We start from the raw sequence: 107297 nt of genomic DNA on the forward strand, positions 1-107297 counted from the left end.
AGCTCGACCAAGACTTGTTGAAAAGTTGTTCTCTGTCGCCTTCAACCAGAATGTTGAATGTTACTGTCCATGATGTGTCTTTTTTGTCCTATGTCTACCTGTATGCCGTTATAATTGACTGAGATCCATTTGCAGTCTACAATAAAAATCTCCTAATCTGTTATTTCTTCATGAGCTCTTAGTGACATCAGCCACCACAAATATACACAGTGATAGAATTCAAAGTGCAGAATTCGTTTTTTCACTCATGGGACCTGATGATGTCTCTTAAACAATCAAATGCTTTATTTGGTGTGAACATCAAAGCAACATTATCAGCATTATTTGATTGAATTTACCAAACTGTAGCAGTGAAAACACCCTAAGATGACCACATTTAGCCTTTATCAACAGGTTGAGGTTGAGGTCGGGGAGTGAGTTAGAGTTAGATCAAAACCCTTCCTCTAACCTGGGCCCCTGTAGAACAGGACCAAGCACCTAAATGGTGCAATAGCTCAGCTTGTTATGCAGTACACTGCTGCTAGCCAAACATCTTACATTATGTCTACAACTTTCAGTTTTCATTAAATTCATTGTAGGACTCTGTTCTGATGACTGCTGAGTATTATACTCATTATGATGGTTTATCTTAGGTAACGTTTTGAATGAGTACTTTTATAGTGGAGGATACTTTCCCACTAATGCTCACCTTCGATAGAACATTTAAATAAAAACGTTTTGCTCTCTTCTGTGTCTGAATAGGTAACACCTAACTCATTCAACATCCACCAAACAGAGCCACATTTCCATACGAGCCTGATTTAAATATATCTAATCATGTAAAGGAATTTGAGAGTTGGGGATAAGGAAAATGTAAAGCTTAGATCATGTCTCATTACATCTATCAGCACAAGGACACAAACGCATACACACACACACACCTCTTCCCCGTGCCTTAAACACCCGTTGAGTTGTTTCAAAGGCCTGGAGATTATTTGTATAAGTCTTAAAGGTGATGGATTGACTGGTATGTAATGGAAAGAAATTTTATATCTCATAAATTTTAAGGTGGCTCTTTGTTTTTTCTTGTTTCAGAGGTTTGAAAACCATGATGCTGTGAGGGTTATGGTACATTAAGCAGCCCACCTTTAAAGCCTGGGGTCAGACCGCAGCAGGAACAGCAGCAGGACTGGTGTTTATCATCTCCAGGCGAAATAATATATATGAAATGAAATGTTACAAATTTGACTCACAGTTGTTTTCTTAATTGGAAGTGAAAGGTTTGATGTAACTGTATGCTTTTCTCTGTCAATATGCACGGTGAGTTTGATTTAGTTGGCTGCGAACCTCGGGCTGTGTGTTGTGTCTGGAGTGTGTGTTCATCAGTTGCAAGTTAAGGATAGAAAAATGTGATATGCAACCCAGAAAAATATTATTTCAGTCAATCCACTTTAGTTGTTGGTTTTGGAAATGTGAGGCTGCAGGAAACACACTAAAGAACAGCAGGTAACTTCACTGGCCATTAACAACAGAGAGAGCTGGGGCTGGTAGCACACTACTGAAAATATCAAAGTAAAATATAATTTAGTAACAAAGCAATTCATAATTCTGTTCTGATGTTCTAATTGTTAAACTCAAATACAAAGATTAAAACAGCCACATTAAGATTTAGAAAGATTTTCAGTCTGCTTCAACTTTTTGGCTGACTTACTGTTTGTATAATAAACTAGCGAAACTATGATTGATGACTTTTTAATGGTTTTAATTTGTACACTTTTCTATGGAGGTTGTGTTTTCGTCACCATTTATTTGTTTGTCTGTACTTGCGATTACTTGAACTACTGAACCAAGATCCATTTCTGGAGGAGGAGGCATGAACCAAGAAAGCACTTTATGGGGCAGATCTGGATAAATGGGAAGATCCAGGAATATTTTTATCTTTCTTTATCGTAGCAAGATAGAACATTTGCCTTAATTGGAGTAGGGGTTCTCCTAGCACCCTTTTAGTTTAATTACAGGCTTTGATCATGGAGGAGTCACGTGACCTGCCTGTTTACAAAGGAGATAAAACCAGAGTTCTGTATCATGCTGATGAGGACAATACAGTCAAAAATAGAATAAATAGTGGCTAAAATCTGAATTTGTTCCCGTGTTTCAGCTCTTTTTTCAATGTTTTATAGGAATCTTTAGGGAGTGTTAAATTGTGTAACGAATGTTTGTTTAGTCTTTTGGCAGTGTGTAGACTGTTTATGTGTGTTTGTGTACATTGTCTGCAGGGCAGCAGTAAAGGTGAAGCTAAATGACAGTAAGACGTGTGTGTATTGACCCTCTATCCATACTTCTCATCAAGTGAGGACCTTGATTGACATAACACATTATCTCACCCTCTAACCTTAATCATCACAAGTACGTACCCTAACCTGAACCTATAATTAAACACAATGCTATCAGACCTGACCTTCTAAAAATATCTTCCACGGCCACCCCTGTCAGTTTTATTTCAGCTAAATGTTGACACACAGCATATCACTCAGCACCCGCAATGCTTGAGTCACGCCCCCACACACAAACACACACTCTGCTGCTCCACTCTGACAGTGATGATGGATGTCTTAAAGGATAGAGGGATTCAACAAATAAACATCTGGCACCGTGATCTTTGGGTCAAGAGGTTGTAGACCATGGTCTGTGTGTGAGTGTGAGTGTGTGTGTGTGTGTGTGTGTGTGCTAATGACACCGTCAAACTGATCAGCCACATTAAGGGATTGTGATCTCTAGTGCAGGGTCTTGACCTCGGCGTGTTGTAGGAACCACACAACAATCATCACTTTGTCCTCACCGAGCAGACACACGACCGGGCTGTTTGTTTTAATTTACTGATTATTGTTCAGGTCTTCTCTGCTTCAGGAGACAGTAAACGGTGATGAGAGGCCACAGAGAGCCACTGGGAGGAGGAGACTGTGCAGAAGTTGAAAAAAAGGTAGAACAGGCTTTATATTTTACATCGATGTGGCAGCGAAAGATGTAGTTGAGATTTGTCTGAGGAATAACGGAGTAGCCAAACTTGAGCTGTATGTGTTGAAAATGTATTTATAGCTTATATTCTGCCTTTTCTGTCTCTGTTATACTAATATATGCTTTAAGTGTTTACACTGATATTCAACTTATTGTTGTGTGTTGTATTCATACAAGCCATCACTGACACAAGGCAAAAGCTACAACCAATTGAAATCAAAACAGGATCAATCTATAAAGATATAAAGAATTTAGAAGATTAAATAAATTGTGGAAGTCATGGTACAGTTACATAATCTTTGAAAACATAGAAAAAAAACTTTTAAGATGAGAAAAGACAACATGTTTGAATAAGCTAAATCATTCTCTTCATGTCTGGTTTATTGGCGAATGGCAACCAACGTGAAGGTTCATATTAATAGCAACAGATATATGACTTAAAGATTAAGCTTTTTTTTTAATACTTTCTTTGATACAAAGTGGTCGATAAAGGCCTCTGAGGGAGTAGTTTAGTATATAAGGAACAACATTTCAATTTAAAAATTAATTTTAATAAATGAAATTGGCGACTTATGTCTTGTTGTGATAAAGTTGATGTGGTTCTCACTGGTGGTTTTCCTCCTCTCAGGCTGTTTTCATGCATTCGACTGGAAACTAACTGAGAGCTCGCTGCAGGGGAGAGAAGAGAGCGAGAGAGAGAGAGAGGTGGATGATTTAGATGGGGGGAGGAGGGTGAAGACAGGAGAGGCTGCTCAGTTGGTATTTAACCCAGGATTGAGCTATCTGGTTGTGCATGTCTCCTTGCATTTAGGTCATTACAAGAGCCAAGTTTCTGCATAGGGAGAATAACACATGCATAACATGTTGAGAGAATTGTGAGAATAGTTGTGAGAATATTTTGTCAGTCTTGACTTTATAAGTGCGGAGGGGCATCAGGTAAAAAAGGTGAGCCTAAGAATGAATACTAAAGAAATAAGGTGCGTGTTAGGGACACGTCATTCCTGAAATATATTGTACATTAGAGAGTTTATGTTCGTGTGTAGGTGTGTTTGCTGTAAATCGGTGAAGAAGATTATCCTCTGTCTTGACTCAGCTTTGTTTCTCCCACCACAGGACACAACCCAGGTGGTTTCTGGGAAAAACCAGCAGTAAATCACAAATTAAAAAAATAAACTATCTCAGAGAATAGCAGGGAGTGGAGGTCAACATTTTGTTTCGTTTTCAAATGGCACTCAGTAGAGCGCATACCTCCACCAAAGCCCTAAAGTCCCCTAAAGAAAGCAAATTCAAAGCTGCTGGATACGAGTTTTTTATTTGGATCTGCAAGAAATTACAGACACTCATAGATAGTCATAAAAACATGGCTGATTTTTTTCATCAAGATCAATGAATTATTTTTATCATCATCCAGAGTCTTGATAAAATGTCTGTCTTCACCGAATGTCTCATCCTTCAACCAAGTTTCATTGAAAACCGTACTGATGTTTTTGTTTATCCCAGCTGCTAAATCAACCAACCAAACTAAGAAATAGATGGACAAACAAACAAACACACAAACAAGCCTATAACCAACAAACAAATAAACAAACGAAACAAACAACTCAACGAATAAACATACCTGGGAATGCATGAATAGGATCTTCCTTTTGAACTGCAATAAACTTTTTAACCTTTAGATTTGCACATCACACTTGTAATGGCACAATGGCAACTACAATGTAAGAATACTACCTTGCCCAATTTTAGATTTAATTTTTTTCTATTTAGATATTTGTTTATTTATTATTATCTGGCAGTTAGAGGTTAGTCTGAACACATATCCTGGGCACACTTGCCTCTTTGCCTATCCCAGGTTATGTTTTGTGGGTTAAATGTATGTGAGTCTTTTTAAATACTGCTTATGCTATTAGATTTATGCTCTAAGAATATTAATGGTGGAGTATAATAAAGGGCATCAACAAGTGAGGATAAAATATGTAATCATACACTTATAGTAGCCTATAACACAGCAATTCTGTTTGATGTCTCTTCACTCTGCATTTTAAAGCTTGTCCACTTGTTTATAGAAAGCTGTTCCTTTCCTGCTCCATAGGAACATTTCATTTCAGATGAAAATAAACACACAGGGACTTTTTCTGCGGTGGCAACATATGTATGAAAACTAATTCACTCACATTCAGGCTCTTCCAGAAAAAAATACACAGTGGAAAAATAGATACAAATAAAATCACATATTATATGGTTTGTAGATTATAGATTATTTTTTTTTGTATATATAAGTTGAAATCCAACAGAGCAGAACATAAGAGCAACATAAAAGTGTTTTATGAAGTAGTAATTTAAATTCAAAGGAAACTATTTTGTAACATAACAGCTGTTCTGGAGATGAAACTACTGAAAACCTTGAGTATCAAAGGTCAAAATGTCATCGTAGTAGAACCCCTCTGAATCCAGTGAGTTGACATATAATGATTTCCTCATGCAGCTTAGGTTTGCTCCTTTTTGTTCTTTCAGCTTCGAGGACGTCCCCATGTGGCCTCTCCTGCACGTCAGCTGTGTTTTATCCTGGTCTGGCAGTGTTTAGTGTCCAGTGGTCAGTGGTCAGTGGCAGGGTCGATGCTTAATCAGGACAGGCAGGAGTCCTCCTGTGTTTCTGTGTATGTGTGTGTCTGTGTGTGTGTATGTGAGCAAGAGAGAGAGAGAGAGAGAGAGAGAGAGAGAGAGAGTTCACTGCTAAGGTCAGACTCCAATCAGTCTAAATGAAGAGTTGGGGCACATAAAAGTCTTTAAGGGGACTGCATGGTGTGTGTCAGTGTGTGCGTGTGTGCGTGTGTGCGTGTGTGCGCGCGTGCGCGCGTGTGTGCGTGTGTGCGTGTGTGTGTGTGTGTGTGTGTGTGTGTGTGTGTGTGTGTGTGTGTGTGTGTGTGGTACCTTTTACCTGTCTCTCTCTCTCTTTTCCCTTTTTCCTTCCCGCTGTCATTGTCTCCTTGTTGCTTTCCTTCTTCTCTCCTACTTTCTTGTATTATCCCCTCTTGTCTCATCCTTTGTCCATTAATAATGATCCTTTCTCCACTTCTCCTCCATTATCAAATTTCCCTCATCATCCCTAATTTACTCTCTTGTTCTTGTTCTAGATGCATTAGTAATTTTTCTCCTTGCCTCTCTGTCCATCTCTCTCCTGTTTTGTCTTTTCCTCACGATTAATTATTTCCTCTCTTCTGTCATGTTTCTTTCCTTCCTCTGTTTGCATGTCTCTACCTATGAATTAACACCGGCAGAAAGCAACAGTTGGTCTGTGGCACTGCAAAGAATCGCTGACAAATGTTTTTTCTGTTGAGAAATTCAGAAAATCTGTCCATTCAACGCATCTTTGTCATTTTACATAATTTTCTTATACACAGAAAAATACTGCTTTATATGGACAAATATTAGGGCTAGGCCTAACAAAGTAACATTTTATTTTTAGTTAACCTGTCAAGAATAGTGTAAAAATAAGGAGAATAGAGTCAAACTCTATCAGAAGAAGATTATTTTAGGCATTTCAGAATAAAAGTTATAATCTTGAGAATCAAATCAACTCTTCTGGTCCATCAAACCCAGTTAGAGGAGTGACTGACGGCTGTGTGATCTGCTGGAGCGTTACATCCCTGGAGTGTTGCTGTAACAATCGATATCCTTGTTTTTGTCCATCAGCAGTTTGCATGAATGCAGCCAGCTCATGTCCAGCTTGTTTCTCCTGCAGAACCGAGGCTGTTTTCACTCCCGATACTGATCAACACTATGTTTATGAGCTGAAAGAGAAAATATTTCCTTGTAACTTAATCATATTCTGAAGAACAATTTCACTAAGGAATCTACTTATTGTATTTTTTAGAGACATGTGTGCTAACCTGAGTAGTTTTGATTTATTCTTATTTATTTTGAACATTTTGACTTTTCTCGTATTTGTCTCTTGGCCCTATCACCTAGCTTTTAAATTACCATTGAATGGTGATGAATGAATGTTCTAAGAGGCAGACCGACAGCAGAAAAATCAAGTGAAACAAATAATGTGGTTTATTATAATGTTAAACATCTTTGTTATAGGGTGTTGTCTTTAAAATCTGTGGATTATCTGGTGTTTGGTCATTAATCAAAACACGCTACATCAGATTTTCACAAATCAGTAATGCTAGAGGACAGGTACGTGAGTAATTCACTGATGGGAATCCACCAATAAATTACAGAAATTCATATATTTTTTAATTTATTTAATCATGGGGCGAAACACTGAACAAAGCAAGTGACTAAATGTCTCTGCTGACCTGTTGTCAGGCTGAAATGGCTGAAAAGTTCAAGTGTACTGTTGCACAAATTGCGGTGTTGGCATTAGTTACAGGGCGAGAACAGGAATCCAGCTCCCACCTCCTCCTGGAACGAGGTGAAGATTTCTTGTCTTGTTTCCTCAACTTGTAAGATGATGGAAAGAATGATTGCAGCTGTGTTTGTGTTGGGATTTCTTGCACTTTATGACTCGTCCCTTACAGCATATAAAGTTATTGACGAGCAAAATAAGCCAAGAGGGGAAGACATGGAGGCCGTTGGTCCTGGGTCTGTAATTGTGTCTATATGGCTTTGTGCATCAGTAACATCAACTCTGGTAGAATATTTAAGGAGACTCACTGTTGGCTTGTTAACTTTCCAATTCCAGGGCTGGCTCACTGAGGAAACGAATCATTTCTCCATCATCTTTTCCAGCCAATTATTTGGGTCAAATGAAATCAGGGAGTATAATAAAACAGAACACAAGTAACCGTTTTTGAATGTTCATCATCACAGATGCTTGGACTAGACATGAGCATCATCTGTGCCTTTATAAAGCTTGAAGTCAAAATTAACAGTTGGAAAAAAATATGAAGCACTTTATGTCCAAACATGTGGGCCAGTGTAGAAACTGGGCCAATGTACTGTCCTTGTCCCAGAGGCAGCAGCTGTTCAACTTCTTCAAGTCTTTTGGCCTTTTCTAAAACAATTGACTGAAACAATACACCCATTCAGTGTGGGGCCCTGGTTTGAAATGACAAAGATCTGTTGTTTTTCTGTGTTTGTCGTAGAAGATATGAGTGCATAAAGGATAAGCGTCACTCTCCGTTCTTCCTTGTGCCGATGTTCATCACCACACCACAGCTGTTTCCCAATTCAGGGGTTCCTGCTGAGGTCACAGTCAACAGGGCCATCCCGGGCCACGTACACCTCAAAGGCCAAAACGAAATGAGACTAGGATTTCCTATTCAGCTTATCCCACACCTACCATGGCATCATTAGCTGGTTTGAGCTGCTGTGTTAACTTGAGCTCAGCTACGTCATTCGCTTCGCAACATTGGGGACGAGGTTGCCCTGAGAAGGATCCACCTGTTTGAGCGTCTGTTGCACGGGAATGAAAGGACTCATTTGTTGGCCACACTTAAAGAAGCCTTGTCGCGGCACTGTGATGCAAGCTGTCTTCAAATGCAGCCTCTCAGGGATGTGGCCCCTGAACTGAGACAAAGCTCAATTCAGCATATCCATGTGCTGATGTATAGTGTCAGTATAATATATATAGATAGATAGATAGATAGATGGATAGATAGATGGATACTTTATTAATCCCGTGGGAAATTCAGATCGTCCAGTAGCTTGTACACTTAACACATCACTGACATACATACATAAATCACATACAGAGAACATATTTACAGATACAGGAATGGAATGCAATGATGTGATTGTGTCAGTGTCCAGTAGGAAAGTGTTCTTGTGCTGCTTGAGTGGATAGTACAATAAAAAATAAAATGTATATATATATATAAAAACAGGAAGAAAAAAATATATATATAAATATCGAAATATATAAGAATATGTAGTGGTAAAGTCTGTGCATGGGTAAAGGGATTGGATAGTACAATAAAATATAAAATGTATATATATAAAAACAGCAGAAAAAAATATATATAAATATCTAAATATATTTTGAATATGTAGTGGTAAAGTCTGTGCATGGGGCTAGTATAGCCAGTAAAGGGATGGACAGTGGGTTGGTATATAATAATGAGATGAGACATATATATATGTATAAAGTGTTAGCATAGTGTGGGGGGTTAGGGTTAGGGTTTTAATGTAGCAAAGCTGCAGTGACAAAAATGACGGCGGAGAGTTGAGGATTCTTCTTTATGCACCTTCTGTAGAATTTAGACAGGCCACACATTGTCTGAAGTGTATTGCACAAGTAGAATAAGAACTAAACACACAGTATCTTATAAGGACAACATTTAACTTTCACAGTATAGGAAGAGCACAGGAGTAAATAATAAAAATGTATAATGTCTTCAGTTTCAGTGATTTTCCTATCATGTGTATTGTTGAAAAGCATTTATTACAGCAGCTGGCTCAGAAGAATCCTGGACAATGTCAGGCATTTGCTTTCCTGTAATTGCTACTGGCATTGACATAGACTTGCTTCCAATTGCAGTTTGGGAGTTTTTCAAGGTAACAAATGCTGAATGTCCAGTGAAAGGCATGAAACATCATTGATAGTAGTGGCAATTTTAGCCTGAAAAATCTGGTGGCGCAATTTTGTATGACGTCATGTCACCGTCACAAAAATAGAGGTAGCTGATTATTATAAGCAGTTGGCCTGTAAAGACCAGTAAGATATGGGCTGCATTTTGAGTGCCAGCAGGGAGCAGAAATCCTATTACAAATACAATTCACATGCTTTAAGATTAAGATTAAGATACATTTATTTATCCCAAACACATGCACAGACATACACACTCATGCAATTGTAGGGAAATTTAACCTCTGCTTTTAACCCATCTGGTACAGGACACACAGAGCAGTGAGCAGCCATGTACGGTGCACAGGGAGCAGATGTTGGGGGAGTAAGGTGCCTTTCTCAGGGGCACTAGAGAGGGCAGGGAGAATCCTCTTGGATTTTTGGACAGATCAATCCAGGTTCGTCCTTTTGTTTTTTCTCCGAGGAGTCGAACCAGAGACGAACCAGAGACCTTTTCTGCCCACAGTCCAAGTTTTTGCCACTAGTCCACCGCCTCTCCATAAAGCGCTCAGCGCGCCACAACGATGTTGCCTATAATACAGCATTAAAGTAAAATTATTGCAACAAAGTTAAAAGATTAGACAGACACATAGCTTCACATCAACGTCATCATCAATACTCTGAATAAAGAGCTTTAGAGACGTAATGCTACTTTAAACAGCTGCTCTTAAAATGCAGATGTGACTTTAAATACTCACGTTTCAGTTGATCACATTAAATCTGTTTCTGCAGAATAATACTCTGTGTAACGTAGTCAAGTCAAATGGGTTGGTGAGTGAAACAACTTTACATACCATTAGATATACAGAATACATCAGAACCAAATCTAGCTCAAAAACCCCACTTGTGAAATCTGGAACAGATTATCAAGGAGAGCATGAAACCTAGTTTAGATTTGTGAAATACAAAAACAAAATATGGTTCACACAAACGATAAAATGATCGGGACAAGTTCACAGTTTGTTTTCTTATCAACAACAAATTCAACCAGGTACAGAACAAAAACTCAAAGAAATCTAAAAAATCAATCAAATGTTCAACTGTGAAATACGATGAGCAAATCTTCCTGAAATACGTCTCATAGTTATATTACATTATTTTTCACTGTTAACATCTGAACAGTTCAAGCAGCTTAAGAAATAAAATCAACCGGAAGCTGAATAGTTGTTTAGACACATGATGGGAAATTACTAGGGATGCACCGATTTATCGGCCGAACATCGGTAGCGGACGATATTCGCCTCGTTTACTGATATCGGCTTAACGGTAATAAACTTGACTTTCACCGATATCATTGGCCGATGTTCATATTTGTTGTAAAACCGCTGGGCACGTGCTGCAGCTGGGGGAGCAGTCGCTCCGTCGCACTCCTCTCCGCGCCGCCGGAGTCTCAAGGCCGAATTATAGTCGGGTTGCACGCACGCACGCATGCACGCAAGACACGCAACACGCCCCTTTCGGGCCCTCTGCGGGCTTGCGTGTGTCGGCCAATTTTTCTAACTACACGACAAAGCGACGCGAGCCTCACGCAGCCCGCAAGGCTTGTGATTGGTCTGCTTACTACATCCCGTCCGGAGTCTAGTTTCCGGTTTCATGCCCCACAATACGCGGAAATCACGGAAGATTTAGAAGAACGAATATGGACCAAATAGAAGAGCACTTGGCAGAAGAGATCCGAAAGTATGACCACTTGTATAACCCGTCACTGACTGGCCGATTTGTCCGCCAGAAATAGGCTATGAGGAGCCGGAGTGGCGATGTAAATAAACAGTCGACGGCGACCACTGGGGGAACCCTGTGCTCGCGCGGGGGGCACCCTGCGGTGCGCCTCGGCTGGCGCCTATCAGCTGACTGAGAACTGGTGCGGACCAGGGGAATCCGACTGTTTAATTAAAACAAGCATCGCGAAGGGCCACGGTGGATGTTGACGCGATGTGATTTCTGCCCGCCACTAAAAACAGGTAAAACTGAGGAGGGCTTGTTAAATTATCTTGACTCACGCAGTGTAACTTGGTGTGAAAAGTATGAGCGTAGCGTCTGTTTAAGTACTTTATTCTCATTTGCATCGGCTCTATTCATCCGTCTCATGCACAGGTGACTAGGGAATTGACAACATACGTCATACACACAGAAGCCGTAACACATCTAATAAACGGGCAATACTGCTACCGTAAATCAATGAGAAGAGCGTTCTCTATAATGATACTTTAACAGGGCTGTTTTAGACAGGGTAAAAAGGTACTGTTTTAAATTACCCTTGTGGTATTTTGACCAAAATATGTTACAGACATTTCATTAAGATCCCGAGGAACAATTTCAACTTGCGGTAAAATGGGCATAATATGTCTCTGTTAAATAAAGTTTAGTTAAATCAAAGATTGTTTCATAAATCTGATTCAATTTGTGTTCATTAAAAGATAAGAGTGATGAAGGGCTGAAATTTTTTTAAATAGTGATTTCTAAATAATGATTTAATTATTTTTCTGGCACAAAAAGGTGAATGAATAATAACAAAAAGAAAATAAACAAATATCGGTATCGGTATCGGCCAAGAATTTCCATATCGGTGCATCCCTAGAAATTACCATATACATTTTGATTGTTTCTAGTTAAATTCATAATTAAAAGCCTAAGAAGTGAATAATAAAAAGTTTAAGAGACAAGTTGAGGCTGATGCTTTTTATTTTTTGTGTCTGGTTTCACTTGGTACTCAATTGGCTCATCGGTTTTTAATGTTTTATCAGTTTCCTTTAATTCCAAAAAGTCTGACAGCTCATCAGATGAAGACCACAAAGACCCCAACAAAGCTGCTTGTCCAGTTCCACCAAAGACAGAGGACAATGAGAAAGAAACGCAGAAAGAGAACTTGAAATCAGAAGCTTCTGAGGTCAAATCTCTCAATGGCAGCAGCGTCGCCTTTGATAGCAGCTTCGCCTTTGATAGCTGCTATAAAAGGCGAAGCTCCTTCCAAAGGCTACACTGCTGTCAAAGGCGATGCTGCACTCAAAGGTGACACTGCTCCCAGAGGCGATGCTGCACTCAAAGGTGACACTGCTCCCAGACGCGATGCTGCACTCAAAGGTGACACTACTCCCAGACGCGATGCTGCACTCAAAGGTGACACTGCTCCCAGAGGCGATGCTGCTCTCAAAGGCGACACTGCTCCCATTTGCGAAGCTGCTCTCAAAGGCGATTCTGCTCTCAAAGGCGAAGCTTCTCTCAAAGGCGAAGCTTCTCTCAAAGGCGATGCTGCTCCCGGAGGCGACGGTGATCCTGGAGGCGACGCTGCTCCAAAAGGCGGCGCTGCTCCCAGAGGCTAAACTGCTCCCAGAGGAGCAAAACTGCTCCCAGCTGCCTTTGGGAGAAACGCTGCTCCCAGATGCGACACCTCTTGTCCCAAATGCGACGCTGCTCCCAAAGGCAGCGCTGCTGCTTCCTGAGGCGACGCTGCTGCTCCCTGAGGCGACAACGCTGCTCCCAGATATGAAACCTCTGGTCCCAGATGCGACATCTCTGGTCCCAGATGAGACACCTTTGGTCCCAGATGCGACGCTGCTCCCAGAGGCGACGCTGCGACCCGGCTCCCAGAGGCAAAACGGCTCCAAGAAGCGACGCTGCTCCAAGAAGCGACGCTGCTCCAAGAAGAACTGACGACTGAACCTCCTGTGGTTAAACCTGTAGAACCAAGAGAAAATGACTGGCAGCCAAGGATAAAAAGGCGAAAGATAAAAAAGATGAAGCTGGCCGTGCAAAGGATACGGAGGAGGTCGCATTGCACCAGGAGAACTCAGATAAGAAAAATGTAGAAAAGGAAAACGACGCAGCAACAGAAAATAAAAAGAACCACACGAGTATTGACCTCCACCAAAAGGAGAATCACCATCTCTACCTAGAGATGTAAAAAAGATGTAAGCAGCGGTGAAGTCATCAAATCACAAAGAGTATGAGAAGACAAAAGAGAGCCCGGCCGGTACTCTCTTACGTCTGGAAGGACCGGAGAGGTTGAAGATCACCAGCTTGTCCGTGTGAGCTGCCATCTGGAGGAAGGCCTGCAGGCTGCAGACCGACTGGTTTCCTGCCGCTGACGCTCGTCTGCTCTCAGAGAGCCGGCCGGACCAAACGGATCGAGCTAGAAGGGACGACCGTCGATACCCAATTAACACACTGACACAAGCTGGACGATATGTTCTTCACCTGCTCACTGGTGACTGTGTGATGCTGCTGTAAATGCTGATGTGTGATGCACACTTTGATATTTAGTATCTTAATTTAACAGCTATATATTTTAAAATTTGTATAATAAAAACACTTCTCTATATTGTCTACTGTGCGTTTTCTGCAACTCACAGAAAGAAACCAGGAGCCGGCGTTCAGGCTCTGCAGTTCGGCCCAGGTAAACATGACCGCCGTGGTATCGGTCCGGTTTTGGGAAAAACCTTGTCGATGTTGGTCGTCCGCCGCAGCGTGCGGTCGTGCGTCAGGAAGGGGAATCCATAATAACTGTAACCAGGACAACACACCAGCTATCATCACAGTAAAGTGTGTAGAATTACTTTCCACGCCCACCGACCTGATGATGACGTCAGTAATGACCTGGCCATGACTTTAAAGGCCTGATGACTTGGACCAGTTGAGTTGCTGGGAGATTTCGTGGGGCACATCTGAAAGTGTCCCAGCTCCGCCCACCACCCAGTGTTAACTTCGGCCTGTGCGGTTCACGCTCATTGGTGTTCCATCCCAGAGCAGACGGACGGCAAGAGAGAAGCATTTCACAGAGCAAGCACACAGACAGAAACATACACATTACATGTCATTTGGCTGACGCTTTTGTCGGAGCTAGACTAGCAAGCCATGTACAGGTACCTGCTCCTAACCAATAACACATAAATACAATGCTACACTTGACTTACCACAGAAACGGGAGCACAGGCGTCTTCAGCTTCTCTGTCAGGAGAACAAACCGAAGATCAAACCGTATTATTCATCCGATATAAGAGTGAAACCTGTCCACAGACTCAGGTTGTGTTAGCCTGTTAGCCTGTTAGCTCGGATGAAGCCGAGCATGGAACAGGCCAGGAGATGGAGTCGCGTTTTGCATTATTCGAGTCGAGTTGCTAGGCAGGTTTTGTGGGGCACATCTGAAAGTGCCCCCCCCACCCAATGTTAACTTCGGCCTTTGTGGTTCACGCTCATTTCACAGAGCAAGCACACAGACAGAAACACACACGAATAAATTGACTCCAAAACAAGACTATAATGCTTGTGAGTCAAGTTTATTCACACAGTAATTCACGCTACTTTGCATATAAAATAAAATATAAAAAATATTTTGCCACAAAGTACAGATGTATTGAGCATTCTGCACAACAGCGCCATCTGGATCTGGTGGGGCAGTGCCCTACGTGCCCCAAATGTAGAAACGCCACTGTGTGTTTTTAAAAGCTCTGCTGCACAATCAAATCACGAACAACACAAAAAGGAAGATTTCAGGGCTGTGAACAAAAAAATATATGTATGGGATGATTTCCTACTCCTTTAAAACAAGCTTATCACTTCGTTGATCAGTATAAAAACAACAGCAAGTCTTTTTCAGTCCATTAGTGAGGCTGGATGAATTTATAGAAATAGTAACAATGTAAAAAAACATCACAAACCAATCAGATAACAGGTGATAAGGGTTTCCACTCTGAGACAGAGTCAATGTCCAGTTAACATGTCAAACCCAGATCAGCGCCAAGACTGGAATAATTTCTGAAAACAACAAACCAGCAGTGGCCAAACAAAACTGAACATGAACTTTCAGTCAAGTCATAATGAGTGGCCGTGTCTGAATGAAGATGAAGATGAAAATGAAGAATCCAACCTTCACATTGGATGATCCTCCTGAATATGATCACATGACCAAAAGTGGAAGAAAGCTTTGAATAAGGAAGATTTAAAAATAGGTATTTCAAAAATGTGTTCCCATCCAGAATACATCAGAACCAAATCTAGCTCAAAAACCCCACTTGTGAAATCTGGAACAGATTATCAAGGAGAGCATGAAACCTAGTTTAGATTTGTGAAATACAAAAACAAAATATGGTTCACACAAACGATAAAATGATCGGGACAAGTTCACAGTTTGTTTTCTTATCAACAACAAATTCAACCAGGTACAGAACAAAAACTCAAAGAAATCTAAAAAATCAATCAAATGTTCAACTGTGAAATACGATGAGCAAATCTTCCTGAAATACGTCTCATAGTTATATTACATTATTTTTCACTGTTAACATCTGAACAGTTCAAGCAGCTTAAGAAATAAAATCAACCGGAAGCTGAATAGTTGTTTAGACACATGATGGGAAATTACTAGGGATGCACCGATTTATCGGCCGAACATCGGTAGCGGACGATATTCGCCTCGTTTACTGATATCGGCTTAACGGTAATAAACTTGACTTTCACCGATATCATTGGCCGATGTTCATATTTGTTGTAAAACCGCTGGGCACGTGCCGCGGCTGGGGGAGCAGTCGCTCCGTCGCCCTCCTCTCCGCGCCGCCGGAGTCTCAAGGCCGAATTATAGTCGGGTTGCACGCACGCACGCATGCACGCAAGACACGCAACACGCCCCTTTCGGGCCCTCTGCGGGCTTGCGTGTGTCGGCCAATTTTTCTAACTACACGACAAAGCGACGCGAGCCTCACGCAGCCCGCAAGGCTTGTGATTGGTCTGCTTACTACATCCCGTCCGGAGTCTAGTTTCCGGTTTCATGCCCCACAATACGCGGAAATCACGGAAGATTTAGAAGAACGAATATGGACCAAATAGAAGGGCACTTGGCAGAAGAGATCCGAAAGTATGACCACTTGTATAACCCGTCACTGACTGGCCGATTTGTCCGCCAGAAATAGGCTATGAGGAGCCGGAGTGGCGATGTAAATAAACAGTCGACGGAGAAGAAGACGTCTCTTCTTTGTGGGTTTTGTCTTTGAAAAAAAACGTTACTCCGCCTAGGGTTCTGGCGGTGAATTGCGTTGCAACACGCGCAGCACGTTAGAGAAGTATAAACCAAAACGAGTCCGTCGATGCAGCTGCGTAGCCTTCCACGGTTGCAGTCGCAGGACTATAATTCAGCCTTCAGTGTGCGGCACCGGGAGGTCCTCATCCGGTGGCACCTCACGGCGTCACTGGTGCGGGGGCTTTCTTTCTCTTGGACCGCGGGGCGGTGTCCATCGCCGGCGCGGAAGGCGGGCCGTTGGAGGGGACCGGGTACTTCTCGCGGATCACCTCCGCTGGGGGAACCCTGTGCTCGCGCGGGGGGCACCCTGCGGTGCGCCTCGGCTGGCGCCTATCAGCTGACTGAGAACTGGTGCGGACCAGGGGAATCCGACTGTTTAATTAAAACAAGCATCGCGAAGGGCCACGGTGGGTGTTGACGCGATGTGATTTCTGCCCGACACTCAAAACAGGTAAAACTGAGGAGGGCTTGTTAAGTTATCTTGACTCACGCAGTGTAACTTGGTGTGAAAAGTATGAGCGTAGCGTCTGTTTAAGTACTTTATTCTCATGTGCATCGGCTCTATTCATCCGTCTCATGCACAGGTGACTAGGGAATTGACAACATACGTCATACACACAGAAGCCGTAACACATCTAATAAACGGGCAATACTGCTACCGTAAATCAATGAGAAGAGCGTTCTCTATAATGATACTTTAACAGGGCTGTTTTAGACAGGGTAAAAAGGTGCTGTTTTAAATTATCCTTGTGGTATTTTGACCAAAATATGTTACAGACATTTCATTAAGATCCCGAGGAACAATTTCAACTTGCGGTAAAATGGGCATAATATGTCTCTGTTAAATAAAGTTTAGTTAAATCAAAGATTGTTTCATAAACCTGATTCAATTTGTGTTCATTAAAAGATAAGAGTGATGAAGGGCTGAAATTTTTTTAAATAGTGCTTTCTAAATAATGATTTAATTATTTTTCTGGCACAAAAAGGTGAATGAATAATAACAAAAAGAAAATAAACAAATATCGGTATCGGCTATCGGCCAGATTGTTATTTTAAATATCGGTATCGGTATCGGCCAAGAATTTCCATATCGGTGCATCCCTAGAAATTACCATATACATTTTGATTGTTTCTAGTTAAATTCATAATTAAAAGCCTAAGAAGTGAATAATAAAAAGTTTAAGAGACAAGTTGAGGCTGATGCTTTTTATTTTTTGTGTCTGGTTTCACTTGGTACTCAATTGGCTCATCGGTTTTTAATGTTTTATCAGTTTCCTTTAATTCCAAAAAGTCTGACAGCTCATCAGATGAAGACCACAAAGACCCCAACAAAGCTGCTTGTCCAGTTCCACCAAAGACAGAGGACAATGAGAAAGAAACGCAGAAAGAGAACTTGAAATCAGAAGCTTCTGAGGTCAAATCTCTCAATGGCAGCAGCGTCGCCTTTGATAGCAGCTTCGCCTTTGATAGCTGCTATAAAAGGCGAAGCTCCTTCCAAAGGCGACACTGCTGTCAAAGGCGATGCTGCACTCAAAGGTGACACTGCTCCCAGACGCGATGCTGCACTCAAAGGTGACACTGCTCCCAGAGGCGATGCTGCACTCAAAGGTGACACTGCTCCCAGAGGCGATGCTGCTCTCAAAGGCGACACTGCTCCCATTTGCGAAGCTGCTCTCAAAGGCGATTCTGCTCTCAAAGGCGAAGCTTCTCTCAAAGGCGATGCTGCTCCCGGAGGCGACGGTGATCCTGGAGGCGACGCTGCTCCAAAAGGCGACGCTGCTCCCAGAGGCTAAACTGCTCCCAGAGGAGCAAAACTGCTCCCAGCTGCCTTTGGGAGAAACGCTGCTCCCAGATGCGACACCTCTTGTCCCAAATGCGACGCTGCTCCCAAAGGCAGCGCTGCTGCTTCCTGAGGCGACGCTGCTGCTCCCTGAGGCGACGACGCTGCTCCCAGATATGAAACCTCTGGTCCCAGATGCGACATCTCTGGTCCCAGATGAGACACCTTTGGTCCCAGATGCGACGCTGCTCCCAGAGGCGACGCTGCGACCCGGCTCCCAGAGGCAAAACGGCTCCAAGAAGCGACGCTGCTCCAAGAAGCGACGCTGCTCCAAGAAGAACTGACGACTGAACCTCCTGTGGTTAAACCTGTAGAGCCAAGAGAAAATGACTGGCAGCCAAGGATAAAAAGGCGAAAGATAAAAAAGATGAAGCTGGCCGTGCAAAGGATACGGAGGAGGTCGCATTGCACCAGGAGAACTCAGATAAGAAAAATGTAGAAAAGGAAAACGACGCAGCAACAGAAAATAAAAAGAACCACACGAGTATTGACCTCCACCAAAAGGAGAATCACCATCTCTACCTAGAGATGTAAAAAAGATGTAAGCAGCGGTGAAGTCATCTAATCACAAAGAGTATGAGAAGACAAAAGAGAGCCCGGCCGGTACTCTCTTACGTCTGGAAGGACCGGAGAGGTTGAAGATCACCAGCTTGTCCGTGTGAGCCGCCATCTGGAGGAAGGCCTGCAGGCTGCAGACCGACTGGTTTCCTGCCGCTGACGCTCGTCTGCTCCCAGAGAGCCGGCCGTACCAAACGGATCGAGCTAGAAGGGACGACCGTCGATACCCAATTAACACACTGACACAAGCTGGACGATATGTTCTTCACCTGCTCACTGGTGACTGTGTGATGCTGCTGTAAATGCTGATGTGTGATGCACACTTTGATATTTAGTATCTTAATTTAACAGCTATATATTTTAAAATTTGTATAATAAAAACACTTCTCTATATTGTCTACTGTGCGTTTTCTGCAACTCACAGAAAGAAACCAGGAGCCGGCGTTCAGGCTCTGCAGTTCGGCCCAGGTAAACATGACCGCCGTGGTATCGGTCCGGTTTTGGGAAAAACCTTGTCGATGTTGGTCGTCCGCCGCAGCGTGCGGTCGTGCGTCAGGAAGGGGAATCCATAATAACTGTAACCAGGACAACACACCAGCTATCATCACAGTAAAGTGTGTAGAATTACTTTCCACGTCCACCGACCTGATGATGACGTCGGTAATGACCTGGCCGTGACTTTAAAGGCCTGATGACTTGGACCAGTCGAGTTGCTGGGAGATTTCGTGGGGCACATCTGAAAGTGTCCCAGCTCCGCCCACCACCCAGTGTTAACTTCGGCCTGTGCGGTTCACGCTCATTGGTGTTCCATCCCAGAGCAGATGGACGGCAAGAGAGAAGCATTTCAGAGAGCAAGCACACAGACAGAAACATACACATTACATGTCATTTGGCTGACGCTTTTGTCGGAGCTAGACTAGCAAGCCATGTACAGGTACCTGCTCCTAACCAATAACACATAAATACAATGCTACACTTGACTTACCACAGAAACGGGAGCACAGGCGTCTTCAGCTTCTCTGTCAGGAGAACAAACCGAAGATCAAACCGTATTATTCATCCGATATGTGAGTGAAACCTGTCCACAGACTCAGGTTGTGTTAGCCTGTTAGCCTGTTAGCTCGGGTGAAGCCGAGCAGGCAACAGGCCAGGAGATGGAGTCGCGTTTTGCATTATTCGAGTCGAGTTGCTAGGCAGGTTTTGTGGGGCACATCTGAAAGTGCCCCCCCCCACCCAATGTTAACTTCGGCCTTTGTGGTTCACGCTCATTTCACAGAGCAAGCACACAGACAGAAACACACACGAATAAATTGACTCCAAAACAAGACTATAATGCTTGTAAGTCAAGTTTATTCACACAGTAATTCACGCTACTTTGCATATAAAATAAAATATAACAAATATTTTGCCACAAAGTACAGATGTATTGAGCATTCTGCACAACAGCGCCATCTGGATCTGGTGGGGCAGTGCCCTACGTGCCCCAAATGTAGAAACGCCACTGTGTGTTTTTAAAAGCTCTGCTGCACAATCAAATCATGAACAACACAAAAAGGAAGATTTCAGGGCTGTGAACAAAAAAATATATGTATGGGATGATTTCCTACTCCTTTAAAACAAGCTTATCACTTCGTTGATCAGTATAAAAACAACAGCAAGTCTTTTTCAGTCCATTAGTGAGGCTGGATGAATTTATAGAAATAGTAACAATGTAAAAAAACATCACAAACCAATCAGATAACAGGTGATAAGGGTTTCCACTATGAGACAGAGTCAATGTCCAGTTAACATGTCAAACCCAGATCAGCGCCAAGACTGGAATAATTTCTGAAAACAACAAACCAGCAGTGGCCAAACAAAACTGAACATGAACTTTCAGTCAAGTCATAATGAGTGGCCGTGTCTGAATGAAGATGAAGATGAAAATGAAGAATCAAACCTTCACATTGGATGATCCTCCTGAATATGATCACATGACCAAAAGTGGAAGAAAGCTTTGAATAAGGAAGATTTAAAAATAGGTATTTCAAAAATGTGTTCCCATCCAGAATACATCAGAACCAAATCTAGCTCAAAAACCCCACTTGTGAAATCTGGAACAGATTATCAAGGAGAGCATGAAACCTAGTTTAGATTTGTGAAATACAAAAACAAAATATGGTTCACACAAACGATAAAATGATCGGGAAAAGTTCACAGTTTGTTTTCTTATCAACAACAAATTCAACCAGGTACAGAACAAAAACTCAAAGAAATCTAAAAAATCAATCAAATGTTCAACTGTGAAATACGATGAGCAAATCTTCCTGAAATACGTCTCATAGTTATATTACATTATTTTTCACTGTTAACATCTGAACAGTTCAAGCAGCTTAAGAAATAAAATCAACCGGAAGCTGAATAGTTGTTTAGACACATGATGGGAAATTACTAGGGATGCACCGATTTATCGGCCTAACATCGGTAGCGGCCGATATTCGCCTCGTTTACTGATATCGGCTTAACGGTAATAAACTTGACTTTCACCGATATCATTGGCCGATGTTCATATTTGTTGTAAAACCGCTGGGCACGTGCCGCGGCTGGGGGAGCAGTCGCTCCGTCGCCCTCCTCTCCGCGCCGCCGGAGGCTCAAGGCCGAATTATACTCGTGTTGCACGCACGCACGCATGCACGCAAGACACGCAACACGCCCCTTTCGGGCCCTCTGCGGGCTTGCGTGTGTCGGCCAATTTTTCTAACTACACGACAAAGCGACGCGAGCCTCACGCAGCCCGCAAGGCTTGTGATTGGTCTGCTTACTACATCCCGTCCGGAGTCTAGTTTCCGGTTTCATGCCCCACAATACGCGGAAATCACGGAAGATTTAGAAGAACGAATATGGACCAAATAGAAGAGCACTTGGCAGAAGAGATCCGAAAGTATGACCACTTGTATAACCCGTCACTGACTGGCCGATTTGTCCGCCAGAAATAGGCTATGAGGAGCCGGAGTGGCGATGTAAATAAACAGTCGACGAAGAAGAAGACGTCTCTTCTTTGTGGGTTTTGTCTTTGAAAAAAAACGTTACTCCGCCTAGGATTCTGGCGGTGAATTGCGTTGCAACACGCGCAGCACGTTAGAGAAGCATAAACCAAAACGAGTCCGTCGATGCAGCTGCGTAGCCTTCCGCGGTTGTGTTGACGCGATGTGATTTCTGCCCGACACTAAAAACAGGTAAAACTGAGGAGGGCTTGTTAAGTTATCTTGACTCACGCAGTGTAACTTGGCGTAAAAAGTATGAGCGTAGCGTCTGTTTAAGTACTTTTTTCTCATGTGCACCGGCTCTATTCATCCGTCTCATGCACAGGTGACTAGGGAATTGACAACATACGTCATACACACAGAAGCCATAACACATCTAATAAACGGGCAATACTGCTACCGTAAATCAATGAGAAGAGCGTTCTCTATAATGATACTTTAACAGGGCTGTTTTAGACAGGGTAAAAAGGTGCTGTTTTAAATTACCCTTGTGGTATTTTGACCAAAATATGTTACAGACATTTCATTAAGATTCCGAGGAACCATTTCAACTTGCGGTAAAATGGGCATAATATGTCTCTGTTAAATAAAGTTTAGTTAGAGAATCGCCTTTGATAGCTGCTATCGAAGGCGAAGCTCCTTCCAAAGGCGACACTGCTCCCAGAGGCGACGCTGCTCTCAAAGGCGATGCTGCACTCAAAGGTGACACTGCTCCCAGAGGCTAAACTGCTCCCAGACGAGCAAAACTGCTCCCAGCTGCCTTTGGGAGAAACGCTGCTCCCACATGCGACACCTCTTGTCCCAAATGCGACGCTGCTGCTTCCTGAGGCGACGCTGCTGCTCCCTGAGGCGACGACGCTGCTCCCAGATATGAAACCTCTGGTCCCAGATGCGACATCTCTGGTCCCAGATGAGACACCTTTGGTCCCAGATGCGACGCTGCTCCCAGATATGAAACCTCTGGTCCCAGATGCGACATCTCTGGTCCCAGATGAGACACCTTTGGTCCCAGATGCGACGCTGCTCCCAGAGGCGACGCTGCGACCCGGCTCCCAGAGGCAAAACGGCTCCAAGAAGCGACGCTGCTCCAAGAAGCGACGCTGCTCCAAGAAGAACTGACGAGGCTGGGAAATGTGTCAGGGAAGAACCCTGCAACTTTTGGATTGGATTCGATAAAGAGAGCAGATCCAGGAGATTTCTTCCACTTTCTTTAACAATGCAAAACATTGTGTTCGCCTTGGCCGAGGTATTCACTCTGCAAGTTCCCTTCTAGTTTTTTCCCAACATCTTCTCATGGCTTCTGAAAATTAAAACGCTAAGATTGTTGGTCAAGACAATAGAAGCAATTACTTTTTTTTCCAACAAGGTCCTTATATGATTGTATAACAAAGTGTATTTCACTTCTAGAAGTGACGTGTTCATGCAGTACCACTGAGTTTGAATCTTGATGCTGTGCACCACTCTGATGCTGACAGCACTGCTCACGGCTGTTCATGCTCGTCCTGGAGCTCCCTGTGTGTGGACACAGGTCATTGTACAACACACTGGACATTGTCTTCCACTCCCTCTGTCTCAAACCTCCGTTTTCTCTCTCCACTCGCTGTGACTTTCCTGACTCACTTTGTCCTTCACTGTGTCTCTTCTCATGTCAACTCCATTATCTGGGTTTCTCCTCTCAGGGCCAAGACAGATGAAACATTTATGAGCCCTCAGGCAGACACACAAACACACCAGCTGTCTCCTTGTCTTGTGCCTCAAAAATTGTTCTCCATCCACTTCTTCTACCCTATACCTCCCACATTGTGAATTCATGAACTTCTGCCCCGCCATTCCCAATCACCACTCAAGGAGCGCCAGTCTGATTTGTCAAAGTGACGCAATGTCAAGATGCTGGTAAGTGCTCTTGCGTTTCATCTCCACTGACAGCTTTAAGAGCATAACTCGGCCCCAGTAGGATTTTGTGAGGCGCAAAGAAGGTCCTTCGCTCAGACGGGACAATTCAATCAGACAATTGACCACAGTTCTTAAACACAATGAATTCTGAGACGCATGTTGCTCCCTTCAGACTGAATTACATTGTTTGAGAGTTTGGATGGTGGAGCTGAGGCGCAGGAAGATCTGATGCTGGGTTTTGAAGAGCAATCACCATGTTTGAAACCCACATTACTGTTGTCTATGATTGGTAATGACACTGAGGAATTTACAGAGAAAATGAGAGAAGAGTAAAACAGGGCCAAGGAAAATTCATTGAGTCTAATCAGCCCATGCTCCTCGTCTTCCTCTTACCGTCCTGCGGCTAAAGAGGCATTTCTTCTCTAAGAGGCATTTCCAGTTACCAGTTCTTTGGGAAAAATACAGGGAACACACAAGAATAGGGATGTTAGGCTGGCAGCTGTTTTACAAATTGATTAATGCAGCTCTTGAAAACCCGCTCTGCCTGTGGCCTCCTCTTCTGCTGTGTTCCTACGTCTGCGTGTCCTTCAAAGACATTTGGAAAAGTGTCGTCCAATCAAAGGCCAGCTGAGATCGTTCACAAGAAAAAAAACAGCGCTCACTGATTTCTATAAGTACTTGTTCTTTTGTTTTGTTTTTTGTATGAAAACAATTATTTATTGCAAACGAAATTTTGATTATAAGTGGTTTTCCAGCAAATAACATGTATGTTCACTGTGGTTTGAGAAAAAGACGAGACAAGAAAAGTTGGAGAACATTCTGTCGGTTCACTTTTTTAATATTTCTTTTAAATTGCAGTGTGCAATGTGTCACATTTGGTTTGGTTTATGCATATATAGTCAACATATAAACAGAATAAATACATCACAGACAGTTTTTAAACGTTTGAACTTGAAGGCTGCATAATCAGTTGTTTTGTTTAGAATGAATAACTTGTTTTTCATGGAGTATAATGATCAAAGACAGTCTCGATTCTCAATCTAATCTCAAATATCTTAAAACAGCATAGGCTGCAGTAGATTAATACCAAATTAATGATGACAAACAACATGAAAATCATCACAACCCAACCGGCAGCCTCTGGCCTCCACACAGCTTTTCACATTACGTGCCACTGAATCTGATTTTCTTCATTCATTTCGCCTGATGGCACTAAACAAGAGCAGACACAGAAACCGCAGATAATATTTCAGAGTCTCTTATGAAGCCACAGCAAAATCCCTTCAAACATGTTTGTCATCTATAGGACAAAAAGAAAAACGTGCCTGAAGACAAGTAGCAACATCTTTATTCCATCAGTATGCGTTTGTGGTTACTTGAAACCTGATTTTAATTTTGAGAAGCACAGTACCACTGGAATGACGCTGAGTGTGTGTTGTCAGCAATCTGATCATTTTGTTTACACTGTGATAATGTTTAAAATACCTAATGTACTATTCTGCAGGTACTCATCTTGTTTTCTTTACTTGTATCGTGGAGATTGATACGATTATTTGGATAAAAACATGTCGGTTATAGAATGATCAATATTCTCCTAAATATACTAAATATACATTTCAAGTTTCATATCTAAGATTTTGTCAGCACATGCCTTATCTCAAATATGGCAAATATTTGTAAATGCGTTATAATTGATATTAAATAAAAAATATGATACCTTGTTCTCTGAATAGCGCATCTTATTGAGGAGAAGAGTTCGACCTGTACCAAAGATCCATTTCATCTCAACCAATCTCCTTTACAATATATATATATATACAGGGATATATAATAACTGAGGGAGAATCAAACTCAAGATCGTGTCTTTGTCCCACCCCAGGGCAGGAATACTCCTCACAACATGAATGAACAGAGAGTTGACAAAAGAAGCCCTCAGCACAGCCATATGACGCGCTGTCATCTCGAGCACCCAGCGTTCCCACCGACACTTTGACGCTCCGCTCCTTCCCCGCGTTCTGCCTCAGAGCCTTTATCAAACATGTATGAGAGCCTCTTTCCGACAAACAAGTGTTCCCCAAAGCCTCGGGGTCGGGGTAACACTGACACCCTCAATGGCTCTCTATCACCCTGCCGTGACCCCTGTGCTCACTTGTAGGCTCGCTAGTGAATAGATGCACACGGGAGGGGGGGTTGTGTGGAAGGTACCCCTCAACTTAATTAAACTACTGAGCACGTCCTAGGGTGCATCCCACTGAAGGGGTTAAGGAAGGCCAAGTATGCCGAGGGCTCCCAGCTGACAGGGAGATACATGTTTTTTTCAGTTTTTGTTAATTCATCTTGTTATATTTCATTCGTTCTTTTGTTCATTATTTAAATGTTTCATCAAAACGTCAGATGGAAGGATGTCTTTCTTCATCAGTTGTCCGACAGGCCTACAACTTCCTAAAAGGCGAGGTAAGTTTATTTGTGAAGTACACTTCAACAACCAAGCAATTCAAGGTGCTTTACGTCTACCAACTGATTCCACAAACATCTGTCTCTGTCTCTCTGTGGAATGATCTCATGAAGTGTTCATCTAATCAGCTTCACACTTGACATGTGTATTGCTGATTGGCCGAGGAAGTGCAGTGCCAAGTTTAGTGTGATTTAGACGTGTGATATGTTCAATATTAGGACAGTTTGATTAGACTGGCGACCAGCGCTCTATAGAGGTCAGTGTTGGCAGATAATACAGATAAACCAGGTAGGATGAACACAAAGTTTTCCAGCTTCAGTCTACACCATAGACTGTAATATATTTATATAAAGCTCTTCACAAAACATCACAAACGATCAAAAGTGAGAGTACAGAATTGTTTGAGGAGGACCCACTAATGACAAGGAATAATTTTGAAGTAGTTCCAGAGCATTAACACAGGACATAAGGACAGAATATTACAAACAGGCAGGTTTACAACAGGGATTATGGCAACATTAGACTATACAAAAAAGAAATTAAAAAAAATAGTTACATAGAGATAGATAAATGAATAAAAGGAACAATGCAGTGTAAGAGAGTAGTAATTACTGGATTAAATAAATCCAAGAATCAGACTACTGTTGTTTTGGACTAAAGTTTCTATTTCGCAACACATAGAAATCTGTTGAACAAAAGAGCTTTCATTGAAACCATCAACAACTTGTGAATCACTGTGAGCCCTGTAGTGCATTCTCTTCCTGTTTGTGGCCTCTCTTCACATGTATCATGGTATCATATGCTATTACATGCAACTCACTCCCAGATGATTTTGAAATAGTGCTGTGATTCACTTGTAGGAGCGTGCCTCCAAGTGCGCCTGATTTGCTGTGCGTAAAGGAGCGCAAGTCTCTCTCTCTCTCGCTGTGCTGTTAAGGCGTGGTCTCTCTCTCTCTCTCTCTCTCTCTCTCTCTCTCTCTCTCTCTCTCTCTCTCTCTCTCTCTCTCTCTCTCTCTGTTGGGAGCGGTGTGGCGGAGCGCTTGTTTGTGGAGCGCAGTCCCTGAATCACCTCACCAGTGGAGTGGACACGCGGCTGCTCGGCAGACAAGCCTTTTTACGCACCGGGGGAACTTACCTGAAAACGCATATTTCTAACCCCAACTGTGTTCTCTTGGAATTTGGTCGTTTTTAAATCATCAGCTGAAAAACAGATGCTTTGAATCTCAAGCAGAATGAAGGAATTTACGCATTTCTTCCACATTGTTGCGCTGCTTGTCACTATCGTCTCAGCGACCAAGTTAAATGTACCACGGCTGAGACTGACATATAAAGGTAATTAAGTGATCTATCTATCTAAATATCTAAATATCTAACTATCTATCTACCTATCTATCTATCTAAATATCTATCTATCTATCTATCTATCATTATTTAGTGGTCGTGATCATCTCGTGTGGAGTGTTCTGTGTCTTCTTTGCTTTTCCTCTCAGTAATTACGCATTTATCAACTCAACATCCTCCTTTTTACGAAGCTTTGAGGCGTTTTCCTTTTTATTATTATTTGTGCACTACTCACACCCTCTTCATGGTGGTCCTGGCCGGAGGCGTTAAATCGAAGGCGATGTTTTGGCTACTGTCTTGTGTATTTTACCATGTGCGTTAATTTGCCTGTGAAGCGGCGGTGCAGCGCATGCAGGGTATCCAGCCACAGGAGGAGGGTCTGGCGGAGCTGCATCTCTCTGAGCCTGGAAACATTATAAAAGTTTATAGGGCGACAACCACGGAGAGGAATACTAAGGGAGGATTCTACACAATCTGTCATCAGCACAGTTTGGATGTTTTTATTATAAAACATTATCTCACATTAGGTCAAACCTGGATAATCACCTGTCTTTATGTCGCTGCTGATGAAAGGATGATTACACTGATTTATAGGCTGCTTTGTTGTTGCTCATTGTACAAAAGGTTCTGATATCTTTCCAAAGTTGCATCATTGCCATATAATGCATCTTATTTGGCTTGTTCACATGTGCCCCCTCTCCTCCTCTGTGATCTAAATCCTGCTGCTGCTGGACATGACTCACACTGATTTAGTGATAATAACGTGTGTTTGTTTGTGTGTGTGTGTTTGTGATCCAGGTATTAGTCATGTTGTTGGGAACTAAATCGTTTACACAGTCACATTATAGGCACAAAGCAAGTCTCAATGATCACAATCATTCAATTGGGGGTAAGGGGTAGGGTTAGGCAAGTAAGGTCAGAGTTAGTCTCCATCAATCAGTCTAAGTCACTGTGATGTCCTCTGAAGTCATGAAGACGTGGCTGTGTGTGTGTGTGTGTGTGTGTGTTTGGGGGGGGGGGGGGTGTCTGTGTTGGTGCCAGTTGTTCTCATTGTTTCGTTTCACTCAAGCATTGAGCGGCTCTGCAATCATCATCAGCGATAGATATCACACAGGATTTCCTCCCGTTTTCAGGAGAAAAGTCACCATCTGAGCCATTCTGCTCTTCCTGTTGCATGTACTGGAAACACTGCCTGGAGGGAGGGAGAGTGAGAGACTGGTAAAATAATCAAAGTGGATGAATAGAGAAGGATTCTGAACACATTTTTAGGTTAAAGGCCTCAGATACGACATCCTGACTCCTTCACCCCTCGACTACAGGGGTCGTTCCTTTTGATGGGACAAATTTAGGAAACCTTAAGGAGAGTAGAAAGTGAGGGATCTGTTTCCTGGTAACAGTTATTTACACAGTGTCTGCTTTACATGTGAAGTCATAGTTTTCACATAGTGTCTCCCAGTCTCTTTGCTATGGTCCTCCTGACGAAAAAATGTCGTCATCAAATCCACTGGTACAATATATCCACCTACTGGAATAGAACAATTCAGGATCAGGTACACAAGCAAAGAACGGCAGATCAACACGGACCCTCATTTAAGTATGAATAGAACTGTGGGCGTTAACATGTGTCAGGAGGAAGTATGTAACTCTCGGCGGACATGAAACGCAGAAAGTGCGATACACTCTTTGCATCACATATTTGTCTCTGCTCAGTTGGTAGCTGGGTCTGAGGTTGGGAATGTTAGTGGGTTTTCATTTTATCCATTCTTCCAACATTTTAATATTTTGAAAATAACCGATAAAATCACAGCATTTTGCTTTAGATATCTGAGTCCCACAGAGGATTACAGTCGATGTTTATGTTGAGACCTGTGATCTTTCCTCTCGTGATACTATTGGCCCAAAATGTAACATTTGTGCATAAAAAATATCAACATTTAGTGAGAAAAATTGCAAAGAAATTATTCATGAGATTTGTGGACCCAAACTGTTTCCATTTTAAAACATGCCGTGACTTTTTTCCTCTTGTGACATATCCAGGCTGATCAGCCTTGCACAAAAGATTTTGTTGAGCCATGAAATTTGGCTCTCATGGGAATCAATTTGATTGACATTATGGCCTTTCCTCTTGCACCACTCACAATGCTTGAGGCTGAACAGCAGATTTGTTGGCATGATGTTTCAACACTCTTGTGTTGTGGAATATATTTATTGAGGTATTCTAAAGTTGGTTTTGTTTGACAAAATGGGACAAACATTGTAATGGACCTCTTGGTTTGTCTTGATTGTGTGTTTTCTCTCAATGTCTCAACGTCTTGAGAGTTGTCCATTATTCCTGCATGCTATTCCATACAAAACATTTTATTTTGCCAGTTTGCAATCATTAATCAGCGAAGCTACTTCGGGGAGTTTGTGAAGTTTCCTGGATGATAATTGTCACAGAGATTATAAGTCGGAAATAGTGCAACACAACTGAGTAGTGGAGGCAGAGTGGAGGGAACTTCTGTTATTGAGCAAACAAAGTGGTGCCCTGGGCAAACACAAGAGGTGGGAAAAGCAGTGCCCTAGTTTGACTCACTGTGTTTTACACATAAAAAGCCTCCTTTCAGCCTCCCACATTTCCACCGTGGTAGATCAATAAACAACAGCATATAAAACTGCTGTTTCCTAAAAAACAAAAGCTCGACTCTCGTTTTGCATGCAAGACGAGGAGTGTGGGAAGAAACTCGGCCAATTAGATTCTCATTATCGAGGACGCCGTGGTTCCACACTTCCTGTATAGATGACCCCAAATATGATCCCACAGTTCACCCTGTTTTATATAAGTTACTCAGTCCTTCTTTCTCTTGTCTCATGTCCAATGGTAAATCTGTCTTTACCTCTTAATGTGTCTCATCGTCTAATGTCTCACTCCTCCTTCTCACATCAGCATTCTTCATTTGTGTTTGTTTGACTGTGGCTTCACTCCCTTTTTTTCATTACAGCCCGGAGCCACAGGGTGTTTGTATTCCCAGGAGGACGTAGAGGCAATTTGGTGACAGGAAAAGCTGTCATTATCTCATTTCAATCAATTAGAGGGTGGAAGTTCAAACAGGAAGAAGGCCATTTTACCTGCCAACTATTAGAATAGGCTACTTGTGCTCCACTGCTCTCCTTTCCTGATATTTTGTTTCATTTAGACTTTGCATGCAGCAGACTTAGCTTCTGCTCAAATCATGTGACATGCTTCACTCTCGACAATCCTGTACAATACACACGCTTCCAGTTTGGCACTCTATTTAAGCTGCGAAGATTTCACATCTCTCCCTTCGCTTGATTTTGCCTCTGCTGCCCTGCATCAGAATCGCAGTGTTGCAGCTGAACACACCTCACCTCATTCTTTTCTCCCAAAACTCAAAAAGTGTTTAGTTTGTCCAGTAAAAACATGGCGGACTCCGAGAGAGGTCCTGCTCCTGATGTAAACATAAAGTATTTAAATACAAAGGGCCTATTCTAGGGAAAATCAACAACTATTTTGTACACATTGTATTTAGATGATCACACATTACTAAAAATCACTCAATTCAATTTCTGCCGATAGCTCCCTTTCACCTAAATCTTACACACGGAACCTTTAAGGGCTCACAGTTGGTTAGCTGGAGCCAATCACAGCTGACACTGGGTGAGAGAAAATGCAAACTCTGAACAACAGTGAGAATGTGCTTGTTTTCATGTGTGTCTTATTAGGTGATAGCACAAAGTGTTGAGGTGGGTGATGTGTGCGTGGGTGTGTATGTGTGTTGTTGGCTGGACTCCCAGACCTCTGACGAGCCCAGCCTCCCATCATGCCTTTCTCCCCGTCTTTCTCTCAGTGTCACTGCATGTCCTTCATTTGTCTCCCAACTCCCTTGAATCTGTCTGCTTCTTTTATTCATTTAAATCTCCTTTGTGTTTTTGTATGCTCTCTCTCTTTCTCACACACACACACACACACACACACACACACACACACACACACACACACACACACACACACACCCACACACTGTCGAATACAATATTCACTTTGTCTCACCAAAGGCAGTCAAAAGCACAAACAGTAACATCAGTGCCCTATTTTGATCAGATTGCATTAGTTCCTAGAGTGAGGGCTTCTGTTTGTTTTCCCTTACAGCCGGTGAATTAATGAGTTTGTTTTCTCAGTCAGCGTTGCCCAGATGCACACATGCAGACGGGTGTTAGTTGTTCTTAGGCGGAGCAGGATAATCTGTCACCGGGAGTCTGTTGGAGAAGCGGGAGCTGCTAGAATGTAGGGCGAACTCTATCCTTTCATCTTCCAGCTCTTTCCCTCTCATTTCTCATCTTTCTTTCAGATTCGCACCTATCACTCCCTCACTGCTCCATGTATTAGCTTGCTCTTCCTCTCCGTTGCTTTTCCTGCGTTCAGTTTAAGTGGTCCCAGGCCTCTGGACCAACCAAAAACCCAGCCCTGGAAAAGAAAATAGGAAACAAAAAGGACAAACCCGAAAGCTCAAGAGCCCAGCCAACTTGTCTGACATTTAAACATTTTTACGAAGCCCCAGCTCTAAGAAATATTAAAAGGAAGAGAAGTCTTTAAAGGTTCTAGTCATGGTTGACATGTGTTTATATTTCAAATGTTTGTTTAAGTTCTTAAGATTTAGTCATGGGACTATTCAGCCCATAGGCCCTTATTTAAAGTTTACCGTACATGACTTATGTATATGATTTCATAAAGAAAATGAAAGAAGTTGGAATAATGAGAATGAGACCTGGTCTAGGTCAAACTATTAATTCTTTATTGATTCTGGCTGAAAATCTGCTTCACTAATGAAAAAGTGTATTTGAAGAAGCTGAGACAGTTTGACAGATATTTAAATGTTAAAGAGAAGTTGGGAAAGCATGTTAATGTCAGTGAGGGCGAGGAAAGTTCCACACATGTCTACTAATCTGATGCAAGTTTGGCAGCTCATCAATGTTCATATTATTCAGTTTTAAGGTCAGTGACTTTAGCTGTTGCTAGGCAACACGTTCTCCTTCTTGTTGAAGTTGTTACAATTTATTTTAAGACCAAACAAGTTCAGATGTTATAAAATCTCAGTGCATTAGTTTGAAAAACACACAATGATTCAATATTATAAACTGACGTGCGGATTATAATTTGCAGGGGATTAGAAGTTAGATTTGTAATTTGTAGTTTGGCAAAAAGAAAAAGCTTCACGTCCCGGAAGATTTAGGATAATTTGGCTGCCATTTGTTACCCTAAGTGTATACGCTGTTATAAAAACATATTAAACACATAACAATTTCATTTTCATTAACACAACACATTGACTTTGCATGTTACTATACTTTATAGTAAAGTATAGTACCATAATAAATACATTTTTATATTAGTTTTACATATGATTGGTACTGTAATGAAAGCAGCCCAGTAGCCCATTGTCCATATTCCCCATATTTAGTTTGGAAGCTACGGTTCCTGTGCGGTAAGTCGCTGACAGAGGGAACGCACTTCATGTTTCTGACACATGATGTGAGGGGTGTGTGAGACAAAGAGAAATGCACAGAGATAATGTTGAATATCCGTAGGTGTGTGTGTGTGTGTGTGTGTGTGTGTGTGTGTGTGTGTGTGTGTGTGTGTGTGTGTGTGTGTGCTGAGGCATCAGTGTGGAGGTGTTTTTGATTTGGAAAGCATGTAGGTGTGCAAAATGTGCTTCAGTGTGGCTGTATGCATGTGTGTGTGTGTGTCTGTGTGTGTGTGTGTTAGTGTGTCTCTGTGTGTGTGTTTGAGGTTGACTCTGCTTAGTGGTGGTGGAGTGATTGTGTATGTGTGTCTGTGACAGAGAGACAGAGTAATTGCATCTGATGTGGACATGTGTGTGTCTCAAGGTGTCACCTCATGTGTGCGGTGTCGACGGTATCTCTCATAAGACAGCCCACAGATGGCGTCCTGGCCCGAGCTCAGACAACACACAGAGGGAGGAATTAGACACATGGGGAGGGGAAATTGACAGTAAATGTGCAAGAGAGGGGGAGTTTGCAAAAGGGAGATAAAAACAGGGTCAGACCAATGAGAACAGATGGAAAGGAAGCTCGGATTTGAAAAAGGGATGAGAAGTAGCCTATGATGTTTGAAGAAAAAGAAAAAAGAAAGGGGGAAGTGCAAAAAGGGAAAAGAAGAAAGAACAAGATAACAAAGGGGGGGGGGGGGGGAATGGGACGTTAAAAGGGAAATTTAGCGAGAGAAATCCAATATAAACACTTAGGATGATAAAATCTGTCCTTGATTGTTTCTATTTGCAGGGTTGGAAACACAACTGTCGTGCTGATAAAGAAGTCCCCTCCTCCTGTGACTGTTCTCATTGTTCCTCCTGCTTGTGGATGAAATTAGATAAGTTATCAGTGAGGGCAGGACCACATTTCTTCATTGTGTCCTGGTGAAGTTGGTTTCTTATTATATTTCTTCATTTCTTGGCACAGCAGGTTTAAAATGAACCTGAAAAAGAGAATAGATTGAGTCCATTCTGCAACATAAGGAAGAAACAGATTCTAAACGGTCTCATGATTCTCACTGAAATGGCAGAGAGATGACACCTCAGTCACTTGAATATGAAGACAAAAATGAATAAATAATATGGATGAGCTTTTACAATCACACTCAGTAGAGCGGATACCTCCACCAGGGCCCAACAGTTCCATTAGAACCCACGCTTAGATATTAGATATTTTTCATCAAGAAGGGGGGTGAAGAGCCCAAGACTAATTTTAAAATTAGTTGGATAATAAAGTAAATTTTGCTGTATTAATATTTGTATTGATAATGTACATTATATAAATATAAAAATTGGTGAAGTTACTTCAGTAAGTGTATCAGTCCCGACTTTTTTAATATTTTCAGTATATTTTAACAATAAGTGACAACACTGATAACTGTTCAATTTTCATGGCTTTTCATCACTAGTGATGGTGATGATGTGCTAGCTTGCTGATGAAATAAACATTTTGATGGAACAAAATATTTTCCTTTTTTTGTGATACTGTGGTTGACCACACTATTAAATGGACAGGATACACACTCATTAGTCACAGCCTCAGCATCTAATTTAGAGAAATAAAAGTTGTGTATTTTATATAGAAGTCCTTGTTTTCCTTCACAAAATGAAAGTTTACGCTGTGAGGCTGGAAGGCCTCTGGATAAACACCTACCAGCTACCTCAGTAATGATTTGGGGGATAAATCTAACACCTCACCATGATCCTCTAAATCCAAGGATCCGCTGATGGATTCAGTTGCAGTTTAGAAAGGTCAGCGCACAGCAGTACCAGCGCGGCACATACGCACATAATCAGCAGAAGTATGGAAGATGAATAGAAGAGGGAAATGTCCGCAAAGGAGAGGAAACTTCAATGAAGGTTAAAGAAACGTGAAAAGGAGGGAGGCCGAGGAGGAAGAGAGGGGGATGATGAATGAAAGATCTGTGAATGTGGACAGAAAACAAAGGATGGTGCGATGAAAGAGAGGAAGAGGATGAATGAAGGGATGAAAAAACAAGCATTACACAAGATGCAAATACCAGAGCAGTGCAGATTTAAAAGGGAGAGATAAATGGACGGAAATAAAGACAGACAGGGGATAAGGAAAGGAAAAGAAAAGGAAAAGACAGAGTGGCTTTGACCATGGAGATTACTTAGGACCCCACTGACACTCGGCGTGTGTGTGTGTGTGTGTATGTGTTCCAAAGCCGACCCCAGTGTCTACAGCTATGGCAGTTGTTATAACATGAGCGCTACAAATCACAGCAGTAGACACCCACCAAGGGGGTTCAAGTCCTGGAAAACTATTTATCTAAACTTTCTACACTCTGCCACACCCTAAAAAGTGAAGACTCGCAGCAGCTCACTTCCTTGCTGTCCTCCAGGGCTCTGACCCACCCTCGATGAGCCCATCTGATCTATTGTTTTACTCTGAGCTGGTCTATTTTCTTCTGTCTGTACCACTAGGTCCTGTTCTGCTCTGTTTTCTACCCTGTTCCTCTCATTTCCTTTCTGTGTCAGCTCCACATGCTATATAAAACCCAGGGTTGTATAGTTTCTATTGGATTACAGCATATTTTTATTATTCTGATATTTTCAAAATTTTCTTTGTAGAATAAAGATCTTTAAATGTTTTGGTAATACTCGGTATGCTTACAAATACGGGCACTCAACACAACAAGGCAGCAAACCTTCTGAAAGTATAGCTTCTGAATCTGTGCTCTCTGTGCCAGTGAGGGCCAATCACATACTCTACTGTTTCCCATGAAGTTTTGAATTCAGTTATTTATTCAGTTATTGTTGGTTTGGTAGAGTAGAGTGACAGAAATAAACATTTAATCTACGTGGTTAATTGGATACAATAGTGAAGAAGACATTATGGCCACACCAGTGTTTTTGTGTGGCTGTACCATATCAGTATATAAAAAGTGAAGGTAATAAAAATGAAGCCATAGTGTGTTGATTACCACCTGGTGTCTGTCTCCGTGTCAGTAGATGGGACGTGGATCAAAGTACTAATAATTTAATAATACAAATCTATAGCTGTTCTTAGGCACAGTGTTGCTCTGAACCAATATGCTTAACATGTTCAAATTCATCATCTTGAACATTTAACAGAGTTTCTACTTCGTTGTGGCGTGAGAGGAAAGGTCAGGTTAGAATTTGCGGCTAAGGCGACTGAGGTTTCAGCAAATGCAAATGGTGATTTAAAAAATTGCATACCTTTCTTCCTGGTTATTCTAACATGTTTTCACTCATCACATCAGACATGTCACACAAGGCCCCTGTAGGACTTGAACATGTATCTGTAGTTTGTGAGCGACATTCATTTGTCTTCTGTGAAACTGGTTCCTTGAAAAGTAATTGGGATACACATGTCCACCCAAAAGCTTTTAACACTTCCCACAAGCTCACAATAACACCTTGTGAAAACTTCTTGTTCACTTGGACTAATGTTGAACTTGGCCTCCACTATCGGCCAAGTGCTTGCTGAGTTGTGGTGTTTTACTGCTGCAGCTTGAGGAAGAACCCTCCACCAGTCGTTCTCTGGAAACATCCTCCGTTCTGCTCGTGTATTTATTTCACTGGAGACATTAAAGGATTAACGGACAATTTCACATGGTACAGCTGGACATTCCTGCAGAGCACAGCAAGCGCACAAAGTGATCAGAAAGAGAAAAACATCACACAAATGATCACACACGAGAACAAACCATGGCACAGAAAGAGAGGGTCCTCTTGTCTTCTCATGTTGTTGTGGTGTCCTGCCGTTTGGCACTTTTGGCTCCGAAGCAGTGCAAAGCAATAGAGGAGCGGGCCAGAGGTGCCGGGTACCCTCTTCATGCAGGGTGGGAAACATTACATGTCACGCACACACACTGAGATGCTGCGCCTGTCACCAACACAAACGCAGCCTCTCTGTCAGCAATCAATTAGTTCCACTGGAGCCACTGACAAGAAGAGCCGAGCACAATGGCTCCACTGTGGCCTGACGTGTCTATTAAACAGCAGCTGACAAACACACAAACATTACACTGAGCCGACACTGGAGGAAAAGCCACTGTGTTCACATATGTGCCTACATCTGTGTGTGTTTATCAGTAAACACACAGCGTGCTGCTGTATGTGCACTGCAGCCGGATGGTTGAATGGCCATCAGGTTTACACTTTCAGCATTTTATTTTATCTTCGATGAGATACTGAAATCTGGAAGGGCGGAGAGATAATTGTTTGTTTCTATTCTGTTTTTCTTTAGGTTCTTGTTGTCCTTCTTATTCATTCAAAGGGCATGCCACAAAAGATCAGGGATAGGACCTGTGCATTTTAGTTGTCATGGTAAAATTCTGCCAATTATTTTCAAATAGGGGCCCAAGATCTTTCTGAAAACATTTGAGCTGTTATTCACTCTGTAAACGAGCTGCTCAAAAGAAGCAGATTTTCTCTGTCATTGTAAATACATTTAAGAATAGCTGATCACAAGCCATGCCCCTGTAGAGTTATTCACTTATTTATTTGTTTGCAATCTCCATCAGCAACACTTAAAAATTAAAACATATTCAGTTATGAAATGTTTGTTGTAATAATCAGAAAAAGGCTTGCGAACAATAGTTTTAACAAAAATTGAGAGAGAAGAGAAATGTAATTTCAGAGGTCCAGCTCTCTGTTACATTCGATTAACACATTGTGTTAGTTCATTATATAAATAATACATGACGAGCAACAGCAAATTTGAGATTTGGAAGCCTTGGATGAGACGTCGGGGGAGAGACGGATGAGAGTTAAAAAGTGAAGTCTAAGAAGAGAGTTGGGAGAGAGACAGCACTTTCCCTTTTGGAGGGAGGAATATACATGTGGGTGATGATGAAAGGGAGAAGGGATGAGGGCAGAGGAAGGATGAGTGATTTGTCAGATAACAGCATGAAGAGGGAGATCAAGAAAGGAAAGAAGTAGCGAAGAGGAAAGGGATGAGGGAAAGCAGGTGTTAGGAGATGAGAAGTTTGTCATGCATAATTTTGGATAAGAGAGATAAAGTGAGGTGTGTGTGTGTGTGTGTGTGTGTGTGTGTGTGTGTGTGTGTGTGTGTGTGTGTGTGTGTGTGTGTGGTACGGGGGAGAAATGGAGTGAGAGGGGATTAAAAATGGGAGGAAAAAAGATGAAAGCGGACGAAAGAGAGAGATGAATTCAAATTAAATAAACAACTGGCCATCAAGGGGGGAAAGAAGAAAAAGGAGAGAGGGAGAGGGGGCAGGGAGGCATGGTGAAATGAGGGAGGAAAGGGAGGCAGAGGAGGGTGAGGGTTGAAGAGGATCGAGGGTGATGCGGTAACACCCTATACACTGTGTTTTGATTGGCCCAGCAGGGAAGATCGGATAACAGGGACTCTGAGAGGCATTCTGGGATGGCAGAGGCAGAAGATGCCTTGATTATGACAGTATTTTTGTGCATGTGCACGTGTCTGTGTGCATGTGTGTGCATGTGTGTGCATGTGTGTGCACTCCCTTTGCCGCCCTAATCTCTCGTGGTTTCATCGCATGATCAAATGTGATAAAAATGTGAGCTGTGTGGCTAAAATGTCACATCCAGTGATGAGCAGGAACAGGTTGGCAGGAAATCCCTGGATTTACTCTGTCATGGTTTATCTGGCCTGTGGCATCTCTGGCAGGAAAAATCATTATGAAAAGAAAAGTTAGCTGAACTTCTCAGCAGCAGCTAAACTGTACTCCGAACACTTTCAATACAAATATCCCTGCTCTATAACAATGATACCAGTGTTATCACAATAAACATTTGGGTTTAGTCAATAGATATAATTCCCTTTGCATTGGATTACCAAATCATAATAGTTTTAGAAGTAGAGTCCTTCTTCAAAATGTTCAGAGATTCCACTGGATAAGACCCTTTTGTGCTGCTTTTGGCATCAGAGGAAAAATCCAAGGATCATTAAAGACATAAGCAGTCATCCTCTGTGTAACATACAGTACATTTCTGTATCTAATTTAAAGGCAAAGCTATACACTCACTTCTCCAAATGAAAAATAGGACTAAAATTAAAGGAGAAATGTATCCAGTTTTTCTTCGCAATTACATTATTCTTGATGTTTGACCCTTTTTAAATTCCGGCTTTATGTCAGAGAGAGCTCCATAACCAGACACAAAGATCCCAGGATAAGTGAATGTAAAAGGAAGAGCGGGAAATATGAGACTGTGGTGAGGAGGATGAGGAGTGGAGGGCGAAGGAGAGGCGGCGTGAAATTACTTTTTGTGAAGGCGGCAGATTCCAGAAATACTTGGCACTCTGCAACAATATACAGCCAAGATGTAATGATACCCTGGGAAATCTGTCAGCGCCGTAATGAGTCTAATGAGTCTTTTCACAGTGTGTGTGTTTGTGTATCAGAGGAATCTGAAGAGACAGAGACAGACACTAAGTCCTGTCAGCTGAGATAGTCATAGGTGTGACTGAACCAGGGCGTCTGTGTGGTGTATGTTTCTGGTACGCATTTTGTATCACGTGGGGGTTAAATAGGCTTCAGATGTGCCCCCCCGCACTGGTACTATTGAATGTGCGTGTGTGTGTGTGTGTGTCATCTGCTGCTTAACGTATCTTTCACTCTGTCTGGCTCATTATGCCGATCAAAGAGTTCAGCATGACACCTGAACTTTTTCTCTGTCTGTAGCTCTAAAAAATATATTTTCTCCTGATACCTGACCTGAGCACAGTTTTACTCATGTTTCACGACCTGGGATTCTTACTTTTAAAAACTTTGTTTTATATTCGGGCTTTGCTCTCATGGCAGTAATAAAAGTCAAAGACAGCTGGAGATTTTTTCATTGTGGTTGTTAAGTGATGCTCCTAACATGAGTGCCTGTGTACGAGGTCCTGGAGAGGATTACAATGACATGATAATATGTGTTCTCTGCCATCTACAGTGAAAAGAAGAGTATGTGCTGTAAACGCTGTGGACAAGATGTTTTTAATTTGGTGGTTTTCCATCAGAATGTAGAGTTTAGAGGCTCTTAGCATTTCCCCAAAAAAAGCAGTCTGCTTATTATAATGGTTTTGTAGGCATATTATTTTATGTATCTTTCGTTTCGCTCTATTCCAACCAGATGCCACTGTTGTTGCAACAGATCTGAACATCACAAGGGCACAACAACATCCTTTATGATGCTGTTTGTGTTTCTGCACAACTACCTCACACAGAGCACAATACAGGCCCAAAGAAATAGTTTTGACATTTTGGTAAAAACTTGTTTGTTTAGAGTTGAAATGATGAAATGATGAAATGATGAAAAGATCGATACCACTTTCACATCTGTATGCTAAATTAGCAGCAGCAGGCTTTTGGTGTAGCTTGGCATAAAGACTGAAATCAGGGAGAGACAGACTAGTCTAAGTAAAATAATAAATAAAATAAAAGAACCAGCTCTGCTAAAGCTCAGTAATCAAAATATTTAATCTTTATTACTTAATCCCTACAAAAAAATTTAAAAGCAGCCAGTTGTGGGTTCATGATGAGTTATGTGCTGCGGTCCTGTTCATAACTGGAGGGGAACGAGGGTTGTCCCAGCATGCATTTGGTAAATGGCATGGCTACACCATGGAAACATAGAGACAAATATTCACATCTACATTTGTCACCACATGCTCTAAACTCCATGTCTCCGGACTGTCAGGGGGAAACAAGACCAGGTGGGAACCTGTGCAGACAAAGAGAGATTTTGCAAACTTCTCCCTGAAATAACATTCAACATGATGCAAAAATAATTTGACATGTTTTAGTTGGGGGCGAAACTGTAAATATATTTATGTCATAATGCTGCCCCTTCGTTTCATCATCTCCTCTATCTTAAATCAGAAGTTTGATTCTATTTCGTTCATCCTTGTGTGAAGAAAGGATTACGCAAACTCCCCATATCTAAGGAAAAAATGGAAATTATCAGTGTCTTTCATAAGCAGCAGTAAATCAGAGGGGCACACGCATGAGTCTCAGATTTGACAGACACCAGGGCAGGTATGTGCCTGACTGAGCAGAACATTGAGTGTGTAAGCAAATCTCAGAATGAATTATCACGCACATGTCTTTGTAGTGGATCCGACCGCTCAGATAGCTGAGATTTGACACGTACAGTGAAACCAGATGCTCTATCCTGTGTCACTTTGGTTTGGCACGGCTGCTGTTTGTCAATGCGGAGTCGGTTGGCTGCACTCAGGGCTGACTGGGCGCATTGGAGACAGATGTAGAAGTTTCCCTCAGGACGCCGTCAGCAATTTGGGAGATGAACGGGGTCTTGTAGGACACAAGAAGGATAAAAAGAGAGACAGGGGACAGCGATCCTGAAGCAGAGGGGAGAGAGACAGGAAGACAAATGGAGAGACATCAGAGGTGAAACACAAGACAGATTCAAAAGTCACGTAAGGAAAATAACACCGGAGAGGAAGTTAAGGATGCGTAGACAGAAGAGACAGAACATGATGGAGGGTAGAGAGAGGTTAAATGGAGAGATGGAAGAGAGGTGAAGATGGATAGACAGCAGGAGAAAGAGAGGTTGGTGAGAGGTGAGGCTGTGGTGTGGTTTCCGCAGTGAGGCGAAGAGCTGCTGGAGTGATAACAAGCTACAGATGGAAGCTGTTAACTCGTGGTTGTTTCTGTGTGTGTGTGTCTGTGTGTTTGTGTGTGTGTGTGTGTAGCATCATGTGCCAAATTTTTGTTTTTAGATTTGTATATATTTATATATTCAAAGGTAGAAGAAGACATCAGAGTGGACATTAGACCTGGCAGAGGGAATCAGAGAGACACTTTCTCCATTTGTGGATAAAAGTTCAGGAAACTGGAAGAAACTTTTATCATAAGCCCATTCTCCCAAGAAAAATGTGTGAATCATCTATTGTAGAAAATACACCAAAATGTCACTAGTCTATGTTCAAATAAAAAGCCCTTTAATGCACATTGTGTTATGACTCTTTTCGATCGAGAGCAAAGGAGGAGGTTGTGCTATGTGACCTTGAGGACCAGAGGCCAATTCCAGTCATGGCTGGTTTCTTTCCGCTGTGACTCTGTGTATATTATAGAAATGATGATGACACAAGTTCACTACTGAAGCACTTATTTGATCCCAAACCATCATCTTACCTTGACTCTAACAAAGTTGTTTTTAATCTACTTAAACTACCTTAACATCAAATTGTAAGATCTGAAAACAGTTTTGAAAAGGTGGTGTTATTGCTCACCCATACATTCACACAGCATTACTTAGGAGCCAAGAATTGAACCCCCGACCTACTGGTTAGTGAAGGTACACTATGGAAGTTAGCAGTAGCAGGCTTTTGGCATAGCTAAGCATAAAGACTGAAGAGTCTGGTTTGCACCTTCTTCTGTACCTGTCCATCCATACCTATTGGCAAACTCGTGATATTTGTATTTGAACAATAGGATGCTGAACATTTTTATTCTACATGTAAAGTTTCATTGAGAAAAATTAAGCGAAAAAACAGGACAGGCAGCAGCAGAGTTGTATTTTCATGGTTCACATTCTAACCACCAGATCCTACATAGTTCAAAAGGAAATTGTAAACACACAGTTTACAAAAATCCGATTGCTGTACCCGGGTAACCTGAGAGTATCCATCCTCCGTAATCCCTCCTGTCAAAACAGAGAGGTGTGCTGTGAACACTAAATCCTGACCCGATATCTGTGAAAGGCCTCCACACACACACCCAAAGATACACATGCAAAACCATATCCTCGTCTCATCACACACACCCACATACTGTTTCCTGTCAGTCTTCATCACTCTCCTTGCAACTGCAGGTCATCCCAGGCCTCAGAGCTGTGTGGAAACTGTTGAACCCGAGGAGACAGAGAGTCATCAGCTGAAGACGTGCAGAGCCGCCCTCATGTTCTGCTGATAAGCTATCATGAAAACACTGATCAGACCTTGCTGCTGAGACATCTGGATTCTACTTATCTGCCGCTGTCGGTGCACAGTGTCGAGGTCCATTCAGACACGAGGGGCTGTTTAGTGAGAAATGTCCAAGTCAGTTGCTCCGAACATTTTCAGGAGTATTTCAGCGCCAGAGTGTCCAGAAAATATCTGAATACAGATAGAAACATAGCAAAGCTTAGGGGTAGCCGATATGACATCAAATCAGTAACAAGATTATTTCAAACTTTTACCCTGATTTCAATAAATGAATGATTTATTTTTTAGATATCTTCCGAATTTTTACGTCTGAAAACAGCTTTACTGTTTAAATTGTGCTGCAGGTGGTGAAGCTACTTAAACTATTGGATTATATTCAGTTTCCAATATTGTAACTGTATCTGCTTTTCACAAAGAAAGTTACAGAACAATGTTACACAATTAAAGCCATGATAGTAAAGTAGTAAATAATTTTTTACTATAATGAGAAAATAACACATTTGACATACAAATGCAGATCAGTGACACACATTTCCATTATCTTATTCAAAACAGTTGTTAAGTTTTACTCTCTACATCTTCTAAATATGTTTTGTTTTCCTCATCTGCCTCTACCAGTGCCCTATAAATCCACCAGACATCACAACACTCTCTGTCTGTCTCTGTCTCTACTCATTATTTTCTAACTCCTACCAGATGTAAAAATCCTGCCTCGTCTCTTCTCTCTCCAACTTTCTCTTTCTTTCTCAACTTTCTCTGACTGTGCTATTCTGTACCTCCTCCCTGATGCCTCCCTGCTTGTGTGTCTGAGTGCTATTCTTTTCCCAGCAGTGTTACATTTTTATTTCGTGTCTTTCTAACCAAGCTGTTCCCCAATTTCCTCCCTCTATTCAGACGTGTTTTCAGAGCATTTAGCAGGCATGGATGTGCGCCTCGGTGATGAATCACCCGATTTTGCGGGTGGATTTGATTTGTCTGCAGCAGAGAATCCTTTAGGGAATTTGTGAGCAGTAGAGAGATGATGAAGTGTTAAACTGCTAAAGTTTCCTCTGCTCTGGTAATGAGGTTGACCGAAGGAGAGGCTGTTTGAATGTGAGTTTATATATTTGTATTATTGTAAATATAATCGTATTGGGCATTTTAAAGATGTCAGAGGGCTCTGGGAAACTGTAAAAGACAATTTTCATTATTTTCTAATAAAAATTGTAGCTTGACTAGTAGATCAAGTGATCTAATAATAACATTTTGATTAATGGATTAATAATTCTCACTCGTAGCCCTGCAGTGATGATGTAGTATGTGTGTGGGAGTGTATGAGTTGGGAAACTGAGATTTCTTAGAAAAAAAAAAAAAAATGCAACTGTTAGTGTGTGTGAAGGCCTCAGTGATGGACAAGGTGTCACTGGTGCAGGGCCCCTGTGCTTCACTCAGTCGATACCTTTGCTGAGTGGCAAGTGAGTGAGGCTATTTTCTCACCGGTTGTGTGTTTGTGTGTGTGTGTATGTGTGTGTGTGTGTGTGTGGGTGTGTGTGTGTGTGTGTTTAGAACCAAGTGAATAAGAGAGTGGAATAACGAGTGTGACAGACGAGTGATGAGAGATAGACAGAGAGTCGATTCAGACGAAGGACTCCTCCACCAAGTTTGACATGCCAATGACGTCTTCTTAAAACACATCTCGCTTTCCACATCTTGTTACCTAGACAGAGAGAGTGTCAGAGAGAGAGAGAGAGAGAGAGAGAGAGAGAGAGAGAGAGCGAGAGAGAGACAGAGAGAGTACGAAAACAGAAAGAAAAGGTGTTTGTGTGAGAGAGTGGAAGATGTGGAAGCTGCAGGAGGCTGAGAAGCAGCAGGCTTGTGTTTATGCACTGGTGTATGCATACTGTGTGTTTGTGCATGTGCGTGTGTGTGCGAGTAAAGGAGAAGGAGGACACCCGACTTGTAGCTGAACTTGAATTCAACCCGCTCCTGCAGCGTGGTTGCTTCAACCTTTTGACTGTGAATCTGCTGGCAGATCAGAGGAGAGCCAGGTGCATCCTGGTGTGTACAGATGGACCAAGGACTGCTCCCTCACTGATACGTGCTTACTTACATGGGAGTGTGTACCAGTGTGCATGTGATCAAATAAAAGTCATGTACTTCAGAAAATGACCAGAAGTGCTCTGTAGCAGGTTTAACATAACTGAATTAAAGAAGTGAGCCTACAGCTCAGTTCAGCTTATTTTTTATTAAACTACTAGAGCGCATGTTCTAAACCTGCCTGTATGGAATGTTCGGTTCTCTTGTCCTGTGTTAATGCTCTGGAGCTACTTCGGAATTATTCAATTTCATTAGTGAGTCTTCCTCAAACAGTTCTAAAATATGCTGTCGCTTATTATTGTTTGTGTGCTGGAGGTTATGTGCAGAGCTTTTTATAAACAGTCAATGGTGCGGAGTGAAATTAGAAAAACGTTGTGTTCATCCTATCTGGTTTATCTGCAGGAAAGATTTTAGAGACAAGGTTGTTCATAAAATAAGACTGGATAGACTTTATTACATTTCATGTGTATAGTTTATATGTAAGTTTGAATGATTAACTTAGCTGCTGTCATTTTTCTGTTTATTAACGAACACAATCTGCTTTGTTCACAGCTTTCAAAATAAAAGCTCTTTAATTCAGCCCATTATAAAGATCATCAGCACCAGCAGCATGGATGTCTCTGTCCGTCCGATATATGCTAAAATAAAAGATAAATTATCAAAATGGTCTTGCAGTGATTTTGACCTGAGGTCTGACCCAGTTGTTGACCACTGCTGTTTATCTGAGAAAGTAGAAGAAGACTGAAGGCCGACTGCCCCACCCCCATAGCGCTGGTTGCCTGTTTATAAATACTGAAAGTGTGCAAATCGCAATACCACATTTCTCTTCCTTGGGCAATCTACATAGCATACGTCAAGTGTTAAGCGGATAATTTGTGGAATTAGTAGGTGGATGTAAAAGCAAACACTTCCATTCATCCATTTGTCACTTTGCTGCATCAGTATCGCCCCCAAGTTTCTTCTCCTCCTCATTTTATCTTCCTTCATTCCATTTAACACATTGCTCATCCTTTCCTCTCCTCCCTCTGCAGACCTGCTGTCCACCAACAGGTCTTCGGTCTTCAGTGGTCACCACGGTGCACTCTCTCTCACCTCTGTCTTCCTGGACGAGTACCGCGACCGCCTCTTCCTGGGAGGCAAAGATGTCCTGTACTCGCTCCTGCTGGGACCTGCCAGCAGCGAGTCTAAAGAGGTGAGCTTTTTAAACACAGTTAATAATATCAGTCAAAGTGCTCTTGTTATTTATGTATTCTGTTCTGCTTTCAAGATTTATTTACAGTAAAGGGTTAGTTAAAGTACAGCCTACATACCGTTCCGAATATAATTACATTTTGATTTAAGTTGCAGTGATTTAAGAGGTGTCAGTCATGATGTACAGCTTCAAGGGATGGGCATAGAAATCTGTGTTTCCCTGTGTTCGCTCACGCAGAACATCTGGTAAAACACTCCTCATCATAAATCAACCTTCAACTTGAGCAACATAACATTTAGTTTATGTTACTGCTATTGCATCATTAGTGAAACGGTTTCAACAAACATGTTAAAATAAAAATAGCCTGTGTTTTAGAAGTAAAGCTAAGAATGACTGGATTACACATCTGCTTTGTTGTGTAAATTGCTCCTAATTGATAGCTTCTTTGTGAAATCTGTGGATACAGGAACCTCTTACACTACCATGTCTTGTTATCATGTCCCTTTGCACCTCGGGCCCTTGATCTATAAACAGCAGCCTTCAAAAATGCTCTTCAATCAACTTTGATGTCTTCCTTCCTTCCTTTACCAGACACGTTCACATGCTCATTCCATTGCTGCAGGAACACCTGTAAAAGTGCAGCTAGCCATAAATCAAGCGTTGTGTTTCCTTCTACTTCACCTCTGATCTGTGTGTGAATTTGTCATTATGGCTCCTGTCAAACACTGTGACTGTTCCAGATTCTTTTGGTTTGCCAGAAACACATGAGAGAATCACGATGATCCAATTTCATTTTCATCAAACACAGTGGGTCTCACCAACAGGGACGGATGCTCTCATGTTATTGTTTCATTTATCCTAAATATTACATCATTGATTAGCCCTTTGAATAAAGTGTATTAATTTTGAGAAGAATCACATGAGCGTATCATGTCACCGATGCAGAGATTTGGCATCTTGGATTAAATCAAGAAGATCAAATACAGTATGTTAACAATTATGGAAAAATATGGGTCTCATTTTCCTATGGAATTCATGTTCAGAGTAATTTATTCCGTGCAACAGCCGACGTTGATATGAGCTGTGCTGTGATTTGTAGAGTTAGGGAGTTATTTCTCCTTTGAGTCATATCTTCAGAGTTTTTGGAAGGCTTCAACACCAGGCACATGAATCGATTTAAAGGGATGGTTCACAGAAAAAGGAAATTCACTCATTATCTACTCACCACTATGCTGATGGAGGGGGGGAGGGCTGAATCATTTAAGTCCATAAAACACTTTAGGAGTCCCACGGGAAAACAGTGTAGCAGCCGAATCCAACACAGTTGAAGTAACTGGTGACCTCTTCTTCAGACGTAATAAAACAACAGGACAACTTTCCCTTTGAAATTTTTCATGTCATCTGAAGAAAATATGCAGGATATATATTTCTCAGCAGTTGGGCAACCAGTGTATTTTGTTTTCCATTAAAAAAACTGGTTTCTGGTATGCAGAGAACAGAAATACATCTCTGCGAGAGGAAAAGAGAATCCCCCAGTGTGCTTCAACCACTGTATGAGCTGTATTTGTGTGTAAGTATGTGTGTGTGTGTGTGTGTGTGTGTCTGTGTTTGTGGGTGGATGTGTGTGTGAATGAATAAGTGAATTTATGTGCTCATATTTGGGTCGAACACTTGACAAATGCCGCCCACCTCTTCCGCCCTTTCATTCTCCCTCATCCCTCGCTCAGCCTCCTCTCACTGTTCTCTTGGCTGATTATCACACGTGATGTTCGCTGATACTTAATGCCTGAGCTTCTCTCACTGCCAGCCATTGTGAGATCTTTCAGCGATGCCAGTTCAGTGAAACCAATTGTTTACAAGAGTACACACGTGTGCCAACGCACCATAAACCACTGCTAACAGAAGGAGAAGAAAAATAATTGAATGAATTCTAACGATTTTTGACATAAGGGATTATCTGTCAGTGTTGCTATGACAAGCAGCTCCGGTGAAAAGTCGTGATCCATGCATCATTTTATAAAATCAAAACCTCGGGATTCTTGAGGAATGAAACAAACACTTAACATATTCACTTTCTTTATGTGTTTGAAGTTACACCATGTTCATTTCAAACAGAACTAGAGGCATATACGTTTCTGTTTACAGAAGCAGATTATTTACTGATTTAGTGATACTGAGATGTTAATAATGAGCTTTAAAGTCACTGCTAGGTGACAAGGCTTTAGACAAGGGTAGCTACTTCTAGTCTGTACGCTAAGCTAGGCTAACTATGTCTCTGCTCAAGTGCCATACTTTACAAAATTGTGTTTTGACTTCATCTCACTTTTGAGAAGAAAGTAGTCTTGGTTTGAATGTCGTCCTCACCCCTTTGCTTGTTTGGTTATTTCCTTATTTCTTCCTCCCTAACTTTCTTCATAACTTCCTCCCTTCCTTACTTTAGGTCCTTCATTTGCTCCTTAATATTCAGAAGCAAGAAGTGACTCATCTCATCATCTTGAAATGAAAAATCTCATACTGTACATTTTTCTCACTTACATTGAAGACATTCAAGTAAATCACTACCAAGCAAATTATGACATTTTTTATTCATCACTTTTTGTGCATTCGATAAAAAATATGTATATATTTGAAATTTCATGAAACCACTGAGAAGAATGTATTTTGGTAGCTGGTTAGTTTTCCAGCTCAAACTCTGCCCACCACAGCTTTCAATTTCACTTTTGGATCAAAAACATGTTTGCCATCCTTTCTTTCCACTATAAATCTGACCAGCACTGCAGTAAAATAAGAAAAGGGAGTACGATCAAATTCTCAACAAAAGGAATTTGTTGAAAATAAGTCAAATGCTCTTATATCAGTGCATCGGGTGTTTCTGCCCAGGCTTTAAACTGGGTCCAGTACTGACTGAGTCACATCTGAGAGGGGAAACATTTAACTTGATGAAACCTCCCAGAAAAACAATAAAACTAATTCTGATTTAGCCCGAGTAAATGTTTCAAATGATGGAATAAATTCAGTCAACTTTCCCTAACTAAAACATTAATTTGAGGTATTTGGTATACAATATCTGATTGCTGTTTATAAAGTGTTCCATGTTTTCTTTTTGGTTTTTGGAAATGTGTTTGGCAAGTGTCAAATACTTTGTCATTCTTTCAGCATGTTGAAATGACTGGTTTGTTTTTCTCAATGTTGAGTTACGTACAGTGTATGTAGGATTTTGGAGATGGTGGCTGACCCTACAGAAGGGAAGTTGGAGTAATGGTAATGGATTTGTATTTATATAGCGCTTTTCTAGACTTGAAGACCACTCAAAGCGCTTTACATTACAGTTTCACATTCACCCATTCACCCATTCACACAGTGCATCTACTTGCAGCACTTTTGTTATTCTATGGGGGGCCATTCGGGGTTCAGCATCTTGCCCAAGGACACTTCGGCATGCAGATGGTTCAGACTGGGGATCGAACCGCCGACCTTCAGGCTGGAGGACGACCACTCTACCCCTCAGCCACAGCCGCCCCAATCCGCTCAGCCTCAACAGAAAGCCGTGTACAGATAATCATATAGTGATAAATCCGAAGTTGCGTTGAGATTTGAAGCTTTCTGAGTTAGTTTTAGGATTACTTTGGTCAAAAGTTATTACAATTATTTAATCAGTTTTTTTAAATCAGGCAGTTGGGCGAAGTTGGGATGCACTGGTTTGCACTGTTGCCTCAGAGTATGAAGGTTTTGTGTTGAAACCTACTGGTCAGTCCTGGTCTTTATTTGAGGAGTATGGGAATTCTCCTTGTGCTTGTGTAGGTTTTTTCCAAGTAGGTGTTAATTTGAGCATGGATGGTTGTTGTTGAGCCCTGTGATGGACTCGCGACTTGTCCAGGGTCTGTCCAGCCTCAGGATTAGCTCAAGCTCTGCTGCAACCCACAGTGTAGAGAGTGGCTGGATTGATTTTAAGCCTAGATCCTGATTCGGAAAAAAATAAACTCATCACCTCCCCTCTCTTACTGCTGCTCCCACATTTTGTTTTGGTTCAGCAACACTGAGATATTTTACATATAAACTACGGCTGATTTGACCAAGATGGAAAAGTATTTACTTACATCAGTGTGTAGCAACATGATGTAGCCACAGTATATACAGTAGCACTATAGTATACACAGCCCAGCCCTCTTATTGTTTGTAAGAGTTACTGTATAAGTTCACTGCACATAAATCACACAAGCAAAAGTTGACAGGGAAAGTTTTCGTGACATTAATGGTCACAAGGTCATTGGCAACCTTGATAAAAGTGATGCATTGATTTGTAAATTCGGATTGTACCCATATTGTGAAAACTATTGTGTGGTTTGTCAGATTTTCAGCAGTTGTTTCCTCTCATTCCTCAGGTACATTGTGAACTAAAAAGTAAACTGCAGGACTTTTGATCTCTCCTCGGATGTTTAGCAGCTGGCACATGAACAAAGATTTTTTATATCTTCCAGCTCAAGCATTGTGTCATGGTGTTATGACAAGATCCAGTTTGTGAACAGGGTCGGTCGAAAGCTTAAACCAAACTGAGAGAAAAGTTAACGGACAACCTGTGGTCCATGACGTCTTCGCACTTGAAACAAACACTATTAAGTTAAGTGATCAAAGAAATAACAAATGTTAATAATTATCCGGGTGGATTAAAAATTAAAGAGGCCTTTGAAGAGGCCCAGTCTCAGCCATGACGTGTCAGCATAAACAGCTAAACAAAAGACAGAACATAACACATGGAGGGCTGGTGGAGGTCAGCCATTATGTGTGTCGAGCAGAAATCTCGGATGATGGATGTGATTGAGACCGTTGTCAGCCAGGTTTTAGCCAGGGTCTGATTTCATGAGTTTAAGTCAGGCGTGTTATCAGGCGGCTCGAGGTCGGACTGTGAGTGTGAGCCGGGCCTTTCAGTGGGCACACGTCCATATCAGTCCAGCATCATCACAAAGGAACTCGCCAAGAGATCTCGACCACTTCAGGCCAAGCTCAACACCGACTCTCATTCGGTGGCATGAAACCAATAATTGTTTCTCATGAGTTCCAATTGTTGCAAGCCAGCTTTTTTTTTCTTGTGAATTTTTTTCCCTGAAAAAAGAATCTGGTCAGGTCTTATATGGTGTGATGGTGGAGTTGTCTCTCAAAAACAGCAATAGAGCTTTTTTTTATGCTGAGAGTTTTAACTAACACTGATATATTTGTTACATGGAATGTTTACTTTTAATTTGCAGTCTTGCTTACTCATTTGTGAAAATATGCTTTACTCTTTCTTTTCAGGAGTTAGATGAGAAAATGTATCCACTCCTCGTCGCAAATAGAGTATTTCTCAAAATTTTTAAAAACCTTTGCTGGAAATTAATTACGTTTTCTAAATTGTAGAATAGTGAGATTTCTTTCTATATGGAGCCATAGTATCACTTCTCTGTGTTTAAGATGGTAGAATTAAACTTAAGGTTTAAAGTCCAAGTTACACTGAGGAGGAGGATTATTAGCTGTATAAATGTATTTTTTAAAGTATTTTCCAGTCTGAAGCACCACATTCAGAATCCCAGTCAAATAACCCACAGTTTAAGAATCTAGAGCGTCTTTCTTTTATTCTCGGCACATTTCCATTCCTTTCACAGAAAAGAACTTGAATTACTTCCCCACTGTTGTACGTCTCCGCCAAACAGTTAAGTTGCAGGAAATATGGTCAAAGGGTTTCCCCCTTTGTTCCTGAGTTATGGCATTGAATTATGGCCAGAAAAGTGTATTTGCAGAACATTATGATGTCACAGTGAAGTTAACTTTTGATCATTTGGGTATAAATCACTTCATCATTTAGTTCTATCAGACATTTTATGTCCGTTAACTTAACCTATGACCCTTAGCCACTATAATCTATCTGTTCATCTTTCCCAAGATATCACAAAGTGGAATTAATTGACAGAATGACACACAAGCTGAAAACATAATCCCTCCAGTCATGAATAACACAGAGGCAGGAAAATGCTGGGAAAATGGAAATGTGTCGAAATATGGATGAATTTTCTTTTTTTTTATCTCAAAATATTCCTGAATGCATTTCACAGGACTCACTCACATACATTGGAGGCTTCAATGGATATGATGCTCATTCACTTTGAATAGGGGGATCTCATGGGATTCAGTTGTGTCCCAGTTGTCATAATGAAAGCATCGGCCAATCAAATCATGTTAGTGCGATCGGGGGGCCTGAGCCAGCTGGTGAATCTTGTGTGTTCATCTTTTATTTCCCATATACTTCTCTTTAGCATTGTATTGATAGGTATTATGGTACATAAGCTTGAAGGACGGCTATGTTGTGTGTTCCAAGCACGAAACTTTGATTGTTGTTGTTGTGATCACATACATACAATGCTGAACATACATGTCGAGGTACTGTCGGCGTTGAGTGGCTGAGTTTACTGCTTTTACATATCACTATATTAAAGTGAAGTTCAATATATCCAAGTTTAATAGTGTGTAAAAAGGCTCCTGATTCTCCGGTGTCATACACTTTATTCATACATCACTTAAGATGGGAGATTTCAGTTTTCAATTTGTATCAGTCATAGTGATTTACTGTGAATCCACTATTCTGCCTGTGAAGATTTTCATTTTTTGATGGACAAGATGTAATATATTTGAATGTTCTTCTGCTGATATCAAATGGAAGAGGTTATGTGTTAAAGAACGGAATCTGATTCGGTTTGAAGCAAACGACTCAGAAACTGACCTTCATTCACACCCATTCGTTCCAATTCACACTGTTAAACGTCCCAATAGCTACTGTATAGGCCAGGGACTCACACACATGCTCCCCATACGCACTGAACACAGACATGGTAAGGTTAGTCAAAACAAAGCCATGTTTCCTACTGGACCAGACAAAGACTTATTGTCTCCGAGGAACTGCCTCTGGTAGTCGGCATGAAACTGCAGCGTTACACACTTCATTGAGTCATACTTTCCTCTTCAGGGGCAGTTGGATTTCAGTTTTCATTTGCATAGGGCAATGTGCAAACTAGCCCCATTGTTTCAGATCCAACTTTTTATTTCATGCTTTTCTGACCTTCACCTCAGCTCCAAATGGGATTTGTCAAGAGAGCGAGAGAAAGACCTTGGAACTTTCCTAATCTTCAAATCTTGGATCCATCCTGTGAGAACTTGACTTGTACATTTTTTTATTTATTTATATCTTGTTCTTCTTTTTAGTAGGCCTCTGATGGAGACACTTAAAATACATTTTGCACAGGAATCCAATTGGTTTAGAGAAAATGGTCTAATTTCCTTTCCAGACACAAAACAGACAAAGCCGATTTTCTGTATGAATTGTTTTATAAAATAAAAAGCAGACACTGGACATTGTTGGCCAAATAATGTCTTAGCTTAGAATAGTCATCAGTACATTAACATTAACTGTATGATATTTTTTTGGGGGGGGACAAATAAGTCTTAATTTTAATAATTAACATATGCGGTTTCAGATATCGGTTCACCCACCCCTCCATCGTCGAAGTGGCGAGTCGATAATGAGTGAATTTTCTTTTTTGGGTGAAGCATCCCTTTAATCTATTAATCTAAAGTTGTGAGAATCACAAAAGAAATTATTTTTACCACTAATGTATTAAAGTGGATGCAGAAATCTTAGAGGCAGATGATCTCACAACCTGAACACGTAAAACCTAAATGATCTGCTTGAACAAACCCCTCCTATCTATTTGGTAATTTGGGTGAGCCGACCTATATCCACTGGCTTGTGCTTCTGGTTTTAGAACTGAAATGATGAATGTGTTAGTCATGTCTCAATCAGGAGTTCAGTTTGACAAGCCAGAAGTTCACTCCAAGTCTTAGGCTCCTCGTTCCAAAACCGTTTCTTCAGCATGTGTAGGGGATCCGTTCTGCTCAATTTGCTCCTAATTACAATAAAGTTGGATTTGCAGAGAAAATAATTCAAGTTTAATGACACAGCGGCTGATTATTATGTTTGGATTGCATAAACAGTCACGCACAGCCTGTGTGGCAATTACATTTTGCAATATGGCTGAATAAAGGCGCTTGTCGTCAAGTTATGAGGTCGTTAATCATCTCTTTCTTCTTCTTTTTCTGTTCTTCTGTCTTTCTCTTTTTTTGTCCTCCTTCATAGATCTACTGGCCCCCGTTACCTGGCAACAGAAAGGAGTGTATTGAAACCGGGAAGGAGCAGGTAAGCGACTTCCAGTTCATTTCTATAAAATTAAAATATACAAATTGTCTTGCTTTCAGGAGCAATGGATGATTCATTTTACCAAAACTTTTCCTTTCTTTTTTGGAAACGTTTACTTCAGAAAGCTGAAGCTCAGTCGGTGCAACAATTTTTTACCTGGACTCAAACTACAAGAATTTCAGGCCAATTTAACCCTGACAAATCTGCTCTAGAACCTTGTTCGGTATCTATGTTTGGCCCAAAGCTCTTAAACCTCCTGAACTGGCCGTAATATCAACCAGGCTGCCCTGATAATTGTCAAACATGTTTGATATTTAGGATCTTATATTGGGATGATGACTTCAGTACCTCTTGTGCTGAACTACAACATAGCCAATGGGGGGGGGCAGAGAGACTGGAACAGTTTACATTGACTGAGTGCTGACAACCCCAAAGCTGCAGGAGAGAGGCTCCATTCAGCCTGCATGCTCTTGATGACGGATAATAAAACAAAATAAGCCGTGATGATGGTTTTGTATTTATATAGCACTCTTCTAGTCTTGATGGACGATCTTCAGGTTTGGAGGACGACCGGATCTAACCCTCACCCCACAGCCGCCCCTTGTCTTTGTGACCATTTTCTCATCCAGACTCATTTAACCTTTTGCTTTTGTTTATTAATAAAAGTCGTGCTCCACGCCAGCTTTCACTGTTTCAGCTTATGTTAATAATCTTAGTAATATCCTGTGGTTTGTGATGCACCATTATATATATATATATATATATATAGAGAGAGAGAGAGAGAGAGAGAGAGAGAGAGAGAGAGAGAGAGAAGGATATCTTAAGATCCTCCTTATGTTCGTAATGCGATAATTTAAAAACATTAGGATTCTCATTCCTGTTTCCAGTAACTTCAATTCTGGCCCAAACTGAACCCAACAAACTTCTCTTTCAACATGAATGAAGTGACAGGGTTTACCAATGCTGTTGAGCATCTAGAGGCCTCCAGTTACAGAACAGTGAGGTATCTCTCTCCATGGCACATGTGTCCTCAAAGCACTTGGTCCCTCAGCTCTCAGAGATTTTGGCTTCTCACCAACCGAATCCTGAGGCCACGTCAGCACCTTCTGCTCAGTTCATTGAAATGCTACAGTTTTATGGGATAAAAGCTATCTATGCATTTTCATTACTTTTCTAAACAGCGGCCCCAGAGTGCATGGCACATATGACGGGAAATACAAAATGTGCTTGCAGCATTTCACCCTATAATGGCGCTCTTAATCAGTTAAGTGACATGTTGTGTTTTGCTGACTCTTCAGTTTCCAACCCTAAAGCCGCCTGCCGCCAAACATAAATGAAAAATGTACAGTAAATTATGACTCAGCAACCTAATAAAGTTAGTCTCTGAAGTGTACGACTGCACTCAACATAATTTAATAGTCATAATGAAATGTTAAAGTTGCCATGTGTGAGGCCAGGGCGATGCTTTCAGAGGAGCGTTGTCATTGTTAACCTTGGATCTGTGGTTGTGTAAAGAGAGGAGGGACTCTATCTCTTAACAAACAATCTAAATACAGAGGGAACGAGGGGCGAGATTTTAAGCAACACAATGGAAGAATTGCATTTGGCCACAATTAGGTTCCCCCCTACAGGTGCACTTTTGGCAGGTTGAAAATGCAGGTGAAACAATATGCATCTTCCTGTAACCTTTGCTGGGCAGGAAAGATTTAGTAAGTAACAATAAATATTTGTATAAGTAAACTTTGTATTATGAAAATCCCAATGTGAAGACAATCTGCTATTACCATTTAATTATTATTGTCATTATTCAGGGAGAATTCAAACTCATTATTATAATTTACAATGATGGATTACAGCAGGGGTGTCCAAACTACGGCCCGCGGGCCATCTGCGGCCCGCCATCGATTTTAAATTGGCCCGCCTCAAAGAAAATTAAAATAAAAAAATATATATATATATATAATTATAATTATAGCACTTTGTAGTTTTGCTGTAGTTTTGAAGAAATTGTACTTTCTTGATTCGTGTTGTTCTGGGTTTGTACCCTTGGATAAAAGAGTCATCTAAATGAGATGTAATGTGATGGACTATGGCCCACTCTATTGCAGCTGTCCCTCAGAACGCCGCCCCCCCCCACTGTCAACAGTCTGCTCCAGGGCAGGGGGGCGTGGCGGCGTGAGTGGCCCAGACCTTCGTATTTTTTTCTATATATGGCCCTCGGGATAAAAAGTTTGGACACCCCTGGATTACAGCATTAAAATATCGCCTTAGTCAGTAAATGTTATAAGACATTTAGCTGTAACTGAGGCAAGTGTTGACATGCCCTTGATTTAACAGAATCAAATCAGTATTTAAATGAGTACCGTTCTTATATAAGTTATTATAAGTTTAAATCACAGTTTGTTTGCAGCTTGCTAGCCAACAGAGACACAGGACAAATGTAATCGACTACATGCTAGATACATTTGTCAATTGATTGCGGGGGGAAAAAGACTCCGGTTTTCTAGTCGGCATTTTCAGTGCAGTAAAAATAATAATACAGAGATACAGGGGAATAAGAGGTTTTATTTTGATTGTTGAGCCATGTGATACAGTACAAAACCGTGGTGATAAAAACACAACTTATAATGATGAATTCAACTGTTCATTTGTTAATTATTTTCATGTACTTAAGTGAAAACTTTTGTTTGAAATCAGGTGTGTTCCCACAAATGATGGCACAATATCTATACCAAGTTTGGTTCTTGCAGTTGTTGGTGTTTAAGTTTTACTGTGAAGCATGTTGCAAATTTTCCTCTACGGTGCACCAGAGTTAATAAAGCCATCAAAATGATTTTAATGCCGTTATTCTAAGGTTAAAAAAATAGCTTGAAAGAAAATGAGAGGAACATTTGAGAAGAAAACCTCAAAGGGAGTTTTGTCAATAATGTTTCAGCTTTGGAAAATGCATTCTGTAATAAAAATGCACCCAGTGTCCATGAATGTGTCAGCACCTTGAGTTGTTTACCGCCTCTCAAGCTGACTTAGCTCTCTGTTTGTTCGCCTGGAGGCCTCAAAGAAGCTCCTTCAAGATGATGAAGGAGAGAGGAGATGGTTAAAGGACAGGATGGAGATGATGATGTTTTTAAAGGCATCATAAACATGGAAAACATGACTAATAAGGGTTGGCAGGTTTTTAAGCAGGAATTCGTTTTTTGGGAGGGTCTGAGTAGTATCTGGATGGTCAGTGAGAGAGGTAATCCAATATTCAATAGATTGCCATTTAATTCTGTACACATGTTCATTTTCACCTCAGGATTAATTATAACTTTGAATCATAAACTAATTATGACAGTTTTGTCGAGTGCCATCAAGTCAAAACTTATTTTTTTCCAGTACTTGGGTTTATGACCCAATACTTGCAAGACTATTTAAATTCTGATCAGAGTCAACAATCAAGACAACAAGCTACTGAAGACATGACACAGAAGGAAGGAGTAAATGAAGGAAGACAGGAAGGAAGTGGAAAAGACTGTACTGATGTCTCTTCTTTGATGTTTCGAGACGTCATTAAATTTGGTCTCTGTTGGTGAAGGAGGTCTCAGTGGCTTTAGTGGCGCTCAGGAACTGGCACTAATTAGAACTTCGAACACACACACACACACACACACATAAAATGAAGACACACTGTTATAAGAATCTTAAATCTTCTGCTCATGAAAAGAAGTCCTACCGCCACCTCCATCTGGAACAAGTTAGAAAGTGTGTAAGTGTGTATGTGTGTTTGTGTGTGTGTGTGTGTGTGTGTGTGTGTGTGTGTAAGTGTGTGTGTGGATATGGGTATATGTTCTCTGTTTGAAGTGGCAGGTGTGTCTTGGGTGTCTCATATCAGTTTTATTAGGTGTTTCCTCGGCACACTACTCACAGGCCTCACATGGCACTAGGTTTGCTTTGTGTGTCTGTGTGTGTGTGTGTGCACATGCTACTGTCCAAGGAGAAAAGAAGACAAGTGCATTATCACACCGACCTTAAAACACACTGTTTGTAGATCTACGTAACTTGTGCCTAAATAATTCCCAGTGTGTGTGTGTGTGTGTGTGTGCGTGTGTTTGTGTGTGTCTGTGTGTAAGAGAGAAAGAGAGAGAGAAAGCAAGCGAGAGAGTAAGCGAGTGGATAACAGATAGAGATGTTTGACTTTTTGTCAAACTACACAACTGTGCATTCTTTCAAGTATTTTAGTGTTGGCTCATTGTTTTTCTTAGTGTCCAATTAGATGAATTACTGTTATATCTTATGGCATCTACCAAGCAAAAGTCACATACACTTAACACACACTCACATATTGTATCTCATGTGTGTTTGTGTGTGTCTGTTAAACATAACTGAGTTTGACAAAAAGTGTGAGAGGTTAAAAGGTAAAAGGTCCTCACATTGTTATTTTTGGACTGTGTTTGTGTGAGTGTGTATGTGTGTGCGTGGTGGCTGAGAGTTATAGGAACGATGTAAGCGAGATAGTGTAGAAACAAACAGTTCCTGGCAACTAAAAGAAAAAAGAAATTTACGAAATCTCAAAGTCTCTGTTGAATTATTTAATTTAGGCAAACGATAACACCACGCCCGTCCTGTAGCTGACTTGTTATCTCCTTCATGAAAGTGTCTGTCTCCACTCCCTCTACTGACAACTGGCGACCACCTTAAACATGTTTTTACTGATAGCGCTTCCTCCCAGAGTCACAACCTCATGACCTCGACCATCATTAATTACAGCTCAGGAAAATAAATAACAGGGAGAGGGGAGTCACTCAACAATTTCAGCCAAGCGTGTTCTGTCTTGCTCAGCCTGTTTACACATTTTTCTGCTTCATCCTCTACATGTAATCAGACTTATTATCTGATCGTATAGATACTTCCTCTGAAACTCTATTGCTGCGCATAGTGAGCTGACAGAAAATCATTTTAAAACAGACCAGGGATCAGATAGAGCAAGTAAAACATTTAGAGTATGCGACTGATTCTCAAACAATCAACTTGTAAGCTCAGGTCTGTGTTCTTTCATGACAGGATTGATACTATGCTTTTATTTTGGTTTAGCTTCATCAGCAGAGATGTGATCAGTTTCACTTTAAGTCAGTCTAGACTTTAGTATTTTTTTGTAGTAGCCTAGGAAAGTAAAAGATGATCCTGTCTAGAAATGTAGTCATGTTTTAGGTTATAGTTTTTTTACTGTAGACTTTAAACGTTTGTTTCCTAACACCATGGAGTCGATGATTCCTTATCCTTAAAGTAGTTTTAGCTGCTTAACCTTAATTCCCTCTCAACTCTAATGGGTAGATAAGAAAATACCCTGCTATTTATACTTTTTGGATATGCAATTCTGTATATTAGAAACAAATCACTGCAAAACTAACTGTATGGACAGTCAGAAGAATGTATAACTTGTCAGAAATGTTGGTCGACTGTCTTCAATCTCTTCATGAGTGGATTCCCCCACTATCAACAACTTTTTTCACTGACTCTTCTCAAAACGGTAAAACGCAAACGGTAAAATGAATAATTGGATTATTATTGGGACTAAAGAAGGGTTAGAAAACGTAAATTGCCATTTCACAAAAATCGTATTCTCTGTAATGACTGCGTTGATAATCGTGTTTATGTTTCAAACTGAAAGTAAATATCTTAGATCTGAAAATATACCCTTCTGTTTACACTGATATAATACAGAACTAACAGTAACATGTGGGCTCCAGATTTTGGATGATACAGCAATAACACTTAATTGGTCTTGAATGGTTTTGTTTTAATATTAATTAGAAAAAGATGCTGCAGAGGCAAGAGACCGAGCTACCAATCTCTGCACCTTAAAACCGCACGTAACTCTTTAACTGTATATACTGTTGGTTTTTTTTATATTGTTATATTGTTCAATATTGTGTTTTTTAATTTGTTGTTTGTAAAGTGCACCAACCACACCAAGGCAATTTCCTGTATGTGCAAATATACATGGCAATAAAAAGAATTCTGATTCTGATTCTGATTCTGATCAGTCTCTACCAGTCTTCTGCTCTTTCTGCTGCCAATTGTACTGGTTCATGTTGGTCACAGCTCTTATGCCTGCCAGGAAGCCAAGTAAGGTGATTGTGGTTTTCTGTACTGAAATGAATTTTTGATTGGATACATGTTGTAGTCGGTAGATATTTGCAAAAATCACCTCAGCCGCTTTGGCGCGAGTTTTTTGCCATGACTGAATGTTTTCAGGGGAACATAGAAAACTGGTTTCTTTGAGGATTAAACAGCTGCTGAGACCGAAGGATTAGACAGACGAGTTCATCCAGCTGTTATGCTTTAAACTGCCTCTGCAGTGTTTGTGTGAGTCTGTGATTGTGTTTGAGGTCCTGTTGACTGTTTAGCTTTAGCTACTTTCTTATACATGTGCATATTTGTGTGTGTATTTCCTCATTTCCTGTTAATATAACAGACTCTGACTTCTCTCCTCTGAACATTGGTTGTTTATACTGGAAACAACTCTCCTTGTCCAAACTTGCCACTCCCTACCCGGGTCAGGCCGCTGAAGTTTTCATTGCTGTTAACTCTATGACGGCTCCATTTTTCGTATTGATGAAAAAAAATACTGACGAAGTAAAAATTGTGTTAATTTAGGTTTACCAACTAATAGCTGCTAATACACTAATACATATGTTAGGGGCCGTCTTTTTTGGAACATCTAGTCTACTCAACCCAAAAAAGGAGTCTTCATGGGCTACAAAGACCAAGGAGGCAAATTCGAAATGAGATGCTCTGGTCTACAGGGTTTCCATCAGCGTCAGCAGCTAGTCTCACCCTTATTGCTGTTGCCCATAGCAGCAGAGCTGATGGTAGTCACAACATATATTTGTATGCACTTGCCGTTGCCATTACCTCTTTGAAAAATGGCATGTCGCCGCCTTAGCACAATGGACCCTGGGATAGGTTTGGCTGTGAAGGATCCTCCCATTGGCGTATTAATTTCTCGGGAATGAAAGAACCGAACCCATTTATCAGCCAAATTTGAAGGACCCTTCGAAATGGGACAGTTAATTTGTGCCATTGTGACACAATTGGTCTTCAAATGCAACCTCCAAAGGATGCAGCCCTTTTGGTGGTACCTGTAAGATGTTCCCCTTTAAATTCCCCAAAGTATCAGAAATGTGCAAGAGGTTGAAAGGTCAGACTTGTCCGCCTTGGACCAACTTGGAAACAAAACAGTCTGAGAAACATTGTCCTTGACCTTAGGCATACTCTTTTCTGCATCTACATGCAGCTTATTTAACATGTGTCAGAGCCAAATTGCGATGCGAGGTTGTACTTAACACAAACAAATCAAACCATAATTAAATGATTTGTAGGCTGTGGTGCCGTTACTGCTCATGTTTCTCAAAATAAAGCCCACATTATGACATAAACCCTGTTTCTTTATGTTCTGAGGAAGATATTTGTCTCCAGTCCTGCTCTCTGGAGTCACCTTCTCTGCTGTTTTGGCCGAACTTTCTCATTCTCCTTCTGAAAAACATAAACATGTGCATGTCGAGTTGTCATGTGGTCAGATGTAAAATAAATATTTCATTAATACACTGGTAAGAAGCAGTACAGTGGTTAGACCGTTGTTGGACATTTGGGAAGTGATTTTCGTCTTTCTTGGAAGCGCAGTGACGTCCTGTTTTATGTTTCCCATTGTGCAGTCTAAATAATGAGAAATCAGACTATTGCGCATCATAATGGCCAAGAGAGGCCTTGGCAATGTATTTTGTTTGATTATGTTAATGACAAATGCCTCTGAGACCAAATGTAACAATCAGTTTTTGTTGAAAATAGACTTTTTAAACCACCAAGACACAAAGCTGTGGTTTCACTGGGCAGATTCTTAGTCAGATCTGTATGAATGGACAGCCATTGTTGTTGGGAAAGCGTATGTGGTCAGCCAACCTTCTCTTGAAAATGAAAAGGTTAATAAATTAACATTGTTGATTTTAATCACAAAATATCTCTGAATGTGGATATTTAAGCAATGATTAAATCTCCTGTTTCATTTCTGGCTGGATGTTTAAAACCTTTCACTTAAATCTCCCAGTGAGCCGAAACCCTCAAACCACTTCATCTTCTGTTTAACTCCATTCAATGCCACTTAATCTCTGACAAGACCACACAGACGTGTAAAACCCAAAATCCCAGGGTGGAGGAACAGAGAGGCATTTTCTTTATTCAACATTTCATTCCACTCTTTGCTCTCCTGATCGGCCACACACAAATCTCCAAGACGACTCCCTGAGTGGAGGAACGGAAATACAGGAGAGACGGATTTCTGCTCGCTCTCAGTCCACTTGGTAGACATCGTATATCTCCTCAAAGAACATAAAGGGCTGTGGCCTCCAGCCGCATGATGGTTCCAGTAGCCTGGACATAAATTCTGCAGCGGTTTGGCACGAGTAGAGTCAGCCTATATTAATTTGTGCAAAATAATTAGGCGGGGAAAACCAGCCAGAAATAAAGCTGCCAAAGTTGCTTGATGGAAGCTCCCATACCTCAATATAAATCTCTCACTTTCAACTCCAGATTCTTCGTCTTTATTAACATTGAATAATTAGTCTTTAATTTAGATTTATTAAACACATTCTGAATTCAAATGGTTTTCTGTTTAGTTTATGACTGCTCTGGTTTTGTTTGGGTAGAGAGACGAGCCGTCGGGGAAGGGCCGCATGATGATGTAAACGATCCCTCGTAGCGCGGTGACATGGTTTACATCAGGTCTGCAACCCCTCCGAGAAAACCATCAACAATGTTTGAGCGCCCGACTGCGTCTTTGAGAGGGACGCAGGCCACACACAAACACAAGATGACAGATTTACTAGACCTGGTCACACACAAGACATGTACTTGTAAAAACTCAAAAAGACGCATTTATGTGGAGAAATTAAAAACAGGCACGTGGACAGAAAAAAAGCAAAAGACAAAAAAAGAAACCTGCAGCAAAACCCCTAGATTAATGAATTTATCTGCATTTGCACACGAATACAAAGAGAAACACCAGACGCTTATTGTGCCGATATTAGTTTGACCTTGTTAACTTGAGAGAATGACACCCGGCCCGATCCTTTCCTTCTCTGCTGACACCTGTTTTGTCTGCTTGTCCTGGGACAGACAAGAAGCAGGAAGTAGTCGTGCCCTCTGCTTCCTCTGGACCTCAGTGTAGTGCAGAACAGTCCTGATTCATGTTTCCTCAGCCAGTGCTTCATTTGTCCTCGCTCCACTGTGTGTTTAAATGTCCGTGTCTGGGACCCTAAAACAATTATTAAAGGGAGTTTTTTTTTTACTTGTTTCAGTTGTATTTGAGTTACAAATTTAATGTGTCAGGGTGTCTTGTGAAGCAGTGACAGTTTCTCTCTTTCTCCCTGAGCTGCCCTGCTTTCCATTTATCGTCCCATCTGCACCACAGAAGTTAAAGCCATTTTCATCATGGGTGTCTTCATCATGTGTTTGTCATTTCCACAAATCTCAGCTTTAAACCCCCAAATTATCCACCACATTTCTGTGCTGGCACAGAGGCGTTTGTGATGCTCCACAGAACATCTTGTCAAAGCTCGTCTGACCCGAATGTGATGAAAGTTGCTCCACAACATCAGCACGTCACTTTGGCAGAAATCCAAAAATTGGAGATACAATTCCTGTGTGGGACACCAAGGCTATCGCGTTTCTTCTAATAAAGCCCTTTTCTTGTCCCTCATTGCAAACATATGGGATCAATAAACCGTGTAAAAAATAAAAGATTTTGGTTCACTCCAATACCCAGAAAACCAACTTGTCTGCATTTGGACACTGTTGCACTGTGTTATTTCATTTAAGAGTTCAAGAGTTTAAGAGTTAAAAGTGTGTGTGTGTGTGTGTGAAACATGTTACATTATTTACCTGGACAGAAGTCATCTGCTTGACCCTGAAAATGTTATGGTCGCCATTTTTTTTTTAATGTTGCATGGAAAGTAAGTCATGGTTTATTATCTGCCGCATACCCAAATCAAGAACTTAAAGCAATCCATTCCCCAAATAATGCTTTCACTGTGGCAGTCATGGTACTGAGATCAAAATAATTCTGTATTTAAGTGGACAATGCCCTGCAACATATACTGAACCTTTTCTCATATTTCCCTGAGGTTTTACTCTGTGCGACTATGTTTGTTTTGCAGACGGAGTGTGCCAACTTTGTTCGTCTCCTGCAGCCGTACAACCGCACTCACCTCCTGGCCTGTGGCACCGGTGCTTTCCAGCCCATGTGTGCATTTGTATATGTGGGGCACAGAGGCGAGGTAAGGCTGTGCGAAAATAATCTGTGTGTGTATTTGTGTGTTTGTACTGGCAGCGACAAGCAAAAAGTACCAATCAGTTGGTATTGGTATCGACTCTGGTATATGCTGTTGTCACGTTGAGTAGGATTATATTGTGCTCTACCCGCCTGAAATACTATGTGACTGCAGGTTTTTTTTTACCCTGTTTTTTGTCTAAAACAAGTGTTTGGATGCTCTAATACATATTTCAAATAAAGTAATAAATATTTCACACTCTGTGTCACCATTACAAAGCAGGTTCAGTTTGGACTTTGCAGTTTATTTGTTATTTAGTTAAAGGTGAATCACTCCAGTATCAACATTTCAAATTTTATTACTTTATCGGTTATAGACGGAATTTGACAACTACGTATATATGCTGATACGAATTTGGGAGGAACTCATGAGAAATGTAAGTTGATATAGAAACAGATTTAAAGTGACCATTAAAACTGAATAGGATGTCACTGTGTCTCCAACTGAACAAAATTACCCACAAACTCAAAGATAAAGTACTAATAATCTTTCAGCTAATGGTAATAAACCCATTTTTATGTATACTAATCCATTCGGTTACTATCAAGCAAATTAATATAACTCAATATTCAGTCTCATCTAAGCTCTGGTTTGGCCTCCACATTTGGTTTACCTGGGTTTAAGTGGCTAAATGCTCTTTAGACAAACAGCTTTGTGTTTCTACCTTTTGGTGCTGGACAGTGAAGGTGCAATTATCTTGTTTACTGCAGGAAATGACTGTCTATGTTAGTGGTGCATTGTGGGATTGGTGAAGGCTGATGTCGTCTCACATTGCAGTGATGCATTAGATAACCAAATATATTGCTCAATGATGCATTAAGTGTTTCTGTAACACCGGACAGGTTGAATATATTTGAGCTCCGAATAAAGTAGAAACTCAAATGAAGTAGAATCTACATAAAGCCTCAAAGGATGGTGGTCAAAGTAGGATACAATGTCACACAGCATCATGATGAAAACATGTAGAGTCACTGGGTGGCCTCGAAGCAGCTCCATGGTGGAAATTAGGCTAATTGAACAAACATGGTTTAAGCCCAGATGTGTTTTCCAGAGAAACCCAGTTCAGATTGTCCCTACGTGACACTCGGATCCCTGGGGCTCAAGGTCAAGCATGAGCAAGCAGCTCTGTCATGGGTCCTTCTGTAGCAGTACTCAGCCGTTCAGCCAGGCCCTGTGTACATCTTTTCAACTGCACAGACTGGCTCTCTACTCAGCCACTCTGATCGGGGGAACCCGCTGGGGAATCTCACACTTGGAGCCATTTAAGACATGAATCAATGAATGGAGCCACTAAGACAGACTGGAAGCTGGCTGCTCGACAGCGGCCCGACAGATCGCAGCTCGGTGTGGCGCCCTGCCTGGCCCAGCGGGAGAAGGTCACACTGGACATGTGGTGAGGACAAAGCTGGTTGTTGGCATAGATTTAGGGACGAGAAAGGAGACGGGCAGGGGAATGCCAGCAATTCATTCGCTTAAGTGTGGCTTGTGAATTGTGTGGCTTGCGACTCAAAGCTTTTTCTCCTGGATTTAGGTGCTCGTCACAGTGTGTGTTCTCCTCGGCGCTATGTTCTGCCCTCCTCTCAATCTGTCATTGTCAGTGCGGTTTTTGGATTCTGGGTTTTTATGGCACATCGTGAAAAACTGCACACGCTTTCCTTTACTTGTGCTCAATAACTTTGAGCGTAGAAATGGTATACAGTATTTGTGTGTGTGTGTGTTAGTGAATGTGTGACAGAAAAAAAAAGGTTCTGAAAATAAGTCAGTAGTATCCTGTAAAAAAGTAGGTTACCTGTTCAGACTCACAGACCTGTAGGAAAATTAGGAGCTGAACTGCATGAACTTAGCATGAACTTCTTATCAATGCATTTGAGCTGCATTTGTGCTGTACGATTTTTTTTACAATTAATTCAAGTTAGATATAGTGATGGTTTAATACTAGTACTCAAGGCTTTCATTGAGTTTCACTTGTTAACGCCTGCTTCTTAGGAATAAAACCACCCACATTGAGTCAGACAACACTTCATCAATAACAGAGTTTCAGCCATGTTTGGAATTGTTGTGGTTAGAATTTCTGAGTCCAACTCTGTCAAATCTAGTGTTATTTATTTGTTTCTGATGGTGAAGATAGTGCAGCTCTCTTCACAGACATCGCTGCATTTGTCTGATTTACTCCAGGGAATGTGTGTATGTGTTTCTGAGGAAGAGAGATGGAGTGATTGTGTCTCTATAGTTCTATAAACAGGTGTGTGAAATGATTTACAGGTTGTGTCAGCTGACTGACTCCGTGTGTGTGTGTGCGTGTGTCATCACTCAGACAACAGCCATTTCCTTTCAGTTGGTCAGTGTGTCTCTCAGGATGGACGACACCACAGGGAGCCTGTCCATTTATTTAACCAATCGTTAACTGGTGGAGAACGCACACGCCCGTCTGTTTGTCTGACCTCCAGGGTACAGAGGCTGAGAGTCCTCACACTGGACTCTGGGTGGGATGAACTTTGACCTCCTACGTGTTTCATCTCAGTTAGACGCAGAAACGCATATACTCCCTGTGACTTTGTCTCTCGGTCCTGTGCTGCTGTCCCACACTTAACGCAAAACGTGTGAATGTTGCAAGAAAAACTGTGCGCAGTAGGTGCAGCTGTGTTGGATCAGAGAACCAGACACATACACACACTCAAGCAATTCTCCGACCAAATTTATTAGTATTGGACAAGTTGTTATTGTTCTTTAGTGCTAGGCAATCTTGACTATTTCTCATGATTTCATACAAACATGAAAACTAAGAGACACATTCAGTAGCAACCTAGAATACATAAATTCAAATATATTCATCATGGAAGGACATTTCAGTGGATTTTAGTTTTCTGGTTGCTCACATTTAAAAGTTATCGTGCACTTATACTTAATTTTATCTCACCAATCAGGAAAAGATTAAAGCAAGTTTCTTTATTTTTAAGAACCTTTACGTTTTTCTGATTATTTGCTTAATCTTCAGCACATGGTGGTCATGTGATGTCGTGCAAGATATAAATGCATCTTGAGTCTGTGTTTCTCACTCAGATACACACACAAACGTGTTTGTACTTCTATCTTAGTGAGGACACTCTTAAGCATAATGCATTCCCTAGCCCATTACCCTAACCATCCAAACTAAATGCCTAGCCTAAACCTCATTCTAACCCTAAGCCTAAAACCAAGTCTTAACCCTCAAACAGCCCTTTGAAGAAGTGAGGAGCAGCCAAAATTTCCTTTAAACGGTCCTCACAAAGTACAGGAACACACACACACAGAGTTGAGAAAAACAAAAGATACGAACTTGAACATATAAATATGCAGCGGTACGGAGAGAAACCCACATAAACATGATGAAAGACATGCGCATTCAAACATAAATAAAAATGAATAAAAACAAATTTGTGGACACACACACACTATAGAACACAGAAAAGAGTCTTTTCTCACAGACCAGCCTGAATCAGTTCAGATGCTAAATCTTTCAGTAATAGCCCCTTTTTCCTCAGCACAGCAGCTTTTTTAGAGTTACAAAGTAACGTATTATGTCACTTCCTCACAGACGTCCATTACAACCTCTTTTAAGTGCTTGGATATATGGGACACAGGAAAAAGGAAAGAGAAAGAACACTCTTCAGCAGGGCCCATAGTGCAGCATTAATATGAATAAAATATGGACTAAAAATACTTTAAGCATACTGGCCAGTTAATTGCTCATGAATCACTTTTTTATTTCTCCCATGTATGTTGCTTTTGGATCAAAGCCCTACAAACTGGAGATGAATGAAACCGCTTTCATGATTATTTTACTGCTTTTCATTTTTCGCCCCATAATGTTCCATGGCATTATGCATCAGATTTTCCCAGTTATGATCTCCATAACTCCTAATCTGTCCATGTCTCACTACACTTTACCACTGCCTAAATTGTTCTGCCTTTAACTGTCTCCCATGATTTCGTCTCAGACACTCTGTCCTTTTCTGTGTCCTCAAGAGTGAAGAAGAGTGTAGAAGGAAATATATATAAATATATATATATATATATATATATATATATATATATTTATATAAAGATATATGTTTTATATATCTATTTCTTTATATTCCTACACCAGAGTACTGCATGCTACTTATGTGATGTCTTTCTGCTGCTGGAACATTGCAAATTTCCCCATTGCGGGACTAATAAAGGACTTCTTAATCTTAATCTACTTTAACAGGGGACAGACATTCTCCGGTTTCCTAAAATTCAGAGCTGATTAGGGGAGATGGAGCCAGGCCATTATGAGCAAAAAGACAAAACAAATTGAAGACCAGTAGACATTTTAACATTCAACATTTTTTGAATCAAATGTAGTTTAAAGTTAAATGGGACAGCTTGGATGGTTTGAAGACAACCTCAGGGGTTCTGACAAATGATTCAAATCATTAATTTAAAAAAGGGCAGCCACACTCGTCTTCATCAAATCATGATCAGGGAGGGAGGACAAGAAGGGAGGACAATGAGTACAAAAAGTGGATGTCTGGTTTGGTTTGTTCAGTAAGACAGAGGTCGAGAGATAGGACAGGCAGTGGAGCAGCCGCCAAGAAGCTGTTTTGTGACTGGATTGTTTGATATGATTCAAAGTAAAGTTGAATTCTCCTCCTCCCTGTCCCTCCTGCGTTAACTGTAGTATTTGTATCTTATAGTAGAGAATGGAAGGAACAATCTGTCAAGATGTCAGTACCCCAACTCCATATCTTCTCAGATGTAATTATGTGTAGGATGAAAGATGTCCAAAGAGTCGATTGTCACTGCTGTCTGTTTTAAGTGTCTTATAATGGATTGCTGTTATACTGTTACTGTTCAGCAGTAACTGTTGCCAAAAGTGACAACTACAGGAAAATGGTAACTGCTAAAACATAGTTTAACTGTAGTTTAAATGGAAAGAGCCACGTATGTTTGCTAACATTATGAAACACACAAACGATCAGAGTAAAAATAATAATAACAAAGAAACGGATATTAAAAGTCATAGGCAGTCAAAGATGTGTCTTAAGAAGTGAGATTTAAAAGGGAAACCAATTCTGCAAGCCTCATCTCTTCTGGCAGATTGTTTCACAGTGTAGCTGCCCTCATGGCACAGGCTCTGTCTTCTTTGGTTTTCAGCCTTGATTTTGGAATGGCTGGCAACGCCTGCAGAGGATCTCAGAATGAGGCCTGCTCGTAGAAAGAGAAAAGGTCGGAAATATAGGGAGGGGCCAGCCGTTACAATCAATCCCAAAATAACAGGCAGTCAGTGTCAGGATGATGTGGTTACACTATTTGGATTATGTTCGAAGCCGAGCGGCAGCACTTAGAGTGGTCATACCAGACGGAGTGAGGCTGTACAGTAGCAGGAAAACCTCTGGAATATGATTGTTCTGCTAATAAACTTGTTTTACTTTAAGAGGGAAACTGTACTTTTGTGTCTTATAAAGATCACTTAGTTTCATTTTGATAGGCAAATGATTAGTGGTTAATATCAATATCATATAGCTAGCATTAGGTTCCGATTTTGGAGAAGGGTCAGGTTATAATAATGTAAGTTATTAGATGAACAAACTTAATGAAGTTTCTGAGTTAAATGATTTAAATGTGAATTTACAGTATTTATGTCAGTGGTCCCTTGTCTTTGTGGTTTTGTAGCAGGGCTCCTGATGTATTTAACTTGGCTCAGCTGAATACAAAGTAGCTTCTCTTTCCACGTCTCCCTCTTTCCCTCCATCTCTTTCTCTCTCTCGTTCTCTGTCAATCGCAGCGTTTGTGTATATTTGTCTTGGCAGAGTATGGCCAAAGCGACTCTGACAGTCTAATCAGCTACAGGCAGCCACACTATTCCTTCAGATCATAATGAGATAACGCACACACACACTCACACACACACACACACACACTTCAAAATGTACAGTCTAGTGCACAGTCAAGATACACAATTGCACTTTGAAACGTGGGTACAGAAATGCAAACTCACACACACACACACACACACACACACACACATCCACAGGAGAGCAAGGAGGTGATGAAGGAACAAGGATGACTAATGAGTTCACTAAAAGACGACAGCAGAGAGAGGATGTAGAGCAGTAAAAACAGAGAAGAGAGGAAAATCAGGATATAGAGAGAATGAAAGCAATGATGAAAATGGAAGAAGGAAGGGAAAAGTTTAGCAACTTTTTATAGTTATCAATTATAGGAGATGTATTCAGAAACTCAATGATATTAATCTGCATAAAGCTGTGATCCTCATTCAGGGATTTGTCTGCAGACCCATGTTGAATTTCTAATTATTGTAGTGTGCAAGTCTAGTGAAACTGTCAGAAATACATCTTTATAAACTACATTGATCACAGGGCTTGACGATTTTTTTTCAAATCAGGCCGTGATAAGATTCAGGGCACTTCTGAAGTACCTGTCATGTGTCACAGAAAAGTTGATTAAGTGTGATAAAGTGTGTAAACATTGTGCGCTTCGGTTGGCTGCACATGTTCACTTTAACATCTGTAAAACGTATTCAAGCCTCCCTGCGTACATTCATAAAGGTACATATGGATCAAATGAAATATTTAAGCATCTCATTTTATGAAACCTGTTGGTTTTGCCGATGTGGCCTATATATAAATGTTTTGGCTTATTAATTTGTTACCATGTTACCCAACATGCATTATAACACAATATGTTGGTGCATGTACAAAGACTAATGTGCGTCAGTGTGTGTATTGTCCGCTGTGTTTCTTTGACTATTTTTAACTCGTCGACTTCAATGTCATCATCTCCCCTGTGACCTCTGTTCAGTGGAAGACTCTCCCATCCACTGACAATACTCCATTGTCTATTAGAGGAACAGGGACGCAGACACACAGAGTTCACTGTGAGGACACTTTAATCACCACCGTGGACTTGAATCAAACATGAGGTCTTAGCGTGGGTCCCGTCGCCTTCCAGTCTCTTCTTGTCCCGGAAAGTCGGCTACATTTTGACCCACATTGATCACACCCAGGCCGCTCTGTCAGAGACTGCTGTCGAATAGAAAGGCTAAAAACAAGAGCCCTTTTGTTCGCACTCACCCTGCTCTGACCTGACACATCACACAATCCGAGGATATGGCCAGTGTTCAGGTGAACATGACTAACTGTTGAGTGACGAAGAAAGAGCCACTGAGTTCCTTTTAATTGCTTCCTTACTACCAAGGGGTTTTGACAGCAGTTTTCTTTACAGTTGGTTTTTCGTGAATCCTATATTAAAGTGTGTTCAATATTTTTCACTGAGAAAAAAACATCTGACACCAGACGGAAAAAAAAAAAGGTTTCATAAAGAAGGTGTTTGTTCTGACGGACGTATCAGTTGGCGAAGTGAAGACATTCTTACTTAGAAATTTCATGAATGATGACTCTATATAATTACTTGGTCAGTATGTGTTTTCATGACACACCGCCCATAAATAGGTCTTATATCAGCAATCAGCATTGTTTTTCTGTTGATAACATCTGGATTTTTAAGTGTAGTTTTTATTTGATAACAGTGATACGCATTGTTTTCCTTTATTACCCTGATGGTTGCTCAATATGGCTCTGAGAGTTGAGCTGCACCAGGGACCGGGGGGGGGGGGGACTTTTCTAAACTCTGGCATCTGATCCTGCATTTGCTTGTTTCTGAGACAGTGTCTTATCTCTCACAGACAGAGAGTTCAGTGGAAGGACAAATATTTCTCCTGATCGTTTTATAAGTGTGGACAATGGGACAGTGGCCTGACGGGTAGATCACGTATGTGGCCAAACCTTTTGGAATCTCCTCACACAAAGGAAACAACCACAACGGAAGTGAGCGACAACAGTTGTTAACAATGAAATGACAATTATCAAGTTCCTATGAGTGAGTTCCTCCCTTTTGGGTGCTCAAAGCACCTGCAGCATAACATCTCAAATAGACAAGCGTCACATTTCGAGCGGCCGTTAGCTCGGAAGAGTTTTCACAAACAACTGCTCACTTGACAAAAGTGTGTGTGTGTGGGGGGGGGGGGGGGGGGGGGCTTTTACGTTTGTGTTGTGGCTTTTTCAGTCTATTAATGTGCTTGTGTGATACGTCTTGTCTAACGTAGTAATGGACTCTTCAAATCTCAGATCAGGAATTAAATGGATGAAAACTAATATATCAAGAGCAATTACCTTTTAATGATCCACAGTCTTATTAGTTGTCTCAATGGAAGCAAAGCAGACATTAACCTGATGACTATTCACATTCACTGTAGATGTGCGGAGGGCAACATTTAGATTTGGGGCTAAACTTGTGTTATTGAAAATATCCTGCTTTAATATAACCATGTGTCTCTTTCCTCTCCAGCATGTGTTCACAATGGACCCAACCAACGTGGAGAATGGACGAGGGAAAGTTCCTCATGATCCCAGCCTCTCCTTTGCTAGCACCTTCAGTGGTATGTCCCATGTTGTCCCATGTCTCTATAACTGTGATATGCATATGTTTTATTGAAATAGCTTGAACATAAGATCCAAAGAGGTTGAACCACGTGTTCGATTCTCGATGTGTGCATGTGTCCGGCTACACAAAGTAAAACTTGCTTTGACAAATGTCAGATTTATGTTGTTTCTGTTGCTTTTTGTTCTTAATCTGCCATGTTCAACTATTTAAAATGACACACACAGTTGTGTGTTTCCACACCGTTCACCCCAATCTGTGCTGGAAGTTGAAATGATAATAACCCCAAGAAAAACAACTAACGTGAACTTCTTTGGCTCTGACACGCGTATACATGTGCACACACTCGCTGTAGATTAGGTTAAATAGTTCTGGGCGTTTCTCTCCAGATGTCATTAGGTATTGACTGTAGCTTGTGAGAGGATGCTGATTTATACCAGTGAATTCTCTCTTTCTCTCTTTCTCTATGTGTGTTTGCGTGTTTGCAACCCGCCACCTTCCTCTGTCTGCAGCTGGGTGATTTCAGGATCAGAATTTATCCCAATGCATAGTATTTGGCAGAAAAGGGTTCAAAATGAAGCCAAAATCCTGAGTAGTTTGGACCTCAGCTGAGATGTACAGTTGTCACGTAGATACAGAACAGTGCAAACAAACCTGCTTAGGAAAGCTGCTGGTCCTTCAACATCGTGGAGATTTAGACGAACAGTATAATGACAGATGTAGAGAGATCCAACACAATAAGATATATAATGGTGTAAGTTGCGCATGAGCAGATGGTGATTTGTTCAAGGTTTTTTTCACCTGCACCAGTTTACTTGCTCCACCAGCTTCCTAGTGGAAAATGTTGAGTCAGGTTGTGTAAGATGATCTGACGCCACGAGTTCAAGCTCCTGTTACACGACTGTCCTTGAGTCTGACAGACTTCCCATACTCCCAGTTGGCATTCTGTGTCTGACACGGAACACTGACCTCTTTATGGATTTTTCCTCTCAGGGATCGATGGGTTACAAAAAGCCTCTTCTCTGCTCTATGCAGTCCTATATCCATCCTCTCATGTTATGTCCCTGACACAACATGAACGCATCCCTAGGCCCCAAGTAGACACAGAACAATTATTTACTTATGGAAAAATGTATTTAGTATCAACAATTGTTTAACATTAAATAATATCTATTTAAGTAGTATCTTGGCTCTAAGACAAAGGCAAAAACTATTAAAAAAAACACATCTACATAAATTTAAATATCCATATAATATGTCCAAATATCTATAAATCAAATTGCAAAAGCCTAAATAATCTTCCCAACAAACCAAAAACAGGAGAAAAACCAGCACAATGCAGAATCAAAGGATAAAAAGATGATGTGGCAAGACGTGCAGCTTAACCCCACTCCCTTTAGTCTTCTCATAGGTGGCAGCAGGCCAAACAGCTGAAGGGATATCATTGTCCACCAATCATAACCTTGTCTTGGCATTGTACTATCCGCATGCATCATCACACTTTCCACCATGAGGGGGGGGGGGGGGGGGGGGATGTATCCACCACAGACAAACGACTGCAGGCATGCTTACAGAGACTGATCATCTCATTACAGCACAAAATAAAAAAAAACGAAGACAGAGGGTTTCGCCAAAAATGAAACGGTAAAACTTGAAGAAAGTAATTGCCATCGTCAGATATCAGCCCAATGAGGTTTCCCACTCTGAGACTTGTCTTCAGTGTTCGGATCTTCAGCCAAAACACACAAAGCGGAACTCCCCAGGCCCTGTCACTTATTTCTCTGTCTGTTTTTCTCTGCGTGTGTGAATTTGTTATCCCACATGCTGCAAGTGTGTCTGTTGATGATGATGCGTGTGTCTCTAATACCGTTTATGCGGCTAAATGAGATAAGAAGAGTTCATTTACACCCATGAGATCGCAGGGGAGTCTTCCACCGCCAAATTCTGTTCCTACATCAGCATCTATGCCAGGAAAAAAAATTAGAAACAGTTGTATTATGTTCTTAAAACAAAACAAATGGGCCCAAGGCGGAAAAAAAAAACTATCTCTCATATTTCTTCATTATCTGACAGGTATTGTAGTGATTTATATCATGAGCTGTTTCCAAGCCAGCTGAGGCTGATGTCTCAGCTAATGACGGACAAGCGTGACTGCTAAAGGTTTTTCCAGCATCGCGTAAGAAATGTGGCGCGAGACAGATTCTGTATTTATTTCCAATTGACAAGAAATCTGTTTTCTCAATTGCTGGAATTGAAAGTGAGTCCACGGCTGATGGTGTCAGTCTCAGTGGAGGATGTCTCTTATAAGAGTGTATGAGCTGTGGTTTCACATTACTCTCCCAGTTCGCTCTGTTATGGATTTGTCCGATTTCTTTTCCTCTGCCTCATTTGCCTGAACCGCAATTTTTCTTTCTCTGACCCGTGATTTCCTTATTGGTCTTCAGTGCCAGACATTTCTTTTCCTCATAATCTCCTTTCCGTTATTGCTGCTGTTATTTTACACATTGTCTTCCCTTCTGCATTTGTATAATATTTGTTAACGCTCATGCCTCCCTCTCTGCAGGTGGAGAGCTGTACACCGGACTGACGGCAGATTTCCTGGGAAGAGACTCTGTGATCCTCAGGAGTATGGGAGGTCGCTCCACCATGAGGACAGAGACCGATGAGAAACTTCTGCATGGTAACGCTTCACTGTGCCAGTCTGTCTGTTACAGTCAATACAGAAAATACATTCTTATGTTACAGACAGAGGGCAAGCTGTCTTTAATCAGTTCCTAAAGTTTCTTAATTTTCAAATGAGCTCACATTTAGGTTCATTTTACGAGTGAGAGTTTCTATAGTCACATGCTGTTTAATACACTTTACCTTATTCACAACTTTAATCAACACCAGACCACAATATGATGCTTCATTAAACCACTAACATGTTGAAGAGTAAGAGAATGCAGCTGTTAAAGTTAAATAAATGTAACAATAAAATAAATACAATAATGCAGTTTATGATCAATTGTGAGGAACAGGTTAAATCAAAATCCACCTCCATGTGCCACCAGGTTAGAATATACAATAGATCTTCTTAACTGGTTTATGGCTAAAAAACAGAGCTAAAAGTTTCTTGGGGGAAACGAGTGAGGAGGATGACTCCTCATCAGTTTGCATCAAAGCATTGAGGGGATCTCGGTTGTTTTCGTGTCAGAGATAGGAAATGTGTTAAAATACTACTAATACAAAGAACAGTGCTGAGTCTCTGCATCCTTCCGTCTCCCCCTGCAGACCCCAAATTCATCGCCGCCCACCTCATCCCGGACAACGACGACAGAGACGACGACAAAGTCTACTTCTTCTTCACGGAGAAAGCCACGGCGGCAGGGGACAGGGAGGGGGCCATACACTCACGTGTGGGACGAGTGTGTGCGGTAAGATACTTATACTGTTTGTGTATTTGTGGGCCAGTGCACAGTGATGTTTCCATTGAGCGTTCATCAGGCAACTTGTATTTGGTGCATCTGTTTGGCAGTGACTTAATTAAAGCAAGTAGGACTTGCTAAATATGTAGAGGTCTTTGAAATATGCCTCACTGAAGCAGTTCTCAGACATGAACTCAGCTCCCTCTGAGGTTTGTAGTTTTTATCCCCATGTTAATAGTTTTTTGTTATTGTTTTTCCTTACTCTTGTTGATGGTTAAGGGCAGAGGATTTCACACCTCGTAAAGCCCTATGAGACAAATCGGGGTTTTTGAACAAGGGCTATACAAATTGATATATAAATACATGTAAATATATACAGATTAGATTGATTGATAATGTCCGCTATATTGGAGCAGTAGATTCTGGGCCCAGATGCTTTCACAACAAGAAAAACATCTTCTGAGCTTTCAGGTGAGGGGTGGTGAAGCAGGCAGGAGGCACAACTTAAGGTTTAAATTCTCTTGCGGAGATCACGTGTTTCTCTCATGTGCTACTGGGACATTATCCCAGATTCTTATCAGGCGACTGACAGGAAAAACTCCAGTGTCCAGAGCCTCTCATTCGGCCATTTGTGTTCCCCTCTGGATCATTTCTGGAGATTATCCGGAGTTCAGTGCATGTCTGAATGCAGTTCTAGAGACATTATCCCACATGCCCAGGGTAAGACCTCCGTTACAGTATTCAGAGGCACACAGACAGAGTGAGAGATAGTAAGTGAAGCCAGATGATCAGGTGAGCTTCACAATACACTCAAAAAATCCTCCAGTCCCTGAGAGGAGACATCTGCAGGGGTGTCCCACTTGAAGATGAGGTTGTAGAGTTCTGATCTGGGAGAGTCTTTGAGCCCTTAGGGGCTTTTTTGTTTTCTGGAAGATCCATTAGGCATCCCAAAATCTGACTCTACAGTAGGTCTTTAAGGGATGGATGGTGTCACACTGTGGGATTTACCTCCCAGGACAGGAGTTAATGGTTTTAATGGTTTTTCGTCTCACTGTGTCAGTGCCAAACCCTTCACATGGAAGAGACAAATGTCTGTGTCAATCAAATATTTACATTTTCCCAAAAGCCTGTAAAGGCATCGTAATATTCAGAATTATATGAATTCTTTCAACGTGCAAATTGCAAACAGCCTTCAAATTTCCCAACCATAATCCCCATCTGCTGTGTACTATAACTTTATAATGCATTGTCTTCAGCGCACACAATCGCAGGTGTGCTTACAACGCTACAAGCAGATGGCTGCATTTCCTCAGAGACTTTTGATTCTGCCAGAAAAGTTTACACAAACTTCTAAGACAAAATGATAACCTTCTTTCAACCTGGTCTCCATCTCTGTTCCCCTGCTTTCTCTCCATCTGTCTCTCCTTCTCTCCAAGTACATATGTTATAGCATTTCCCCCTCAGCTTTATTTTTCTCCCTGAGGCAAATCTAAACAGTTTTCATTCATCAAGTTTCCCTTGTGGTGATACTTGCCAGGAAGCCAATTTTCTTATCATTGTTGACATACACACACACAACGAAGATTTCCATGTAAGGTATCATGAATATACTGTATATACAATATAAACACAGTTACCATTCACCTCTGATTGTTTCAGGATTTTTCCTTTCATCTAGAACATTAAGTACAGAGCCAAAACAATAAAAAAATTGGATTTGAAAATGAATCTGCAGCTGTGTTTTATAGGTTTTAATCCTTTTTTTTATCAGAACGATGTTGGAGGCCAGAGAGTGCTGGTGAACAAGTGGAGTACCTTCATCAAAGCCAGACTGGTTTGTTCTGTACCAGGACCCCATGGCATCGACACACACTTCAACCAACTGGGTAAGATACACACAAGTCTGTTCAAATATTATTTTGTAAAGACACACATGCAGTAACTTGCATCAGTGTTTCTTGTGTACACACACACACACACACACACACACACACACACACACACACACACACACACACACACACACACACACACACATTAACTGGCATTCTCTTGTTCTGTAAAACAGAGGATATTTTCCTCCTGAGGACTAAGGATGAGAGGAACCCAGATGTGTATGCAATCTTTAGCAGTATCAGGTAAATCCACATTATCTTCATATGTGTTTTATATCCAAAGAAAATAATCTATTGATTCAAGGTTTTTCGTGGATTTTTTTGTGTTTCTCCGCTCTGACTTAAAAAAAAATTTGGCATCAGCTGAGAATCGTGTGTTGCCGGTTGAATTTTTGTTCTCTGTGCGGTGACACGAACGTGAACCCCCCCTGTCGATTCTGCAGACAGGGTTAATAACAATGATGGTTTGAGGTGATGTGGGATCTGAAACCAGTTAAAAATTCATTAACCTCAATCCAACGATGACGTTATTGCGATTCGATTTCAAAGACACAATGTGACCGACTACTCTTTCAATTTCTATCCTCTCTTTTTCAATATGTATTTCCTTTTTCATCCTCTTTTGTCTCAGACTCTCACATTTCTTGTAAAGTATCGAAACAAAAATGTTGAAGTCATTTGTTGACATCTCTCTTTTTTCTCCTCCACAGCAATGTGTTCCAGGGATTTGCTGTGTGTGTTTACCGTATGGCTGACATCAGAGAAGCCTTCAACGGCCCCTTCGCTCATAAAGAGGGTCCCGACTACCAGTGGGGTGCTTATGAAGGCAGAGTCCCATATCCCAGACCAGGGGTGGTGAGTGATTTTTCAACTTGTGTAGCCAACAGTATATACAGCTTAATAAATGTGTGTGCTTGGCAACACTATTAGAAGATATTGTATACTGTATATCCTAGCCTCAAAATTATGATACTTCATAAACAATAATCAACAACATTAATTAATGGATGTCCAGAATGATTTATAATTGAATAAACAAGATTGGGTCTCACAAATTGGAAAAAAAGATCATGTATTTATTTAGTTGTTTCAGAGTTGACTAGACTTTTAGAATTAGTTGCTACTACATTATGATTAGATATACTGTATGTCACTGATAACGATTGATAATTTACTGTGACCAATAACGCTGATTGGTTTTTGCAACATTGCGTCATGCTTCCCTCAGTGAAGTGTAAAACGTAAAGTTCGCAACATTCACGTCATACGCACGATTCGCGATGGGTCACATCTACTTGGGTCGTTGCATTAATGTTGTAATCTCATCGCACAAGGGATTTGCATCGTGTTTGGTGTGAACGCACCATTTAAAGCTTGTTGCTTGGACCCAGGTTGTTTGCCGGTGCACAGGAGAGAAAAAGCTGTGTGTCATGAAAACTCTTAAAAAAGGTGAAGAAGTTTCCATATCTGTAAAGTAAACTATTGTATGTGCTGGTGCAGCTGTGGTGAGTGTATACAGTGCAGACCCTTCTTCTGGTTTACATCCACGCTCTCAGCGGAGATCTGTCATGTTCTCTCAACCACATCACTGAAATTCAGACTCTTTCTACACACAAACAGACACGTGTAAGCAACACACACACACACACACACACACACACACACACACACACACACACACACACACACACACTCAAGCACGTCACCCTCATTAGCAGAGAGACGCAGAGAGTATGGAGGCAGAAGGAATATGAATAATGTGAGAAGAGAGCAGACACCTCTGTGGTTTCACTCCACTGACTCCCTGATTAACAGGAATGTCTTGGCCTGAAAATGAGAGAAAGAGGGAAGGAAGGAGGAAATGGAGGAAGCAAGAAAAAGAGATGATGAGTGGGGGGTAGGCAATGGGAAGAAGAGAGGGAAAGACAAGAGGAAGGAGAAGATAAAGTTAATTGTTGTTTGTTGTTTCTGTCTCAAATGCACCAGACTAAACATTCAAGTCCCATTTGTCTGGATTTCATATAGATTTCAGCTTGATGATGCCGATCCATCATGTCTCCTAAGTCGCCTGTCAAACCTCAGCCAGGTTTGGAAAATAAAAGTTCAGTAATTCTGAAAGAGTTATTTGAGACATTTTGTGATTGTATTGTCCCTTGACATTTGTATTGGATTGAAATATCAGAGTACATTGTTTAAACTTGTGTCAGAACTCATCCTGTAACAGACTGAGTGATGGGATATCACACATTTACCAGAGCTTTAGTAATCCTACCAGGACCTTGGCTCAGCATTTCATTCATCTCTGTACCTTGTTGTATTGTTCTGCTGGTCTCTGTCATTCATACTGACATTTTAAAACAACATGTTTTCACATGTGTTCTGACACTCAAAGCACTGTGTCAGAACACAGTTCAGGGAATGTCCAGGGTGACTTCAGACCCAATGTGAATCAACGTTTCACCAAAACCATCATGTTCAGAGACAGTTTTTACCCACAAGCCATCAGGCTACTGCTAACGCTGTGCACATGACATACACCACTCTACAGCAACACAATGGCATACACATACAACAACTATTATCAAGTATATGATGATAAACATCTTGAAACCGTGATCCATTCATTCATTCATGACTCATTAACATAACTATCTGATAGTTTCTCTTTTATAAAAGACACAAAAAATAACATTTAAGCAGTCTTATCTTTCCAAAATATTATGTTGATATTGTAGTACACTTTTTTAAATGTCAAACATTATGAAACCCAATAATATCAATACCCGCATTTCATTACTTTAGAGTTTTTACATGTACATACTTAATTGTCATGTTGTAGCTGACTACATTATATTTTATTAGTCAGAGAAAACCCTGGTATCATTGTGGTGCTCTGTTTCTGTTTAATATGACCAGTAAGTGAATAATCCTATATTTGGTGATTTAAAGAATGTTTTTGTCTCAAGTGCAAATGAGTGAAACCCAGTCAGGGAGGTGCAGTACATGTAGAAATGAGCAAAGTCATTTCCCAGCATATCAGCCAATCTCCTTCTCCTGTTCTGGGGATGTTTGTTGAAATGGATCAACGTCTTATACGCAGCAAAGGAGGGCTAACACGTTTCATACCGAGCCTGTAACACACATAAACAGAAACAGACAAGAGTAACATCCACATCCACAGTGACACTGGAGTCAAATAGTTGTCTGCCAAATGTGCTCACCCCTTCTCCCTCTGATTAATTCTCACATGGCTCTTAGATGGTAATTGAAAGCAGTCGAGGTGCTGCAGCAAAACTTTGGATGAGTTGAGAATAGACTCTGGAGCTATTCCAGTTCAGGTTTTATGTGCAAACAGATAATGAGGAGTGTGGCGAGCGGTTTTGAAAAAACTTGACATATCAAGGATGTGCACGGGGGAGCTGCATGAGAGAGTGTGTAACTGTGTGAAAGTTGAGCAAATCTGACAAATACATGGAAAGAAATAGTCTCTTCAGTTCCAAAATGAAAGTGTAAAAGATCACGTTTTCCGTTTTTTTCTTTATGCATAACAATTACGTTGATTTTACATACAGATTCCCCACAGATTGGGAAGCACATGCATGCGTGAACTCCCCCTTTGAATTATATACATCGCAATCTATGCACCACTTATCATTAAAAACAAATTGCAAACAAATGTATTTGTTCAGGAAGCATTTGAAGATAGTGAGTTTGAGAATTGAGCACAGGTTTGCTTGCACATTCCACATCCTCTGCAATAACGTGATGCTGTGTGGTGAAGCCTTCTCAGAGGAATGTTCTATACATCAAAATGTTTCTGCATATTTGAGTGTAACCTCACAGCACAATTCAAGTCCCTTCTCTGAAATTGAATCCAGACCATTATAAGGCTATTGTGTGGATTCGTTACTGTTGTTATAAGGCAGAGTAACAGTATTTATACCATATGGAAATACATTCTGGAAAAGCAATATCAAGCAAATAAAAAAGTTCTATATAAATATTTAACCTTCTCATATAAGATGATCAAATGGCCAGCTCTCTTCTGTGTAAGATGATCTATCTCAATTAAATGTCCCATTTCTTTGTCCTGATTCATATTTGCCAAAGTTGCCTCATGACTCTGACATATGCTTTCATTTTAGTCAGTCACTGCTACTTTTTTTTTACTGATACAACTTCTCTCACCCAAATCCCTCTGTGTCCTAAACCTGCCTCGTCATGTAATGATCTGTTTCTCAGGTGAGTTTCTCTTGAGGCTCTTAAGGTATAACCCAAAACATCATATGGTCTCTGTTCTCCCCTGATTCGTCCTTTGTTTCTTTGAGTGAAATCCTCATCCACTTGCACGGAGTAGTAAAGCTTCAAGGAGATTCCTGATCAATTTTAAAAACCAGATTTTTTAAAAATCTAACTTTGCCCACTATTGCTCTGTGTAATAAGCATGCACAAGAAACGACTACAACGATGACTGATATATACTGGTTTCTATACGTTTACTGAGCACTGCCAGGTCTATTTACAAGTTTGCACCTAAAATTAGCATCACTGCAACACAATAACTGCATTCACATGCATCTGCGTACAATATTACTTGGACCACAGCCTTCTTCTCTGGTGTTTGACGGTTTGTTCGTGGAGATTTTATCGCTACCTATTTGAGCGGGCATGCTTGTATGTATTCGTCCGGACAGAGATATTTTGTAAAATAAATTTGCAGTACACACAGGCTTGAGTCTTGCCTGACTCTGATCAATCAAATCTGGTTTTGCCTACAGCTGCAGCTCTCCTGTGTATTTCCTAATGACGTGCCAGAAATCAACCTTAACATGTAACAACATCCTTTATTTATGAAAGGAAGAGTAAGTGCAAGAGAACAATGAATGAAGACGCAATGTTCTGAAAGAAGTAAATCTGTTTTCAGTGGAGGACCAGACAAACATCACTCATGGTGTTTTTTGCCACCAGCAGAGACAATAGAGCCATTTGCTTCTGAACAGTTGGCATCTTTTTCCTCTTACCCCTGCTTCAGTTAAACATGTGTTAAACAGTTGCTGCGCAGACTGCGTGACAAAGACTTTGGCTGCTTCACAAAGAATCACTGATCTCAATCATTTGTGAAGTCACAGGTCATATGGTTTGAGTAAATTCCTTTCGTTTGGAGAGAGTTCAGCCCCTGTAATTATTTGAGTGACACAACATCTCAGCCAAGTACGAGCACATTTTATTATGACTACAGTCACACATAAAGAGACGATTGTTTTTAGAGACGACATGCAGATAAAGTGATGATCCAAACTTTCTAAACACAACACAAATTATATTGATGGTTCTTTGAGATGACTTTAAGACCGTCATTGGGAGTAGTTTGGAAAGCAATGGTGGAAAATGCTGGAAATATAATAAAATGGGAAATACCAAGACTGTTGCTTTAAGCTTTTCCTTCTGTATCACATCCATCTATCTATCCTTGTCTGGTTTAATGTTTTTCTAGTACTGTCAATTTGCAAGCCAAGGATTTTACCCCAAATCTGTTTTAATAGTTTTCTCTCCCATGCTCTTCTTCTCCCTTTGTTCCTCCATCTTTCATATCCACCCTTCCTTATCTTCAGTGCCCCAGTAAAATCACCAACCAGCCTGGCAGGGAGTTCGGCAGCACAAAGGATTTCCCTGACTCAGTGCTCCACTTCGCCCGCAGTCACCCCCTGATGTGGCGGCCGGTGTATCCAGCTCTGCGCCAACCCGTGCTCGTTAAAGCCAATGTCCCCTACAAGCTTAAGCAAATTGTGGTGGACCGGGTGGAAGCGGAGGACGGGCAGTATGATGTCATGTTCATCGGCACAGGTAAGTGCATGTGATCCCTGTCCAGATTCAGAAACTTTATCAATGGTCAGAAAACTGGTTAAATTGTTATTGAAGTAAATAATTATTTAAGAACATGGGGCTAAATGTGGACCATACAATGGGTCTCTTTGTCTTTCAGACATTGGTACAGTGTTGAAGGTTATCACTCTGCACGGTGGAAACAGTCTAGAGACAGAGGAGATCACACTGGAGGAGCTACAGGTCTTTAAAGTAAGTTTTACCATGTCTCGGTCTTTATGCATGTCAATCACGTCTCTTCCGTGTCTCCTCATTGTCAAAGAAATATCCTCCTTGAATTCACTCTCAAGATATTCAAGGCGTTTTCTCACATTTTGGAATACCTAACTTTAATTATTTTCACTATTGCAGGTTCCAACTCCAGTTACATCCATGGATATATCCGTAAAAAGGGTAAGTTGATATGACTGTAATTTCTTACTTTCAAACTCAATATACTAAATATCATCTTCTTAATGCCTTATTCCCTTTTTATCCTCACCTCCCTTTAAACAGCAAGCCGTTTACGTGGGCTCTCCGGCAGGTGTGGCGCAGGTGAAGCTGCATCGCTGCGAGACTTATGGAAAAGCCTGTGCTGAGTGCTGCCTGGCCAGAGACCCTTACTGCGCCTGGGATGGCTCATCATGTGCACGATATGTGCCTGTTAACAAACGACGCTACCGCAGGCAGGACATCAGGCATGGAAACCCTGTTCTGCAGTGTGTGGATCAGAACCTGGGTGGTGAGTGTGACTACCTCTCATCTTCTGGGACCTCTTTGTTCAATATGCGGGACTCGCCTACTTCCTCTGACTTCCTTCAGTTCCAAATAGTTTCCTGGCAACCTCCTGCTGACTGCGAGAGTCTGGACTGCACCCAGCCAAATGTCCAGCCTCAATGTCAAACCACAACTTTTACTTTTTACACCAGACTATAGCTGTTTCCCCCCCCCCCCGTTTTCAGTCATTGTGTTAGCTGGCTGCAGTTTCATATTTTAAATAAACACCTTAGAGTTCTTTCTCAGTATGAAAGGCAAAGAGTGTTAATGTGAGACGTCAGTCCTTTTATCTGAAGCTGTTTGTTGTGCAGTAAATCACAGTTAAGTACATTTTAACTTTGCTACAACCTAGAACTTATTTCACATGAGATATCGTTGGGTTTTGTGAGACATTTTTTTTTAATGAAAAATAGTGTGGGCATTCGTGTATACCAGATTTTTTTCATGCCTCAAACTGGTCCCCACCAGTGATGATCGAAATGTTGGTCCCCATGTAACATGAAAACCAGTATGTGTATAAGTGACCTAAAACTTTCTCAACTATCACACTAAGAAAGACACATAAGTGGTAGAAAATGTACTAACGTGATGCAGAGGTGAGGATAGGATAAAGTGAGCAAAGGTAAAAACGAGAGAAACAAGGCTGTACAGAGGCAGGTAAAAAATGGGGGTGTGAAGGTGTCGAATTTGTGTTTGCTCACCTGAGTGTAGGAACCGAGAGCAGGTGATGAAACATGCCTCCATTCAAGTCTCTGGTTGAACCTGAGTTCAACAAGGTTCCTTTGTTCCAAGTGTCAGGATGTTGTTAGAGTAAGATTTCCACTTTCTCAGACAGTCACTGCCTGTAGCAAAGTCTTTCTCCTACCAGCACATTTAAAGATCAAGAAAACAGAAATAAAACTCCAACAACAGTCACCTTAAATTCGATCATGATACACCAGATTGCGATGGATTGCTAACGTAAGGACCGATTTGCTGGGTAAAATAAAAGACTCGTTTTTTACAGTTTGCACATGAGAATATCATCTTTAATGTGTGTAACAAGTAGTCAAATAGACCTATTGTATTACTATCTAGATAGTGCCGCCTCCAAATAACAGTTAAATACTCACCACTGAAATTATTTTGATGGTCAAAAGTGCAATTGCATACAAGCAATCCACCTGTCCGCACCTCATATTTAGATCAACATGGCAATGGCTATTCAGTTGGACGTACGTTTGCTGTGCTATTGGCACTGGACGGAAAATGACAACTGTGTAAGTCTGAAACTAGCAGAGACACAGCCTCCCTAATTCTCTCTCTTTCAACCAGAAGACCTTGACATGACGGAGGACAGAGTGGTGTATGGGACTGAGAACAACAGCACCTTCTTGGAGTGTGTTCCTCGCTCTCCGCAGGCTACTGTAACCTGGTTAGTTCAACAGCACGACCACAAGGAAGAGGTAAGACAGCAAGCAAATGGCCAAAATCAATATCAGGAAAATGTTATTGCTGCAAATCAAAAAATCTGTGTATCTCTGATAGATGAGGTAGAAGGGGCGGGGGAAGTTTTGAGAGACAGGCAATGGATGATATGAAACTTCTGGCAAACAGTGGCCTGACTTACTGCCTGAAACACTGAGATTTGTGAGTGAATTTGGCACTTGGCCGACACATTTGACAGCCATTTGACATATGGTTGAAATTGAGCAGTTATATTTCAAAGGAAAGTGCACAACCGCTCTTTTACTCTTGAATAAACAGTGGATTCTTTGCAAGCATGGAACACATGCCACTGGAAGCTGTGGTGTCACTCAGTCGCTACCAACCTCTGTGACTTCAGCACGGTGTTGCAAAGTCCTTTTCAAATTACTTCTTTGAAAATTATGTTGTCCTGAATGTGTGCCCACACCCATAGTAATTTTTCATCTGTTTGAGGTTATGTTTTTTCAAGCTTAAGTGAGTACCTCAGTGAGCCATGCAAGAATTAAGGCATTACCACCCCTCCTCATTTCCCTGCAAATAAACATGTGGCTGCCACTCTGGCTAACAGGGCAGCCATGTTTGTGTTGGCACCAAACGAATGGAATAAGTGAGATGAGGAGGTAGGAGGTTGATAAAGAAAAGTTCAAAGGAGACATAGTTGAGGCAGGAAAAGGAAAGAAAATACAAAGAGATTGAGAGTAAAAGGAAGGAAAAGAGAGTTAAAACTAACAGTGACTGTTCCTGAGCTCTGAGTTTGGTGGATTTCAATCTTTTATTCTTTAATAAAAAAAAAGAGATTTAATACTTTCATGAATAATTTAGATTTGCTTTAAAAGTTGTATTTGTTACTGCATTCATGTTATTCACTTGACTGCTTAAAATAATTTCTCATATGATCAAAAGGCTTTTGAACATCTTCAGACAAGTATGAGTCAATGAGTGGAGAAACATAACGATGCAGATGCCTTCACACATGAGCACTGCATGGGAATGTTAAACAGTTAAAAGCCAATCATGCTCACTGGCAACTGCTGAACAGGCTCAGCTGATTCTGATTTTGTATCAAGATGGTAACAATAAGAAATCTTAATAACTTTGAAACAGAGTTCATCGTTGGGGCGTAGATGTCCCCAAGGTTCTCAATGGATGTATGTTGATTCGAAGAGTCTCAGATTGATAACTGCACATGGATTTTGTGACATTAACAATGAGTAAGTGAAGCAACTAAGTTTAAATTTTTAAATATTACACTCGGATGGTAACTTTATTTAATCAATTTTTGATGTGTTGCTGTTTTCATGTATAAAACATCATAGACAATTACAATATAATGTGAGACAATTGTTAAGTTAAGTAAAAGGTCTCTCTCTGGCTTCCTTAGGTGAAGTTAGACGATCGTGTGATGTCTACAGAGCAGGGTCTCCTGTTCCGTCGTCTCTTCCGCCAAGATGAAGGTGTGTACATCTGTCGCTCCCGGGAGCACGGCTTCACACAGACCCTGGCCCGCTTCACCCTCCAAGTCCTCCAGGGGGAGGCCGTGGACGAGCTCATGGCTCGTGACAACGCCGGCCTCTCAGACTCGTTGAAAGACAGATCTACAAGTGGCTACAGAGCATGGATGCCGTGCAGCTCATACACCAGGGCTGGCTCATCAAGCCAAATTGGCCAATCGCGCACATGGTTCAAAGATATCATGCAGCTGATTGGGCCGTCAAACCTGCCACATGTGGAGGAGTACTGCGAGAGGATGTGGTGCAACGACAAGCTGAGGAGGAAACACAAGAGCATGCTGGAGAAGTACCGGCAGGCACAGGAGAGTGCTAGGAAGGCTCGCAGCAAGAGCTCCGGAGAACGGAACCGGACGCCGCGGGATCTGGGTGCATGGGACGAGTAATGATGACAATATGGGAGGGAATACGAAAGTAGGACAAGAAAAAATGTGGAACAAGGGTATCAAGACCATCATCATAGTTGAAGCTTTGGCACTAGAATTTTTCAGAATATGGGAGATCAGAACCGTTTTTCAGCTTTTGCTGGTCATTAAACCTTCATCAAACAGAATAGATTTTATGAAATCAGTTAATGTGTAGGTCTGATGCTTGAGCTTGGATTTGACTTTAGCCCAAAAGAGGACAAGTGTTCAGTTGTCTGAAAAGTCTGCACAAACTGAAACGGAGAAGATGGTGACACAGATAAAGAGGAAATAAGAGACAATCGTTCACATACACTCTGAGGATGACATTTGAAAATCCTAATCACCAAGGCCCCCCCCCCACTACTTTGCCCAAGTATACGTTTGAAATTACATGAACTGTTTTATTCATACCAGTCAATCTTCACTGAGAAAACCCTCAACACTTAACAAACCTCAGATTTAAAACTGTATGCTTGCCTGTGGATTGACTTTACCAAGAGCAAGGTCTGTTTAATGTCTGCTTTTGCAGCCTTGCTGACTCTTTGATGAACCGTGTGTTGGCTCATATTATTGTGTTAATTGTCTCCTGAGACTTCAAGCTGCACGAGGCAGTTTTCTTAATGTAAAGGTCCAGTTAAATTGAAAACTGGTGCTTGGAGGGAGAGGAAAGGTACATCTACATACTGTACCTTTGCATCTTCGGAATACAGAACAGCAAATTTGTCAAATGCAGTTTGGACACACACAATTATTTACCTTTTTTCCCTTCACAACCAGATTGGTGACATTTCACACACTGGATTAATCTCTTTTGTCTCTAACAGACCATATCTCCTTGCTTGTTCTGCTCTTGACATAGTTATACAAGTCATGCTTATGCGTGATTTCATTCTAAGACACATCTGCCTCTGATGTATATTGGTTAAAGGCGAATGAAGCTAATGAAGCACACATATTTAACACACTCTGTAACACACATACACACACTCACTCTCTCTCTTCTCTCTTACATAAACTGACATCCCACTAACCCATAACACTGAATACATAAACTCATCTAGCTCAGACTGGAAGCTACCATGAGACGAATGTTGATAGTTCAACAGATTAAATGCACATTGATTTATTTTCACTGCAGTGGCTTTCCATTGAACACCATCTAGGGATCACAATCCCTCCTCACTGAACCTTAGAGGCATATTTCACAGAGGCTTGTTTTCATGCTTTTGGTTTTCATACCATTCGCCCTCTTGGAATGTACCTAAAGCTCACACTCAATGCTCAATATTCACTTTCTTGGGAAACCTTGGTTGGATCTGTTGAATAATGTTTCAACATCTTCAGTAACATTTCATTGTTAAGGGTAATGATAATTTGGGTGATAAACTAACTAACCTCCCCTCACATGTTAATCAGCCACTGAACTCCCTTTCCCACAGTCCCTCTGTCTGCTGTAGCTTACCAGTGACAGTGGAGGGAACAGGAAAGGTCAAATGTAATGACTAATGTTTCTTTTCTTTCTGCTTTGGAAACACTGGTTTCAAGTAGGGTCCATGATTTGAACACATGATAATCCACCTTACTATTGTCATCAGTTTTTATTGTGAAATATTACTTTTCACAGTTACAGAATAAACATAAGGGTTCCCTGTCCACAGGTACAGGTGGAGCAGAACAGAGAGCGTTTACTTAAAAGATTTGACTGAACAATAAGGATAAAGAAAAAGCAAAGAAACTGGTTTAGAATAAGGGGAGATATGACTATTGTTAGTGCAAGTTGTAAAATCATCAGTTTCCCATTATAAACTGTTCTTTTTTTGTTATTTTCACAAGTCAAGGGAAGCACCATAGCACTCACAGCAATGTCATAAGGCAGGAAAGTAGTGGGCCCCGGCCCCTAATATGACGACATATTAAAAACATATATAACCCCACCTTTCACCCCAAAAATGGAGAATAGAAGAATAAATAATAAAAAATATTATTAAAGGAGGGAAGAACAGACAAAACAATAATAAACAATTATAAACTGTTCTGAAGTTATATGTGTTGTTTGAAATATATTTAAAAACAGCTACATACACAATCAGAAAGTAACCATGTACAGTAGGAGCCAAAGAATGGAGGATGACCAATGGCTGCCAATGTGTTACCTCATGTGAAATCATTTAATGGAGGACGGTAAATCTTTTCTATGAGCCCTATATATATTCTTAAAACTAGCCAACAAGCAACGCTGCACCTATGAAGTTGGTGACTTTTTGTGACCTTTGTGGCGAATGGCCTCTCAGGAGGTCAAATGAGCCGAGAGGAGGAACTGAGATGAAACAAAGAAAGGAGTGAGAGATTAAAATAAAGGTACTATGAGAAACTTGTGAATGCTGTTTTTACAACTCTAAATAATTGTAATTAAATATCCCCCATTTCATCAAAATGAAGTGAGAATGAAAAAGACACACATTCTCCCTGGTTTATACAAAACACAAACAAACGAAATCTATTCATTTTCTCTGTAACATTTATTATAGTTTAATTTTATCAAAATTTTGTGGAATCTGCTCTGGTCTATAAAGATAATTACAAAATCGTACCTATTATTTGTATGTTGTGGTGGTGGTACCAGATTTGTTTAAGTTTCTGCGTTTCTAGGTCCTGAAATTCCCTTGTGATTAGAAAAGATTTTATTGTATCTTTAACAACAATCATTGTGAGATGGAACCACCAAAATAAAAGCTGACACTCTTTTTGCTAGAGAAGTCAATAACACAAGTTCGATAAGTAGTAGCAGGAAAAAAAAAGAGCCATCCCTAACTAAATATCAAAAGCATTTTAAGTACATTTGTACAAATTGTGTCGTGGTATTGCATCTGATGTTTTATATATTTACCTCTGTAGCTAGTTGTGTTCAGTTCAGTTTCTCAATTCTCTTGTTTAACGTTTTTTGGATTTAAAGCACTTGTCTTGCCTTAATGTTGAACTGCAGTATTTTACAGTGCATAATGTATAAGGACAGCTGATAGATGTGTTGTTTGTCAGGGATTCAAATACTCTTGGACGTTGTCGTACTTTTTTTTAAACTGGGGAAGTGTTTTAGTCCTGCTAAACCACAGCAGACGATTTCACTGATCAGCTGATCCTCCTGATTCTGTTGAGCTAATTCATTAAAATGTGCACAGGCTCTGACATTGACGGCTGCTCTGCAGGAAGCAGTCAGGAGGTTCAGCCAGTGGTAGAATAAGAGCCGCATCACATATACTTAATGCAAAGCAAATAACGCTGATCAGAGTTCACCGAAGCATAACTCCATGCGAGGCCGTGATTTGCTTGGTCACAGGAAGAAAAGGTTTTAATCGCTTCCTCGCTCTCACGGATTGAAAGTAACCGGAAGGCAAAGGTTCGTCTCTGAAATATTTGCTTATGTGAGACCAGACCCTTAAGAAGAGACTACAATAAAAACATTTGAACTTTTTAAATATTCTTCCACGACTCTGGCCGCAGTCTGACTAACAAACTAGAGTTATTATTTTGAACTTGACAGGTTCAACAAGCATGGTTTCTGTACAGATTTTTTTTTTACTGAAAAACACCAGATACAATATAGAAATTAGGTTAAAAGATGTAAGCATGGTTGAATCAGAAATGAACATTATCTTGGTGTAATGTCCTATTATTGTACTGTAAGAAATGTGTGCTGGCTGTGGGGTCTCCCACACAAGGAGCCTAATTTAAGTGTGTATTTATGTTTTATTTAAGTGTCTTTCTACCATGCATGCTGTGTAGTTGTATGCTGTTTAACAACAATAAAAGTTGATTTTCTAACATAAAGATGGTCCCTGACTGAATATGTTAAAGATTTAGATAACTTAAATTTGCAGAGTCGGGGGGCGGGGGGGGGGGGGGGGAGATGTACTGGATGGATAAGCCTAATGACGCCAGTGAGATAAACAGAGACCAAACAACAGCGGCCTGAAATGAGCCATTTTTATAAACTATAGCTTTTACCCCACTGAAAGAAAGACATGCTCTATTTAATACTGAATCAACAACGAGCAGACTGCACACCTGGGTTAGAAAATGAATTCAGATCATGTAAGTTTAACACGAAACCTCTTGCTGGTATTTGTGAGCTTTTGTGTTCAAACTAGCAGGAAGATATGGGAGTGTGTGATTGCAGATTTACAGACCCAATTTTGGCCCATTAGGTTAGCCAGTTACTGGGTCTGGTCATGCGTGTGATCTGAGGATAATTGGGTAGTAACATCTGTGGAAATGTGCAGTAACAATGGCTGCTTGTCACTTAAACAGACCATCTCATAAAAAACAAACCTGCAATGCGACTATTACTGCAACCTCATGAAAACGCTCAAATATATAATTAACGTATTTGGTTTGCACACCCGGATGTGAAGAAGTACGTGTAAAAAGACCCACAATCACGCACAAATGATCCCACGCCTTGCCCTGCGTAAAAACTCCAGAATGTCAGTTCTAAGGTCACATACACTGTATAAACACCTTTGTTAGTTTGGATCAAGCCTTGTTAGAAGGTTCTAGTTCTCAAAGTTGTTAATGAAATAATGTTTGTTCACTGATTCTCCTTAACGTGAGCAAATCCATTGATCAGGGCAAATGCATTGGAATGAACTGACTTTGCCATTTTGGATGCTCATGTACGTGACCCTTTCTGAATGTGAAGCAAGGTAAAACCTTTCATTGGGTAGTTTTTGATTCTTTATCACATCTCCCAGCTTCTCATGCTCCTAACAGTAGCATTACTGCTGCATGTTGTCAGCTGGTTTGATCTCTCACTGTCCATGCACTTGAAGTGATGCATACACCTGTATCATTTCCTCCATAAACAGCAGCTCTGTGGTGGAGAAAAAAAGTACATAAGTCAGTGGAACTTGCTGTTAACTGAAGTCCTATAAAGTGAAGTGACCTGGACCAGAAAAAAACAGCAGCTGTTATTCAGACATCTGCATCTGTTCATTTATCCCAGTCACCTCAGCGGAGTGTGCGAAACCACCTGTGGATTTTATTTTAATAATTTATGTGCTTTCTTTGTGTGTGTGTGTGTGTGTGTGTGTGTGTGTGTGTGTGTCTGTCACACATCATTAGGCAGCTGCAGACCTCAGCTCATAGGCCTACCGGTCTTTTGGGAAGTTTTATCTTTTTTTCAGTCTCCAGTAGTTTCTGAGAAAACAAACACTCACCCCGCAGTGCTTTTATTTGCAGTTATTTTTCTCACGTCTCAAAGACTCAGCGAATCTTTACTTTTAAATGTTCCATTTTTTATACTTTTCTTATTTTTTATTTGATCTTTTTGTTTCCATAAAAAGTTTGCCGTATGTCTGTGTTATATATGCCTCTCAGAGTGACTCTTACTTCTTGTTTTACTTAGAATTTAAATAGTGTCTGTCGGTTGTGTGTTTTATATGTGCATGTACCTGTTCCTGGTGCTTTGATTGTTGTTTTTGGTTTATTTTTCTGTGTAAAAAAAGCTCCTACTGGAGCTGGTACCTACTTTACTGCCCGATTGTCATCCACGTTTCTCTGTGGACCTGAGGCCTGTTCTACAAAGTGCCCCATACCCCAGATATCTTTCTCTAATCCATCTTGATTTAACCTAACAAACGCAGTCAGGCTCAGCAGTCGCACAAAGCTGGTTATCAGCTCTTTAAGTCAACCAAGGCTTTCCTACTTAAGAACTGAGCGTAGGGCGATGCAGACGGGCTGTATTACTGTGAGCACATTGCTCCTGCGTGTCAGGTTTGTTAAATTCAGCTCCAGTAGCTGACAAAGGTTTATCATTCCCTCCGATGAGGATCTATATCTTTTATTAAGATACTCATCAGAGTAGGCACTAGGATTTAGTCTGTCTCTGAAGACCTTTGTCCTCCCTAGAGACCCTCTGAGAATCCACATCAGTAATGTCAGGAGGTGATTGATAATTTTCTTTGTAAAGGATTATCTCTCATCTCCAATTTAACCTGTTACGGAGCAGGTTAGCTGTTCAGCATAAGTTACCATGGTGATTTAACTAGATTAGAAGTGTATATTCGTAGGAAAACGCTGAAGTAAACCTGAAGTATAGTTATGGAAACACACTTGACCAGTTTACAGTCATTATACAATCTGATTCAAACACGGCCAATCAGATCTCAGAATAAGTCTCATTCAAAGGTTTAAGGGAACTAAATAAGTCTACCCACATACATTTAATAGACATAATGGCCTCAAACGAAGGGACCTAAATTACTGTAATGACGCGATATTCATCGTGGGAATTTTGTTCAATGACATGGTCTGATAAGAGTAGGGTAAAAAAGTGTTTTTAAAGTGTTTTTAAAACGCTTCTGATTCGATCGAAAGTCACGCACATGCACACACAAAACATGATTGTTGTCATCCACTTCCTCTGTGTCCTTTGTCAAAGGTCAAACATTTTGTTGCTTTCCTGTGTCTGCTGGGATCTTGAGATGCGTGAAGCCACAACCTTGTGTCCAGTCTTCGTGTAGATGTCATTCAGAAACTTTTAACATTCAAAGTTGTTGGATAAAGCAGATTTCTAACCTCAGATTTCGGTTTCATTACAGCACCTCCCAGGAGTGTTATTGTTCAGAGGCCGTTCTCCCAGTCAGCCTGTTAACTTTATGTCCGGCTACAAACAATTTCCCTCTTTCAGTTTTACCGGTTATCGTACCCACTGGAAAAGTCTGCTGAACTCATTGATCCTGATTGGAGACATGAGGTTCAGCTTCACACTGACTGACTGCAGACCCCGCCCTCTCCTATACTGCTGTAATTTCCACTACATATGTTGAATAATTGCTCTTTGGCTTACTTCAGCTCAGTTGCAGGTTGTTAGATGACAGAGCCTCAACTATTTGCTTCTTCAGTAAAAAAAAAAAAAAAAGGCAATTTAAGCACTTTTAATCCATAGTCCTTTATATCTGTGGGTTAAACAATGGGCCTTACTTACTTGTGCAAAATGTTGTGTGTTCTTCTAACTTTAGAAGAAGAAATGATAGAAACAGCAGAACGATATTTACAATTTATGTCTAATGCTGAAACATTGACTCTAAATAAAGATGGACTGTATATAAAACGTGATGCCAAAATATATCCCAGACACTGGAAAAATTTACATTTGAACATACATCAGTTTCTTAAAAAGTATCTAACATGACATATTTTTGCAAAAATTTATTTGAAGTCGGTTTATAGTTTGGACCACGTCCCATTACTAACATGGAGGAGACAGGTTTTATTACCTATAATGCAGCCAGCCACCAGGTGGCAATTGAGATGCTTTGATTTCCCTTTTATGAAGCAGTCGTATCGTCCATCCTTACAAACTGACTATGTGATAAATATGTAATGTATGGACTTGCAGCTTTTCTCCTGAAGTAACTATATCCATAATATTCAAACATGGTGAAAACATGGTGTTAAGGATGACATAGACTTTTACATTTCTGAAGTGTTTAGTTGTTATATCAAATATGTGATATTAAAGGGATAGTTCACAGAAACGTGCCACCAAGGAGGATATTAGAGGACTTTTACGGTACAAACAGAGTGTAAATGATGCCATGTCAAGTTAAATATTAATTAACTTGTTCTTCCGCACGAGCAGTATATAGGCTTGCTTTTTTTGTTGTTTTTCTACAACTGAAGAAGAGGTTCCCTTTAATTCAGTTGGATTGGATTTGGCTGCTACCCTGTTTACCCCTGATACTCCTAAAGTGTTTTGTGGACTTAAACACTTCACCCAAACTCCCATCGGCATAGTGGGGAGTGCATAATAAGTGAACTTACATTTTTCTGTGAACTATCTCTTTAAATTTATATTGTTGACTTAGCAACAATAACAATCAGTAATGTTACCTGTGTTGCACAGATTCACTTGAATAAAGGCTAGAAGTCAGTTTATTTTTCAAAAAATCTGTCTACTTAAGGTATTGTTCACTATTACTAGCTGTGTTACTCAATAAAAGATCTCATCTTATCTGAAGTTTACTTTCTAAGGACCAATTTAAAATTGTTGACAAATTCAATAAAATTGTATGAAGCTTAACAATGATTTATTTTCTTTTTGAAGTATCGACACAGCTAGAGAAGATGGTACTCTGGGAAGAATAGTCAATGATGACCACAAACAACCGAACTGCAAAATGAAGAAGGTCTTATCAGAGGGCAAGCCACACCTCTTTCTCTTTGCATTGAAAGACATTTCTGCTGGAGAAGAAATTACATATGACTATGGAGGGACTGATTGGCCTTGGAGGAAAGAGGTTTGTCACAATTGAGTTGCTGAATGTCAGTGTGAAAGTGATGTTTGTTTGATGAAATATTATGTGTATTGGCTAAAACATTATAGAGATGCTGAAAATATTTATTTTCTCAGAATTTAACCAATACTGGGTTTAACCTGTCTATTATTTTTTGTTTTGCCTTTTTTAACTTTGCAATCGGTCATGAAAATAGAGCCTTGTACATTTTTGGGCTATACAATTTAATTTATTTTCTTTCATTTCTTCACTCTTTCCTGTTTGATTAATTGTTGAAATCATTGAACTTGACGTCTAGGTACCAATGAACGGTTGATTGATTTTGAGTCAAATACAGGAAATATATCAGTATTGCCTTCACTGTGTGAAGTGAACTTGAATCTACATTTAGTTTTTTCTTAACATCTATGTAACTCTAAAGTAATAAGTATGCTACCAGAAACATGCTGGTTTTAGGGGTTTAATGGGGACCAGTCATGGTCCTTTTAGAAGACCAGTCTCAAACACACTAGTCAGGTCTCTTGTTTTAGTGGGGACCACGGCCACTGATTCATAAAGTACACATTCAATTACACGTTTTTTATCTTTTCTGTCCTTAAACTTAAAAAAACACCATGTAAGACATGTGTCTTTGGACTTGAGCTGAGTTTGCATTCTACCAGTCATACTAGTCATTGGTCACAGGTCAATTCCACCTTCCAGACTCCACCATAACTTGTTCTCAACTGTAATGCTTCCAGCAGTGCTATAGCTGGCAATATATGTATTACAGAAATCAGAGCGAAATTGAATATTTGTAAAGTTAGAATGATTTTGAGTCAGATACAGGAACTATTTCAGTAATAACTTCACTCTCAGCTGTTGTTGTCTTTTGTTTCTGCCTATTGCTATTGTAGCTGAATTGAAATAATGTTCCTGATCACCAGCTACTCAATAATGATGTTAAACTCATTCTTCAGGTGGCTGGACATTCAACTGTCGCTGTCACTGACTCTTTTGAGGCTGAGATCGCCATGACTCCTGAGAAGGATCCTCAGGAGAAATCATTCTTCAAGAACCAGGTACTGATTTGTGTCTGAATTATTATATTTTATGTATTCATACTTAAGGTTTAACTCTTTACTCTTTGGTCATTGTAGAAGTGATTGAACTTGAATCTACATTTAGTTTTTTCTTTATTCAAATGTATTTACCAAGCACATGCTGGTTTTAGTGGTTTAATGGGGACCAGTAAAGGCCTTTGTATGCTTCTCCGAGTCCGTTACGGACGGACGGACGGATCGGACACTTTTTGATTTATAGTTCTCCGGTGGTGAAACCAATTCGGCACCAGAACAGTAGGTGGCGCAACGGAAGACGAGCTTAGAGAAGACTACCTCATGAGTTCTCAGAAGAAGTCCACGTTCATTAATAACCTCGTCCCGGCTTTTCTCACACACAGTGTACGATGGCAACTAAATAAAATAAAGTGACACCCAGCGTATCAAAATGCTTATGTTATCGTTTCTTAGCGCAGCGGTTCCCCGGTCTTGTTTCCGAACTGCGTTGCTAATTCCACTGCTTGAAGTTACACGGAAGCAGCTAGCTTCCCCCCCAGCTTCCACACACAGTCAGCAGGGACTCCGGATACTAACTACTACCAAGTGTTTGCTTCTAACCTGACGGTGTTTGAGAAACAGTGTCATGATAGCCGTGGAATTAACGTCCCTCTTTAGCAATTTGCAATATTGAATTAGCTTGGATCCCTAAAGAATGTATGCATTAAACTATGAAATGGTCCGAATCTCCTTATTCGCCTTACCTCAATGTTTCTCCTCCCTCTCTCCCTCTCCCTCTCTCCCTCTCCCTCTCTCCCTCTCCCTCTCTCAGCAGCAGAATGACAGGCTGGAGGTGGGATCACATCAGATACCAATGCAGCGAGTCCAGCCTGAGCAGCAATCCAAGTCGCAAACAGAACCTGTCCTGCTGGGTGTCAGAGTGCGGCCATGGCGAGTTGACCGGCATCTGCCGTTCCACTCGACGCCGCTGGATGCACAAAAAGAGAAAAACAAACTTTAACAACAACAACCTCACCACAATTCCTCATAGCAGCATGATGCATACAAAGAGAAGTATAAATACCTACTCATTTTGGCAGCATAGTAGGGACATTTGCTGATGTCACCACCCGTGGCTATCTGGACAGGCAAGCCAGCATCTAAAACATCCTCCTGGATGGCTCCCTGTGAGAACAGTCAGGCGGCGGCTCGCACAGAATTTGCGTTTCCGCCTCAGGTGTGTCCCTGCGGTGATAGACTGCGGTTAGAGTCAAAGATGAATCAAAAAAAGATTAAATTACCAGGTGCACAATTCAGAAAGCACCGCAAAGTAGAGGAGGAGAAGAAGGAACAATATAGAGGTAAGAATCACCCGATTGTGGACGTCATTAATGTTTATTTTTGTCGACATGACATGATATGCTATCAGTACAGCTGATTTCAGACTTCTTTTTTTTATTATATATTTTTAATGTTTTTTATAGCTTACAATTTTGTTTGCCTGTGTGTGCATCTGTATACAGTCCAAAAGTTCTTGGGGATGCATGACAGTTTGCGTGGTATGTTGGGGGGCGCCAATTTGAAATCCCTGCTACCGCTGCTACTTACATCCACAGTCAATATTTGGGGGCGTGGCTTGTTGTCAGCAGTCCTGGATGCCTCTGTTCTCTTTAGTGAGGGCGTTCTCCCTTTAGTTTGTATTCTTTGGTGCGTGTTCTCTTTGGTGTGTGTTCTTCCTCTAGTTGATAGGTGAATGTTCGAAGAAGTCCACGGCAAACAGGGACAGCACTTACTATACCCAGGAATCAACCTGATTTTTAAAAGCTAAGCCAATAACAGAAGTATTGAAAAACAATATCAAACAGGAATATGGACAGCATTTTACCCATTGTGACGTCCTATTTCGAAGGCATGACATCAGAACAATGGAATCTTTCGAAAGCAGGAAAACCTGATGTGGCCACAATAACCATACTGGGTGAGAAACTGCTGGAAATTGTCTTTTTAGTGACACAATCCACCCTAAAGGGTCATGTGAGCACCGCTGGGCCTGTGTCTCTGAATGGTGTGATTTGCTTTTTGGGCAACACACTTCCTCCGATTTTTGCTCAGGCTCTTGACGTTCCAGATGAGGTCAAGCTGGTCAGCTCAGAGAAGTTGACAAAGTTGATTGTTAAAGAGATTGCAGAGTGTGTCAACTCTGTCCTTTCCATGAGCGTGGACAGTGTGAAGGAAACTATTCCTCGTATCACACTTCCAGAAAGGCTACAATGTATGATTCAACAGGCCGGCCAAATGATCGAAGGACTCATGACGAATCTGAAAAACCAACAACTGGTCAATAAAGAAGACAGTCAGTCATCATCCTCATCCCGGAAGACAATCTCAGAAGACAGAGAAAGTCTTCTGTCAGCAACATCCAAAACTGTCCAGGAGATCATTAAGGATGAGGTCTCTCAGTTCACCGAATCTTCTTCTGATGGAATTTCTCTGATTCTGACTGATTATGAGCAGTTGGAATCTGGCTCCACTCTGGAGATTAAGAATGTTGCAGATGATGTTGCTGAGGTGATTGTGGATGAAATCATGTCGCAAAACCCAGTTGATCTAGAAACAGCCCAAAGCACCCCCTCTCTGAAGAAAATGTGTGGAAGGATTAAGACATGCGCTGCAAAGCAGTTTGCCCAAGCGTCCATTTGTCATATTGTGGAGAGAATGGATAACAAGTACTTTCACAGCCCTGACAACCCAGCCTTTGACAAGGTTTTAGGTAGGCAGTCAATGCAGTCTGTCATGAGTGATATTGACGCTCTGCTTCCAGCAGTAGTTGGTGAGATACAGCAGGGGCAGAATGTTTCTCAATGGATTGATGATATTTCCAGTGGTAAAACCCTCGAGTTAACCATTGAGCTGAAAAATATCCTCATCAATCACATTGATAGGATGAGACCCAAGATCCCCTCACAACCAAAAGCCTCACAACCAAAAGCCTCACGACAAAAGCGCATAAGCATAATGGTTTTACCACCACGTGCTATCATATCAGCTGACATCGTTGCCATGGTGTGGTGTTTCCTTGGAGTAATGAGGTGGTGGCTTCACACACAGTCAGAAACTCTCACTTCCAGGGTGATAACACATACTCTAGAAAAAGCTGTTTCAGAGGGCTCGATCGGTGGGGCCAGTCTGCCTTCGTCAGATAGTCAAGGGTCTGGCTCAGAAAGCGAGGTGACCACATCTGAATTCGAGGAAGAATACAGCGAAGAGCAAGAGGACGAAAGGAAATCACTCATCAGGATAATTGTTATGAAGCTGGTTTCGAGGATCTTTGATAAAGCAAAGGTGCTCGTAGAGCTCAGATCACCAAACACCATCATCGAGCGTCTGATCGAAAAAATATGGATCGAAATCGAAGATGACGATTTTGAGATCACCCCAAATATGATGAAACGCCTTGACAAAGTAATTTTCAAAAAAATCAGCAAGAAGAGGCCCAGTGTTTTAAGTGTGATTTTGGAATTAGAAATGAAAGACCCAGCACTGGAAGAATATGTTGTATCTTCCTTCAAAGATCAGCTTATGTCACCAAGTTCCTGTGGATTTTTCTCCTTTTTTTCCTTCTCCCAATTCTTTTCATTAAAAACTATTTTCTCTTAACAACAATGTTGTTTCTCTTGTGTTTGGGCTTTTTAGACGGATTGCTCCTCTCTACGTCTCTGTGTAAGTCTCCTGTTGTTCGGGTTTCCTCCTACTTTGCCTCCCACTTAATTAAAACAATAAAATCTCCCAACAGAGAGTGTGTTTATGTGCATTTGTGAGAGTGCGAGAGGGAAACGGGGCGGGGGGGGGGGGGGGGGGGGTGTATTGAAGGTTGTTTGTGAACAGCGAGGCGTAGCGTGATGTGAGTTGTAAGCAGGCAGGTGACTAGCTGGTAACTAACCTTGCAACTTCAATCCAAACAACTGAAGCAAGCACATGAGTGCACACACATACACACACACACACGCACAAACACACACTGATCTTCAGGGAGACGGCCGTTGATGTGGAGGCTCCACTTTGACTGATGATGATTAATCTTCAGAGAGGAGACTGGCTGGGATGGAGAGATGTAAAAGTGATATTTCTCTTTAGAGCACTGACATGTCAGTGGAACAATTCCTCAAAAGGAAAACTTCAGCGACAAACGGTTAAAACAGCTTGCTTTGGCGTCTTGAAGTCAGGAAAACAAGTCTGAAAACCACATAATTTGAAAGAAATAACATTATTTCATCCGGTTTTCATTGTGAGTCATGTTTTCACTGCCATTGTTGCTGCTTTCACACTTATTGAGAATTGGTGGTGGTTAGATATGTTTGTACTGCTTGGCACAGCGGCTTTCCAAGGATCTGTGTGAAAGGATTTGTGTGAATTAAAAAAAAAAATTACAGCTTCTTTTTTCATTTTGATAAAACCTTTTATAAGATATATGACAAACTTGGACACTATAGGCTGACGTAAATGTTCTAAAAGTTGTAGAGGTTGTTCAAACAGACTTTTATATGTAACACAGATGAGCTTTTTTGCTGGCTGTGGTGTATGGTCTGTACATATTGTTACACTTATAGTAACGATAATTTTGACAATGATAGTTTACATACAGTTAGGTGGAAAAAATAAAAGTAGATGATGACAAAATCTCATTGTGCAAGCCACTCATAAGTTATATGTTGGGTTTTTTTATGGTGATAATGGAGGGAGTGGTAGGCAGAAAATATTTGATTGGAAAGTCAGACATTATCTCAATGAGTGGTTGTAAACAAAATGTTGCCCCAATCATCTAACAGTACTGCATATTTTGAATCTCCATTGGGAAACAACGATGGGGCAAAAAATGGGTGATACAGAGACATTGACGGAACTGAGAATGGCAAAGGACAAGTTGTAGACCAAGACCTGAGGAGGAAAAATAGGGGAGGAAGAGGAAAGAGAGCGAGGAAGAGCAAGGGGGCACAGTGCACGGTTTACTTTGATTGACTCAGGGAGTGGAAGCTGTTCGAGGGAAATGAAGGAATTGGAGCGTGAGGGAGGCCTCGTGGGCAAAGAAGGAACGTTTGGTCATTAATCTCTCATGTTGAGTCCCACGCAGCCGCTGGGGAAAGAGGAAATAAAGAATACTCAGTTTTAAGTGTCACAACCTGTTACGTGTCTGAACCGAGGATGTTAAGATATCTATTCCAGTCCGGGTAATAAAAGTCATTACTCACTAGATAGATAGTGTCATTACACCCCAATCTCACAGGACACAGTCCACACACACACTCAAACGTTACATGACCCACTTTGAGCCGGACTTTTCCTTATTTATCTTTCAGTATTCAGACCAATATCATTTATCACTCACTGGCCCCCTGATGTTCCACAAAACCACAGCGACCTTCTCTCCTTCACGTTGAGGCCCTGAATGTGCTTCTTCCACCAGAACCACACAGGGATCCCCCCCCCCAGATGCTGGAAATGAGGCCTAATTAAAATGGTGTGTAAAGATTTTAAGCACCTCGATCACTCCAAGGTCATCGCGTAACAATGAGGAAAAGATGACTCATCCGTTGTTTTGTTTTCAAATGAGTCCTGCTAAAAACAAAAGATGACGAGGTCGTTTTTCAGATCCAAAGTTCATGACAGGGAAACAGACTGGAGTCAACATTAAAACACCAAGTTGGACAGAAATACCACATCAATGACAACATCAATATTTTCGACAAATGAATAATGTACTGCAGGTTGAAATCCAACTGTTAACTTTATCTCAAGTGACAGCAGTGTGGAAAGTGGGAGAAGAAAATATATTGATATCACCCTCTATGTAATAATATTAGTCTGTCAACAACTGTTCAAAATGTCTGACTCCCTGTTGAATTAATGGATTATGAGATGTTATTAACTATTCACAGATATAAACACTTTGCATTTGTTAGTAAAAACAGCTTAATCGCCAAAAATGACTCTTACTTAATAATAGTTCGTTTCCATCAAGATACAACATCCTCATAGCGAACGCATGGTGAAGACATGTTCAATGTGCTCACATCCACAATGACAAATGCTTAACCTTTTATTTACTGCCATCTCTAAGGAGAAAGCTTGATTTACAACACATTAACCTCATCATCCTTTACCGAGCCTTTATTTGTGTGTGTTTTTTCACGCAAATCTAGTTTTAACAGCCACTGATCCAGGAAGGTTTTCTCCATGTTGCTGCTGATAATCAGTGTGTTTTTGTGGTGAGAGAGAGAGACAGAGAGAGAGAGAGAGAGAGAGACCAAGGCAAAGAGCACTGTCCTCCTCCTGCCAGTGGGAGACATGGAGAGACCCACACGGAGTGAGACACACACATGGGAGTAGAGACAGGAGAGACACAGAGGAAGAGACTGAGCGGCCAGGCCAGCAGAAATAGCTGGACCCTTTCAGATGAGTTTGTTGAGTTGAGGTTTGCACTGTGTGAAGAAAACAAAACACTGTAACCTGAATGGTTTGTCTCTGGCTGTTGTGGGGAGACCTCGGTGGGATCAACATCACAGAACAAACTGTAGATCCCACATTTCAGTTATCAGCATTTATTATTGGATAATACCTGCACACACAAATGTTCTATCTGCACATGCAGCACTCTCTCCAGTAGGAGCTAGGGCGATGGTTGAGAGGGGATGGCAGAATTTACAGGTTTTCAAAGTTAATTTAAATTATTGGTGATTTTAATTTACAGGGTTTCATCACCCTGCAAATCACCGACTGGCACTACAGGTAGAAATATTTGAAAAATAATCCAGCACTGAGTCTTACTCTCGAATAAAATGTGTTATTATAGAGGATTGTGGTTTGTTGAAGATTCACACTGAGAGGATTCCCCTCTTCCCTGCATGCCCGATCATGGCCATGATTTTATACAGCCACAACTCACCACTGGCGTCAGTCAAACCAACCATCCACTTGGTGTTTTCATGTCATGTCACAGTGTTTTCAGGACGGAGCCTGTCATCAAGGACTGCAGCCGTGGATGTTTAGCCCTGTAATTTCCTGGCATTTGCTCGATCCTTTTCAACAAATAAAAGAACATTGTCCGACCCTGAAGCAGATGTTTGTTACAACGCAGAAGAGAACATGTGTTTTCATGCTGTGTGGCTCAGAGTCATCCTTTAGGTATTAGAAACGGATTGAACCAGAGACAAGGAAGTGCTGTTTTTACCCAGAGCGGAATAAACAACTGAGAGGAGAGGACCGAGCACCTGGTTATTTAAAGCTGGAAGTAAAAATTACAGCAACGCGCACACATGCCAAATGTTAAGTGAATATTGCTTTGTCAATAACGCACGTAGCACTGGTTGTTTACTGTCACACACAACTCACTTCCTGTTTTTTTTCCTGTTTGGGGAACAAGCTGAGGCTGGATTCGATCCATTACCAGATTGCTTTGATTATGTCAGTGGTAATGACTAGCCTGAAAGAACCTGTGTGTGTGTGTGTGTGTGTGTGTGTGTGTGTGTGTGTGTGTGTGTGTGTGTGTGTGATAGCTGCAACAGCTGTACTCGGTAATAGAGCAGGCACTTCTGGAACTACCTTAGACAAAACGTTTTCTTACGCACTCACCAATTATTGTTAATGTTGTAAAAATGTGGAATTTCTCCCTCTCATTCAGATTAATGACATTTTATTGGCATGACATTTTGATTTGAATTATGTTGCCACAGCACAAAAATAAATATTGATGCAATTTGAGTTTTCTAAAGTGAATATGGTTTAGATATGTAAATACAAATAAATACACAAATGCTCCCTTTTGTAGTCTGTTTATTTTCCATCTTTCCTTCCATTTTAATGCATGATACACACTGTAATGTCACTCTCACACACAAACACACACACACACACACACACACACACACAAGCACACAAGCACACACAGACACATATTAGAGTCTCTAGAGTCCAGTGAAGCGAGTGACTATTCTCGCTGTGTGTTTAATTAGAGATTAACCTTTGGACAGTTTGCGTAATCAGAGTTAATTGATTCTCCAGCCAGAGGGGCCAAGTGTGTCTGTGTGCGTTTGTGTTGCAGAGTGTGTGCTGTGTGAAAGGTGGTGGATTACTAAGCAACTTCCTTCCTAAAGCTGTGGTCCCACCTTGACCAGCAGGAAGTCATGCTCCCTCCCATGTGGTCTGAGGGAGGTATTGTTAACAGCAGGACAAGCTTCCTACTCTGTGTGTACGTGTGTGTACGTGTGTGTCTGTGAACCGTAAATGAACACAGGCTATACCTGATGGTGTTCAACACTTTTCATCCAAAACTAGTGGACAAGTGAAAACATGATGACTACTCACTGTGTTGTTTCTGTTCCTGTTCAGCTGCAGGTACCTGGACTTCATTCAGTTGTAAGCTCCTGTAGTCTTTTGAAGGTAAACAACTTCAACAGTAATTGATCAAATGCTTAAAAGTGATTTAATATAACATTTTCTTGACATACCATATAACATAACATATATCTTCCTCATAATAATGGCAGACCTTTCCTCAGTGTGAAAGGTAGACATAGTTATCTTCTTCTTCTTCTTCTTCATTCAGAAATCTAGTGTCTACTGTTCCCATAGTGCAACTCAATCCCCAGCAGCCAGAGTTTCAGGGTTTTCATGCTTGAAGTGAAAACTCAAGCAGTGACCAGGAGTCAGTTACAAAGCCATAGTTCTTACCTAAAATCCTCTTTATTTTTTTTCATGTCAAACGTTGTAGCTTCGAGCCCCAAATATTCACAGCAGACCTGTCTCAAATCAGGTGTGATGATCTTGAACAATGAACAACGGAGCAGTTAAAGGGGAAAACTTACTTTAACCATCGAGGTGTTAGAAAACAGTCTGGGTCATATTATGAGCAGTCACATGGGTCAATTTCGGAGGCTACAAGCTACAGAATTTTGTCATTCAGGCGTAAGGTCTGAACTCTGCACTCAAGCCCATGGCTTCTGACATAAAGAGGTGGTTAAATGAGGTGTGATTCAGGGACACAACAGCCCCTTCACTGGCATAGGTGCCTGAATGAGCTGATTTTGCTCAGGATACATTTCCCTTTGGCAGGAGATTTACATTATTACCGGGGTCCAGACAGCTCTTAACAGAGCTCAATAACGGTCGGATATTTAAACTGCCAGCTTACTGC

At 41.0% G+C, this 107297-nt stretch overlaps 1 protein-coding gene across 2 annotated transcripts; it reads left to right on the forward strand.

The window, feature by feature from the left end:
• Nucleotides 1-27381: 27381 nt before the first annotated feature.
• sema3bl (sema domain, immunoglobulin domain (Ig), short basic domain, secreted, (semaphorin) 3bl) lies at nucleotides 27382-92604 on the forward strand. Of its 2 annotated transcripts, none has more exons than XM_053425266.1 (16): nucleotides 27382-27675; nucleotides 46248-46408; nucleotides 54567-54626; nucleotides 64817-64936; nucleotides 73364-73454; nucleotides 76020-76136; nucleotides 76730-76872; nucleotides 78635-78749; nucleotides 78932-79001; nucleotides 79469-79613; nucleotides 84371-84602; nucleotides 84742-84833; nucleotides 84993-85034; nucleotides 85137-85362; nucleotides 86712-86842; nucleotides 88246-92604. In XM_053425266.1, the coding sequence occupies exons 1-16, from the start codon at nucleotides 27576-27578 to the stop codon at nucleotides 88756-88758; spliced, it is 2358 nt and encodes a 785-aa protein (XP_053281241.1). In that variant the 5' UTR covers nucleotides 27382-27575; the 3' UTR covers nucleotides 88759-92604. The 2 variants fall into 2 exon arrangements, with proteins under 2 accessions (XP_053281241.1, XP_053281242.1); XM_053425267.1 differs by having other exon boundaries at nucleotides 86715-86842.
• Nucleotides 92605-107297: the final 14693 nt, after the last annotated feature.

The sequence above is a fragment of the Pleuronectes platessa genome, chromosome 6 (assembly GCF_947347685.1).
Source record: "Pleuronectes platessa chromosome 6, fPlePla1.1, whole genome shotgun sequence".
Classification (NCBI taxonomy): domain Eukaryota; kingdom Metazoa; phylum Chordata; class Actinopteri; order Pleuronectiformes; family Pleuronectidae; genus Pleuronectes; species Pleuronectes platessa.

What these genes read in the sequence shown, in the direction of transcription:
- sema3bl (XM_053425266.1), top strand. Translation starts at nt 27,576, where the DNA reads ATGAAGGAATTTACGCATTTCTTCCACATTGTTGCGCTGCTTGTCACT. An exon ending in TTGAAACCGGGAAGGAGCAG is followed by an intron (nt 54,627 to 64,816) that starts GTAAGCGACTTC and finishes TTTGTTTTGCAG; the next exon opens with ACGGAGTGTGCCAACTTTGT. An exon ending in CTTTGCTAGCACCTTCAGTG is followed by an intron (nt 73,455 to 76,019) that starts GTATGTCCCATG and finishes CCCTCTCTGCAG; the next exon opens with GTGGAGAGCTGTACACCGGA.